Raw genomic sequence first — 128,361 nt, 5'->3', positions numbered from 1 at the left:
TGAGAAGCATTACTTTATCCTAGCTATGTATCCTTAAAGAGTGGGTTTCAGTGTCTCGAAGTGGTGATTGACTCCGCTGTCTGCTCGTAGAGGAGTTTGGTTCCCACCATTGGGGCCAGAGCAGCGAACAGTTTTGACGGCTGGAAACTGAGCGGGAACTGTACTTCCTCAGTGGTAGGGAGGCGAGCAGGCCAGAGGTGGATGAACGCAGTGCCCTTGTTTGGTGTAGGGCCTGATCAGAGCCTGGAGGTACTGAGGTGCCGTTCCCCTCACAGCTCCGTAGGCAAGCACCATGGTCTTGTAGCGGGATGCGAGCTTCAACGGAAGCCAGTGGAGAGAGCCGAGGAGCGGGTGACGTGAGAGAACTTGGGAAGGTTGAACACCAGACGGGCTTCGGCGTTCTGGTATGAGTTGTAGGGGTTTAATGGCACAGGCAGGGAGGCCCAGCCAACAGCGAGTTGCAGTAATCCAGACGGGAGATGACAGATGCCTGGATTAGGACCTGCGCCGCTTCTGTGTGAGGCAGGGTCGTACTCTGCGGATGTTGTAGAGCATGAACCTACAGGAACGGGCCACCGCCTTGATGTTAGTGAGAACGACAGGGGTGTTGTCCAGGATCACGCCAAGGTTCTTAGCGCTCTGGAGGAGGACACAATGGAGTTGTCAACCGTGATGGCGAGAATCATGGAACGGGCAGTCCTTCCCCGGGAGGAAGAGCAGCTCCGTCTTGCCAGAGTTCAGCTTGAGGTGGTGATCCGTCATCCACACTGATATGTCTGCCAGACATGCAGAGATGCGATTCGCCACCTGGTCATCAGAAGGGGAAAGGAGAAGATTAGTGTGTGTGTCTGCATAGCAATGATAGGAGAGACCATGTGAGGTTATGACAGAGCCAAGTGACTTGTGTTATAGCGCGGAATAGGAGAGGCCTAGAACAGAGCCCTGGGGACACCAGTGGTGAGAGCACGTGGTGAGGAGACAGATTCTCGCCACGCCACCTGGTAGGAGCGACCTGTCAGGTAGGACGCAATCCAAGCGTGCCGCGCCGGAGATGCCCAACTCGGAGAGGGTGGAGAGGAGGATCTGATGGTCACAGTATCGAAGGCAGCCGATAGGTCTAGAAGGATGAGAGCAGAGGAGAGAGAGTTAGCGGGGGGAGGGGGAGGAGGATTCAGGAGGGAGGAGAAGGTGGCAAAGAGCTTCCTAGGGTTAGAGGCAGATGCTTGGAATTTAGAGTGGTAGAAAGTGGCTTTAGCAGCAGAGACAGAAGAGGAAAATGTAGAGAGGAGGGAGTGAAAGGATGCCAGGTCCGCAGGGAGGCGAGTTTTCCTCCATTTCCGCTCGGCTGCCCGGAGCCCCGTATCATCTGATATGTCTGAAGTATAAATGTGTCTGAAGTATAATTCTGTATACGCATGGACTTATTGAGACTTCCTGCCCAATATGCAGTAAACTCGATTAATGATGAAAAAAAAATTAGGACTGATTAAAATGTAACATAGTGAAAACTTAGTACATGTTTATTTTCTTTCTTCCAGGACTGATGAAATGTCCGCTACCAAGTTTTATTTTTTCATGTTTATCAATGATTCTGTATCTCTCCCTTTGAAGGGCTTCCTGAGGCAGGTGCCTTGGGAGAGCAGTTAAAAGTACCCGGATCCAGCTGCTAGAGACCTCCCAAGTTAAGCAAGGCCTGGCCATTTTCTTTGTGTTTACCCTACGATTTTTGCCACCCACATGCCATCACCCACACACAACCCACCTGTTAATGAATATTTGTTAGTGGTTCATACTCTGTTTGTTTTAGAAGTGTGGGGTATTTTTATTTTGTTTTAGTGGGTTTTTCATGGGTTAGAAAGGATGCTGTACACAAATGAAAGATTCTATTGTCAGAGTTTTGGTTGCACACATGTACATTCTCTTGATTAGAATAAATGTACTGAAAAACCCAATGTAAACCTGATACACAAAATGTTTGAAATGTTTGAAATATCTTTAAATAATGTCTGTGGTACAGGAAAACAAAAACTCACTTAATAGGGCTGACTGACCTCTGACCTCTGTTCTGACTTCCTGGTAAGGCCTGATCACACTCACTAGAAAGACAGCAGACATTTTTTTTATGGACCATGTAAAAACAAATTCGAGTCTATTTTACCATTACCTTATGGGATACAATTATTTCCTTATGGAGTTATCAAGAGATAATTCGATTTGTTATTCTATTTTGTTTATTTTTGATTTAACAGGCAGTTTTATTGGGGGGGATGCGTGAATCACGATGTGAGTTATATGTCCAAAGGGGAAATTACCAGTCCCCTGGGGCCCTTTGGTAAATATCCAAATAGATTTTCTTCACATGCATGCCTGTAAAAGAGAAAAAGAAATGTTCGTAATGGATGACAGTTACTCCAAAATAATTAGAAGTTTTCCCCACCTCGAGTGATGTGTATTGCTGTTGTTTTCTTTTCTTTACTTTGTTTTGTCCTCCTTCAATAACAAATCTCCCCAGATTGGGTCTGCTGGATGGTTGGGATTTCTCTCTAAGGATTAGCCCTCTGACTCCCCGGCCTGTAACTCTGCAGTGAGATCGCCTAGATGATAGGAGAGTATAAGACAAAAAAAAATTGGGGGGGGGGGAATAACAACTTTGTGTTGTTATTCTCTAAGACATTTGTCTTAGAAGTCTGGATTTCCTGAATTACAAATGCCCTAAACTAAACTGTTGTTCTGGTCTGTCCTCTCTCGAGGTTATGGCGAAGGTGACCACAGATGGTATCTAGATGCATGGATGATAATTTGGCCGAGAACAGAACACTGTGAACCTTAACACCCCATCTAAACCGGCTGAAAATGGCGTTCAAAATGGCGTTCAGACCTGAGTCCGAGCCAGCAACCTGTACACAGCATCCAGAAGCTAACAAGTGCATTTTGTCTCATGCTTTTTCTCTCAGGAGTGCGACATGGGTCCATGTGGAGTGAGCATGGAGAGAGATCCCATCCAAACATCTCTCATGCTGCTGGTGTACTGGTAGGAAAATGGACAAAGACATAATGGACTGTAAGGGTGAGAGACATTATCAAGGGCCATCCACTTTGAATATGTGCCATTAAAAGGACAATCTGAAACTATCTGAAGAAGAACACAAAGAAATGCCAGGAAAGTGCCGGGGAATATGGGCGAGTGGGTGTGTCGAAAGGAGTGGGTGTATGGAAAGCGAATCAGCTAATTGGGCAGATTTGTTGCCATTCCGATTGGGCTACACGACGAGTCGACCAGTGTTGTATCAATGTGTCTTGTATCAATGTGTCTTTTATCAATGTGCCTGCTGACTTGAAGTGCATCCTACCGAGCAGAACAAAGCTGCAGCAGAGCCAGGAGCTGTGCGTGCCCAATTTGACTGGAGCGTGGAGCGAGATTCGGCCTTCCAATTTAGCTACTGTCATGGAGTTTGCTAAATATTTTCATAAAGAAACTGATAAAACACAAAGTGCAAAATCAAGGTGACTTACAAAGATGAGGACCAAGAGCAAGAGAAAGAGTGTGGTGATGTAGTGTCCACACTAAAGAATCATTGTGAAATCTGAAAAGACACTTATCCAAAAAGCATGATTTTGTACTTACCATGTGCATATGCTAAAAGAAAGGAATGAGGTGGGTAGATAGCGAAGTGTATCATTGTAGCAAAGTATTTATAAACAAACATCTGATCCCTTAAAACACTTTGTTATATTATCTACAATAGGCCATAATCAAGGCGCTTTCCATTTTGATTGGGTTATTTTGTCTAAAAACTTTCAGGCCTACCTATTGACAAAAAAAACGAAACAACTCTGCATCTCTGCCCAACCTGGCAAGAGTGGCCAAAAGGGTGCTTAGCATTCCCAGTGGCTCTGAAAGTGTGGGGAGGATATTCTCCGCCGCTGGCCGGCACACCATCGCATTAGCCTGAAGCCATAGACTGGCCAAACTCCTGTTTCTAAAAATGAATTCAAAAGGCACTAAAAAGTCATTTTTTGTTAAATTTGAATTTAATTCTAAGTAAGTCGCAGCCTATATATGCAATTTATAGACTATAATGATTTAATAATGCTGAGTGCTTTATGTCCCTACCAGCCTAATGTGTCGCACTCGCAAATGCTTCACAATGTATTTCTTTGTAGGGTATAGCCTTGAAATAACACAGCCTAAATAATAAATGTGCCTTCCTTCTTAGGTTCCCTGACTGGCTCCTGACCTATTTAGAGTGTTTATATGCTGTTTAATATGACATGAGCCTATTTGAAATTATGTTTGCATCTTACATTCACCTTTCCATGTTTATTAAAATACTTTTCATTCAAATCCATATGGTTTAGTTTTAATATTTTACAACCAATTGGTACGTCCAGGTAGTCAGAAAAATAAATGGGTGTTGGTTAAATTGTGATTTTAAGGAATGGAGCGAATTTGGAGTGCCATTATGCTTTTCTGTGACCGCAGAGCGCTTTTTAGTGGCGTGGTAGGAAAAGACATGGAGTGTAGGAGCCTGATGAGCTTGATTTCCAACCACTCAATCGCCCCAATGCTCTGACTCCGACCCTCCCGTGCTCCAATTTGCGTAATCGGAGCACGGTAGTATTCATTTTTGAGAAACACCCACAGTATACTACTCAATGGGAAGGACATGAACTGCAACGACACCGTGACATAGTGTCCTTCGCTCCAGCTTGACAAGCACTACTGTCCAACATCAAAGTGGGGCTACCTAGCAGCCAATATTAGGGCGACAGTCACAGTAAGCACACCAGAGGAGACTGGTGGGAGGAGCTATAGGAGGACAGGCTCATTGTAAAGGCTGGAATGGAATTAATGGAACGGTATCAAACATGGAAACCAGGTTTGACTCGGTTCCATTAATTCCATTCCAGTCATTACAATGAGCCCGTCCTCTTATAGCTCTTCCCACCAGCCTCCACTGAAGCACACACATGCATACAACGCATGAAGCAACAATACACCCACCATCAATACTTTTGATCCAAAATAAACAATTGTCAGTTATACCCAGACCAAACTCTCGTGGTATGGTAGCTCAGAGTACGATAGTTGCGTTGTAAGAAACGGAATCAAAACCATCTAACCTTTCGACTGACAGTGGAGGCTGCTGAGGGAAGGACGGCTCACAATAATGGATGGAAGGGAGCAAATGGAATGGCATCAAACACATTGAAACCATGTGTTTCTTGTATGTGATACCATTCCACCAATTCCGCTCCAGCCATTACCACGAGCCCATCCTCCCCAATTAAGGTGCCATCAACCTCCTGTGATACACCCACTCCTTTCCACAACCCCACTACTTTCCTTTCAACAAACACACTCGCCCATACTCCGGTTGCCATATTGAGTACTACAGTATGAGTCATAATACCCATAAAACCTAGCGGTAAAACACAGAAAAGGTTCCAATCGTTTTTTCACCATTCATTTTTCCATCTGTGATTTTAGAACAGCTTCATAAAAAGGTCTGTGTTTCATGTAGGGTTACCCTGGCGTGACGTTTTGGTAACCATGCCGTTCTCTCGGACAAGGTCACTTTTAGCAATATGTTCATTTGTAATTACCCCCCCCCCAAATTGAAATGCTAATTAGCTGCTAATGTGGCTATCATACAGAACTACAAATCTTGTCTCAAGCTGACGTCATCCCTCAAGGGGCATTTCTCCATGCAAACTCATTGACAAGTAGCAAGTAACCTAGCAAGTATATATTATAGGCTTTTTAGTTTCTCCTGTAAATAATTGATATTGTGTATTACTTGTATGTATTCTTGTTTTACCATTTTTCAAAATACCTAGCTACCTACCTTAGCATTAGCAGTTTGCTATCTGCTAACAAGCTATTTTGGTTAGGTCAAAGATCTGTGGTTAGCTAGGTGCTTATGAAAATTAGCTAGATACACACCGACTGTAGTTAAGCGTACAACGCACATTACCTTCCTTAAAAGTTAAGTTCCTCGGCGTACACATCACAGACAAACTGAAATGGTCCACCCACACAGACAGTGGCTGAAGAAATTTGGCTTGTCACCTAAAACCCTCACAAACTTTTACAGATGCACAATTGAGAGCATCCTGTCAGGCTGCATCACCGCCTGGTACGGCAACTGCACCGCCCACAACCGCAAGGCTCTCCAGAGGGTGGTGCGGTCTGCACAACGCATCACCGGGGGCATACTACCAGGACACCTACAGCACACGATGTCACAGGAAAGTCAAAAAAATCATCAAGGACAACAACCACCCGAGCCACTGCCTTTTCACCCCGCTACCACTCAGAAGGCGAGGTCAGTACAGGTGCATCAAAGCTGGGGCCGAGAGACTGGAAAACAGCTTCTATCTCAAGGCCATCAGACTGTTAAGCAGCCATCACTAACACAGAGAGGCTGCAGCCTACATAAAGACTTGAAATCATTGGCAACTTTAATAAATGGATCACTAGTCACTTCAATAATGCCACTTGAATAATGTTTACATATCTTGTATTACTCATCTCATATGTATATACGGTATTTCATACTATTGCATCTTGCCTGTGCCGCTCTGTCATTGCTCATCCATATATTTATATGTATATATTCTTATTCCATTCCTTTAGCGGAATCATCGGATGGGGCCACAGTGTCTCCTGACCCCTCCTGTCTCAGCCTCCAGTATTTATGCTGGCCAGTAGTTAACGTGTCGGGGGGGGGGGGCTAGGGTCAGTTTGTTATATCTGGAGGACTTCTCCTGTTCTTATCCGGTGTCCTGTGTGAATTAAGTATGCTCTCTCTAATTCTCTCCTTCTCTCTCTCTTTCTTTCTCTCTCTTTGAGGGACCTGAGCCCTAGGACCATGCGTCAAGACTACCTGGCATGATGACTCCTTGCTGTCCCCAGTCCACCTGGCCTTGCTGCTGCTCCAGTTTCAACTGTTCTGTCTGCGGCTATGGAACCCTGACCTGTTCACCGGACGTGCTAAAAAAGCCAACTTGTCACGATCGTGTGGAGGAGAGACGACCAAAACGCAGCATTTGGAAAATAAGCCATCTTCTTTTATTAACACCACGAAGATGAACACGACACAAACACTATACAAACTAACAAAACGACCGTGAAGCTACAAACGTTGTGCACATACATACAGGCTACAAACGTTCTACATAGACAATACCCACAAAAGCCTACTGCTATGGCTACCCTTAAATATGGCTCCCAATCAAGGACAAATGAATGACAGCTGTCTCTGATTGAGACCCAATCTAGGCAGCCATAGACATAAACTAGACACCTCCAATTATCTATCCCATACACAATACAACACCATAGACTAAACAAAAACACAACACAACTACAATGCCCACCCCAACTCACGCCCTGACCAACTAAACATAATCAAAATAACATAAAATAGGTCAGGAACGTGACACAACTGACATTTACTCCTGATGGTGCTGACTTGCTGCCACCCTCGATAACTACTGTGATTATTTTATTTGACCATGCTGGTCATTTATGAACATTTGAAAATCTTGGCATGTTTCTGTTATAATCTCCACCCGGCCACAGCCAGAAGAGGACTTGCCACCCTCAGCCTGGTTCCTCTCTAGGTTTCTTCCTAGGTTTTGGCCTTTCTAGGGAGTTTTTCTAGGCCACCGTGCTTCTAACACCTGCATTGCTTGCTGTTTTGGGGTTTTAGGCTGGGTTTCTGTACAGCACTTTGAGATATCAGCTGATGTACGAAGGGCTATATAAATAAATTTGATTTGATTTGAAATTTGACTTTACTTAGATTTGTGTGTATTAGGTAGTTGTTGTGGAATTGTTAGACTTCATGCTAGATATTGCTGCACTGTCGGAACTAGAAGCACAAGCATTTCGCTACACTCGCATTAACATCTGCTAACCATGTGTATGTAACCAATAAAATTTGATTTGAAGTAAAAAGAAAACCAGCATACGCTAACATAATGACTGTTGTGACCTTTTTAAGTCTTCAGTGAGTTAGCAAGTTACTTTTTGACGTGGTGACATGCTTGCTAACGTTAGCCCATCAGGGAAGGGATATTTGTCTAGCTAGTTAACATTAACTCACAATTTGTGTAGTCAGACTTGCTAGCTAACGTTGCTGGCACCGTGGCAAGGATAGTTTATTAGCTAGCATGTCGCCACTTAGAAAGGTGTGACTACATGAACGGTGAGCTAATGTTAACTAGCTAGCTAACTAAATATTGCCTGTGGGCTAAAATATTTCCCCAAACAAATCACAGAAACAGTTTTGTTCCACGAGTACATCTGTTGTACAGGACTAATCAGATGACCTGTGAAGTCAGTTAGAAATGTCAGCAGGGATCGAAATTAAGCTAGCCCAAGGCTAGTACTTTTCAGACTGGGCTAGTATACAATGTGCCAAACTAGCCTTTAAAAACATTGCATGCCACAGATTTAGGACCACAGTGTAGAAATGTATGGTCTGCTGGCCAGTGCCCAAAATCCTGATGTTACATCCCTGCATGTCAGTCCCTTTTAAGGCGATCCCCCGATCACTGTTAGTTCTCCTCAGTGACCTCACGGCTGTCAGAAGTACAGTCATATAGCTCCTCGTAATACTTCACCTATTTGGGCAAATATTCCAGACAATTCTTCCATCCTAGCAGAAATGTCCCATCAATATAGTAGGATTTTCGATGTGCAAATAGACCAATGTCCAGTCTATTTTACCATTACTATAGTCAAGTCTGTGGGTTATGGTATTTTAATATTGATGTTACTATTTTAGTAATCATTTTAGCTGGCAAAAAAAGTTTTTTTTGTCTTTCAGATGGGTGTACCGGAAATCCAGTGACAACACTCAGGCCTGTGGCTGCCATGGCAGAAGAAGAAGATACAGTTGATTGGGAAACAAGAACAAACAATGAGGCATGAGGATTGGGTGTTGAGGGACCACTTGTCACATTGTCCAAGGTGTTATGATAAACAATGCATTTTCTATCCAGATAAAGATGTTGATACAGCATTGAAAATGACCCAGCACTGACCAAATGTCTCTTTGTTTTCCAGTCCAACAAGAGTACATCCCTCAGACCATCTGATGCATGGATCTGTGGCAGTGTGGCAGTGTGATCCGAACACAAGCGTCCCGTTGTAGAGACTACAGCAGATCGAGCCTGTGGACTGACAGGTCAGTTACACAAATCTGATGCATCAATGAATTTGTAGATATATCTGTGCAGTGTTTGTATGGTTCTCATGACTTAAGATTGGGTGTCGACATCCTGTGCCAGTGTAAAGGACGTCACACTGCTTGCTTAGCAGGTACCACTTCCTCCCGATTCGGCCCATACCTGGCATAAACTCTGGACCTCTGCTTCACCAACACACTTGCATCTTAGGCAATCGCGAAACCTCAAAAGCTAGCTTGTGAGCAATGGTCCCTCTAAACTGTGCATGCGTGGCCGCACACCTCCTCCAGGACTACCACGCGCAGCGGTCTAAGGCCCTGCATCTCAGTGCAAAAGGCGTCACTACAGTCCCTGGTTCGAATCCAGGCTATATCTCATCTGGTCGTGATTGGGAGTCCCATAGGGCGGCGCACAATTGGCCCAGCGCCATTGTAAATAAGAATTTCTTCTTAACTGACTTGCCTAGTTAAATAAAGGTTAAAGAAATTGTAAAAACTTCACTGAGTGCGGCCCATTAGTTTGCACTATATAGATCAACGTTTTTTCTGGGATCGAATCAACATTATATCAGCCCTTTTAAAATGCAACAAACCAAAACAAATCTAACTTTGCAAGATTGAATCTGTTATTTTGTTGTTGGCAGAGCCAGAGCGCAATGGAGTATAATTGTATTGGCTGGGTAGCCCAAAAGCAGTCTTTCAATCACTGGTGAGTTTCAGATCAGGGGCCTGTTGCACAAAAGTAGAATTAAGACATCCGGGATAAATGACTCAGCTGAGCTCAATGAAGCCAAAACATGTGCGTCCAGGCTTAATTGGTTGCACAAAGACCAAGCCAGGATGAGCAGACACGGATTCATTAAGCCAGGTGAAACCAATCCTGGATAGGTGCGCGCTCACGGCTCACTCAAATAGACCCCGCCACAGATCACAGATTAACTGATTTACCATGGCAACTAGAGCCGCGTACTTTTCCCCGTCGGAAGCACAAATCCTCATGGAGGCATASGAGGAGGTAAAAGATATAATTAAGAAMAAAGGCAACACCYCCACAGTGATAAAGCAAAGAGAAAAAGCGTGGCAAAGTATTGCAGACCGCCTGAATGCATAAGTAGTGCACAATTACACACTCACCGCTCCGCTGAAACATCACAATTACAATTCAAATATTTAATTCACATCTCCAAAAATGCAGTTGTACTGTAATTATGAAACGGTTAAATTTTTAATTGAAATGCACTGCAGATATGAGTGAAATTGTGTAAAGTAACTCCATCACACTGTATAAAGCTATGATACATTTTTTGATATTTTTACTGAAAACAAGAAAATACCAAGTAATTTTTTGCAGTGTGACTCCATTAAATGTGTGTGTGTGTGTGTGTGTGTGTGTGTAGATTAAACATGAAGGGCCAAAACGGACATGGCGCAGGTCAAAATCAAATACAAGAACATTCTGCAGAATGGTATGGTCCCTGACTAATATTTAACAAAGCACAAGCATATATTGTACCCAGAAGGTGCCTGCTCCAACATTGTCTGTATGTTTTAGCAGTGAAAAAGAATACACAGACAAGGCACGGGTGGTGGGTCACCAAAGGCTGACCTTACCCCAGCAGAGGACATGGCCTTGGAGCTAAATAAAGGCAGGCCCGTTTAGAGGGGATCCCTGGGGGGAAAGAGACGAGCATAGGTTCCTCCCAAGATGCCACCCGCTTCATTCAAGGTATGTCCTTCCATCTCTACATGGGATACAACCACATTCATATTGAATCAATTTGGACTGTCTGACTTTGGTTTACCTATTGCCTTGCAGTGTCTGGCAGCACTGTGTTCCTGTTAGAGCCACCAGCACAAGCACAGACGATGCTGATCCAGTGAGTACTCCATCAAAGGCATACTGTAGGCTGGCATGTCTTGTCTACTAGCTTCAATATGAATCCGATTAAATGTGATAGGTGAAGGCCCAGTGCAGCAGCAACAGCACATGATGGAGACGGATGAGGAGGGAACATCTCTCTGGATTCCAGAAGGCATGAGGTATCATGTTAAGACTGTGAAAGTACTATTTACTCTACAATGGTGAGGAGTCCTCATCAAAATCAAAAATCTAATTTATTTTACAGGACCCAGATGCTATACAGTGGGAAAACCAGCCTGGCAACATAGTGCGTATTAATAAAAGGACCACATCCTGCCAAATTCCAGCTGCGCTAATTGTATTGTGTTCACAGAGCTACAAGCTATCAGAAAGTTGTATGGCAACCACCTCCGGCGCCAAATAGAACTGGCAGACATAGACATTCAGTACAAGAATAAAAGATGGAAAATCTTGCACTGGAGTCAAAATAAAAAAGAGGACAATTAGGAAACTGGACCTTGAAATAAAAAAACTTGAGAGGGAGGTGAGATATGCCTTCAATGTACACTGTATGCTAACTGTAACACAAATGTATTAATCATTATTTTTCTTTCCTCCCAGCTCCAAGAGATGACACAGCTCAAATAAAAATTAGGTATATTTTCGTAAAGTCAAGTGAGCCATGACATATGAGCTCTTATTGTGAGCACACAGGACGGTGGCATCTTTCTAAGGTTTTTTTTATTTTCCCAGCAATCAGTACAAACCAGTCATCGTTATAAGGCATCGCCCTCTTTTGCCACCCCCAGCACCAGGTGTGGCCACTAGCCTATATGAAGGCCCAAAATTGTGTGTTCCTTTCTGCTCTGACAATGGCATGCCCATTCGTGCGAGATGTGGTGGATGAAGAAGCACTTGTGCTGAGGAGAGCCTTCAGGCGGAAAGGGTCTTCAGGGACCGGTTGGACCCACTGGCCTTCCCTGATGACCATCTATATGAAAGATACAGGTTTTCTGCAGATGGCATCAGGTATCTATGCAGACTACTGGGTCCAGGATTAAGCACCGCACTGCACGGAGCCATGCACTGAGTGTGGAGCAAATGGTTTGTGTGGCCTTGCGCTTTTTTGCTAGTGGAGCCTTCCTGTACTCAGTGGGGATGCAGAACAGCTGAACAAGGCCACAATTTGCCGCACAATAAGGAGTGTGTGTCTGGCTATCAAAGCATTAGCAGATGTCTTCATCTCCTTCCCTGGCCACAGAAGACTCTGTGACATCAAAGAGGAGTTCTATAGGATTGCAGGTAAGAGGATCTACAAATTACAGGACAACTGTTAACACATAGTAGGATACTCATTACTTTGTGTGACAGGTTCCCCAATGTCATTGGTGCAGTGGACTGCACACCATAAGGATAAAAGCCCCTCAGGTGCCCATGAGGCCGATTTTGTGAATAGGAAATCCTTTCACAGCATTAATGTTCAGGTGAACATAACTTTTTGTATTGTCCATTGACGAACAGCTGCATTGCCAGTGATGTGCATTGATTGGTGTAATATTCCTCATCTTCTGATTTCAGATGGTCTGCAATGCTGATGTGTGATCAGCAATGTTGTGGCAAAATGGCCTGGCTCAGTCCATGACTCCAGAATCTTTCGGGCCTCTGAAATCTATCAGTGCCTATCACAAGGTAAGCCACACAACCCCTATTTATAACCATCATGGCTGTGTCAAGAATATCACTGTGTTTATGAGTGTATATGATGAGATTTTGTGTTGACAGGTGAATTCTCTGGTGTGTTGCTGGAGACAGGGGTATGGCTGCCAGCCTTTTCTCCTGACACCTTTCACAGACCCCAGGAAGCACAGCAGGCCTACAACCATGCCCATGCCAGGACCAGGGCCAGAGTTGAAATGACCTTTGGCTCTCTGAAGGCGGCTTTCACTGCCTTCACAAATTAAGGGTCAGCCCTGTTAGGGTATGTGATATTACTGTGGCTTGTGCTGTCCTCCACAATGTGGCCTGCCTGAGGAAGGAGAGGGCCCCAGAGTGCCACCAGCCATGGACTGGGACAATCCGGCAATCTTCCCTGATGACGACAGTGGTCGGCTGCTGAGGGACCAATATGTGTTGAATTATTTTAGTTAGTATGTGTGCTTTCAATTTTGGTTAAATATGTCCTGCGGTGGCAGAGGATTTGGGTTTTTTGGGTTCGTTTTTTGACGAATTTGGCCTCTTATGATGTTTGTGCGGTATACTGTGTGTAATACAAGGCTGCAGGGAGGCTACTGCATCCATTCATTTGTCTGTTCAGTTGATGTGTATGGATTTGTCCTGCATTTATTTTAGTGTGCAGACATGCAGGGTTGTTTATATACAGACCTTTGAATGTGTATGTATCATTTTGTATAATATGCTTGGATTCTGTGCTTTCCATCTTGTAGAGTCACTGTGACTTCAGTTTCGAAAGGAGCTGATGGTTTACCTGCTTTGTTTTGTCCTTATTCAATAAAGGAACATAATGTTACACATTGTGTTTTTATATTCATATGGAATGTGTATTTGTTATATAGACAGAGTACTAGGGCCACACTGAAGAAAAAGGATAAAGTCATAAATTTATGAGGCTGGTTCTTTCTGCAGAAAAGCTACATATTGTTTTCACAGTTTTGATACTTATGACAATGTGATACTTAATATTCTGGCACATCAGCATGTTTTGTTTATGAAACCATACTGAAGTACAATTTCACGAAATGCCCCACATCTGTCATTTTAACAACTGTCCTCCTTTAAAACAACTGGTTACAATATTATGACTTGTGTTTTTTTCCCCTCTGTGGCCTATATTCTATCATTTTATATATAGCCTTATAGTCTATGGGAAACTGTAAATTATCTAATGTAGCAACATCATCTAAAAATCATTTTTTATCCAAAATCATTGAAATTAATGATCACAAACGTTTAAATAATAACGTGGGTCTAGTTATATGTGATAACAATGTATAGTGAGCAGTGAAATAATATTGGTTTCCATTTGTGGTGACTGCTGACTGACATTAGGGATGAGATTAAATAGATCCTGGAATTTAGCCTGGTCTGGAGCAGGCTAGCTCCACAGAATAAATCTCCATGGTAATTTTACCATAACATATCCTCTGCCCCCTATCCATCTTTAGTGCACCGGATTACGGATCAATTGAGCCAGGATCACCAAGATATCCTGGCTTAACCTTATCCTAGTTTTGTGCAACAGGCCCAGGTCAGAGGGCAGGCATATGCACATTTGTTGATAGTGTTTGCTAGTTAGCAAGTTATTAGCCCAGTTATAGATAGCATAGGTCAGCTATTGCTCTCTACAAGAGCAAATGTGTAGGCTACATTTCAAGCTTTTCTTTGAAGACAGTCAGGTAAAAAGCTTATGTCTTAATTAAAGAGGCAGTGTTATATTTTGAGACAGGCATGAATATGCAAATAAGCCAATAGGCAGAGGGGTGCCTACATTGTCTAATTCCTGTATGGTAGTAATAATAATAAGTGGCAGGTAGCCTAGGGGTTAGAGAGTTGGACTTGTAACCGAAAGGTTGCAAGATATAATTTCACGCTTGTCTGAATGAATGGACCAAGGCGCAGCGTACTTAAAGTTCCACATGTTTAATAAATATGAAACTCACCAAAAACAATACAGACGAAAACAAAACATTCTGGGCTGCTCACAGGCAGCTACACAAAAACAAGATCCCACAAACAACAGGTGGGAAAAGGCTGCCTAAATATGATCCCCAATCAGAGACAACGATAGACAGCTGCCTCTGATTGGGAACCATACCAGGCCAACAAAGAAATAGAAAACATAGATTGCCCACCCTAGTCATACCCTGACCTAACCAAATAGAGAATTAAAATGATCTCTAAGTTCAGGGCGTGACAATAGTCCCCAAGATGACAAGGTACAAATCTGTCATTCTGCCCCTGAACAAGGCATTTATTAACCCACTGTTCCTAGGCCGTCATTGAAAATAAGAATTTGTTCTTAACTGACTTGCCTAGTTAAATAAAGGAAATAAATATATACTTTTGGTTTATGTAAAGTGGTTTCTTGCATCATAAAACACAATGCAATTTACAGTCACCTATTTGGCCCGTGGTGTTACAGACCAAGTAAAAAATCATTAATTCATGTCAAGCCCTTCATAATGTAAAAACGGTTTTAAAAGTCTCATGCATTGTAGGCCTGCATTGAACACCACATATAGGCTACTGTAGGCTACATCATAGAAATCAAAAGCTATTTCTATGTGAAAATGTTATGGGTTTTGCTCCCTGTTTTTTTTGTTAGGCCTATATTATGCTCAAATAGTAGCCAATAGGCTATTGTGGCTGTCTAAAACTGTAAGGGTACAGCCTCAGTGTTCACTGTAAACAAGCGCCGGAAGTGGCGACTACAGCACATTGAGCTTGTGGATGGACAGGTCAGTAACTCAAATATGAAACAATATTTAGTAAAACATGGAATTTGTAGAATTTTGACTTTATGCCCCCTTCCCCCCATGTTTTAGACACGAGGCGTGACATGCAGAACATCAGGCTCACCCCACGAGAAGCAGTGCAGCAAGGATATCTGCTGGAAGTGACGTACTCTCTCACTCTGGGGATAAGAAATAATTTAAACATCATATAAAAGATATAAATTCCCACTGATGAAATGCAATGTGAATTGTGTTGTACTACTGAATGAGAAGATGCACTCCGACCAGCCTTTGTAATTGAACTTAGGTTAACTACATTACTGTAGTTGGCTGCTTGGAGCAAAACTTAAATGTAATATAACCTATTCTAGGAGCCCATTGTTTGTGTATGATCTTTATTCGTTGTTAACTTGTTTTTCAACAATGTCAGGGATGACTGTAAGACACACGGGGCAAGAAATCATTTGAACATCACATATATAAATTCCCACTGTGCCCATGATGAAGTTAATTACATTACTTTAGTTGGCTGCTTTGAGCAAAGCTTCTATGTAATATAACCTATTCTGGGAGCCTGTGTGTATGAACTATGTGGAATATTTTTGGATGAGCAATATGAGTCTGCCAGAGGTCGTCACGCTGGATGGGGTTGGTGATGGAGGCTTTGGTGGTCTACACAACTAAGAATCAGGTGTCCCTTCCAGTGATGTGGCGCTGACCTTGGACCTGGTTCCAGTAAGAATGGTCTTCACAGTATGACCCTCCCTCCTTGATATAGAAATCCTTTGACTTCACTGCCTCTTCAGTGGTAAGGTCCCTTGCACCATAGGGACACTTGACCTCTACCACTACTGTGGTGCCCAGCAGACGATCCGGTGAGGCACCCAGGATCCCAGACCCTGGGAGCCAAAAGCCCTGACTCCTGCACATCCATCCCTGTAGCCATTTTGAATGCCTTGATGCCCTCCTCTTCATTATCTGTGCCCCACTTTACAGATCTGAGGACCCTTTTTAGCAGCGACGGAGTAACGGACTTGGCCCTAACCACTGCTCCATAATTGTTGGCCGTCAACCTCCCTCTCCTCATGGTGTGCCAGTTGGTGTTGGTGAGCTTTCCAACTGTTGCCTGCCGTATAGCCTCCTGCTGTTCCACCGACAGCACCATGCCAGCCAGAAATGCCTGTATGCCCCAGGTGCCCGGGTACGGGTCCTCCACTGACTGCAACTGGTTGGGCCCGGCTGGCTCCCTGCACTCGCATGCTATATCCGTACCGCTGATATTGTGAACCGCCAAAATAGGCTGCATGGCTGCACTTATGAGCTCCACGGAGGCCTTCACATGTGTTAGAGAGAATCCCCTGGTCCCCTATAGAGACCTGGCTAGAGGAAGGATGTTACGTGCCACATGCCTTTCGATGCATGACTTTAAACACCTTGAAATGCATTTGTTGTAAGAAATGTGATACATAAATTAAGTTTGATTTGATTGATGCCATTACAGATGTAGAATATTTAATACACTGGATATCTAAACAAAGGCTGGATATCTAAACAAAGTCAATTCTGAATGTCAACAGGTTTTTAGATTAATTCTCATCGATGACAACATTCCAGAACTGAGTTATCACTCATTATAAACTAGGTAGTTCGAGCCCTGAGTGCTGATTGGCTGACAGCCATGGTATATCAGACCGTATACCGCGGGTATGATGAAACGTTTATTTTTACTGCTCTAATTACATTGGCAACCAGTTTATAATAGCAATAAGGCACCTTGGGAGTTTGTGGTATATTGCCAATATCCCACTTAGCAGTGGTATATTGGCCATACGACACCACCTTGGGCCTTATTGCTTAATCGAAGTCTGGTATCTGGGGTAATCTGCTTAATGATTATATAATTGATTAAGTGTCTCTTTCCTTGTAGAATGTGGACAGCTGTATATAACACATTGTTTTGCTAAGATGCTGAAACTTAGCTATTAAGTTACACTCACCGACACAGTATAAACTTTAACCCTCATGCTGGCCCTGACCAAACCACTATAGCTCCACTTTTACACACGGCCAGACTTAATGTGGTCGTCTCCCCCTTTTAATGTTCTTATGCTCATCCTTGAAAAATGCCATAAGATCTGAAATAGACACCAAAGTCGACATACAGTACAAAGAATTATCTAGGCTAAGTAATACAAAATTATTTTTTGATCTACTGCTCTAACTAGCTAGCTAAAGTGTAGTCCGTGGCTAGCGAAGACAGAGAACGGGTACGGAAGAAGTTCAACACTATTCAATTCATTTCAATACAGGGCATGGATTCGTCATGGATTGGGCACGTTTCTGCTCGCGCAGGTAAACGGTTCTGTAGCTGAACGGTTCTGTAGCTGACCGTGTCAACGAGAGATGACGTGCAGGCAGGAAGGAGCCTTGTAGTCTTCTTTGTTCCTAATTAGCATTTTGAATTTTGGAGAGTAGATCTAGGGGAATATATTGATAAAACCACGTTGTCCAAAAGATAATTACACGTGTATCAAAACGTCACGCCAAGGTAAGCCTGTTGTGGTGGCCTTATTACGGCAACACCGGCGGTCACGAGTCACGAAGGTAGTCAAATTTCTCAGGGTAATTAGGCTTCTCCAAGCTCTGATGCAGCTCATGGTCATTAGTAGCCTACCAAACTTGCTAACTGCCTGGCACTCAATTGTCCCTCTAATCACTCTGATATCAATGCAAATAGTTTCAAACACTTCAAGAGAGCCCATGAGGTCATGTTGCGCAATGTTCCTATAGGCTATGCAATTGTGTGAGAAAACAGTGATGGCCTCAAAATCAAATCAAATCAAATTGTATTTGTCACATACACATGGTTAGCAGATGTTAATGCGAGTGTAGCAAAATGCTTGTGCTTCTAGTTCCGACAATGCAGTAATAACCAACGGGATATCTAACCTAACAATTCCACAACTACTACCTTATAACACACAAGTGTAAAGGGATAAAGAATATGTACATAAAGATATATGAATGAGTGATGGTACAGAACGGCATAGGCAAGATGCAGTAGATGGTATAGAGTACAGTATATACATATGAGATGAGTAATGTAGGGTATATAAACATAAAGTGGCATAGTTTAAAGTGGCTAGTGATACATGTATTACATAAAGATGGCAAGATGCAGTAGATGATATAGAGTACAGTATATACATATACATATGAGATGAGTAATGTAGGGTATGTAAACATTATATTAAGTGGCATTGTTTAAAGTGGCAAGTGATACATTTTTACATACATTTCCATCAATTCCCATTATTAAAGTGGCTGGAGTTGAGTCAGTATGTTGGCAGCAGCCACTAAATGTTAGTGGTGGCTGTTTAACAGTCTGATGGCCTTGAGATAGAAGCTGTTTTTCAGTCTCTCGGTCCCTGCTTTGATGCACCTGTACTGACCTCGCCTTCTGGATGATAGCGGGGTGAACAGGCAGTGGCTCAGGTGGTTGTTGTCCTTGATGATCTTTATGGACTTCCTGTGACATCGGCGGGTGTAGGTGTCCTGGAGGACAGGTAGTTTGCACCCGGTGATGCGTTGTGCAGATCTCACTACCCTCTGGAGAGCCTTACGGTTGTGGGCGGAGCAGTTGCCGTACCAGGCGGTGATACAGRCCGACAGGATGCTCTCGATTGTGCATCTGTAGAAGTTTGTGAGTGCTTTTGGTGACAAGCCGAATTTCTTCAGCCTCCTGAGGTCTTCACAACGCTGTCTGTGTGGGTGGACCAATTCAGTTTGTCCGTGATGTGTACACCGAGGAACTTAAAACTTTCCACCTTCTCCACTACTGTCCCGTCGATGTGGATAGGGGGGTGCTTCCTCTGCTGTTTCCTGAAGTCCACAATCATCTCCTTTGTTTTGTTGACGTTGAGTGTGAGGTTATTTTCCTGACACCACACTCCGAGGGCCCTCACCTCCTCCCTGTAGGCCATCTCGTCGTTGTTCTACTACATAGGAAGATCCCATCAACTTTCTATAGGTTAGGCCTACTATATTTATTTCTCAACTTTCCTAATTTTTAGCACATTGCTTATCTTTACAACAGGAGTATAGCCAACCTGGCTGGCATGAAAAATCACTGGAAAAGCATTCTCCATCTGCTATTTAAGTGCATAGATGACATGTATTTTCCCCCCTGCCCCCGTTTCCAGACAGGTGCATGATAATGGTCCATTCTAAATCAAAACAAATTTCACACATATATTATTTAGTATTTGTAAAGACAAGATTAAATCAAGAATAGTCTGATGGGTGACAATATTAGCCTATCACTTGTGAAGGGGCAGCAGGTAGCCTAGTGGTTAGAGCATTGGGCCAGTAACCGAAAGGTTGCTAGATTGAATCGCCGAACTGACAAGATAAAAATCTGTCATTCTGCCCCTGAACAAAGCAGTTCCTAGGCCATCATTGTAAATAAGAATTTGGTTTTAATTGACTAGCCTGGTTAAATACAAATAAATAATATATTATCACTTGTGAATGATGCCCAGCATAAGAAACAGCCTTTTTAAAAATATTTTTTTCAAATCATAGTCACACACCTCATGTAGCCGAGCCCATAGGTCTATATGTTTTTATAAGGTTTGTATCACAACTAATGTGACCAAATAACTTATTAAAATTGAGCACATTAATCTGCTTTACAAGGGGTTTAGAGCCTAACTGGCATACATAAGCAGTGCAGCGCATGTTTCAAGTTTGGGGAAAATAATTTTCACCATAATAATGCACCTTCATAATAAAAGCATTACATGCATAATTGCATTTGCTGTCACTTTTGATAATGGTGTTTTCCCGCTTATAGCTTACTGCCATGTGCGCATTGCTGTACTTATGTGAAGTGTTCCAGACTATGTTTGGAATATTTATTTCTCGCACAGAATAGGTCGACTTTTGTACTATGGGGGATAGTAGATTGACATAGGCTAGTGCTTTTGCTGTTTGTTATGCCTACTCATCTTGTTGGCTGATGAAAAGTAAATGTGGACAGTTCTTCCAATATCTTCAATATGCACCTCGGAGTTGGATAAGGACACGCGCAGTTGTGTCCCGATATGTCTGTCTTCACTTGTAGCCTGTGAGAAAGACCCGATCATGATGGAGAGCATGCAGCACTCAGGGAGAAGGGCACAACAAAATAATGGATTTTTTTTAGGGTGCATTACAGCCACAAAGGGGATGCCGTCGTGAAATTCGAGGCATTATCAAGTGCTTGTCAAATTGTGAATGCGAGACTAATGACGTGTGTTCAGCCTGCACAAAAAAACAAAGCAGGGGGGCTCCTGGGTGGCGCAGTGGTCTAAGGCACTGCATCGCAGTGCTAGCTGTGCCACCAGAGATTCTGGGTTTGAGCCCAGGCTCTGTCGCAGCCGGCCGCGACCGGGAGGTCCATGGGGCGACGCACGATTGGCCCAGCGTCGTCCGGGTTAGGCCGGCAGGGATATCCATGTCTCATCGCGCACTAGCGACTCCTGTGGCGGGCCCGGAGCAGCGCATGCTGACCAGGTCGCCAGGTGTACAGTGTTTCCTCCGACACATTGGTGCGGCTGGCTTCCGGGTTGGATGTGCGTTGTGTTGGGTTAGGTTGGGTTGTTTCAGAGGACGCATGGCTGTACGGGAGTTGCAGCGATGAGACAAGACTGTAACTACTACCAATTGGAAACCATGAAATTGGGGAGAAAAAAGGGGTAATATTTTTTTTTTTTTAAAGCAGTCTTGCAAGCAACTTTTTGCATCCTTAAAATGTATTTTAAAAAATCTAAACATATAGCCCAACGTTTGTAGAACAACTAAAGTTACATTAATTAGTAACTCTAAATTAATCTAGATATAGGATTACCTATTTCTTTAACCGCTCAACACAGAATAGCCGCATGTGCGCACTCCCTCAAATAGTTTGTAGAATTTATTTTATTCAGCTTTGTTCAATTGTAATCTTCATACTATAAAGTAATATAAATAATGCCATGGAATTCTGAATGAACTAGCGTAGCCCACAGCCGTTTGGCATAGCCACATTAGGACAACTCAGAGTACCCGTAATTGCTGGACTATTAAGCGCACCTGAATATAAGCCGTACCCACTGAATTTAAAAAAAAATGTGTTTTGTACATAAATAAACCGCACACGTCTATAAGCCGCAAGTGCCTACCGGTACATTGAAACAAATGAACTTTACACAGCCTTTAAACGAAACACGGCTTGTAACAAAAATAAATAGGCTTTAACGAAACACGGCTTGTAACAAAAATTTAAAAAATAGCAGTAAACAGTAGCCTACCAAGAAAGTCAAACTTCATTGCGGTGGCGATTGTTTTGGCTTTCAGTCGGATCTGCACAGTTGAAACACCTCGGCCGTCTGCTCTCTGTGTGTTGACCCAGTCTTCAAGCTCATTTTCTAGTTCGGGCCATCTGCTTTTCTTCTCTGAAAGCTTTTGTTGTCTTTTTGCACTGAGTCAGTTCCTCACGCTGCTGTTTCCAACGTCTTATCATCGACTCATTAAGGCCAAGCTCCCGTGCAGCAGCTCTATTTCCCTTTCTAACAGCCAGATCGATCGTCTTCAACTTGAAAGCTGCATCATATGCATTTCTCCGTGTCTTTGCCATGATGAGGGTGACAAAATGACTACTGTAATCAGAATGATGGGAAGTTTGAGCGCGCTCGATTTACGTCACATTATGTGACGGTGCTCAGTTTTTTGGCGGCGTGAATCTTGTGAAAAAAATWATTCAAAAAATTAGCCGCGTCATTGTATAAACCGCGAGGTTCATAGCGTGGGAAAAAAGTAGCGGCGTATAGTCCGGAAATTACGGTATGCTATTCTGTTCTTCTGAAACAGACTACATTTTCTTCATATCATGCTTCTTTAGAGCTGTCCAAAATAAATCAATCATGGATTTATTGTAAAGGTGTAGGCTATATTACATGGATTTATTATACTGTAGATGTTCCAAAGGTCTGCTTCAGTGGCTTGTAGGCTGTGTGGAAGCCAGGAGATGCTAAATGTGTATGTTAACGGTCAATTACCTTGAGTTATTTGCTTGACAATCACTGGCTGACAATTTTGTGACCTCCACAGCCCAAGTCTGATGAAACCAAGTTTGAACTCTTTGGCCTGAATGCCAAGTGTCACGTCTGGAGGAAACCAGGCACCGCTCATCACCTGGCCAATACCATCCCTACGGTGAAGCATGGTGGTGGTAGCATCCTGCTGTGGGGATGTTTTTTAGGGGCAGGGAGACTTGTCAGGATCGAGGGAATGATGAACGGAGCAAAGTACAGAGAGATTCTTGAAAACCTGCTCCAGGTGCAGCGACGCTCCCCATCCAACCTGACAGAGCTCGAGAGGATCTGCAGAGAAGAATGGGAGAAACTCCCCAAATACAGGTGTGCCAAGCATGTGCGTCATACCCACGAAGACTCAAGGCTGTAATCGCTGCCAAAGGTGCTTCAACAAAGTACTGAGTAAAGGGTCTGAATACTTATGTAAATGTGATTACATTTATTTTTAATACATTTGCAAAAAAAAAAAAAAAAAAATGTTTTTGCTTTGTTATGTGGTATTGTGTGTAGATTGGGGGGGAAAACTAATTTGAATCAATGTTGGAATAAGGCTTTAACGTAACAAAATGTGGAAATAGTCAAGGGGTCTGAATACTTTCCAAATGCACTGTAAATGAAGATTGTTTCCAAAGGCCTGCATTAATGACATGGGTTTCTTGTAAAGGGAATTGTGAAAATCATATCAACTGCTTTTCTTTCAACTTCAATGTGGGAGAAAGGGTGTAATAATTGTTTTACGTACCAAATGACGTGGCCTATTGCATTGTTCATCGTCTACTCTTAATGTAGTCAAATGTATAATATATTTTATCTGTTGGGGGAGGTAGGTAGCAGCGGGCTGGTGGGAGGAGCGGCTCATTGTAAATGGCTGGAACGGAATCAAACCCATGGAAACAACGCTTCGTTCCCTTGATTCCATTCACAATGAGCCTGTCCTCCTACAGCTCCTCCCACCAGCATCTTCTGGTAGGTATAAAAAAAACAGGACATGAGAAGCTAAAGCCCTGTGCACAACATTGTCTCCTTCAAGGTGCTGGTTATGACAGGAACAACTTGAATGTGTATCGATTGTCATTCTGAAGAGTAAAGTGTAGTTAGTCATTGACAAAACTCCTTTTATTACCTAGTAGTCACAATCGACTTTGTCTCATGCTCAATGTATTTTCTTAGAGGATTTCACTCTAAATACACAATATTGTTTTGTAAATCAGTATATGTTAGACAGTTACTGTACAATATCTTTGTAACTTCTGAATTTTTTTTGAAAATTCTATCTATCCTTGACCCAATTCTCAATTTAGCCATAACTTATGATAGGTAGAGACCATTCTGGACAACAAGAGGGGAAACCTCTCGAGCACTTGGCCATTCTGATGATCAGTATGGCTTTGTAGTTCAGGTAATTGTGTAAACTCCAGTAAGTTCTTTGCAATCATATTTTTTACTTTTACATGTGACAGATTACATTTGGAGATAAGGCCTAATATCTGACCACTCCCAGTCACACACGGGAGAAGACAAACTTCCTGTGCACAATATAGCACTGTCTGTGGCTGGTGGGTAGACTGAACAAACTTCACATTGAATTCACTTCACGTCCAATTTGATTTTGATGTTCATCGCCGCCAGCTCGGCAACAAAGTAGCGGAAGACGTATGGCACAGACACCGTATCGATGGAGTCACTCTTGCCGCAGAGGAGGCAGACAGTCTTGCGGTGGCGTGTGGCCGACCAGTAGGGTGGTGGTTTCTCCAGTAGAGGGGACAGTAGGCTACCACAGTCCACACACACCTGTGCCACAGAGCGGTCAGAGCAGTTGAAGAGGCGGTCGTGGAGCAGGAAGGAGGTCCCGTGGGCCAGCAGGGCGTCGCGCTCCATCTCCCCGAAGCGGATGCCCCCCTGGATGTTCCTTCCGCCCACCGGCTGGTTGGTCACCTTGTCCCGCGCGCCGGTGGTCCTCACCTGGAACTTGTCGGAGACCATGTGACGCAGCCTCTGGTAGTAGACCACGCCGATGAAGATGTCCGCCTCTAGCTCCAGGCCGCTGAGGCCGCTGTAGAGGCGCTCGGTGCCGTAGTGGTTGTAGCCGGCAGCGCGCAACATGTCCCCAAAATGCTCCAGTGCCGAGTTCTCCTCGGAGAAAGTGAAGGGAGTGGCGTCGTGGCACAGGCCGTGGAGGGCGCCCGACTTGCCGGCCATGCTCTCGATGAGCATGCCGATGGTCATGCGGGAGGGGAAGCCGTGAGGGTTAAACAGAATGTCGGGGGTCATGCCGCTCTCTGTGAAGGGCATGTCCTCGGCAGGCCACAAGCGGCTCAGGATGCCCTTCTGCCCGTGGCGGCTGGCGAACTTATCCCCGATGGTGGGGTTACGGGGCACTCGCATGGTGATGCAGACGCGCTTGAAGCGGCCCGAGCCAACGTCGTTGCTGCACACCTTGATGTTGTCTACTACACAGCTTTCTTGACTCCTACGAAAGCGAGGGAAAGAGAGCAGGTTATAAAATTGCATTAGCCGCTGCATCTGGCCAACTCATAGAGTAGAGAAATAGTCAACACTATGGTATGACAATGGAAAGAACATTTGGCCAAACTGGGTAACTCACTTGTAAAAGTTGACAAAGCTCTGCCCGGTGTTGAGGTTGATGTAGCTGTAGAAGGGGTCTCCATGTTTTAGCACTGCGCCGATGGAGGGCAGACCATCAGTGTCCAGTTTGTCCATTACCTTGGGGTCATCGGGTTTGACCCCAAACACCAGGTTGTCCTCGCCCTTTATCTTCAGTGCCAGGTCCACCAGCTCAGTCTTGTAAACACAGCCATGACCAAAGCCCCTCTCCCATGACGACTTGTTCAGGATCTAGGCGCAAACAGAATTAAAATAGAACACTTACGCATATATATATATATATATACACACACACCTTATACATGTATTCTACACACACCCGGTACAGTGAAATCAGCCAATGGGTAAATAAAAAGTGAATTTATGTACAGCTAGCTGTCTCACCATGGCGTCCTCCATGTCGTAGCCAGTGTAGGAGATCACAGCGACAATGGCGTTGGTGCCGATGGGGTAGTTGTCCATGTTGTAGTGGTCGTACATGACAGGCCTGACCAGAGGGCTCTGGGGGGTCTGAAGGCGGTACAGCTTGTTGTCCGAGCGGTCCTGGAACGAGTGTAGGGGGAAGCCCATGGTCTGTTTACCTGTGGAGGAGAAGATGAGTTACACCAACATCTACGGGATCATTTTTAAAAAGTCAGGCATTCTAGAAGAATAAAGCACATTTTTTCACATGTAGTGTTCTCCGTATAGGAATTAGCTAAAAACACTCACAAATAAAAAAGGTATCTAAGGGTAACTGAACTCAGAAAACACCAGAGATGCCTGCTTCTGAAAACGTGGTGCACCCTTACCCATCTGGCACTGGTACATGTTCCTGGGACTCTGGTTGTGGTCCGAGTAAGGGATGAAGTTAGCCACCACGCTCAGCATGCTGTGGAGGAAGAGCTCCTGGTGGGTGGTCACACCCGGCTCGATCTCATCCTCACTGATGCACACGTTGATGTAGAGCTGTCAAACAGGAGAGAGAAGCTTTATTCACAAATGTTTCCTCGTACTCAAACAGAATAAGGTACTGTCTCTAACTGTCCACACAAGAAGCAAACATCACAGCATACTGTAGATTTGGGTGCATAAATGGGATTATAAACTGGGTAGGTCGAGCCCTGAATGCTGATTGGCTGAACGCTGAGGTACATCAGACCGTATACCACAGGTATGCCAAAACGTTTCTTTAAAATGCTCTAATTACATTTGTAACCAGCTTATAATAGCAATAAGGCACCTCGGGGTTTGTGGTATATTGCCAATATCCCACAGTTAAGGGCTGTATCCAGGCTCTCCGCGTTGCGTCCTGCATAAGGACAGCCCTTAGCCGTGGTATATTGGCCATACCACACCACCTTGGGCCTTATTGCTTAAAATAATTAAGTCGGAAGGAGCGGCCACACCATACCACAGGCCTCTAAGGAATTAGGACTAAAACACACAGTCCTTCAGAAAGTATTCACAACCTTTTAGCACATGTTGTTGAGTTACAAACTGAATTAAAAATGGATTACATTTAGGTGTCACTAGACGACAGAAATGTTTACAAATTAATGAAAAATTAAAAGCTGAAATGTCTTGAGTCAATAAGTATTCAACCCCTTTGTTATGGCAAGCCTAAATAAGTTCAGGAGTACAAATCTGCGTAACAAGTCACATAATAAGTTGCGTGGACTGCATGGCTTTTTGAATGACTACCTCATCGCTGTACCCCACACATACAGATAATTGTAAGGACCCTCAGTCGAGCAGTGAATTTCAAACACAGATTCAACAACAAAGACCAGGAAAGTTTTGCAATGCCTCGCAAAGGGCACCTATTGTTAGATATATACAGTTCATTCTGGAAAGTACAGACCCCTTGACTTTTTCAAAATGTTAAGTTAGCCTTATTTTAAAATGGATTTTAAAAAAAATCTAATATCCTCAGCAATCTACACACACTATCCCATAATGACAAAGCGAAAACAGGTTTAGACATTTTACCAAATGTATTAAACATAGAAAACAGAAATACCGTTTTTACATACAGTACCAGTCAAAAGTTGACACCTACTTATTCAAGGGTTTTTATTTTTTACTCTTTTCTAAATTGTAGAATACAAGTGAAAATATCAAAACTATGAAATAACATATGAAATCATGTAGTAACCAAAAAATACATTTTAGATTATTCAAAGTAGCCACCCTTTGCACAATCTTGGCATTCTCTCAACCAGCCGCATGAGGAATGCTTTTCCAACAGTCTTGAAGGAGTTCTCACATATGCTGAGCACTTGTTGGCTGCTTTTCCTTCACTCTGCGGTCCAACTCATCCCAAACCATCTCAATTTGGTTGAGGTCGGGTGATTGTGGAGGCCAGGTCATCTGATGCAGCACTTCATCACTCTCCTTGGTCAAATAGCCATTACAGAGCCTGGAGGTGGGGTTTGGGTCATTGTCCTTTAAAAAACAAATGATAGTGGGACTAAGTGCAACCCAGATGGGATGGGATGGCGTGTCGCTGCAGAATACTGTGGTAGCCATGCTGGTGAAATGGTCCTTGAATTCTAAATAAAATAAGACAGTGTGACCAGCAAAACACCCCCACACCTCCTCCATGCTTTACGGTGGGAACCACACACGCGGAGATCATCCGTTCACCTACTCTGCGTTTCTCAAAAGACATTGCGGTTGGAACCAAAAATCTCAAATTTGTACTAATCAGACCAAAGGACAGATTTCCACTGGTCTAATGTCCATGGCACGTGTTTCTTAGCCCAAGCAAGTCTCTTCTTATTGGTGTCCTTTAATAGCGGTTTCTTGGCAGCAATTCGACCATGAAGGCCTGATTCACGCAGTCTCCTCTGAACAGTTGAATTTGAGATGGGTCTGTTACTTGAATTCTGTGAAGCATTTTTGGGGGTCGCAATCTGAGGTGCAGTTAACTCCAATGAACTTATCCTCTGCAGCAGAGGTAACTCTGGGTCTCCCTTTCCTGTGGCGGTCCTCATGAGAACCAATTTCATTATAGCGCCTGATGGTTTTTGTGACTGCACTTACAGAAACTTTCAAATGTCTTCACATTTTTGGGGATTGACTGACCTTCATGACTTAAAGTAATGATGGACTGTTGTTTCTCTTTGCTTATTTGTGCTGTTCTTGCCATAATATGGACTTGGGCTTTTATCAAATAGGGCTATCTTCTGTATACCACCCCTACCTTGTCACAACACAATTGATTGGCTCAAAACGCATTAAGGAAAGAAATTCCACAAATTACCTTTTAACAAGGCACACCTGTTAATTGAAATAAATTCCAGGTGACTACCTCATGAAGCAGGTTGAGAGAACGCCAAGAGTGTGCAAAGCTGTCATCAAGGAAAAGTGTGGCTACTTTGAAGAATCTCATGAAATATATTTTGATTTGTTTAACACTTTTTTGGTTACTACATCATTCTATACGAGTTATTTAATAGTTTTGATTTCTTCACTATTATTCTACAATGTAATTTTCTTTTTGTAAAAGTAAAGAAAAACCCTTGAATGAGTAGGTGTGTACAATCTTGACAGGTACTGTAAGTATTCAGACCCCTTGCTATGAGAATCGAAATTGAGCTCAGGTGCCTCCTGTTTCCATTCATCATCCTTTCTACAACTTTATTGGAGGCCACCTGTGGTAAATTCAATTGACTGGACATGATTTGGAAAGGCACACACCTGTCTATATAAGGTCCCACAGTTGACAGTACCTGTCAGAGCAAAAACCAAGCCATGTGGTCGAAGGAAAGATGAACGGAGTAAAGTACAGAGATCCTTGATGAAAACCTGCTCCAGAGCTCTCAGGATCTCAGACTGGGGTGAAGGCTCACCTTCCAACAGGACAACGACCCTAAGCACACAGTCAAGACAATGCAGGAGTGGCTTCGGGACAAGTCTCAATGTCCTTGAGTGGCCCAGCCAGAGCCTGGACTTTAACCCAATCAAACATCTCTGGAGAGATCTGAACATAGCTGTGCAGCAATGCTCCCCATTCAACCCGCTAGAGCAGGGCTGCCCAACCCTCTTCCTGGAGATCTACCGTCCTTTGGGTTTTCAGTCCAACCCTATTTTAACACACCTGATTCTACTTATTAGCTGCTCAACAAGACCTTAACTCGCTGAATCAGAGATGCTAAACCTACAGCACAGTATATCTCCAGGAAGAGGGTTGGGCAGCCCTGTGATAGAGCTTGAGATGATCTGCAGAGAAGAATGGGAGAAACTCCCCAAATTCAGGTGTGCCAAGCTTGTAGCATCATACCCAAGAAGACTCGAGGCTGTCGTCGCTGCCAAAGGTGCTCCAACAAAAGTAGAGTAAAGGGTCTGAATACTTATGTAAATTGATTTCATTTGTCAAAAATATAAATTAGCAAACATTTCTAAAAAACAGTTTTTGCTTAGTCATTACGGGATATTGTATGTAGATTGAGGGGGGGGGGGGGACAATCCATTTTAGAATAAGGCTTTAACGAAACATGGAAAATGTTAAGGGGTCTGAATACTTTCCCAAAAGCACTGTATTTCTTTTAAAAAGCAGACACTGAATATGAGCATAGTTTAGTTATTATTTACACTTTGGATGGCGTATCAATACACCCAGTCCCTACAAAGAAACAGGCCTCTTTCCTAACTCAGCTGCCGGTGAGGAAGGAACCCATTCCGGGATTTCACCACGAGGCCAATGGTTACTGTAAAACAGAGTTTAATGACTGTGGTAGGAGAAAACTGAGGATGGATCAACATTATTGTTACTCCACAATACTAACCTAAATGACAAGAGTGAAAAGATGGAAGCCTGTACAGAATAAACATATTCCAAAACATGCATCATGTTTGCAATAAGGCACTAAAGTAAGAGTGCAAAACAATTGGTAAAGAAATGTACTTAATGTCCTACATACAAAGCATTATGTTTGGGGGCAAATCTAACACAACACATCACTAAGTACCACCTGATATTTTTAAGCATGGTGGTGGCTGCATCATGTTATCGGTATGCTTGTCATCGGCAAGGACTAGGGAGTTTTTTTTAGGATAAAAAGAAACGGACTAGAGCTAAGCACAGGCAAAATCCTATAGGAAAACCTGGTTGTCTGCTTTCCAACAAACACTGGGAGACAAATTCACCTTTCAGCAGGACAATAACCTAAAACACAAGGCCAAATATACACTGGAGTTGCTTACCAAGACAACATTAATGTTCCTGAGTGGACTAGTTATAGTTTTGACTTAAATCTGTTTGAAAATCTTCGGCAAGATTTGAAAATGCATGTCTAAAAATGATCAACCACCAACTTCATAGAGATTGAAGAATTTAAAAAATAACAAATATTGTACAATCCAGGTGTGCAAAGCTCTAAGAGACTTACCCAGAAAGCTGACTCAATAAATGTTAGGTGATTCTAACATGCATTGACCCAGGGGTGTGAATACTTATGTAAATGTGATATTTCTGTATTTCATTTAATATATTTGCAAACATTTATAACAATTTTTTTTCACTTTGTCATTGTGGGGTATTGTGTGTAGATGGGTGAGATTTTTTTTTTTATTACAACAAAAGGTGTAATAAGTCAAGTGGTATGAATACTTTCTGAAGGCACAGTCAGACTAACCAAGTAACTAGGTACTGACATGACACTACAAACCAAACTCAAGAAACAACTTCCAACAATTACTGTAATGACTGTCCTAGAGTTGACAAAACAAAGAATCACTGACAAGACCCTCAGCTTGAAAACTAGTTTGATCTAGCATCCCTCCTTGTCCCAGAGGCTACGATTAGTAACTAGGGGGTTTACTAAGGATGCCCAGGAATTGAGACATTTTAAGCAGCTTGCGACTGTAGTACCTGTTCAAAGGAGCCGATCAGTTCCTGCTGGCCCAGGGCCAGGTTGCGGACAGGCCGCACCATGCGGCAGGGGGTAGTGAAGAGGTACAGGCCTGGGTACATGCTGGCCTTGCTGGTCTGGGGAACCAGAACTATCTCAGTCCAGGGAGGGATCTTCTTCTCCTTCAACACCTGCAAGAGAGTGGCATGAACAAGAATGAGTAAGAGGCAGAAAAACATAACTAGCTGCCACTATTCATGTGTGATGAATTATCTATTACATAAGTGAGTGATGATCAAACCCATGTTATAACTGCAGATGGTTGGGAGATGCCCTGCCTTACCTTGAACCTGCGGAGGGAGTCTGCGAGGAAGGGGGCCAGCTCAGTCTCTACCCAACCCACCATGGCACCATCCAGGAGCACAGGATAGCAGTCAGCGTAGGCCCTGCCAGGAGAACCATCCACAGGAGTCACACCTGGAGGAGAACGATGGGACAACACAATCGCATATAAATGACTGAGCATTTTCACACCTCGACACACAGTATGTACGAATAAACCTTAGGACCCAATAGGTTCCAGCTGCATGCCAATCACAGTGAGTGACATAACCTTGGATATCCTGTCACGTTGAATCCCAGGCCTTTGTGTTTCACTTTGGACACATGTTCAGTGTGTGTCATGTACAACTACCCCATTGGAACCAACAGCATCGTCTCTAACCTCCAACTCGGGCTACGACATGGAGGACGCCATAGTGAGGCAGCTAGCTATACATTCACAATTCCCAGGTTTGTCTGTACTCACCGAGGGAGCAGAGCAGGGCAGGGAGGGTGGTGGTGGGCAGGGCCGGGGCTATGATTTCACAGTGGGCCGTCATGTGGTTCATGAGGCCGCAGGGCTCTCCGTCGGGGGTGTGCACGGGGCACAGGAAGCCCCAGGACTCGGGCAGCAGACGACGTACGGAGGTGGTCCTCATCTTGGCAAAGGCTGCACCTCTGTGCACGCAGCGGAAGTGGGACAGGTAGCGGATGAAGTTGAGCTTGTCGGCCACCACACACAGTCCCGTCTTCTGGATCATGCCCAGACCTGACGGCAGGAGGGAAGAGGAACAGAATCTCAGGACCAGCATGTGTTTCTAGGTAACTTACACGTCATGTATATCTGCATAACTCCAAGTAAAACACTGGGAGAAAAATAGAACAGTGGATACGTTGTAATGACAAATAAGTAGAATGTTTTGTATCACAGCATACCCGTCTTTGAAGTGAGATTCCCAGTGGCTAGCAGATACTCAAAGGGATGGGTAACATCAGAGCCCATGTTGAAGATCTTCACCAGATTATCAGAGCTCACCCCACCAGTCAGCCTATGGGCCCTCTTTTCCATAGCGAGTTTCACAGACACCATCCAGGCAGCCATCCTCTCCTATCATCACATTGCAAATTGTTAAAACACATCCTACAGAGTAATTATATGACCTGGAGGAGAACTAGAGTGTGATTTTAATACCAAGGCCTTACAGTCAAGGTTTCACTGCTAGCATTCTGTCCTGAAAATGTTGTGGTGTTTTTACATTACACATGACAAACATGACAACTTCTGTTCCCCACAATGTCGAAGAATCTTCACAATAAATCGTTTTTGATTCATCAATATGTCGGATCCAGAACTGCTCATCATTTTTCAGTAGTCCAGTGCAGAGCTGTCCTGATGTCTGAACTGACCTTGAGAAACATTAGGTAGAGCCGTCCTGGCGTGAGCACCTCCTGACACATCAGACTGTCTGGGTTCTCCTCCATGCACTCCTGCTTGGCAAACGTGAATAGCTTCCGCGTCATCAGACACAGCAGGTAGAACTTCTCCACAGCCGACTTCAGGTGGATACAGATGCACTGGCTGAACAGAGAGAAACAACACATTCCATAAAGAATGTGTGTGTTGGTAGGGCATGGTGCTTGCAACATCAGGATAGTTGGTTAGATTCCAAGGACCACCCATACAGCAAAAAAATGTAATATATCCACTCATGACTAAGTCATCATAATAAGTGTCTGCTATAGGCATTCACTACATGGCCAAAAGTACGTGGACACCCCTTCAAATTAGTGTATTCGGCTATTTCAGCTACACCAGTGGCGGACAGGTGTATAAAAATCGAGCACACAGCCATGCAATCGCCATAGACGAACATTGGCGGTAGAATGGCACGTATTGAAGAGCTCAGTGACTTTCAACGTGGCACCGTCATAGGATGCCACCTTTCACAACAAATCAGTTCACCAAATTTCTGCCCTGCTAGAGCTGACCCGGTCAATGTCTTTAGAAATGTGGACAACTCAATTAAAATTGAAAAGCTGAAATGTCTCGATTCAATAAGTAATCAACCCCTTTGTTATGGCAAGCCTAAATAAGTTCAGGAGTAAACATTTGCTTAACAAGTCACATAATAAGTTGCATGGACTGCATTACTTTTTGAATGACTACCTCATCTCTGTACCCCACACATACAGATAATTGTAAGGTCCCTCAGTCGAGCCGTGAATTTCAAACACAGATTCAACTGTAAAGACCAGGGAGGTTTTCCAATGCCTCGCAAAGAAGGGCACCTATTGGTAGATGGGTCAACAAAAAAAAGAGCAGACATTGAATATCACTGAGCACGGTGAAGTTATTAATAACACACACAAACACTTACTCGAGCAGGTAGTTGGCACACTGTTCATGGGTGTACCACTCTGGCAGGTTCATCTTGACCCGGAAGCGCTCGCCCAGGTAGTTGAGCACCTTGCCGCGGGTGATGCAGCCCTCCTCCATGACGAGTCGCAGCATCTCAGACACACAGCTCTTGTAGAAGGAGTTCGCCTCGCGACCTTTGATCAGCTCCTGGTAAATCTGGAAGTCTGTGAAGTCCACTAGAGCCTGGCCAAAACAGAAAGGCAATGTGGTTAAAATGTTAAATATATACCGGAATCTCATACAGTATAGGCCATATGGCCCAAATCTCATAACATTCTTATGTGTCGCATGCATAAAAACCTAGTGGACACAGACTTTAATGTCACATGCAAGTTCCTATTACACATATCACTGCTCCATCTCACCTTTAGTGCAAAGCCCAGGGGGAGGAAGAAGAGCTCTTTCTGGTATATGAAGTTGAGCATCACAGTCCCGTTGTCCAGGTAATGCAGGTTCATATTGATAGCGGTGTGCTCCTCCTTCACACAGTGCATTGAGATACCTGTTGGAGACAGACAAAGAATAGCTTTAGCTTTTGTCTGCATCAAGGCGATAGGATTGCGATAATCAATTTTAGGCTACTTATAGTAGGCCATGGGTCTCAACTGCTCCAACAATGCAATGTTCGGCTTGTACATTAACACCCTCCACATTAACTGCCTTGCGTACCATACTGAGTGTATCCCTGGCCTCTGTTCTTCCACTTCGGCCTTGACATAGCGATAGGGTAGTTCCTCCTTGGCATGATCAGCATGCGAATAACCTTCTCGTTCCCATTCACAATAAAATAACCACCCATTTCCTGTTTCAATGAGGATGGAGAGAAAGAGAGATTGAATCTAAAGAAATGTAAAGACGTATGCAAACTGTAAAATGTAAGTGTAAAAGCATGAAAATGTGCCTTGATTTTTGCTTCGAAGCATAAATGATCAGATTGATTGGTTCCCACAGATCAGGGTTTTCCGTTATGAAAATGTGGCGCAGGACATTTGACCGGCAGCATTTTAATTTACCGGACATATATGCGTTGGGTACATAACCTGATTAGGGTGGCCACCCAGAGAGCGTGAAGTTAAAGTTTGGGGAATGAAATTCACCATAAAAAAGAACCTTTTAATAAAGCATTCCATGTATCATCGCATTTGCAGGCCTTCTATTCATAAGGTGATAAGTAGACGGAATAGTCATAATTTAGGCTAATAATGTAACTCAGCTTTCTTTGGACGAAAAAAACAGTGGCACTGACCCAACAATGTTAACGAGTGAATATGCTCAGTGCAGTGAGCACTCACCAAGGACATGGCTGATAATTTTGATAACTAAAAGAGATTAGTCTTTTGTCTTCTCTTTACAGCTTCCCCTATTTTTTATTTTTTTATTTTTTTTAAAGCTAGGGGAAGCTAATAATCCTCTGTGGCCAAATCATGCTTAGTAGCAGCAGTAGTAGAGGTAGTAGTAGTAGAGGTAGTAGCAGTAGTAGTAGAGGTAATAGAGGTAGTAGTAGTAGTAGTAGAGGTAGTAGTAGTAGAGGTAGTAGCAGTAGTAGAGGTAGTAGCAGTAGTAGTAGAGGTAGTAGTAGTAGTAGTAGTAGTAGTAGCATAGTAGTAGTAGTAGTAGTGGTAGTAGCAGGTAGTAGAGGTTAGTAGCAGTAGTAGAGGTAGTAGCAGTAGTAGTAAGTAGAGGTTAGTAGTAGTAGTAGAGGTAGTAGCAGTAGTGTAGTAGTAGTAGAGGTAGTAGCAGTAGTAGTAGCAGTAGTAGAGGTAGTAGCAGTAGTAGTAGAGGTAGTAGTAGTAGTAGAGGTAGTAGCAGTAGAGAGAGGTAGTAAGCAGTAGTAGAGGTAGTAGCAGTAGAGGTAGTAGCAGTAGTAGTAGAGGTAGAGTAGTAGCAGTAGTAGTAGTAGTAGTAGTAGTAGTAGTAGAGGTAGTAGTAGTAGTTCAGTAGTAGTAGTAGATAGTAGAGTAGTAGTAGAGGTAGTAGTAGTAGTAGGTAGTAGTAGAGGTAGTAGCAAGTAGAGTAGTAGAGGTAGTAAGCAGTAGTAGAGAGGTAGTAGCAGTAGTAGAGGTAGTAGCAGTAGTAGTAGAGGTAGTAAGCAGTCAGAGTAGTAGTAGTAGAGGTAGTAGTAATAGAGTAGAGGTAGTAGCAGTAGTAGTAGAGGTAGTAGTAGTAGTAGAGGTAGTAGTAGTAGAGTAGAGGTAGTAGCAGTAGTAGTAGAGGTAGTAGCAGTAGTAGTAGAGGTAGTAGCAGTAGTAGAGGTAGTAGTAGTAGAGTAGAGGTAGTAGTAGTAGAGGTAGTAGTAGTAGTAGTAGTAGCAACAGTAGTAGAGGTAGTAGTAGTAGTAGTAGTAGTAGCAACAGTAGTAGAGGTAGTAGCAACAGTAGTAGTAGTAGCAGCAGTAGTAGAGGTAGTAGCAACAGTAGTAGTAGTAGCAGCAGTAGTAGAGGTAGTAGCAATAGTAGTAGTAGTAGTAGTAGCAGCAGTAGTAGAGGTAGTAGTCGCAGTAGTAGTAGTAGCAGTAGTACAGGTAGTAGCAGCAGTAGTAGTAGTAGTAGCAGCAGTAGTAGTAGTAGCAACAGTAGTAGTAGTAGTAGTAACAGTAGTAGTAGTAGTAGTAGTAGCAGTAGTAGTAGTAGCAGCAGTAGTAGTAGTAGTAGTAACAGTAGTAGTAGTAGTAGTAGTAGCAATAGTAGTAGTAGCAACAGTGGTAGTAGCAGCAGCGGTCCCGTGTGGCTCAGTTGGTAGAGCATGGCGCTTGCAACGCCAGGGTTGTGGGTTCATTCCCCACGGGGGGACCAGGATGAATATGTATGAACTTTCCAATTTGTAAGTCGCTCTGGATAAGAGCGTCTGCTAAATGACTTAAATGTAAAATGTAAATGTAACCTATTTTGAATGATTTTATTTAGTAGGCTAATTAGGCAATATCATTTTGTCAATTTACTTAGGGAAAGCTTCACCTAGCCTTTAGAATGTGCAACCTATGTTAATCTACTATCCCCATCGAAGAAAAGTTTACATATTCTATTGGTCAGCTTGTCTAGAAAGAAATAGCCCAAACAGACTCCGGGACGATATATCAAATTCACACAACCAGTAGGCCTAGGCTACATGAAAAAAATAAAACGTTAAAAAGATGCTGATGTATCAGATCAGAACGTTTAGTTTAAAAATGTTGATAAACTATTATTTCTTAACATTAGCAGCGCAGTAATGCATTTGGCTACTGGTCAATGAAAGATAGTTGAAAACCAATAGAAAATGAGTTAGGCTACTGGTTTTAGGCATATGGAAGTCTTTATGAAATAACTGCCTTCACAGATTTTCCCTAGGACACTTTAAAGCAAGGTAAAACATGCCTCATAATATGTACTAAAACATTAACGTTTCAAACAATTAAGTAGCTATAGGTTTTCAAAATGCATACTGCCTCCAGCTCATTGCGAAGTGGTATGTGACGCGCTGATGAAGCCTGCCGTCTGTTGACTATGCATTTGAATGGCGAATGGAGAGGCCGCTTCAATTACCAGTTGAGAAATAAAAATATTAGCTATTTTTAAACACACACGAGTGCATTTAGAATCGTTGCACAATGGCTGGGCTTGTAAAAGTGCCGCCTGACAGACTTTCCGTTCAAAGGCTCTGTATCTGTATGCCGTGCCCATGTGATAAGGTAAATAACTAATATGCACACGTGGCAATTTAATTCCGTGGATTTATGCAAATTAACCCAGAGACCGACAAGCATGACCGGTCAAACGTATTTACATAAACTGATATTTCTATCAATGAATAGGCTAAAAAGCCTTATTTCGCAATGGGATTTTTTTCTTTCTCCCCGACAATTGGCCGATGGCAATTTTATTTAACGCCTTTATTTTTTTACGCCCAAAAGCCGGCTATTACCGGCTAAAGGAAACCCTGCCACAGCTGTGCTGTGGGTAGGAAGCGTGCCATTCTCCTACCTCAGCCTCCTCATGGTGCTCAATGAGCTCTTTGGGAGGGAGCCCATGCAGGTTACACAGCCTAGACTTCACCATGATGGGCAACTGGCCCAGCGACTGCTTGATGATGCCTTTGGGAACCCCATTCACGGACCAGCTGACATCTGCCTGTGAAGAATCACAGCACAAAACTTAAATTCATCACAATGGGCAAGTCTTGTGATAGATTGTAGAAAGACCTTGTCTTGACCGTCATATACAGTACAATCCATATGGTACAGGTGTTGGGTTTGCAGGCAAGCTTACCACAAGCTTTCCCCGGTAGGAGCAGCGTCTCCCTCTGCACTCTGCTGGGAACACCCTTAGGTCCCGGCAGATGCTTCCTTTGCCAACCACTGGTTTAAAGATGGTGGCCTCCACAAATGCCAGGCTGATCCGGTCATTTTTAAACATAAACTCCAAGGGATGGATGGCCTGAAAAGGAGAAATGGAACAAACATTTTCACATGAACTCTCCAAACCCATGGTTTTGCATGACAGATACCAACTACAACCAGATAGCTGCATATTTACAGATTGTTACACCAGATAATGTGAGTTAACCAAAAATGTTTGGTATCCATTACTGTGAGTTACAGGTTAGGTACTGTTGTATAGCACATCATTTTCAACCAACCTTAACCATGTCAATTTCAAATCTCTCATTGAGACAGGTGGGTCGGCCCCAAGGTGCCGCATGTCATGACACCCTGTCTTAATCAATGACACAAGATTTGAAATAGACAAGATGGCGGCGTACAAATTGTTGGATTAACAAAATGGCGCCGGAAGAAATGGCAACAGTTTTAAGGGCGCCCTACCAATTGTGCTATTATGTGTTTTTTTCGCGTTATTTGTAACTTATTTTGTACATAATGTTTCTGCAACCGTATCTTACAGCAAAAAAGAACTTCTGGATATCAGGACAGCGATCACTCACCTCGGATTAGACAAAGATTGTTTCTACAACAAAGACGACACACAAGACATTCTCCAAACACCCCACAGGACCGACATCCCTGTTATTTGCAAGAGGAAGCGACGTAGGTACAGAGGACAAAGAGCCGGATGCCTGGTCAGGACCCGGAGAAGGCGACTGGGAAAGCTGCCGTTACCGTCAATACTACTCGCCAACATGCAATCATTGGACAATAAATTAGACGAGGTACAATCACGAATATCCTACCAACGGGACATGAAAAACTGTAATATGCTATGTTTCACGGAATCGTGGCTGAATGAGGACATGGATATTCAGCTAGTGGGATATACGCTGCACCGGCAAGATAGAACAGCAAACTCAGGTAAGACGAGGAGGGGGGGGGGGGTCTGTGCATATTTGTAAACAACAGCTGGTGCACGAAATCTAAGGAAGTCTGTAGATTTTTCTCACCTGAAGTAGAGTATATTGTGATAAATTACAGGCCACACTACTTGCCTAGAGAGTTTTCAGCTATACTTTTCATGGCTGTTTATTTACCACCACAGACAGATGCTGGCCCTAAGACCGCACTCAGTGAGCTGTATAAGGAAATAAGCAAACAGGAAACCACTCACCCAGAGGCGGCGCTCCTAGTGGCCGGAGACTTTAATGCAGGGAAACTTAAATCAGTTCTACCAAATTTCTATCAACATGTTAAATGTGCAACCGAAGGGGGAAAAAATTCTAGATCACCTGTACTCCACACACAGAGACGCGTACAAAGTGCTCATTCGCCCCCCATTTGGTAAATCCGACCACAACTCTATCCTCCTGATTCCGGCTTACAAGCAAAAAATTAAAGCAGGAAGCACCAGTGACTCGGTCTATAAAAAAAGTGGTCAGTGGAAGCAGATGCTAAACTACAGGACTGTTTTGCTATCACAGACTGGAACATGTTCCGGGATTCTTCCGATGGCATTGAGGAGTACAACACATCAGTCACTGGCTTCATCAATAAGTGCATCGAGGGCATCGTCCCCAAAGTGACTGTATGCACATACCCCAACCAGAAGCCATGGATTACAGGCAACATCCGCACTGAGCTAAAGAGTAGAGCTGCCGCCTTTCAAGGAGTGTGACTCTAACCCGGACGCTTACAAGAAATCCTGCTATGCTCTGCGACGAACCATCAAACAGGCAAAGCGTCAATACAGGGCTAAGATGGAATCATACTACACCGGCTCCGACGCTCGTCTTATGTGGCAGGGCTTGCAAACTATTACAGACTGCAAAGAGAAGCACAGCTGCGAGCTGCCCAGTGACACGAGCCTACCAGACAAGCTAAATCACTTCTATGCTCGCTTCGAGGCAAGCAACACTGAGGCATGCATGAGAGCATCAGCTGTTCCGGACGACTGTGTGATCATGCTCTCCGTAGCTGACGTGAGTAAGACCTTTAAACAGGTCAACATACACAAGGCTGCGGGGCCAGACGGATTACCAGGACGTGTGCTCCGGGCATGTGCTGACCAACTGTCAGGTGTCTTCACTGACATTTTCAACATGTCCCTGATTGAGTCTGTAATACATACATGTTTCAAGCAGACCACCATAGTTCACAGTACATCACTGGGGCTAAGCTGCCTGCCATCCAGGACCTCTACACCAGGCAGTGTCAGAAGAAGGCCCCAAAAAATTGTCAAAGACCCCAGCCACAAACTGTTCTCTCTACTACCGCATGGCAAGCGGTACCGGAGTGCCAAGTCTAGGACAAAAAGGCTTCTCAACAGTTTTTACCCCCAAGCAATAAGACTCCTGAACAGGTATTCAAATGGCTACCCGGACTATTTGCATTGTGTGCCCCCCCAACCCTCTTCTTACGCTACTGCTACTCTCTGTTTATCATATATGCATAGTCACTTTAACTATACATTCATGTACATACTACCTCAATTGGGCTGACCAACCAGTGCTCCCGCACATTTGCTAACTGGGCTATCTGCATTGTGTCCCAACAGCCAACCCCTCTTTTACGCTACTGCTACTCTCTGTTCATCATATTTGCATAGTCACTTTAACCATATGTACATACTACCTCAATCAGCCTGACTAACCGGTGTCTGTATGTAGCCTCGCTACTGTATATAGCCTGTCTTTTTACTGTTTTATTTCTTTACCTACCTATTGTTCACCTAATACCTTTTTTTCACTATTGGTTAGAGCCTGTAAGTAAGCATTTCACTGTTAGGTCTACACTTGTATTCGGCGCACGTGACAAATAAACTTTGATTTGATTACTTCATGGAGCAAAATATTGATTTATTTTTATAATGGAGCATTTTCAAAATCATAAACTGCAAGTGGACACAGACATTTAAAAATATATATATGTTTGGCCAACATTGTGGCTTGGGGAGGCACGGCTGACACAGCACTGACTGTCCCACGTGAAAGTTCCCCTACCTGTACAGCACGACACAGTCCATCTGAAACTGCTTGGTCAAACGACTCAATATGAGCCTTCGTTAGGTCCTGAACAGCGGCATGTTGTTTTTCCTTCGGTATGCCGTAGCCTGCTTCTGTTAAATGTTTAAGGCTTGGACTTGTCAGTAAACTACTCCACTTACTCGCAAAATCCATGCTTATTCTTGTTTACCACATGCGCATAGTTACACGGGAAGTACAATCGTTGTAATAGGAAGTGAGTGAAAGGTCAATTCCTTTAAAGGGACAGCATCCAATTTTCAGAGCTATCAAACAAAATCAAAACAGTCTTTCTGAAAGTGATTGTATTAGTTTGGTTGACTATTCATAGAAGTGAGAAAAATAAGGAATTACCAAACAGCATCTAAAGTGTAATGCTGTGTCTAAATCATTTTCAGCATCAAAGATCATGTCCACTGTAACCAAACAGCTAGAGGTCTATAGATATCAGATCTCAGTTGCTCTATGTAGATTATGGCCGTGTTAGAGCGCATCAAAACCGTGATAAATGGGTAAATTGTGACTGACAACGGGCATGTTTCTCTGCCCAGCCGTCGCCTGCCAGATCTTACAATGCCTGGATAGGTATTTTACATATAAGCCAACCACATGTTATAGCAATCTGTCAGTCTGACGTGGCACACAACCATTGCATGACCAACATGTCTGTCATTAACTGACAGATTGCTAACATTTGTGGTTAGCTAATACTTAAAATACCTATCCAGGCATTGTAAGATTTGGCAAAGGAACGCACCAACAGAGTAGGTATTTACGATGCAAGGACATTTGTAGATCTGTCAATCTCGACTCGCCTTTAAAGTCGGCTGCAATGTCGAACTCGCCCTTTGTGTTGGTCTATTGCAGAGTCATCATGACTGCCATTCAGTTGGATAAAGTCAATGCTGTCAATCATTTACAACATCTATATGATTTTCTTTCATGTCATATCTAGTGTAAATCCCTGGGTCTTATATCAGTTTACGCCACAAAGGAAGTCAGGAGACTCAGATCAACGATACATTACATTTTATTCTCCATGATAATGTGACACAGTTTTCATGCAAAATTTTGATAAACAGCTAAAAGAAACATAGGCATTCATCTGACTAAACACAGTACAGTTAAATCATGTTGACTGGAGGAGAGGTTTTTAACATTTCAATGTGCCAATGTTGCTGTTGTGTCAACCGATTGATTTATTCTTGGCTGCCTTGGTTTAGTGAAAATGTTTGATAATGATTGATTTAAAGTTGCAATCTATGACTTCTTTGTCTCCCATGGCCATGATACACTCAAAGGAAGTTACAGATTGCACTTTAAAAGGACTTGAAATACCTAAGAACCCACAGATTTCATAGCTGGGGAAGAAATACTGAGGGGGGATTGATTTTAACATACAAACACGTTTTCATTGATAAGAAATAAGAATTCATAACCTACCAAGCAGGTAATTAAAAATGGGAAACGTTCAGTGCAAAGAAACTCTGCATGAGGACAACCAGACATTACAAAAGACTGAACAAACACAAAAGATTGAACAATTAAAACAGTCACATATGCCAAATAGCAATAGGCAAATTCACATCTTTACAATCAAACAAATGAAAAGGTGCATTTATATGCAGGAAGTCTATTGCTTCTTCCAATCAAGAGGCAATTCCCACTAAGGCACCCCTTCCCTTTGATGGAAAGACATTTCCCCAATTTGTATAATAATACTGATCATTTCCTTTGGTTGTTTTCCCAAGCAATGTGTTGAATAATACAGTTGAGGTCTTTTTTATTTTGCAAAACAATCTAGAAACACCTTTTTTTTGCCCCTCTGATATACAAACTAACCGAACGTTTAACCACAAATAGATTATAATTCATAAACATTGTATGCTTTGACCATGTGCATATCAAACAGATACTATTCAAGCAGTCATTCACACCATACTTCATAGCAATCTTAAAAAAWWWTTTTTAAAAAAAGACAGTGATTAAATGTCTCAATGTTGTCCCTTAAGTAGTGTTTCACTCAAAACATGTTGAAGCATTACCTCAACTAAAATGTGTGATAATGAAGAAAAGAGTTGGTGGTTAATAAGGGACTAACTCATAGTTAAAACAATGTTTAACATAGGACAAGGTCACTTAATCTATGGGATAACTGTGGGTGATAATGCTACAAAGCATCTGTAAACTGAATGGGGTCAGGTGTTCTACATTGAATATCACAGTGTAAACACAGAAACAGACAAAGGGCAGGGAAAACAACTTTCTAGCAAGCAGGTATCACAACTCCACTTAACATCGTGGAAGCTGTGTTAAAAACCTAAAACGACTATGTTGGTAGTCTAAAACTACTTAAAAAATTAAATACACTTAAAGCTGAGATCCGCCCCAGGCGCATTTGTTATTCTTTTGAAGAAAAGAGCATCCAGCATCGTGGTAAAAAATATATTTTTTAAATCACAGTACTGCTGTTCTATCGCGCATGCAATGATGTCCGAGGGGAAAAAAACAGTGCTCGTTGTTTGAAGTAACGTCTGTTGTTGTAAGATCGCAAATGGACGTGGCAGTTTCACTAAGTCAATTCTGGGGTTGAAGCTACTACGTTTAATTCAAGTTCACTACATGTTTTAAGTAAGCAAGCAAAAACTAACAAGAAACACATTTTCTTTGAGCTAGCATCACTAATACACGCACTAAACAAACATTTATGCTAAAGTAATTGGTGCAGAACTAGGCAAATCTATTTCAAAACATCTGGTGTCAAAATGCAATGCAGTTCTTGACAAACAGGTGTGTCTCGTGGACCTATTGGGAAGGTAATCAAAAAGGTACGAAAGAGACCATTTTAAAGGAAGTGCTTGGCTAAGAACTCTCAGTATTAGAAAAGGGGAGAGTAGGCCTACTTGCATTAGGACATAAGACACTGTAACGTGCATCCACACCAACATGCAGTCCCTCTTAAAATGACAAACAAACTGATCTACAGCTGTAGCGGAGATCCCCTGTTGCGTAACTGTGTACATGGATTCGTAAATTCCTTGTCGATATATTCCATCTGTATATGTTCATCGTCTATATTCTGTTTGTTGATTCGGTTTACTGTGGCAGCTCCATTTCACCAAATCAAATTCCAAGTAGGCCTATATGTAAATGTACCTGGGAGAATAAAGGTGACTGATTCTAATTCTAACAGTTTTACTGGCTTTTACTGAACCATAGAAGGTTCAAAATAGTTTGCAATGTTAGAAAGTTGCAAATCTAGTCTCCGATGGACAGGGAAGGTTTATCTCTAGTCATTCAACAAATGCTCTTTGTTGACAGAGAAAAAAATGAAGTAATCTGTCTACGAATCTTCTCTTATACAAGGGGTGAATTAACAACACTGACTAAATTAACTTGAGAAAAAAAAGGTCTCATAAATCAAAGACCTAAAACTACACGGCACGCGCAGAATAATAACTATCAAATAGCTATAATACAATTTACATGGCAATAAAATAGAAACTGGATGCATCCTATTTTCTGCTTTAATACTTAAAAAAAAAAAATGCAGTACACAACTCTCCGGGGCTTTGTGAATAACCATGATATGAAACAAAGATGTAGGAATGCTAACTTTTGTGGATAAATCAAAAGATCTCCAAACCCAGAGAGAAAAATAAATGAAAAGTCGACACCGCGCATACACACACACTTGCCTGACCGACAATACACTGGCTCACGTAACACACACAGTAGCAGAAATGCTATGCTAAATCGTCAGGTTGCATCTTTAAGTGGGTATGGGTGGCGATGTAAGGCACTAAAGTCTGTATAATAAGTAAAGCATCCCCTCCATCTTCAGAGGTTGTCCGTACACAGTGTAGGGGAGCCTCAGTGGCAGCACTGGAACACAAAGGCTTCTCTCATTGCTCTGGGACCCCCAAACCTGTCATCAGTCTGTCGCCCATTCATCATCACTCAAACATTCACCAAGTCTCCACATTCATATTCTGCATGTCTGCCCAGGCTTTCCTCTGAAATGCCCTTCCACTGTGGTGTATGAGAGAGGAACATCTGGTAGCACATACGAGAAGGTCCCACATTCAATCACAAGGGCAAACCACTTTGAGACTTGCCAAACACGAACCAATGAGGTGGCAAGCTTCCTGACCTGTGGGACCTCTCAGAAAAGTCTAGAAGTGAGGAGCAGAGGGTGGAACTTCTGAAGCAGAGGAGGGGGNGGAGGGGGAGGGGGGGGGGACTTACAATCGGGTGAATGGGCCCACGTTGAGGGGTCCTCTCAGTTTCGGCGAGGAACAGGATGAATTGAGAGTGGAAAAGGAGGGGGAGGAGGAGTAAGGAGCGGGGGAGGAGGAAGATGATCGTGGTTCGGAATCGTTGTTCAGTGTGAAGACACTGGAGATGGCCACGTCCACGATACCTTGGCATAGCTCCGGGTAGAGTTTCCTAGAGGAGGGAGAGTTAACAGCGCAATTAATAAGACGCCATGACAGTTAAATCAGACTGAGATTATATAGGGAGGAATTAATGATCAAGAGTCCAGAAACTTTATCTAGCATGGAAAATCATTTCAAAGGACAATTTTACACTCAAGCACATTTAGATTCACAAGGAAGTTAGAGATCTTAAAATAAAAACATTCATTAAATCCTAACATGAAACGTTATTAAAGCCCTCTAAGCCTTGAACAATGGAACAAACATTTTCAAAGGAATTAACATTTCAGCCCAAACCTCTTGGCGTGAATGAACAAACAACTACCGGTCAGTCTGAGTAGAGCACACGTCTCAAATCATTTAAATCACATTGTCTCACACTGTCATTTGGGAGTGAGGCCCTTTACTTTAAATTCTAGATTAAATTGGAAAGTAACAAAAAGGGGAGGTGAGATGTAGACCCTTTGGTGAAAATAACAGAGTTCAACAAAGATTCGATGAATAAAATGTAATGAATAACAATATAACAGACGTAAAGACAGGATGAACCAACCAAGTGCAGGCAAGAGGAAGGGGATAAACAGGAAGATAAGAGACAGTTTTATAGCCTGTTACTACCTGCTACGTTTATGACCACGGGGAGAAGAATATAAAATAGGACTGACTGTGCGCAGGCCGGAGCTCCATTGATCTCTATCAGCCACACCTTGAAGCTCTCGTCCACCATGAAGTCAAAGCCGAAGAGCTGGAAGCTCTGATAGGACAAGTGCTTAGTGCTGATGGCAGGCTCAATGCATGTCAGACAGCTCCTATGAGACCAGACAGAACAACCATTGTCGAAGTAGAGTATAGCCTAGTTGTGAAGCAAATACCTATAAATAACTATTTGTAGAACTACGCAATGTTAAGGGAAAGGCCATGTTTTCAAGGTCATTGAACAAAACTGTATTTTTCCATCTCCTTCAACGAAGTAAACACAAACAGCACAGCACCGGAGGAGAAGTAGCTACCTTATAATCTGCTTTATCTGAGGTAAAATGTTGGTCTCCAGCACTATGTTGTAGGTGCTCAGCAGGTACTGCCGGAACTCGTCGAAGAACATCTCGTTGCCCTCCTCGTAGCGGCCGTAGTTCTGGGAGTGCTCTTTCTGGATGCAGTGGTTGGTCAGGTGGCTGGTCACGTCCTGGAAGTTGGAGCTGTCGTAGGGCTCCGAGGCCGTCCGCAGCACACCCTCCCGGTAAAGGTAGATGTTGTACTGATGGTCCACGAGCACCCAGCTCCTAAGAACACAACAGCAAACCCGCAGAGTCAGAGATTACTGGGGAAAACACCAGCGATAACATTTCTTATTTTGCTGTTCCTCAGACAGCCTGAATTGTGTATTATAAGCCTATAAGGTCTTTGTTGGTAATAAACACACTAGATGTACTATCACTCAAAGGTATTAGTATCAGCTGCTTACCTGATGTCAAATTTACGGTTGCCAGGTTGCAACAGTAGTGGTCTTTCTAGGTACTTCTGAATGACATGAACCTGCCCTTGATTATCAATGAACTCCAGCAATTGATTTGCATCGTGGGATATCAAAATTCCAGCACCTGGAACAAGAAAACCAACCCAAGCCTCATCTTTGTATACAATCCTTGGAATAGATATTTCGCCAACAAAGTGTTTGTAACTCCCTGGGCAGTCAAAGGAAACTTCCAAAAACATGAGGCATGCATTATCTTAAAAGGACAGCTTCTTTAGGCAGCAATACTATAACCCCCCCCCCCCATAATACCCAATGACTACAGAATCTAGCAGTACCAGCTGTTAGTAGAAATATGACCCTTTAGACATGACTGTTTTGTACCTTTTGCTCCAGCAGATGACTTGGCGATCCACACTGTTCCCTCTCCGCTTTCCTTCCTTGAGTGATAAGAGGCCAGGAAAACTTCTCTTTCATCCGTTTTGGGGTTACTTCTCAGGTGGCTTATGCCATTCTTTGCAGGCGCAATGGGAGTGTTGAGGTTAGTAGGATAGATGATGTACGATTCAGGCAACCAGTTGCCGGGATCTGGAAGCTCCGGGCTAGTCTTGATTAACCTGCACAATGTAAAGTAAGAGGATATTGACGACATTTACAGTATCAGCATGATTTAGTGAAAATTACAGTATCAGAGTGAAAATGATTACACTGGAACCTTTTCAACTCGTCAAGGTTTGAAAATGCCTACTTGACTAAAGATGCTTTGCGGCACAACTTGTCTGCTCCTCTGTAATAATTCACCAGTTGCATCAGCCCAGGCTCATGACCTGTGGAGGATAAACAAACGCGTGCAGAAAAAAGGGATGAAAAAGTGATTACAATAGGGCGGTGTAAACACAATAAATCATTTAGCAATCACTTAGGTCCTTCTCCCTCTCAGAGGTCAAACACGGCATTTCAGTGTGTCCAATATAGTCTACTTGTGGCATCTTCTCACTTATCCACAGAGGATATGATTCAGTGACCAAGGATACATGTGGATACAGTGATATCACCAAAATATGGTTATAATTTTGTAACAAAGTAGCAATAGACTATAGGCTCCAGGATAGTCAAGGCCAAACTCTTGATCATAAACTGAGACAGGGGTGGACCACAAATGAATAATTCTGGAAAATGATCAGTGGTATAAGGGAGTAACTTTCTTTTTACTTTTGCATAAGGTAGATGTCCTGGTTTGACTCCCAAGGAGACTGGGCGCATTGCAGTGAGTGCCAGATTAGTACTTCTGATGTGTATCAGCCTATGGGCCTCCATCAGAGGTCTACATCAGCTGTTTCATGCGACACAATTCATGGGTTTAGCTTGAGGGTGAGAACAAGAATACTGACACTGTAACAAAAGGAATTCAATGCCGTGTAAGACCATTTACTGCGTATGCCAAAAGTGTTACCCTTACCAAGCCGTCCAAATGGCAGTCTGTTCCGTTCGCCCAACATCAAATTGAATCGGGGATTATCCTTTTTCAGTCTCTTCCATTGTCCAGTAGCGACGAGAATTTTGGAAACTTCAGCATAAATAGTACTGTTGTCGTCTCGTGCGACAAATGTATACATGGGTGAATTCATAATACCACAATATTATATGTGCAACAAAAAAAAACGATTTGTTTTCAAGCTCCGATGTAGCTAGTTGATTTAGCAGACTGGCTGGCAAGCGCTATCTCGCGGACGGCTGTGGCTGTAGCATGATGATGAGGCAGCCATGTCCAGATTCTGAAAAAAGTGAATGTCTTTCACGATGACAAAAGTCCTACTACATGCTGCATTACTCTGGTCTACATTTCACTCATGTTTCCCCAGATTAGGGTGTGACTACTTGGTCACACGTCTGGTCGAGATCCTCTCTGGCTTGCTAACTAGCTAGCTTAGCTGTCAAAGCAGTAAATTGCTGTCGATTACTCTGGTAGCTGGATATTTTTCTTCATCATTTTTTGTTTGACTGGTTAACTATGTAAACTGCTACTTTGCTAATATTTTATCTGTTTAATTTGAGGACAAATCGACCAAAGAGAAGAAATCCAAGATGTTCTGTTGCAGATCAACGGTTCTTTTATTCTTAGCCCACGGCTGTCATCCATCATCTATCGTCACATGGAACGTGGATAAACATGACCTGCAATGGATTGTGGTTATTGTAGTCTTTCTATTCTGGTACCTCACTTGAGGTTATCAGATTAAATACCTTCTGCAGAGCAAAAAGCAATAAGGTAAATGTTAATTTCTATTTCAATTTGTGTATAACGGAAATATTGATGTACTGTATATCCCAGAAAGAATATCATATATTTTAAAGGATAAGGGCAGAGATTTAAGGGTCAGAGGTTTTGGTAGAGAAACATTTATTTTTGGTCAAAGAGAAACCTCTATTTGATTGTTTGAAATTGATACAGATGTAACCCCTGAACAAATGTCCAGATTGAATGTATCTCGTTCACTTGAGAGCATGGGCCTAATAATGGTCAGTTGAACTTGCTTCCTACTCAAAACCCAGCAGATTATATTAATTAAATAATGAGACATAACATTATAAAGTTAAATGCAATGCAGAGCAATGTCCGGGGTCCAACCCTGTTTGGACATACAGTACCAGTCAAAAGTTTAGACACACCTACTCATTCAAGGGTTTTTCTTTATTTTTACTATTTTCTACATTGTAGAATAATAGTGAAGACATCAAAACTATGAAATAACACATGGATTCATGTAGTAGCCAAAAAAGTGTTAAACAAATCAAAATATAGCCACCCTTTGCCTTGATGACAGCTTTGCACACTCTTGGCATTCTCTCTACCAGCTTCAGGAATGTTTTTACAACAGTCTTGAAGGAATTCCCACATATGCTGAGCACTTGTTGGCTGCTTTTCCTTCACTCTGCAGTCCAACTCATCCCAAACCATCTCAATTAGATTGAGGTCGGGTGATTGTGGAGGCCAGGTCATCTGATGCGACACCATCACTCTCCTTCTAGGTCAAATAGCCCTTACACGGCCTGGAGGTGTGTTGTGGGTCATTGTCCTGTTGAAAAACAAATGATAGTCCTACTAAGCGCAAACCAGATGGGATAGTGTATCGCTGCAGAATGTTGTGGTAGCCATGGTTAAGTGTGCCTTGAATTCTAAATAAATCACTGACAGTGTCACCAGCAAAGCACCCCCACACTATCACATCCTCCATGCTTCACAGTGGGAACCACACCTACTACTGTATGCGTCTCTTAAAGACACAGCGGAACCAAACATTTCTAATTTGGACACATCAGACCAAAGGACAGATTTCCACCGGTCTAATGTCCTACTACTGTGTGCTCGTGTTTCTTGGCCCAAGCGAGTCTCTTCCTCTTATCGGTGTCCTTTAGTAGTGGTTTCTTTGCAGCAATTCGACCATGAAGGCTGCAATTTCTGAAGCTGGTAACTCTAATGAATTTATCCTCTGCAGCAGAGGTAACTCTGGGTCTTCCTTTCTTGTGGCGGTCCTCATGAGAGCCAGTTTCATCATAGCGCTTGATGGTTTTTGCGACTGCACTTGAAGAAACTTTCAAAGTTCTTAAAATGTTACGCCTTGACTGACCTTCATTTCTTAAAGTAATGATGGACTGTCATTTGTCTTTGCTTATTTGAGCTGTTCTTGCCATAATATGGACTTGGTCTTTTACCAAATAGGGCTGTCTTCTTTATACCACCCCTACCTTGTCACAACACAACTGATTGGCTCAAACGCATTAAGAAGGAAAGAAATTCCACAAATTAACTTTTAAGAAGGCACACCTGTCAATTGAAATGCATTCCAGGTGACTACGTCATGAAGCTGGTTGAGAGAATCCCAAGAGTTTGCATAGCTGTCATCAAGGCAAAGGGTGACTACTCTGAAGAATCTCAAATCTCAAATATATTTTGATTTGTTTAACACTTTTTTGCTTACTACATGATTCCACTTGTGTTATTTCATAGTTTTGATGTCTTCACTATTATTCTACAATGTAGTAAAAATAAAGAAAACCCTTGAATGAGTAGGTGTGTCCAAACTTTTGACTGGTACTGTATATAGACTTGACTGACTAGACTGGACTGGAGTATACTTGACTGGACTTGAACTGAACTTATAGGACTGGATTTTCTGGACTGGCCAAAACTATCCCTAATTTAACTGAACATATTTTCATTCCCATAGTACAGTAGCAGTTTTCTGATATTAGCTATATCTTCACCACCAGATGGCATCATGCACTTGCATTGAGAGGGGAGGGCTCAAGGTTGGGCCCAGTTCAAATTGTACCCTAGACTATAGTGCCTTACCTCTCCTACACAAGTGTTCACAGGAGGTGTAAAGATAAGTCCCATCTAACCCTCCGCATAGCTACATAGATCTACAAATCCCTGCTTGGTTGAGAAACGAGCGTTGCGTAGGAGTGACGTCACCTGACGTATGCCAAGCTTATGGTTATGTTGCAGCAATTCGAACCAGCGACCTTTAAGTTACTGGCCCAACACTCTTAACCGCTAGGCTACCTGCCTCAGCAGGAACAAATCACAGAGAATAGCTGTGTTGGTGGCAGCTGCAGAGATGTACTTTAGTGTAGAAGATTTTACTGCAGAAGAGTTACAAGCTGTGTTGAGTGATAGTGTCATGTCCTCCCAGGCTGCCGGCCTGGTGTAGGATCAGTTAGGGCCAAGTAGTGGAATAGTGGTGAGGTTTTTAATGGGTGTAGGGTTAGTTGGTAGGGCTATGTTTTTACAAAGTGTAATGAACTCACAGTCCAGAAGAGTAGCTGGAAACACATTGCTATGGCAGTGGATGATGCCCAACAGTCTGTGTATGTCCGTCAGTTGAGAGATCCTGAAATACTAATCGTGAAGAAAGTTGATTTTGTTGCGTTTATTGCTCAGGTGATTAATTGTACAGGACAAATGAACAAAAAAATCGAAGAAACTGGAAATCATTGTGAAAGTGTCTAAAAGGTTCTTTGATCTCCAAGATTTCACAGCTGAAACATTGCAGAGAATACTGTCTTTTTTATTTGATTTATTTCACCATTATTTTACCAGGTAGGCTAGTTGAGAACAAGTTCTCATTTACAACTGCGACCTGGCCAATATAAAGCAAAGCAGTTCGACACATACAACAACACAGAGTTACACATGGAATAAACAAACATACAGTCAATAATACAGTAGGGGTAAAAGTATGTATATATACACTGTGTGCAAATGAGGTAAGATAAGGGAGGTAAGGCAATAAAATAGGCCATAGTGGCGAGGTAATTATGATATAGCAATTAAACACTGGAGTGATAGATGTGCAGAAGATGAATGTGGAAGTAGAGATACTGGGGTGCAAAGGAGCAAYATAAATAAATAAATACAGTATGGGGATGAGGTAGTTGGATGGGCTATTTACAGATGGGCTATGTACAGGTGTAATGATCTGTGAGCTGCTCTGACAGCTGGTGCTTGAAGCTAGTGAGGGAGATAAGACTCTCCAGCTTCAGCGATTTTTGCAGTTCGTTGCAGTCATTGGCAGCAGAGAACTGGAAGGAAAGGCGACCAAAGGAGGAATTGGCTTTGGGGTTGACCAGTGAAATATACCTGCTGGAGCGCGTGCTGCGGGTGGGTGCTGCTATGGTGACCAGTGAACTGAGATAAGGCGGGGATTTACCTAGCAAAGACTTGTAGATGACCTGGAGCCAGTGGGTTTGGCGACAAGTATGACGCAAGGGCCAGCCAACGAGAGCATACAGGTCGCAGTGGTGGGTTGTATATGGGGCTTTGGTGACAAAACAGACGACACTGTGATAGGCTGCATCCAATTTGTTGAGTAGAGCGTTGGAGGCTATTTTGTAAATGACATCGCTGAAGTCGAGGATCGGTAGGATAGTCAGTTTTACGAGGGTATGTTTGGCAGCATGAGTGAAGGTTGCTTTGTTGTGAAATAGGAAGCCAATTCCAGATGTAATTTTCTGAAGATGCTTCCCCGTCTCAGGCCCCAGAGCCTGTTTAGGGATCTGAGTACATTTTACTAAGTGAAAGAGTACATTGACTTTTGTTTAGTTTTATTTATTCATTATCATTATTTTTATGTTTTATTTTCGTTAAAGTATTTTACCCCACCCAGTAGGTGGTGGCAATACACCTTTTGGGATGTAGTCTGCCAATAAAACCATGTAAAACCAAGTTTTATTTCATATTTAACTAGGCAAGTCAGTTAAGAACAAATTATTATTTACAATGACGGCCTACACCGGTCAAACCCGGACGACGCTGGGCCAATTGTGTGCCGCCCTATGGGACTCCCAATCACGGCCGGTTGTGATACAGCCTGGATTCAAACCAGGGCATCTGTAGTGACACCTCTAGCACTGTGCCTTAGACTGCTGCGCCACTCAGGAGCCCCAAGGTATATTGGGGGGAGTCATCACTGGGGTTCCAATATCTATGTCCATAGATGATGTTAAAGAAAATGTGAAGGGAGGCAGAGTGATTTAGGCCCAAAGGTTGATCAGTAGGAAAGAGGGTCAAAGAAGTGAAAGCTTATCAGGGATGCTGAGGTTTGAGGAAGTTTTCCTGGAAAAGTACAGACAGGATTCCTTAGTTTCAATGTTAGAGAATTTGTCCCATATGCACTGCAATGTTTTAGATGCCAAAGAATGGGACATGTAGCTGCTCATTGTAAAGGAAAGAAAAGATGTGCCAAGTGTGGAGGTGAACATGATTACGGTGAATGTTGAAGCAATGTGAAGGTTAAGTGCTGTAATTGTGGGGGAGAACTCAGTGTAGCATTTGGTGGATGACAGGTGCAGAGAGACGCTAGAGAGGCTCAGAGATATAGGATCAGTCAGAGGCTGTAAGACAGATTGGTAGAACTACAGCGCGGACTGATGGAGCTTATAAGGATGTTCCTGTAGTAAGTGGATTTACTGTTGTGGCTGGTGCTTCTGATGGTCCTGGCATGGTTTCGAGGACGGGTTCAGAAATCTTGCTCTCATGAATGTGTGGTGTCAAAGGACCCTTTGATAATGAATAAAGTTGACCTCATAGCTTTTATTGGTAAGGTTATCAATAAGATTTGGGTTGTGGAAAGCAGAAATGCCAGGTTGAAGGTTGTTGTGGAGACGGCAAAAAGGATATTGGGGGTAACAGATGTTACTGTTGATATGGTTGTTGACATGCTGAACAAGGGTGGAGTTTAATAGATCAAGTTTAATGGGGTTAGGGGGATGGGGAGTTGGAAGGGATTTATTTGGTTTAGAAATTTATTTTCATGGCAGTGTGTGTGGCACAGCGGTCTAAGGCAAGAGGCAAGAGTGCAAGAGGTGTCACTACAGTCCCTGGTTTGAATCCAGGCTGTATCATATCCGGCTATGATTGGGAGTCCAATAGGGCGGCGCACAATTGGCCCAGCGTTGTCTGGGTTTAGCTGGGGTAGGCCGTCATTGTAAATAAAACATTTTTTAACTGACTTCCCTAGTTAAATAAAGGTTAAATAAAAAAATATATTTAAAAAAAATATATAGAATTGGGCAGAATACATTCCAGCACAGTAGGTGGCAGCATGCACATGAAAGTTTGTTTGCGGTCCGCCATGATATCATTGAAGAAGAAGACCATAAAAAAAAATATGAAGAAGAAGAAGAAAGGTCACCTGACGTACCCAAAAATAACATAGGGGTGAGTTCAAAGAGTTGGCGCGGCAATTATTTTTGTTCTTCCAGCTGTGAATATGATATTGATATAACCACTTTTCCATGGTGCAAAAAAGTTATGCTCTCTGTTTTCCAAACTACAACTGTTTGTTACTTATCTGTGGTAAGTCGAGATATGTCTAACACGACAGTTACAGTAGGTTAGTAGCTAAGTCAACTAGCTAACTTGGCTCTTGCTATCTTAGCCGATACTACAGTAGTTAGCTAAACAGTCTAGGAACAGGGAGCTAACGTTAGCTAACAATGGAACCCCGTTCCCATGGCATTGGCATTTTAAAATCAGCGCCAAATTCGAGCTAGCTCTATTTTTTTTTCGAGCTAGATCGAATTTCGCTGGTTCGGGGGAAACCCGGGCTAGCGCATCCCTCTTCCCCGAGAAAATGAGCATCCTAAATGTAAATTGTGTTCCAAGTCGTTTTGTTTCAGTCGCGCAGAATTTATCCAGGCGTTGTTGGGAGAATATGCGCAGCGCGAGTGAAAAATGACAACCTGGAACACAAATGACAACAGTAATTTAGGGGACACATAGCTAGCTTCTGCCACAGGCTAGAGGGGTACATATTTGACACTACGTTATTTTTCACTTATCGGTATATTCATAATCCCAATATGTCATAGCTGGCTATGTAATTTTAGATACTTGTAAGTCTAGACATGACTTACATTGAATAAGTGAAGTTATAATGTGGTAATCCCTTCAACACAATTTTTTTTTATAAGGCTCATGGAATTTATAAGATGTGTGAGTGTTATTGTTTGCTTGGCTGCTTCTTGGGTCATGCATTTTTAATAACTCCTGTCCCCCATTCCTCAAACAGGCGGGAGCACGCCAGGCATGAGTGGTGCACACCTGGGCGAGTGGCAGAGGAGGTCCTTTGACATTTCATCTGGCACCTGCACACCTGAACAGACGGCAGACGCCTATCGGGTGCACATCCTTGCCATACAATATGCATGGGCGAGCGCCCAGCTCTCTCAGGCCGGCACGGGCAGCCTGCTCAGGACCTACTCGGAGCGCTATGCTGCAGTGCTGGACTCGGAAGAACCTCGCACAGGGCTTAACAACTATGCAGAGAGCGTACTGCACCTGGCCCGCAGTCAGAGGAACCACAGCGACAAATGGGAATCGTCCCTGACAACTGCAGGTGTGCTGGAGCTGCCGTGCGTGCGGAAGATGCTTCGGGCTGGGACAGGGGGTGGAAAGTCCCTTGTTGCACCTGCAGATGTTAACATCTTCGTTGGACAAGAGAGAGGAGGCAGCTCCCTGTCTCTTCCTTCCACTGGACTCGAAGCTGCAGAGACTCCATTCAAAGCATCGGGACCCCCATCATGGCCCAAGCCTGAGGGCAACAGCACTTTCAGCATTTTACATAGTGCTACAGCAGAAAGACCAAGAGGCGCTCAGGGAGTCCCCAGCTACCCCCATTCCTCCGCTGGCCCCTCGGCACGGGCCCAGTCTCTGTTTTGCCAGCACTCCTCAGCTCCACCACAACCAAACCCAGCCCCTGCAGGTCACCAGTCTGTCTTAAACTCTATCACCTCCAAGAGGAAGACGTTTTACAACTCTGGTGGAGAGAATGGCAGAGGGGGGGCATCTGGAGGACAGGCAAGGCAAGACCCATGCTGTGGTGGCACAAACTTCAAAACGGCAAGGGAGCAGTTTATTGTTGATCGGCAGAAAAAACACCCACACCAGTCCCAGAGAGCCCAGCAGCCCCCTACGATGGCAGCTACCATCGGGGGTGCCACAAAGAAGTCACTGGGGGCCAACAGGCCACGGGGGACATTTTCCAAATTTGTGTCCCCCATGCCGAGGCCGGAGGACATAGAGAGTGGTGTCGGTAGCAGCAATGCTCAGGAGACTCAGCCAGTCGACGAGCGTCTGAAAAACTTTGAGCCCAAGATCATCGAGCTGATCATCAGTGAAATTATGGACGATGGTCCGCCCGTAGCCTGGGACGACATCGCTGGCCTGGAGTTTGCAAAGGCCACGATTAAGGAGATTGTGGTGTGGCCTATGCTCCGGCCTGACATCTTCACTGGCCTCCGTGGTCCACCCAAAGGCATCCTCCTATTCGGGCCCCCGGGCACAGGAAAAACTCTGATCGGGAAGTGCATCGCTTGCCAGTCAGGGGCCACCTTCTTCAGCATCAGTGCCTCGTCTCTCACCTCGAAGTGGGTGGGGGAGGGAGAGAAAATGGTTCGAGCACTCTTCGCCATCGCCCGCTGCCATCAGCCAGCTGTTATCTTCATCGATGAGATCGACTCTCTTCTGTCCCAGCGTATGGACGGGGAGCACGACTCATCCCGACGGATAAAGACAGAGTTCCTGGTTCAGCTGGACGGGGCGGCCACCTCAGCCGACGACCGCGTCCTGGTGGTGGGGGCCACCAACCGCCCACAGGAGATAGACGAAGCGGCCCGGCGCCGCCTTGCCAAGCGCCTCTACATCCCCCTCCCCGAGGCAGCTGCCCGACGGCAGATAGTCTCTCACCTCATGGCCCGCGAGAAGAGCCAGCTGGGAGAGGACGAGCTGGAGACAGTGGTCACAGGGACGGAGGGCTTTTCTGGGGCTGATATGACGGGGCTGTGTCGGGAGGCAGCGCTTGGCCCCATCCGGAGCATCCAGCTCCGTGACATTGCCACCATCACCCCCGACCAGGTGCGGCCCATCCTCCACTGTGACTTCCAGGAGGCCCTGAGGACAGTAAGGCCCAGCGTCTCAGCCAAAGACCTGGAGCTCTATGAGGAGTGGAACAAGACTTTTGGTTGTGGTCGTTGATCTGGGCAGCAGTATAGACTCCGATTACAAATATCAGCCTATATTTAACATTTACTGCTGTTGGGGATATATTTAATTTGTTTTGTTCAGTAAATGACCTAGCATTTAAATGTTAGTTTTCCTGCGACAGACTACCATAAGATTTTAATATTCTTTCTGAATGTTTACTTGGTTTTTCACTTACTGATCATTGGCACAGTATATTTATTCACAAATATAGGTTATTTGTTTTTCTACACTTGGATTCACTAAATAAGATGTTGGTGTAAGTAATATGTTCTTAATAAAGTTGCTGAATGTTTTCTATGGTATTGCATTGCAAACAGGTTTTCCTTTGTACACAGAGAGGAAATGTGGCAAAGTGTTTTTCTGAGGATGGGTTATGGGGCCATGTGGCAATATGTTCCCTTTTCACTCCATTCGCTACCTGTTTATCCAAAGTAGATGAATATAGGCCTACATCGGCTATCAGTTTCTCATCAACTCGGTTTGTTAAAGGTCCAATGCAGCTGTTTTTCTCTATCAAATAATTTCTGGGTAAAAATGAAGTACCTCACTGTGATTTGTTTTCAATTAAAATGGTAAAAAATAAATAAAAATAGCTTATCAAATAGCAATTTGTAAAGTAATTATTTAGCTAGGACTGTATGGGAGTGGTCTGAGTGGGGAGGGGAGAACTAGCTGTTATTGGCAGAGAGGTTTGAAACTCTTATTGGTCTATTTACTGTGTTTTTTATATATATATATATATATATATATATCCACACTAAGAGGTTGGAGTAATACTGTGAAAATGATGAAAATTGCCCTTTTAGTGTAAAGGCTGTTTGAGAAGACCGCCTGAAATTTGAGCCTGGTTTGGTGGAGTTTTGGCCTGCCTGGCGACATCACCAGGCGGTATAAGATAAAGGTGCACTATGCAGAAATCGCCTCGCCATTTGCTGGTTGTAAAAATTCTAATACTTCGCCTAATTTCAGTTCGTGACAGAACAAGCAAGTATAGTGTAGAGAATTGTTGTACCATCTAAACCGCTGTGACAATATTTTTGGTATTGGAAAAAATATTTATTTTCAGCTGTTTAAAGCTGGTGTACAAAACCGAAAGTAAAAGACGCAGAAACGAAACTTAAGAATGAGAGGCATAGAAATGGAACACATAGAACATATCTACCGCTTCTTAGACTTGCTTTCAACGAGAATGACAGATCTATAACGCATATTTCTATGTTAATCTGGTCGGTCGCCCAAAAGGTTACATATTGCAGCTTTATTAGACCAATAACAAAGAGTGTTTCAAACCTCTCTACCAATAGCAGCTAGTTTTCAGGTTATCCGATCCCTCCCATTAGGCTCATGCAATTAGACAACTCAGACAACTCCCAGACAGACCTAGCTAAATTCTTGCTTAATATTAAGAAATTGGTCTTTGCTAAGAAGCATTTTTTTCCCCTTTTTTGACCATTTTCATTGTAAAGAAAATAACAGTAAGGTAGTGGCTGCAAGGGGCCTTTAAGTGATGGATGTGCCAACCATGGCTGGGGAAGTTGGTTAATGCTGAGAGTATCCTGGTCTCATGTTAAGGCTTGCCCACAGATCTGCCTTGTATTGCCTCTCTTCCTGCCACAATGACCATGTGCTATTAAGCTGGTACTTGACAAAACAGGAAAACTGTAGTTTAATATTTGTGTAAGAACCCATATTTGAATCATCCCAAAACAAGTACTTTAGGTATCCTGCTGACCTCACAAAGCTATTTAGTCAGGTTTCACCAAATGCAAGACTGTCCTCTCCTTAAAGCCACAACTTTTTTCCTTCTCTGCCAATTCTTGGTCCTCCAGATGCATAAGGAGTCAACAGAGATTTTGAATGTAGTTGATCTCCTTTTAAGTTGATCGCCTTTCTGGACATAGACTGCCGCTGGTCGAGAAGTAGACGATTATAGATTGTGCACACATGAAATGAAATTGTAATGTAATTTTCATGAAACAATCTTTGAAAAACTGGAAGACCATGAAAAAAGTATTTCATGTATTTTTCATCTTTTTGTCAAGTCGCTGATTAATATTTCAGAGTTCTGGGGTTGGCTTCAGTATTGAAACTTTGTAAAATTAGCCAGCAATGCAAGTACTGAGCATATCCCAGAGGGCTGGTGGAAGCTTGTTAGAACAGCGGGGCTCCCCGCAGCTGGACCGGGCCAGATGCACAGAATTCCTCTGGCGCATGCAGATCCAGCCACTTGACACCAAGAATAATGTCATCTTCTACCGTCTTGTATCTTTAACACCTTATGTTATATGTCTAGGAATGTTGGGTTGAGTTTTGGCTTTGAATTGAAGTTGAACAGTACTAGGCTACAAAGGAAAATGACCCCTGTCAAGAGGATATAAGATGATACACTGTAGATAAATATTTCCTATGTATTATTTTAGTTGCTGACTGCCAAATAGGCCCATACATCCATGTTTCGCAGTATTATGCCCTATCATGTGTCCCAGTTTGAGCTATGATCACGGTCGCCCACGGTCTGCGCATGTAATCTTAACCTGTGAGGACCAGTAATGACATTTGCAGTCCATGGATAAACGCCTTTCCAACAATTCCTAAGATTAACAGATATGACTTGTGGGCATGTTAAATCGTGATGCTTTTTTTCATTATCTTTTCCTCTGGACATAAACTGGCATGGTCAAATAGGATCCTCCCTAATGGAATAGTTCACTGATTCTTAAATGGTAGAGTAGGCCTATTTCAGTAAACTGTCCGAAAGGGGAAGTGACATTTGGGATTCTGGCAGGGGGAGAGTGGGTTGGCCAGATTATCCTTTTATGCAAATGTCCTCCCTCCCCTGTTAGGTCCCAGTGAAGCGTGGAGGGAGCCTCGGCGCTGCCCACAGCTGCTTCCCATTTCTGCAGAATCACATAGTAGCCATCTGGAAGGACACCGTTGTCGCTGCACAGCCCTGATGAGCTCCTCTGCTGGGCCTCGCCTCTCTCTCCAGGAAGCTAGGCCTGGTCCTCTGAGCCCTGGCCCTAGCCTCATGCTCCACTGCCTCATCCTCAGTGTGCTAGCTAGCTAGTTGTCCACTCTCTTGTTCTGTATCCCCCTGGCAATTTATTTCACTCTTCTAGGTTATCTCTGTGCTATATGTAGCATTCACCCACATCTTCTCTCTGGCCTGGCATTCCTTTCTCAGGTCCTCTGTGTGTTAGCKCCCCCCCCCCCCCCCCCTGGCAGTCATTCTGTCTGGTTCTGTTTTCTCTCAGGTTATCATGGACCTCTGTTGTCCAGTGTTCAGTGCCCTGCCTTGTAGTTCTTTTCCTGAATTCTGAGCCTTACTCCTCTATTGCTAGATCTTTTGAACTATAGTAAATGACCTAATCAAATCCTCTGTCCTTCAAGCCCTAGTGTACCACTGCTTGGTGATCATGTGGTTTCATTATATCATTCATCTATTTATATTTTATATTTCAACCTGATAGTCAGGACACTTTAGCAAACCCATGTTGGAGTTAAAAGTCATGAAAAGTATCTTATGCGTAGTTTAAATACAATAAGCATTCATTTATTCAGCATTAATTAAGTTGGCTGCAATGTTTTTACGTTGGATAAAAAATATATATATATATTCACCAGGAATATGACTGTCAATCATTCAGTCTGTTTTTCCTTGACAAGTAGCGGCTACATTTTGAATGATTGGCACATTGTGAACTTACCGATTTAGGTACGTTTGAGAAAGTGCAATTACATTTCATATTTCTCTAAATGTATTTATCCATTTGGTTATCATGGCAGTACGGTTTGGTAATGAAAGTATTGAGAGGGTTGCTCACTCAAATGTTTCGGGTCATGTACTGTACATCTAGTTTTGCCTATAGGCTATTCTCAATGAGTGAAATGTACAGAGCAATCACAGTTCTCTATTCCACGGTATATTGTCAGATCAATAGTATTTGCTTTAAATGTATAAATGTGCCAGATGTTGCACCCTGATGATTCTGAATTGCTTTTAATAACTGCAATTAATTTTCATTCAAATATCCATGTGTAGAAATGGAATAGTGTGAAAAGTTTGCTATGGACATGGGTCCAGTGGGAAAATACAGTGCATCCTCTATTTTACCTGCCACTGGTGAATCTTACTATGAAAAAATCCCAAATATCAGTATTATTTTTGTGTATGTAAAATATCCTTTATTGATATTTGCAAGCATGATATATGAGTAAAGTTACTTTAAAAGTTCAGTTCAAATTGAGAGTAACATTTTATCTGCCACCGAGGTAAAAAGCTGGGACAAAACTGAATACCATCCATACTTTATATCAAACAAAAATATATTTCAGTAAATAACACTCGAGTTCAGTCATTCATTTATTCAACTCAAATCCATCTATCACATTTGATTAATGGTAGGGAATGTTTGAACTGAACAAATCAAACATAGGAAACCCCAACACCAACTAATAAATTACAAAAAGAAACACATGCATGTGTACACAGCATAAATAATGTATAAAAAACTTTATACCATGGAATTGTTGAATTCTCATTTCTGACTGGCTTGAAGGGCATTCTAGAGCGTGCATTATTTAAGCAATAAGGCCAGAGGGGGTGTGGTACAGTATATGGCCAATATACCACGGCTAAGGGCTGTATCCAGGCACCCCGTGTTGCGTCGTGGTTCAGAACAGCCCTTAGCCGTGGTACAGTATATTGGCCATATATCACAAACGTAATGAGAGCAGTAAATATAAATGTTTTTGTCATACCCGTGGTATACAGGCTGATATACCACAGCTGTCAGCCAATCAACATTCGAACCACCCAGTTTATAATTGCCTTTATAAACTGGGTGGTTCGAGCCCTGAATGCTCATTGACTGAAAGCCGTGGTACATCACGGGTATGACCAAATAATTATTGTTACTGTTCTAATTACGTTGGTAACCAGTTTATAATAGCAATAAGGCACCTCGGGGGTTGTGGTATATTGGCCATATATAACACCCTCTCAGGTGTGTTTCTTTTGTTATTGGTTAAATAATGCACGGTATATTGCTTATAGTGCTTAGTTCATTCTATAGCTCATTCTTGCATGTTTTGTTTGAGCTCATTTTGAAAGCAAAAGTCAAATTGAAAACAATATTGGTATTGTTGAATCCGATTTTCATAATAGCAAGCTAGGACTGATGGTTTGGTTAGCTTTACAATCATGGGCTCCCGAGTGGTGCAGCGGTCTAAGGCACTGCATCTCAGTGCTAGAGGCATTATTACAGACACCCTGGTTCGAATCCAGGCTGTATCACAACCGGCCGTGATTGGGAGTCCCATAGGGTGGTGCACAATTGGCCCAGTGTAGTTTGGGTTTGGTCGGTGTAGGCCGTCATTGTAAATAAGAGTTGGTTCTTAACTGACTTGCCTGGTTAAATTTAAAAAGTCTGTTTGTTTAGTTACCACAGCAACTAATTTAGTTGTAGTAAACTCTACAGTGAATGTTGAACACATTTCTACCTGCAAAGTAACACATTTCTTGTGGCAAATGTGCTAAATTATAGCCATGGTATAAAAGAGATATTCAACTTGGTGCTCTATGCGTTCTCTGGATAATAATGCAACTCAGTGGAAGGTTTAGTTCCACTCCTCTACTGCGTTGTGGAACACACCATTCATTATTTTCCATAGAACGCATAGCCCCTTGTTGATTATCCCTTACGTAAATGTCAAGCAATACCTTGCCATTTAAAAGCCAACTTTATTGGATGATTGTGTTCTTTAGAACAAAGTATACAGATATTTCTCCAGGTAGGCTATCAGATATTCCTCCAGGTAGGCTATCAGATATTCCTCCAGGTAGGCTATCAGATATTCCTCCAGGTAGGCTATCAGAAAACAGACATTTATTTAATGTATACAGACATCAAAGGCTAGATCAATGACTTAAAACTATACAGTATGTGACACATAATACTTACTGCTGAGGCACAATCATTTCTAAAGTTGTTTGTTTTGTTCACTGAACAGTTATTTTAACACCTTTTGTTTTCTAAGAAGCAGATGGAGGAATCGTTTCCCTTTTTCTCCTGAACATGTGAAATTAACATAAACTAGTCTTGTTCTTTGTTTTTCAAACATGCAATTTCTTGACAACGTATAAAAATCGCCACTTTCATAGACCAAGTGTGTGTGGGTGTGTGTCTGTGTGTGCGTGTGTGTGTTCATGTGGTAGTGTGTGTTCAGTGGGCCACTCAGTAGCAATGCTCCCCTCGGGTCATGTGTGAGGAAAACTCGTAACGGTCCTGACTGCGGTGGCCACAGAGGTTACACTCAAAGGGGTCTCGGAAGCCGTGGCAGCCCATGTGGATGGTGTACATCACGTGGTCTAGGAAGAGGATGCGGCAGTGTTCACAGCAATATGCCCTCAACTGCTCCCCCTCTCCACTCAGCACCTTGAACCCCTCTGAGGCCATCTCGATGCTGGCCCGCATGGCCTCGTACTGCCGCTGCTGCTCCTCCTTCGCCAGGGGCAGCACTCCATTACGTACCGCAGGCGTGATGTGGTTGTTCAGGTAGATGAGGCCCGATGCCCCGCCACCTGCCCTCTCTTCATTGTTGCTCTCCGTGTCAGTGGAATCCTGGCCACTGTGGTTGGGGGAGCCGTCCCTCTCGCTGGAGGCTGATTTGGACTTGGCGAGCAGCAGCAAGTTCTCAGCTGCGCTGTCCTTGGCTGACAGGCTGTGGCCCCCCGCCCCTTGGCCCTCTACAGGCGGCTTGTGGAGGGGGTACATGGAGCCAATGACCCCCACGTCAGAGGAGGTTGGGGAGGTCTGGATGAGAGGTCGCAGAGACTCGGCACCCAGGTAGCTGATGGCGCTGTTGATGGCCTGGTCGATGACATGAGGCTGCATCAGTTCCCCGGGGTTGCCCTCGAAGGAGAGTTCGGAGAGACGCTTCCCACCTGAGGATTAGAAAGGGAAAACAGATGAATTACCAATGTTACAATTCAAATATAAAATCCCTCATATCAAACACTAATGTTTCTCTGTAGTTCTACATTTTTTTTTGCTTTATTTAACTAAGCAAGTCAGTTTAGAACAAATTCTTATTTTCAATGACGGCCTAGGAACAGTGGGTTAACTGCCTTGTTCAGGGGCAGAACGACAGATTTTTACCTTGTCAGCTCGGGGATTCGGTCTTGCAACCTTTCAGTTACTAGTCCAATTCTCTAACCACTAAGCTACCTGCCGCCCCAAAATGTATTGGTCACAATTTTACTGATATTGATTGGTGATTCTCCTTATTTCGAGTATTCCATTCTTTACATTGTTCTCCTTAGTGTCTCATGGCTGATTACTTTGTTTTATTTGTTGTAATTTTTTACATGTTTTGTCAATATATTCTTATTAATATATTTAATTAATTTAATTTAAGTAAGAGTCATCTTCAAATAAATGTATAATACACAAAGCCTTAGAATCAAGTTGAATTCAATGGAAATATTATGTTTGATCAATTTAAATAAAGCTCAAACATTGTTATAATGATAACAGATTCCAGGCACAAGGGTGATCATACTGAATATGTGTTGTTTTATTAAATAGCATATTCTGCAGGGCAATCGTGGCAAATCAGAATGCATCAAACTGAAATACGCAATTCTCACGTTTGGAACCTAAGTCGTGTGCTTTGCAGTTAAAGCAATGTTTGTTGGTATACAAAGGAAGCAGACTTTATCCCTTACCTACAAACTTCTGTGGCATAGTGCTCTTACGTTTGGCTACATTATTAGCTAGTCTTTCTAGCACCAAGACTCTCTCAGATCCCGTCTGGCTTAAGTCTTCCCTCTGCTCATTCTGGTTGCTTTCTTCCTTTACTACTGGAAAGCAAGATAGAAAAGTAGGTTTCAGAATCAAAGTAGTAAAATCTGTCCCGATCAAATGTAGGATTATTGTATAACAGGATCTTGCTAATATTGGCTTAAGCATCCCTGAAAGTAGATTTCTTACAGGATGCTTTTATTGAGAGACTTGGAATGCAGTGCCTTCAGAATGTATCTATCCCCCTTGACRTATTCAAACATTTTGTTGTGTTACAGCCTGAATTCAAAATGTATTATATCGATTTTTTTTATCTCACCCATCTACACAGAATAACCCATAATGACAAAGTGAATTTCTTGCAAATGTATTGAAAATTAAATACAGAAATATCAAATTTACATACAGTTGAAGTTGCAAGTTTACATACACTTAGGTTGGAGCAATTAAAACTCGTTTTTCAACCACTCCACACATTTCTTGTTAACAAACTATAGTTTTGGCAAGTCGGTTAGGACATCTACTTTGTGCATGACACAAGTAATTTTCCCAACAATTATTTACAGACAGATTATTTCACTTATAATTCACTGTATCACAATTCCAGTGGGTCAGAAGTTTGCATACACTAAGTTGACTGTGCCTTTAAACAACTTTGAAAATTCCAGAAAATGATGTCATGGCTTTAGAAGCTTCTGATAGGCTAATTGACATCATTTGAGTCAATTGGAGGTGTACCTGTGGATGTATTTCAAGGCCTACCTTCAAACCCAGTGCCTCTTTGCTTGACATCATGGGAAAATCAAAATAAATCAGCTAAAACCTCATTAAAAAAATTGTAGACCTCCACAAGTCTGGTTCATCCTTGGGAGCAATTTCCAAATGCCTGAAGGGACCACGTTCATCTGTACAAATAATAGTACGCAAGTATAAACACCATGGGACCACGCAGCCGTCATACCGCTCAGGAAGGAGATGCGTTTTGTCTCCTAGAGATGAACGTACTTCGGTGCGAAAAGTTCAAATCAATCCCAGAACAACAGAAAAGGACCTTGTGAAGATGCTGGAGGAAACAGGTACAAAAGTATCTATATCCACAGTAAAACGAGTCCTATATCGACATAACCTGAAAGGCCGCTCAGCAAGGAAGAAGCCACAGCTCCAAAACCGCCATAAAAAAGCCAGACCACGGTTTGCATCTGCACATGGGGACAAAGATGGTACTTTTTGGAGAAATGTCCTCTGGTCTGCTGAAACAAAAATAGAACTGTTTGGCCATAATAACGATTGTTATGTTTGGAGGAAAAAGGGGGACGCTTGCAAGCCGAAGAACACCATCCCAACCGTGAAGCACGGGGGTGACAGCATCAAGTTGTGGGGGTGCTTTGCTGCAGGAGGGACTGATGCACTTCACAAAATAGATGGCATCATGAGGATGGAAAATTATGTGGATGTATTGAAGCAACATCTCAAGAAATCAGTCAGGAAGTTAAAGCTTGGTCACAAATGGGTCTTCCAAATGGACAATGACCCCAAGCATACTTCCAAAGTTGTGGCAAAATAGCTTAAGGACAACAAAGGCAAGGTATTGGAGTGGCCATCACAAAGCCCTGACCTCAATCCTATAGAAAATGTGTGGGCAGGACTGAAAAAGCGTGTACGAGCAAGGAGGCCTACAAACCTGACTCAGTTACACCAGCTCTGTCGGGAGGAATGGGACAAAATTCACCCAACTTATTGTGGGAAGCTTGTGGAAGGTTACCCAAAACGTTTGACCCAAGTTAAACCATTTAAAGGCAATGCTACCAAATACTAATTGAGTGTATGTAAACTGGGAATATGATGAAAGAAATAAAAGCTTAAATAAATCATTCTCTCTACTATTATTCTGACATTTCACATTCTTAAAATAAAGTGGTGATCCTTACTGACCTAAGACAGGGAGTTTTTCTAGGATTAAGTTTCAGGAATTGTGAAAAACTGAGTTTAAATGTATTTGGCTAAGGTGTATGTAAACTTCCGACTTCAACTGTAAGTATTCACACCCTTGAGTCAACACATGTTAGAATCACATTTGGCAGCAATTACAGCTTTGAGTCTTTCTGGGTCAGTCTCTAAGAGCTTTGCACACCTGGTTCCTACAATATTTACAACTTATAAAAATTCTTAAAGCTCTGTCAAGTTGGTTGTTGATCATTGCTAGACAGACATTTTCAAGTCTTGCTGTGGATTTTCAAGCCGATTTCAGTCAAAAATGTAACTAGGTCACTCAGGAACATTCATTGTCACCTTGGTAAACAACTCCAGTGTATATTTGGCCTTTTAGGTTATTGTCCTGCTGAAAGGTGAATTTGTCTCCCAGTGTCTGTTGGAAAGCAGACTAATCCAGGTTTTCCTCTGGGATTTTGCCTGTGCTTAGCTCTTATCCGTTTATTTTCATCCTTAAAACCTCCCTTGCAGATGACAAGCATACCCATAACCTGATGCAGCCACCACAATGTTTGAACATTTGAAGAGTGGTACTCAGTGATATAATGTGTTGGATTTGCCCCAAACATAAAGCTTTGTATATTTAGGACATAAAGTTGATTTATTTGCCACATTTTTTTGTTTTACTTTAATGCCTTATTGCAAACAGAATGCATGTTTTGGAATATTTCTATTTTGTACAGGCTTCCATCTTTTCACTCTGTCATTTAGGTTAGTATTGTGGCATAACTACAATGTTGTTAGTCCATCCTCTGTTTTCTCCTATCAAATCTAATTTTATTGGTCGCATACACATATCTAGCAGATGTTATTTCGGGGGTTAGCAAAATGCTTGTGTTCATAGATCCAATAGTTCAGTAATATCTAATACACAACCATACACACAAATCTAAAAAGTAAGAGTATAAATATATATACAGTAACAGTCAAAAGTTTGGATACACCTACTCATTCCAGGGTTGAGCTGTTCTTGCCATAATATGGTCTTGGTCATTTACCAAATATGGCTATCTTCTGTATACCACCCCTACCTTGTCACAACACAACTGATAAAACGCATTAAGAAGAAATGAAATTCCACAAATTAACTTTTAACAAAGCACACCTGTTAATTGAAATGCATTCCAGGTGACTACCTCATGAAGCTGGTTGAGAGAATGCCAAGAGTGTGCAAAGCTGTCATCAAGGCAAAGGGTGGCTACTTTGAAGAATCTAAAATCTAAAATATATTTAGGTTTGTTTAACAGTTTTTTGGTTACTACATGTTTCCATATGTGTCATTTCATAGTTTTGATGTCTTCACTATTATTCTACAATGTATAAAATAGTAAAAATAAAGAAAAACCCCGGAATGAGTAGGTGTGTCCAAACTTTTGACTGGTACTGTATATACTGTATATAAATATTGCATTCGGAAAGTATTCAGACCTCTTTACTTTTCCCACATTTTGTTATGTTACAGCTTCATCTAAAATTGATTAAATAAAAAAAGTCCTCATCAATCTACACACAATACCCCATAATGACAAAGCAAATACCCCATAATAAAAAACTGAAATATCACATTTACATAAGTATTCAGAACCTTTACTCAGTACTTTGTTGAAGCACCTTTGGCAGCGATTACAACCTCGAGTTTTCTTCGTTATGACGCTACAAGCTTGGCACTCCTGTATTTGTCTCTGTACTGGCACCCCCTGTATATATTGTTATTTTTTACTGCTCCTCTTCAATTACTTGTTACTTTTATCTCTTATTCTTATCCGTATTTTTTGAAACTGCACTGTCGGTTAGGGGCTCGTAAGTAAGCATTTCACTGTTGTATTCGGCGCATGTGACTAATACAATTTGATTTGATTTGGGGAGTTTCACCCATTCTTCTCTGCAGATCCTCTCAAGCTCTGTCAGGTTGGATGGGGAGCGTCGCTGCCTAGCTATTTTCAGGTCTCAGGTCAGAGATGTTCGATTGGGTTCGATCCTTCATCAAGGATCTCACTGTACTTTGCTCCGTTCATCTTTCCCTCTATCCTGACTAGTCTCCCAGTCCCTGCCGCTGAAAAACATCCCCACAGCATGATGCTGCCTCCACCATGCTTCACCGTGGGGATGGTGCCAAGTTTACTCCAGATATGACGCTTGGCATTCAGGTCAAAGAGTTCAATCTTGGTTTCATCAGGCCAGAGAATCTTGTTTCTCATGGTCTGGGAGTCCTTTAGGTGCTTTTTGGGAAACTCCAAACAGACTGTCATGTGCCTTTTACTGAGGAGTGGCTTCCATCTGGCCAATCTACCATAAAGGCCTGATTGGTGGAGTGCTGCAGAGATGGTTGTCCTTCTGGAAGGTTCTCCCTTCTCCACAAAGGAACTCTGGAGCTCTGTCAGAGTGACCATCAGGTTCTTGGTAAACTCCCCGACCAGGGCCCTTCTCCCCCTATTGCTCAGTTTGGCCGTGCGGCCAGCTCTAGGAAGAGTCTTGGTGTTTCCAAACTTCTTCCATTTAAGAATCATGGAGGCCACTGTGTTCTTGGGACCTTCAATACTGCAGACATTTTTTGGTACCCTACCCTAGATCTGTGCCTCGACACAATCCTGTCTCAGAGCTCTACGGACAATTCCTTCGAACCCCATGGCTTGGTTTTTGTTCTTACATGCATTGTCAAATGTGGGACCTTATATAGACAGGTGTGTGTGCCTTTCCAAATCGTGTCCAATCAATTGAATTGACCACAAATGGACTCCAATCAAGTTGTAGAAATATCTCAAGGATGATCAATGGAAACAGGATGCACCTGAGCTCAATTTTAAAGTCTCATAGCAAAGGGTTTGAATACTTATGTAAATAAGGTATTTCTGTTTTTTATTTTTAATATATTTACAAAAAAAGAAAACATTTTTTTTTTTTTAAGGTTTCACTTTGTCATTATGGGGTACTGTTTGTAGATTGATGAGGAAAAACATTAATTTAATCAATTTTAGAATAAAAAATAAAAAAGTTAAGGGGTCTGAATATTTTACGAATGCATTGTATATGTCTGTGTGATGGGATGTATAGATAATATGGACAGTATCTGTATAGAATATGTCGAACTGTATATCTGAAGAATAGTATATCACAGCCATTAAACTCTGTAACTGTTTCAAAGTCACCATTGGCCCTGAGCGGTTTCCTTCTTCTCCGGCAACTGAGTTAGGAAGGATGCCTGTATCTTTGTAGCGACTGGGTGTATTGATACACCTTCCAAATGATTGACTCAAGACATTTCAGCTTCTCATTTTTTATTTGTAAACATAACTAAAATGTCCACTTTGACATTATGGGTATTGTGGTTAGGCCAGTGACACAAAATCTCAATTTAATCCATTTTAAATTCAGGCTGTAAAACAACAAAATGTGAAAAAATTCAAGGAGTGTGAATACTTTCTGAAGGCACGCACTGACTAAGCAAAGGAGAGTGATCAACCTGTCTCATAATTTCCTCTTATAATAATACAGACCTCTGCTCTCTCGGCCCACTTCCTAATGTTGTCAGATCAGAAGGTTACATTTACATCCACCTTCAATGGATCATTTGTATAAGAGGTATTTTAACGTGAGCAAAAGCCACATTATCTTACTATATTTAACTTTAAGCCGTGTTCCACATTCAGGAAATTATTATTAGATTTAAGCAGAACTGTCCATTCATTTTTTACAAAACATGAACTGAAAAGATTACAAGGGAAAAGACGTCAGACTCTTATTTATGGTTCGTTGATTCACAGAATGAAGTAGTAAAACTTAAAGAACTATCCGGCATCCAAGAAAATAAGCTTCCACTCTATTTTACCACATTTCTTTACTGAATAAAGTGTTTTCCCCCTTTAGAATAACTGGGTATGAGTCAGCCAGAAACAGCCAAAAGCCCTTGTCCAATACATCATGGAAGCCTTACTGATAGAGATACAGCATTTATTGTGCAGATAAATGTCATAAAATGTTGTCCTGACCTGTTGGGAGTATTGTTGTAATTGCAACATTGTTGGTTCATTAATGTTGCTACCAGAGAGAGTCCTGAGTAAACTACAGTGCACAGTAGGTCAACCAGTGTGGGTGGAGGTGAGAAACAGACACTAACCTGTATAGATGCTGTTCTGCAGCCCCATACACTGGAGATAGTTGTGACACCGCTCCTTGTGTTCCTCCAGAGAGCTACGCTGCTTGTAGCTCCGCCCACAGTAGGCACATTTGTGGGGTTTTCCAACTGTAAGATGTGACATTGCTAGAGCGGTGAGCACTGACAGCAATTACATCGAGAGCGGATATTCAAGTGCATGTGAGCGGTCCATAGTACTGTCCATATTGTGAGTGGTGTATACTGTATGTTGTATTTTGCAAAATATAATGGGATTGTTTTTCATTCTCCAATAGACCCAGTCACATGTTTCATTCACATGATAAATGTAATGGTTTTACAATAATTTATTTGCAGTTGACAGATATGGCTCCCACTTCACAATAAGACAAGATATCCATCTCACAGAGTACACTGTAGGTGTTCCCTCACAATTCCACCTGGTAATTACCACGGTCGTGTTAATTTGGCCCCAAACGGAAGAAAACTGACTGAAACAGGGAGGGACTACATTGACTTGTCCAATAAGAGAAATTCATTTTCATTTTCTGTTGCAAAATGGTTTTAAAAATGCATGCCCTAATGAACACAGCCCATTTCCACAGCACACTGACCACTACTCCTGCCCTCCTAACTCACCGGAGTGGGTGCGCAGGTGACCGCTGAGGGCGTCCCTCCTGCGACAGGCGTAGTTGCACAGGTGACACTTGAAGGGCTTCTCTCCTGAGTGGAGCTTGATGTGGCGCAGTAGGTTGCCTTTCTGGGTGAAAGAAGCACCACACTGGCTGCACTGGAACGGACGTTCTCCTGAGGACAAGAAACACCACACCAGCATGCTGTGAGGGCCATCACACGGGTACAGCTGCCACTCATCTACAGTATCAACGCTTTAAATGTAATTGGCAGATTGCAAATGAGTGTTTGGATATTTTTCCCTCGCAAGCACACTTTTGTAATCTCACAAACACACACCTGGAGTATAGGCATCTGTAAGTTATGTAGATACTATCATGTAGACGTTAACATTAAATAGGAACATTTTCAGCAAAATCTTGTGTTGTGAGCGCAGACACAAAATTACAATAATATAGCAAATTAGTGTTTTATTTGTAAGAGTAGACCTATGTGAATGGAATGATATATGTTTTAGATAAACGAGGGTTAATGCAGAGTGTTGACAGTGTGTGGGGAATGTATGAATGGGCTTTCTTTTTTGTCATCCTACAGCAGGAGATGGACCAATTTGTAGTTTGTATCAGTTTATCAACCATTGGGAGTTTCTAGTTTGCTTTGAGATACACCAATGTCAGCTCAGCTCAACGAGAACAGCCTCTCCTCAGACAATAATAGGCTAGGTATAAAGCCATTGTCTGAATGTTGCTATGTGGATGCAGGAACTAAAGCATCCCAAATAGAGCCACTGTGGATGTGAATTCGGGGTCACTGTACTAAAAGACTCCCAAGTACTTGAACACAGTGGATGATGGAGGAACTCGGAGCACAACCCAATCAACCAGCCTAGGAGGGTTTGAAAGCGGAGTGACACTCCATTCCTCCGTGCTCTCCCTGGCCCTGCACCTCAGAGCCGACTACCACTCTGATCGAACAAGAGCCTTTCAGACTAAGGCTGCCAGTTTCGTAATGCACCAGTGCCTGGGTCAATTTGATCTGAAAATCTAATTTTTTCCCCTCTTCTTTGGCTCTAAAATAAGAGCGGCCCATCACAATGCAAATTCAAGCTAATTTGAATAAAGCGAAGGAAACACTTTGTGTTGAGAGCCAGTCTTCCTGATCAGTGGTTCTGGAATAAACCAATATCCATCCTCTCTGCGTGTTGTGGCATTCTGTGAGAAGGTTTTAATATGGCTTTTTTTTTCTTTTCTTCAAAAGGCCCCATAAAATAAGACTCACCAGTGAAGCAGCAAAAATATAGAAAAAAGGAAACTCATTAAAAATGCATTTCAGGAGCAGACTCACCACAGAATATTTTCTATTTAAATAGGAGGCACTTCATTATATATTTTATTATACGTTCTTTTGCATTTACATTTGGTCTAGTGTTCCTTTCTTCCATTTTGGGTTTCATTAGTTTCTAAAGCTTGGCAGTTAAGTGCCTTTTTAAAAAGTGTTCCCCCCCACTGGTTTGGGTTCATTTCAATAGAATATCAATTTTGAATTTTGAAAAAGTTGTAATACTTGGATAATTGCCATTTTGTGGAGATTCCTTTTAATTGCTGCTGATATCCTGTTTTTCAACTGTGATTTAAGGTCATGTTTAGGGACTAAGTTCATTTAACTTTTTTATTTTATCACACAACCAATAGACCACAAGCATTTTCTCTCTTGAAATAATTTAAAAGGACACTCAGAGAAGGAGTTACCCAAAAGTCACTCATACAGAATATCTAGATACTACACATGACACATGACATACTTGACTAATACTTCCATATTTGACTCTAAAACTCCTGTTTACAACATTACAGACCAATATATTGACTGTAGCACAGTAACTATGTGAAAATACACCTCCGAAACCCATTTGACCACTACAAACCAATGAAAGCTCTATATTATCCACATCAACTAAATGGAATGGATCTCCTCATGTTAAGCTCTTCCATCATCAATTAACTCCTATTGGTAAAGCAATAACTTCTACAAAACAAGTATTCAACTGCTTCATTGCACCTCACTTACTGAGAAAGTGCATGGTAACAGTTATCCCCTCCTGGTGCTTTTCTTATAGAATTCAACACAATTGGTGGATACCTAGCACTGTACCATGGTATCCTACTTAGTGGTGCTTAGTTCTCCAATATACAAAAACATACTTATTAGGTGATAAGCATGTAATTCATTTCTGTAAAATAGTGTCAAAACCCAATTACTTGTGTTGTAGCTTATGCTTTGTGGACAACTTTGGAATAAAACATTTGAACAAAGATTTACCCTAACTGTGCTCTGTCTACTGCTCTCAGTGTCTGAAGTGGAGATAACGACACTGACAGAATCCATCTCAGCTTCTCCTCTCCACATACACATGACCTCTCTGTAAGGCTACCTACCAGTGAGCGTGGGTGCAAAGTAAGGGCGATGGGTGTCGCAGATGGCTTACCAGTGTGGCTTCGCTTGTGCACCATCAGCACATTGGGGCCAATGCAAACTATCCCACAGATATCACACTTGAGCTTCCCGTTGGGCAGGCGAATACCCCCGGCCGAGGAGTAGGGGCCCTTGCTGCCGGGGCCGCCTGCATGGGAGCCGTTCACTTTGGCCCCCGAGGCATCGAGCACGCGCAAGTCTTCCGCACACTCCTCCTCCTCCTCGCCATTCATCATCATGTCAAAGGCGAGCCCATTCTCCTCGTCACTGCGAGCCTCAACTTTAATGTTACAGGCTGGAAAAGAGGGCAGTGGGCCACTGTTTAGAATAGGAGCATGTTTTTGGGGGACTATAGCCTACATTACTGTGTAGAAATATGAGTACATTACTATGTTACTATTTGAGTACATGTAAATCTTTGACTGTCTATGGGTCAATATGTGACTATTAGTTTAAGGGCATGTGTCTGTTTCTCCCTCTACTTGAATGGTTGTTTTAGTCTATGAATATGTATCGGTGATGGTATGCCTCACCCCCAATGAACGTACTGATAGCAAAAGTTCATTGCAGAGTGAGAGCATGTAAATCAACACTTTCTGTGCAGCTATCCTCAATTCAACTTGATTGGCTGAGCACACTAGGACAAAACTTTGAAACAAATTTGGTGAACTCATGCAGTGGGTTCTTGTGATCAGTGCTCCAGATCAAACATAACAGATGGATTTTTTTTTAACTTTTCGCTACAGGAAATAGGGAAACTCATACTGCATCTCTCATCATCACACTTCTGTGAAAATGACAGCAAGATAAACAGGAAACAGAGACACAGGAAGCTGTGTGAAACAAGGGACGGCAGCGGTGTAAACCAGTCCAACAAACTACGGTAAACAAACACACACACACACTAACACTCGCACACCAAACAAGTAAGGGAGAAATAATACATGTAAAAAAATGTAAACGATAATCCAAAAACGCTTGCATTCTAAGTGTAACACAATGAATGTTTGATTTATAGATATAACCCACTGGTAACATCTAGTTTTGATTTACATTTGGTTTAATTGTCAACTAACATGAATTCAACGTGAAATCAACAAAGAAATTCACCATGTCATTGGATTTAGGTTAAAAGTTGGGTGAAAAAAAGATGAAACGCCCTTACGTTGCTAACTTTTTGCGAATTCAATTAGTTTTCCACATTGATTCAATATCCTCACATTCAATTTTTGGTTGAAACGACGTGGAAACAACGTTGATTCGACCAGTTTTTTGTCCAGTGGGAACTGTTGTTTTCACTAACTTTGGAACCAGACTATGGCATGACAATCCATTTGCACAAATATTTTGTTCAACCTTAATTGAATCAACATCTACCATCTCAATAAGCACAACTATTAAAAAGTATCGGATGTAAAGGAAATGTGACGACAGGCATCTGATTGAGTATTGGAGGGATATCAGGTCAAGTGACTGGTTCCTCAATTTGTTGGACTTTACTTTTAACCACTTAAACAATCCCTCAACTATTAGCCTGTGATTTGCATGTCATGTCGGTTGATTTCCTCATGTGTCTAACTTGTTTGTACACCCGAAGAGGAAGGAGCGGCAATAATGAAATGTAGGAATCTATAGGGAAAAAGGAGAAGCTTCAGAAACAGGGTCTACCTAACCGAAATACCAATCATTATGGAGAAGTGACAGAAAGGGAAGCACAGACGAGGAATTGTAAAACAGTGTAAAACTGAAACAGTCTTTTGTGGGACGCTTGTTTTCACTGACACTCCTAGGGAACAAGCTCCCATAATGCATGATTCATCCAGTGAGATAGGAAAGGCAACTTGTGTGAACTCTTTTTGACTTTTTGTTGCTCTCAGATGAAACTTCAGTATTAACTGAATACCATCTTGGTGATACTGGATCAAATCAGCCTTTGGTATACAGCACTATGCTAACTACTCAAATAATACAATTAAGCACCACCTTGGTGATAGTGGACAGACCAAAGACCAAATAACGTTAGAATTAGTTATGTTATGCTAACTGCTGAAATACTGTAAATCCATGGCAGCCTTGTAAAGAAAACTGCTCCTCCCTCACCATACAACATTTTGTCTGTTTGCCTGTTGTTACTTGTCTTTGCAAGTGGACACATAGACCACTACATGTCTTTCCGCTGAGCAGGCGAGATGAGGGAAACACAAACCATATGCTTATAGAAATCGCACACCCGGCACAAAGGAAGTTAGCTAGATGAAAGCAGAAAGGCACAGATTACTACTGACATAGAGAGAACACCCCGGGAACTGATAACCTTAAAGAGCATATTATCACTAACCACAGATGCTGAGTTAAGGCCTGCATCTCCCCAAGCAGGCCTACTGGTCAGGCAGAATCATAGACCTGAGGTTTACTGGGTTGTTGACTACAACATGAACACAGCCATTTTCTTTTTAAACGTCCATGTGATTACAGTAATGAGAGAAGAAAGATTTCACTTTTTTAAATTTTTTTAAATTTTATTTTTTTACCTTTATTTTACTAGGCAAGTCAGTTAAGAACAAATTCTTATTTTCAATGACGGCCTAGGAACAGTGGGTTAACTGCCTGTTCAGGGGCAGAACGACAGATTTGTACCTTGTCAGCTCGGGGATTCGATCTTGCAACCTTTCGGTTACTAGTCCAACGCTCTAACCACTAGGCTACGCTGCCAGTGCTCTTGTTGCAATGGTGTTACCCTTTAGCATCTCACTGAGACTTTCTGTTGCTTTTTGGTTCTATATTACTCATAGTAAAATATGTATTGTTCATTTGACTTAAATGTCTGGTGTTGAAATTGAGAGTCGGATCTAGTGATTCACTGTTGTTGGTTTATTGCACTATCTCTTTGTTTGTCCTTTCCTGTGAGATTTGACACTTGCTTCCCAAAACTAGTAAATCAGGATGTGTGCCAAGCATTATACAAAGTAAAAGCCCTTCTTCCCATCCCCAATTTAGTCACAACTTCCCCATATATCCCTGAGAAGCTGCAGCACAGCAGTAGTAGTTCCCTCGGCCTTGCCAATGTCAATGCTGTCTAGCTCAGCTATGAGCCTGTGGGTTAGAGGGGCCAGAATGACAACATGAGGGTTGGTGTAGACCACTGAAACTGAAGTATCCTTCCAGAGACCTTCCGTGACAAAACCCTAGGCTTATTTACTTTGCTTGGAAGTTAAAATAAAACTAAAGACATTATTTTCAACATTGTAGGCTACCATATACTTAGTAACAGCTCCAGTGTCATTGATTTGATTCACTGGTACAAAAGAGATCACACACTGAAACTCACAATCTACTCTGAGAGAACTAGCAAAAAATAGGAAACACAGGTAACTGATAACAAGCCATTGATGATGGCTCAGTTGTGTCGTGTGGAAGTTAAAAAGAGCCTGCTGGAGGTTCCTGCAACGGGGCTGCTTTTCTCAGTGTCTGATGAAAAGAGCCCAGTGTGTGCTAACTCCGCTGTGGAACCAACCACATGTGTGTAAAACCACATAGACGCCATATTGATACACAATTCCATTGGGTGTGTCAGTTACGATAAGGAGCACCAAAAACAAAGTGTACTTTTCCCCACTCTTACGAAACTATAACCGAGCATTTTCGGGAACTCAAAAGCTTACCACTTCAGTCTGAAATAGACAGGATTGTAGTGAAGACTGGATAGCCCTAATTATTCATACATACTGAAAGAGAAATTTTGTCACCGGACAGACATACCCGTGACATGTCATTTGAGACCCGATTCAGGAAACTAGGCGTCTGTGTGACTGTAATGACAAAAAATATTTTCAGACAATTTAATTCAGTAAGGCAACCTTTTGTGACAATGTGTCTTGTCCTTCCCACACAAGGGAAATCCTTTTGGGTCTTTTTGAATCGTATGGGGAAGGCTGTGTAGGATGAAACTACAGAAGCTGTGTAGGACAAACCTACAGTATGTTAGCATTGGAAAGTGAATGGAAAACTGCAACAAACAGCCTGGCTTTGAGGTCTTGAGCTTCCGTTATACTTGCAGCCTCCTTGTCTCAGTTACACAGTCCTGCTTGCGCCCTGCACTTCAGGCCAATAGCCTTTGTACCACATGATCCTAACAGATAATAATAACTCCCTGATGCATTTGGGGTTTATCAGAGAGCCAGCAATGCATTGCATAGATACAGTATAACAGTCACTTCCTCTCACAGTGGTGATTAGATCTTTAAGGAGTGCAGAGCAACACATACTCAAAACACTTACAAACACACACACACACACGCGCACGCCGCACGCACCGCCACACACACACACACACACTCACACGAGCACGCACGCACGCACGCACACACACCACACACACACACACCACACACACACACACACACACACCACACACACCACACACACACACACACAACACACACACACACACACACACACACACACACACACACACACACACACACACACACACACACACACACACACACACACACACACACACACAGACAGACAGACAGACAGACAACAGAACAGGACAGACAGGACAGACGCCGCGCGCGCACACACACACACACACACACCACACCACACACACACACACACACACACACAACACACACAACACACACACACACACACACACACACACACAACACACAACTCACTCACACACACACACACACACAGACTCACACGACACACACACACCATCACAAGCCACACATCGCACACACCACACACACACACACACACACACACACACACACACACACACACACACACCACACACACACACACACACACACACACACACACACACACACACACACACATCACTCACTCATCACATCACTCACACACACACACACCACACACACACCACACACACACACACACTCACTCACCTCACTCACTCACTCATCACACTCACACACACACACACACACACACACACACACACACACACACACAGTGTTGTCTATGATTCAGGACCTCTTCCTGTGTTTCAAAATAATATAAGACTAGATAAAGAGGTCAGGAATCATACAACACATCCTTAAAAAACGAACTCGCCAAAGAAGACACGATCACATTTTATTTCTGATGTAATATGGGAATAATGTCTGTAACAACATTCCCAAATTGATTGACAGTTGTCATTCATTTTTCTTAGGTATGTAAAAAAAATGTTACTGTCTGACTGAAATCCCTATGGCATGGTCTCCATTGTGCATCAGTGAATATTTTAGTCATTTGAGCAGTTTTCCCTTAATTATGTCAAATCCGGCGAGTGAAGTGACTAATCATAGGCTCAACCACAAAGACAGTCATATGGAGAAAGAACAGCTTGACTGGACTGAACCTGTGGCCTCCTCTTCCAGCGCTAGCTCAACTGCACACAAAAAAGGAGCATTTATGATAAACAAAATAAGTATAGTCCATGTAATGCTTCAGAAAGTCAATCAATTGGTGGCTGATGGATAAACATTGGAACTGCAGCTGCTGGAGGTGAAAGCCTCAAGATATTTGACGACGATTTCACCTCAATGCTGACAGACGTTTTCACATTGACTAAGGGACTTTTGATGAAGATAAATGTGTACTTCATGGTTAGTAGGGCAGTTACAATAAATTCCTGGTGCATGTCGTTAACTACGGCACGCTGGCGAGGGTTGGAGTCCCTTATGTGTGCTGCTGAGCTAAAAGCTTGACAGTTGAAGTGAAAGCGGTGAGTGCGTTTTGCAGGTGCGCTGGCTGTGTGGTGGTGCGATGCGCTGGCGATGTGCAATGCTGATCTCCGATCTTGGCTCTGCTCCTGAAGACTTTATCTCCTGGAGTGTTGAAACTGCCTGATGGCAAGTACTTCTTAGGAAACTCTTGCACATCCTATTTCAGTTTCCTCTGCTCCGACATGTTGTTTCTGACTAAATGCAGCCTCGAAGTACAAGGGTGAAACTACACCACACAGCTATCTGGAGCTAATACGAAAGGACGTTCCATTTTTACACCACAAATTATAGTAACACTTAATTGTGTATCCCAGTTATCACAATCACTAACACGTCCCCTAAACCTACCGTAGATATTGGTTGTATGAGATACTGTACTTTTACGTATACAACATGATATGGTTAACCTTGTACACAGGTAGTGCAGCACTGGGGGCGGGGGGTTCACAGATGTTCTCATGAAGCAAAAAAAATCTAATTCCAAAACTTCTTCTGGTAAATGCTGCCTGGAGTCCCCTGACATGCCAGTCATGTCCTGAGTTTCAATTAACTTGAAGATCAGCTAATGGTATTCCCTGGCTTAATTTAGTTACATCCTCATATCAAGGCCACATTAGCCATTCCTTAAGGTTTTGCACATCATGTGACGGATGAGAGAAATGTCCAACCGTTCCTGCCAATGACCTAAATGCATCAAGACTGCATGTTCAAAAGAACTAAGCTTGATTAAGCGCTAGATTGAAACTAATGAGTGGAACTAAGGGATTTGTTGTTCATGTGGTAACTACTGGTCGGGATAGCGTTACATTTTATTTTACTAACTCAAAATAGTTAAGTTACCGACACATTTGTTTTTATGAAATGTAGTTTTGGTTTCTTTTACTGTTGAAAAAATAAGGGGGTGCCTAGTGCAGGCAGGTGTAACAAGCATGTATTATTATGCATGTATTCATCATATGACATTTATTAATATATTATGATAATTGCACTTTTTAAATCATATTATTTTCATTATAAGTAGTGTGAACAATACTACTACTTTTGTCCTTGTGAAGGTATACATATTTCTGAAGTTGCTATGGAAACTGCTCGGTTTTGGGGCACACAGGTGAAGGTTTGATGGCTATACTGGTCTAGGTGTAATAACTGGTTATAGGCCTACTGATGTGGGAGTGGTACATTTCAACATATGTGGCACAGACTTATATGAACTGTCACTCACCCATGCCTCCTTTGTCACCCCTATTGTTGTGTTGCAAATTGGAGCTGGCAGACAGGTCCTCTGGGACGAGCATGGCCTCATCTTGGTCTTCAGACACATCATTGGGAGGGGGGCTGTCCCTGCCTGCATGGGTAAACACCAGAAAACACCCATTAGTCACCAGAACATGGTTCATTATTGCTCATATGGTAGAACCATAATCATCTATAATCCATTTTATGTGCTGTGACTGTGCCACTCAGCTTGGGCTCTGTACAACTCACACTCTGAGGTCTGAAAACAGAGGCTCTTACCTGGCATCTGAGACATGTCCTGTGCCTCCTCCATCTCCATTCGGTGCAGGTACTCTAATGGGAGCGAGAGAGACAGAGATGTAGATGTGTTTAAATTGTATCAACGGCACAGCAGGGCTGAAAGAAAAACATTATAAAAAGCCACAACGGACTAAAGCTATGACCTCTCTCTGTACAACTCTGTCACCCTGGCAACATCCCTTTTGTCACACCGAAAGACACACCGCTGTCCCATTACATTACAAAGAATTACAGACATTTTCATTACATGTCTGACAGAGAGGATGGGCTGGGAGAGTGGCTTGGCCCTGCATGATGGGCTATGGTGATGAGGGGCTTTCAGACCACATTTGTTATTTATTGTTAATTTCCTGCCACCTAATCATCCAAAAACGCATACTGACTGCCGCAAAATTAAGCAGAAAATTCCGTGGCCCTAGGTCACTGAGGATACGGCTGTTTGTCGTGGCCCAGCTGATCGACGCTCGTGTTCACTCTAATTTACTGAGCATGCACCGCTGAGCGCGCCACTACCCGAGCAAAGACGTGTGCGAGAGGCGCCGCAATCAGAAACAAAGAGAGAGGAGAGAGAGAAAGATAATAAGAGAGGGATCCCGAGAGAGCGATAGAGACAGAGATGGAGGGGGGGGGGGGGGGATACAGAGATAGAGAGGGGAGGGAACCAAGACAGACAGGGAGTGTATCAGAGAGCGAAAGTAAAGAGAGAGAACCAGGGGACATAGAGAGAGATAGAGGAAGGAGAAGGCCAAGGGGCACCAAAGTAAGTTTCTCTCGCACAAGAGGGGAATTTAGTGAAGAAGAGCACATCCCCTGGCCAGGGGCCTGCTGCATATCTGAGGAGTCACCAGTGCGCGTGGCCCCATTAATAATGCATCCGCCTCAAGCCTGCAGCAGATGGGCACAACAGCCTCAGCCTCGGCTCCGCCACTTCAAGAAGGCCCTTGGTGGAGCCGCTTTCCCGGCCCAGCCAGCCACACAGGGAGAAGTGAAGCTCCCTAAAATAGCGAAGCGAGCCCGAGGGAGAAGGGGAACCTAGGCCTTCCTGTTTTACTGACAGATGGCTCCACACATTTGGAACAAATAGTGGGAAGCCACCAAGCAGCCCCTGCTGGGGTCGCAAGGCACCATGTTCAGCGGACAGGCGAGTCAAGTCAGAGGTTCGACAACCCACAAACACCCAGGACCCAAGTGGGGGAGGTGGTGGTGGGTTGGGGAGGGGGTAGGAAGGGCAGAGGTCATTGGTGCAGAAGATGCTGGCGCAGCGAGCACAGTGGGTGTTGCATGCTGGTGTGTCGATACAGGACTAGGAGGCCCTGCCGGCACCATCATTCTTTAGCATCTGGAGTTTGGAGGTCGGGAGGGGGTGGTATTCTCATGTGCCTTTTTTTCTGGGCGAATTGTGCGAAGGGAAATACTGATCGTGTTGGTGGGGGACTTTCACAGAAGTGAGAAATGTATTCCCATGTTTAACCACAACACAGTTGTTAAGGCATTCAGGAAGCTGTATATTCACCCAAAGTGACACTGTTATTACTTTTAGTTATGCTAGATTACATTTATTTCTTTATTTTTTTTATCATCGTTTTGTTTCCTGGTTCATTATAAACCACAGGTGTTTGTGACAAAACCCAATTAGTTGGATATCTTAATGATATGTTATGTTGTAGTTTATTTCTTGTTGACAATTCTCAATATATTTTGTGTTTTGTGGATGGTTTCATTCAGACAATATTTCAGAATGACACCACCTTAGTCAAATATGACAAAACGAGGCTCTAAGGGCAACACCTGCTTTCTGAAAGTGCCTCACAAAGGGCAGGAAGAGTCATGGCAGTGGGTCTGAGTGCACTCAGTAAGGGGAGGAGAGGCAGGAAGAGGGTTGTGGGTTCACAACACCCCCAGTCCTAACGCAAGGGAGTGTGTGTGTGTGTGTGTGTGTGTGAGGGATGGATGGCGGGTGGGGTGGAAGGGCTGTACAGAGCAGGGTGCGAACACACGACAGGGAGCAGGGTGGAGACTGAAACAGCCAAACCGTTAATCAGCCAACGTGTACAACAACAGCAAACTTTGGATACTGGGAGGAAGTAAAAACCGACAGACAGGATTTTATCATGTAAACTATAATTTGGCAACACATATTTATCCTTAAATGTCAGGAATATCAACATAAAACATATGTGAAAAATATGGGGCCTATAAGAATGAATAAAACAGTCATATGAAAATCAATACAATCTGAGGGGTGATACAGAACATTAGGCTAAGTTTCTAATAACTTTTTTAAAGAAAAGTCCAACAAGAATTATATCATATCAGGTATTATTATTGAAATGTTTTTTTCCCCCCTCAAACTATTACAAGTATATGCTGCTTCTGTGAGAAGTGTGATTCAAGACTGTACCTGTAAATTTGTTTCTCGAGAAAATCATTCATTTGGACAACAAATTAAGAACAGTGACTGTTGCTGCTAATTTATCCCCCCAAAAATAATGTCATCAGCTTGATTCATTTCATATAATTTGATACTGAGATGTAAAAATGAATATTCATTACTTTGTGTGTATTGAGACCCACCTCATTCATTCCCGTGTTACACAAAACAGTATTTGTGCAACAACTCACTCGTGCCTTAGCAACGACCCACCTGTGGGTCACAAACCACCATTTGGGGAACCATGCCCTACTACATTACTACATGCCCTACTACATTATATAATGAACACTCTAAACAGTCATATTTTTAATTTTTTTTTTCAAATCTGAAAATTATAGAGAGAATACTCATTAGCAATTAATGAAACGTGCAGCCATAATTTGAAAGATGATAATCTTACTAAGCTGATGTTTTGGCACCTATTGTGGGTTAGAGGGGCTACAGTATAGGGGCATTGAAAGGAGTGACCTTATTGTTCTCATTTGCATCTGACACACTTCATTACACCGGTATTCAGTGAGAATCATTTAAATAACTGCCTATCTTTCTCTGTCTCCTTCCTCAGTATGCTAATAATAAGGAAGCTGATGTGTCCACAAACATGTATCTGCAGCATTCCAACCCTCCTCAATAGGAATAAGCAGATAAATCAAATGTCATTGTGCTATGGGGTGGGTTGCAATTCATTGCTTGATTTACTAATAGTCATTTAAATATATCATGTTTTTTTTTCTTGAGGGTGAGTCCATTTGTACAGGTTGCTGTGTTTTTAATTTTGGATTCGTTTTTAGAATAAACATTTTATTCAAAAAAATGTTTCAGCAAATTCCTACCGTAATAAGGCTATCGCCCAAGTTTTCACATTATTATCGCATATTTTCAGTAGAACAGAAACCTTTGAGGTGGCAGTGGTTTGCTTGAAAAGAGAGAAAAGAATACCCTAAGGCCTGCTATCAAATTGAAATGCAAGTGTTTGGCTGCCCTAAAAAAAAGTGAGTAGCCTAACCTTGTTTAATGTTAATACTGAATGAGGAGGTAGGCTATGCTGCCCTATAAAGGCAAAACGCAGTAACTACGAATTTTGTCAAAAATGTTGATGTGTTCTAGCGGCCAAAGGTGTTTTCTGATTCATGTGGTATATAGTTTCCTGACACAAGAACAAGCCAGTTGATTAGAATATATCATGGAATATCAGAAATTGCTGTCTGTCTAGACATAAAAAGATTTTGAAATCAGATTTGCAGTAAAAAAAAAATATATAACATATTTACTGCGTTTGGTATTTGTAGGGCAGTTTGGACTGTCAACAAAATGGAAATACTACTGTTAACAACAATTTTAAAAGCAAGTTAAAACAAGATCAGCATTGCTTTTGAAGTTTTGTGAGGACAATCTAGACAACGCAGTAATGAAAATATGATATCTTATTACTCCATATTAACCAAATTATTTAGCCGACTTGAGTAGGCTTTTTCATTGTTTATGGTTATAGTTCTACATAACAAGAATCAATAAATATATTCCGTGTTGAAGCTTGTAAAATGTTGTCCCAGCGCACAAATGTGTGAGGAAAGTATTGTGGCGTTGTTTCCCCATTACTTCTCTTAAAATGAATATTCTATGGTGTTCTTGTTGAATGTCAGTTTCACAACATGTTAACAGTAGGCTATACTTGAGCCCTGCCCACCAATACTATCAACACACATGTCGTTCGGATCAGACAAACCAATAATTCAGACCGTCTTGGGCATCTTGAAAAGGAATTTTGAAGTGTGTGTCTTTTCATGTAACTTTGAAAAGGGCATAGAAACAGATTACGTTTTTCATACTGTCGGCAACGCAGTTATAGCCTATTTCCTTTCGCTCTCATTGAGGACTGTTCAGATCAATTTTATACATGTTATTTAAATTGACTTGGTTTCATTTGTAATAATGGAAAGTGGACTTCTGAAATAAGAACTCCAGCTTGAATGATATGATGTAAAATGGTTTGTAGTCTTCAGATATTCATTCTGGATGCGCACAGTTGCAACAGGTGGCAATCTGGCACGAAAAGTGAAACGAGTCTATAGAAAACTTTGAAACCAAGGAAATGTCTGTTTTTGTTTTTATATTTAGCCTAATTCTAATAGGCTTAATTGTCAATGGCAAGACATATAGCCTACTGCTTCGATATGGTTAAGATAAATGTGAGCAATTCCTGTGATCTCCTAAAATTTGCTTGGGAAAGGAGGAAAATATTCCATTATTCCATTATTTTCCAAAGAAAAAACATTCGATATTAATTATAATGCGTATCAAAATTGTATAAGATTCATGTAACATTAACATTTTCCTTGACTTAGTCAACTCCGTTACATTCACCACTCGCGTCACAGGATTTCAGACGCTCACGCTCACGCACCTGCCCCAGACGTCAGGACAATGTTTTCCAATCGGTTACATAGTTCATTTTGAAAGAGTAACGATCTTTCATTTCTTACTATTTAGAAATACGAATAAACACTTTAAATGACATTGAACTTAACAAGCATCGTGAAAGTTACTCTACCTGCTATTCCTTGAGTTTGCAATATGAAGTTCTTCCAACTCTCCCCCGCTCCATGTGCAGAAGTTCGAAGCGCCGCGGCAGCCCCATGGAACTCTGCCCTCGGTCCCTCCCCTCTCCACTGTACTTCCTCTTTCCAGCCTAACATTTCTATGTTTCTGTGCTCGACTGGGGCATTTTGCTTGCTTTTATCCAGAGGCCGAGTCTGCTCGGGGAGTCGATGCAGCAGCCCTTGGCACTTGCTTTGTGTCGTGCAAATAAAAGCTGACACCCAGTAGACCATTACTGGCAGCCATGCATGAGATGGGATGAGGCGCACCAGACTGGGCGCACAGGAGACTGGACGATTCATTGTTTATTTATTTATTTCGTAGAGAAGGATGGGGACTCCTCACTTGCATTGGCAGCGCCCCTTCAGTCACCTGTTCTGGCATGCTATAATGGTCACAGTGCAATTAAAATAACAAACTGTGTTGGTTTCCGATTACATTTGAACAACTATTGTGACCGCTTACATTGACAACAACCAACAATCATTGTAGAAAGCTGCATCCTTCCTTGTGCTTATGTATCAACATATGAATATAGTCTCATATACTTACCTATACTTATCTACTATTTCAACACTTGTTTCATTATTTCAAAAATGCATAAGTTAATGACATTTCGGGAATGTAGGCTAATAGGCCTATAGGCCTATGTGCCTAAAAAGGCTATCACCCAAGCTTTCACGTTGTTTACATCCTTTCAGTAGGACAGATACCGTTGAGGTGGCACTAGTTTGCCTGAAAAGAGAGAAAAGGAGATCTGTCTCGATCAGGTGATGAGTTTGAGGATAACGATCTGGTCTAGAAGTGTCATTTGACATGATTTATTCCAAGCAGCACTGCCATTGGAATAACGGGGAGAAAAGTAACGTGTGAAAAGACCTAATTACAATTTAAACGGACTCTTAAAGACAAGCATCCCATTGACGCAATGATACTGTGTTTCTGTAAATTAGCTGCATCCTTGTTTAGGGATACCTCAGCATGTCCCTCCATAGGCAGACTGTGCACAAGGGTGATTGGATCCTTGAAGTACTGCCTTTCTCTTCGCTATATAATTGCATTTCTTTCTAGTGCATTGAATTCAAATTCTGCCAACATAGTAGAAACATTTCAGCCAACATATTTCAGGCCCATGAACTTTTCTTATTTTTCTCAGAATTCACAGTCGTTTGTCAAATGTATATTTAAAAAACGAACATGTTCAGAACATTGGTTCATTACAGTATTGAATGCACAAATAGGATATTGCCTCAAATTACTCAAAGCAAAATCATTTGTGGATTAATAATTATGGAAATTGTCAATAAATCATGAGTAATAGACCTCTTATTTTATTCAAACAAGTGGGCTCATTTCTCTGCCATGTTTTGTCATTATAATACCTTAAATGACGTTTCGGGTACAGGGAATCTTTGCTGCAAGTAGGCTATGAGAAAAGTGACAGTTGTTCCCCATTATCCCATTATTCTCTAACCTTTCTGAGTGGTATTATCTGTGGAGATGCAGCGTGTTCTGGATAGCTGAGTCACCTACAGTGGAAGGCAGCCCTTATCTACAAAATAGCATAACATTCACAGGCAGTTGGTCTGGTCATGGTGCAAAAGAGGAACTTTTCGCAGGAGTGTGTTTTTGGTTTGCTGTTTCCACATGTCAGTATGGATTACAACAGTCTCCAAAGAGTTATCTTGATCCAGCCTCTATAAAGGTATCTCCAGCTACAGTACAGGTCAAGTAAGGAACTTACTGTGAGTGAGAAGCCAATATAAATAGTTGTGTCATGGCGTTAAAAACCCCCGTAGCCCAACTCCTGACCTGAGGCCAGCCAGAGGGAATCCTGGAGCAGAGGCGTGACTCATGACAACGCACGCTCCAATCATAACCAGCAGAGGAGCATGGTCTTCCCAGCCGTAGAGATACCACCCTATCCCAGTGACACAGCAGATCTTCTCACTCAACGTGTGTGGGGCTACACCAGCACACAAGGACAGTCTAGTTTAAAGAGAGGTTGAATCCAACCTTATGTTATGTCACAATGTTTGCAGGTGGTGCAGTTTTGTTTTTGAACACCACTATTTTGAAACTTTCAGTAACATTAATAAAGCCAACAGGTATAATGCATTATGATGGGGTTATAATGCATTGTAAGACTTTTAATAAGCATAGGTATTTCAAAAGAAATATTGACCCTGGTTGGATAAAAGCCCTTTTCAGTCAGTTAAAAATGTTCTACACCAAATGATTTTTTTCTTGCGCTGATGGTCAGTTGCCTGGAACATAATTACAAAAACAATTTCGACTGCAAATTGACCGCAAGAAGCCCAAACAGATATGTTTGACTAAAACATAATCACGACAAACCTTGCTTACATTTGTATACGATCACATATACAATATCTCTCTATTATCCATGGGAAAATATTTACAAATGAAAATCACTTGGAGCTGATTTGCTGGTGTACAACGATGTATTGGGGGGCCAAATAAAATCACCCACGGGCCAAATTTGGACCATGGGCTGCCAAATGGGAAACCCTGATTTATAACAATGTTTTATTTCACACAGTGGCTTTCATTAACATACATGATCATCATAGACCAGACGACATACACCAAACACAATCCTACACTGCTTTAGGTTCTTCAACGTTTTGTAAAGCATTTTGCTGTAATGAAATATCACTACCTGGATCGCCTCATAATAACAGCATCTCTATGTAGCCAATAGACTAATGAACAAAATAGTCAGCCTGTTTCTTATTTCATGGATCTTTAAGCGGTGTTCACAGTTTATAATCTGGAAGCACGAACAGCATGTAGCCCTTAATTGGTTTCAACACCTTAATAAGTCAAAGACGTTCAAGACCGGTAATCAAATTCAATAGTCACACGTATCTAAAACGTCAATTGGAAAGTGAAAAACTCTTTATTTCAGAGTAAATTAAATTCCCCTCTGCACACTAAAGCATCACTTTCCTTTTGGTAATTATCTGCTGGAATGGATGTGTCACTAGAAGGAGTCAGGCAAGCTTGACATTTAGCCTCTGTAGAGAGAAATGAAGACAAAAAAAAATGTACACGAGGGAGAGAAATGAATCTCCTGGCTAGGCAGGAGATCCTGAATGATAGTGGGTGATTCAGTCATTGTGTTTGTTAACCCTGTTTTTAAAAGGGGACCAATAATGAGATTCAGTCCATTGGCAACCTCGTGGGAAAGGGTGTTTTTATATCTAAAGCACAAATATCAATATGCTCCTTGGCAAAGAAGAGGCATGTTGATCTTTTTTTTTTAAATCTCAATGTTGGAGGGCTTTTATTATCTCAGCACCCAGCCTCTCGAGCATGCCTGGGTATAGGAAGCCTTAGGGAAGTTGTAGAGTCTGCTGCTAAACTGCTACTCTGGCGGTTGGTAACAAACTGCACAGTAAAAAAATTGGGGATGAAATCATTTAAACTTTTGATTTAAAAACGTTAAATTTCTCAGTGTGAAATTGTGATTGGCAAGCAGTTCTATGAAATACAAGTAAGGCAGACTGATACTTGTGACATTGAGCTATATTGATTAGTCAAAGACGCCTGGTCCCAGATCTGTTTGTGACAATGACCATAAGAGTTGGCAAGACAAACAGATCTGGGACCAAGCTAGTCAGAGACATCTGATTCCCTTAGTCAAAGACAGGAACAGAGCAGAACCCTGCAGTTGAACGGTGGTTAACACATGTCAATTACTGTCCAGCAGACAGGCCCACACCCAGAGTGCCACAGCTATTTGTCACGCCCTGACCTTAGTTTTCAATATTTTCTGTATTATTTTGGTCAGGTCAGGGTGTGACGAGGGTGGGTATGTGAGTTTTTGTCTTGTCTAGGGTTTTTGTTTATCTATGGGGATTTTGTATGTCTAGGTAATGTAGGTTTATGGGGGCCTGAATTGGTTCCCAATCAGAGGCAGCTGTTTATCGTTGTCTCTGATTGGGGATCCTATTTAGGTTGCCATTTTCCATTTAGGTTTTGTGGGTAGTTGTCTATGTGTAGCTGCATGTCAGCACGCTGTTATTATAGCTTCACGTTCGTTTTGTTGTTCTGTTAGTTTGTTTAAGTGTTCTTCGTTTTATTAAAGAAGAATGTATTCACATCACGCTGCGCCTTGGTCTCCTCACTACGACGAACATGCCACTATTAACTAACATCAAGCACAGAAGACTGCACAGAGGAAGACTTTTTCTTTCGCCGTCTCAGTAATCTCTGGTGGACAGACTAGGTAAACATTCTGGTACCTTAATCGAGCATCTGACCAAATTCCGCAAGATCTTAGTTCTGGGTTAACCAAGATTAGGGTCTCAGTAACAAGTATACACAAGGGTGAATGGGGAATGTTGAATGAAAAGTCTATACAGGGAAAAAAAGTGCTTGAGCTTGGTCAAGCGGTTAAGGCCCCACCAGTCTTCACACTAAGATACATGGTCTTCCTCAGTGTGAGCATGATATAGACCAGTGTTTCCCGACCCTGGTCCTCGAGTACACCCAACAGTACACATTTTTATTGTAACCCTGGACAAGCACACCTGATTCAACATGTCAACTAATCATCAAGCCCTCAATGAGTTGAATGAGGGGTGTTTGTCAAGGGCTACAACAAAACGGTGTACTGTTGGGGGTGCTCGAGGACCAGGGTTTGGAAACACTATCTCAGTGAGAATGAAAGTCTTTCCTGGTTGAGGGTTGAGGACAAATGGACTACTTTCCCTGGAATATTTTTGAAAAACATTTGTGTGTTGAAAATTCCTAACCATTTGTATAATCTATTTGCATACAATTCAAACAGACATACCCCATCAGACATGACATCATGGAATGCTCGGCCACCAGAGGTTACTCAGGCAAAAAGGAAGTTTATCTTTAAAAAAAAACACAGCACTTGTATCACAGCACCTCTCCTCTTTCTAAACATCTAATACTGTATGAATATGTTTATATGAATAGTGTATAAGACATTTGTTGTTATTCTGTCTTGATGCCTATACAGTACACTGAGTATACCAAACATCGGGGCATGGACTCTACAAGGTGTCGAAAGCACTCCACAGGGATGCTGGCCCATGTTTACTCCAATGCTTCCCACAGTTGTGTCAAGTTGGCTGGATATCCTTTGGGTGGTGGACCATTCTTGATACACACGGGAAACTGTGTGCGTTGCAGCAGCGTTGCAGTTCTTGTCACACTCAAACCGGTGCCCCTGGCACCTACTACCATACCCCGTCGAAAGGCACTTAAATCTTAAGTCAGAAACTCGGGCATCATCCTAAAGCCACGACTTCTCCGACCTGAAGTACACCGATGTCAAGATTTTTCCCAGTCTGAGCTCGTTTGTTTCCGTTTCGGCTGTGGCATACTGCATACTTTTTAAACATTACGTGCTAAATAGTACGTAGTACAATTAGTACACAGTATGCAGTTTAAGTAAGTAGTAGGCAAGCCAGATTTCGGACACAGCCTGTATGTCACTATGATGAAGGGAAACAGAACAGTTAATTGCATTGAGGAAGTTGGTCCGGTATGACATGACCAATCAATTTCAGACTTACAATGCCACCTCTGTAGTAGCAACAGGCTATGAATCAGAGATTGTGGGAAGAGTTTATAGCCATGGCGGACCATTCAAATCACATTTTTATTTGTCACATGCGCCGAATACAACAGGTAGACCTTACAGTGAAATGCTTACTTACAAGCCCTTAACCAACAATGCAGTTTTAAGAAAAATAAGTGTAAGAAAGTATTTACTAACATAAACTGAAGTAATAAATAAAATATAAAATAAAAAACAAGAAAGTACAAAAATATAAAATAATTAAAGAGCAACAATAAAATAACAGTAGCGAGGCTAAATGCAGGGGGTACCGGTACAGAGTCATTGTGCGGGGGCACAGGTTAGTCGAGGTAATTGAGGTAATATGTACATGTAGATAGAGGTAAAGTGACTATGCATAGATAAGAAACAGAGAGTAGCAGCAGCGTAAAAATGTGGGGGTGGGGGGGTCAATAAAAATAGTACGTGTAGCCATTTGATTAGCTGTTCAGGAGTCTTATGGCTTGGTGGTAGAATCTGTTAAGAAGCCTTTTGGACCTAGACTTGGTGCTTCGGTATCACTTGCCGTGCTGTAGCAGAGAGCACAGTCTCTAACTAGGGTGGCTAGTCTTTGCCAATTTTTAGGGGTTCCTCTGACACCACCTGGTATAGAGGTCCTGGATGGCAGGAAGCTTGGCCCAAGTGATGTACTAGGCTGTATGCACTACCCTCTGTAGTGACTTGCGTTTGGAGGCCGAGCAGTTGCTATACCATGTGGTGATGCAACCAGCCATGATGGTGCAGCTGTAGAACTTTTTGAGGATCTGAGGACCCATACCAAATCTTTTCAGTCTCCTGAGGGGGAATAGGCGTTGCCATGCCCTCTTCACAACTGTCATGGTGTGTTTGGACCATGATATTTCGTTGGTGATGTGGACACCAAGGAACTTGAAGTTCTCAACCTGCTCCACTACAGCGCCGTAGATGAGAAAGGGGGGGATGTAGTCGACGATCATCTCCTATGTCTTGATCATGTTGAGGGAGAGGTTGTTATGCTGACACCACACTGCCAGGTCTCTGACCTCCTTCCTATAGGCTGTCTTATCGTTGTCGGTGATCAGGCCTACCACTGTTTTGTCGACGGCAAACTTAATGATGGTGTTGGAGTCGTGCCTGGCCATGCAGTCATGGGTGAACAGGGAGAACAGGAGGGGACTGAGCACGCACCCCTGAGGGGCCCCCGTGTTGAGGATCAGCGTGGCAGATGTGTTGTTACTTACACTTACCACCTGGGGGCAGCCCGTCAGGAAGTCCAGGATCCAGTTGCAGAGGGAGGTGTTTAGTCACAGGGTCCTTATCTTAGTGATGAGCTTTGAGGGCACTATGGTGTTGAACGCTGAGCTGTAGTCAATGAATAGCATTCTCACGTAGGTTTTCCTTTTGTCCAGGTGGGAAAGGGCAGTGTGGAGTGAGATTGCGTCATCTGTGGATCTGTTGCGGCGGTATGCAAATTGGAGTGGGTCGAGAGTTTCTGGGATAGTGGTGTTAATGTCAGCCATGACCAGCCTTTCAAAGCACTTCATGGCTACAGACGGTAGACGGTACTACCGTGAGTCGGTAGTAATTTAGGCAGGGTACCTTGGTGTTCTTTGGCACAGGGACTATGGTGATCTGCTTGAAACATGTTGCTATTACAGACTCGGTCAGGGACAGGTTGAAAATGTCAGTGAAGACACTTGCCAGTTGGTCAGCGCATCCTCGGAGTACATGTCCTGGTAATCCGTCTGGTCCTGCTGCCTTGTGAATGTTGACCTGTTTAAAGGTCTTACTCACATCGGCTGCGGAGCGCGTGATCTCACAGTCGTCCGGAAGAGCTGGTGCTCTCATGCATGCTTCAGTGTTGCTTGCCTCGAAGTGAGCCTGGAAGTAATTTAGCTCATCTGGTAGGCTCGTGTCCCTGGGCAGCTCGCGGCTGTGCTTCCCTTTGTAGTCTGTAATAGTTTACAATCCCTGCCACATCTGACGAGTGTCTGTGTGTGTAGTACGATTAAATCTTAGTCCTGCATTTATCAAGGCACAAGGCGAGACCCAAATGCAGACACAGGAGGCAGATGGTTGGAGTCTTACAATGTTTATTAATCCAAAGGGGTAGGCAAGAGAATGGTCGTGGACAGGCAAAAGGTCAAAACCAGATCAGAGTCCAGGAGTTACAGAGTGGCAGACAGGCTCGTGGTCAAGGCAGGCAGAATGGTCAGGTAGGCGGGTACAAAGTCCAGAAACAGGCCAGGGTCTAAACCGGGAGGACTAGAAAAAGAAGAATGCAAAAAGCAGGAGAAAGGGAAAAACGCTGATTGACTTGGACACATAGAAGACCAACTGGCACAGAGAGACAGGAAACACAGGGATAAATACACCGGGGAAAATAAGCGACACCTGGAGGGGGTGGAGACAATCCAAAGGACAGGTGAAACAGATCAGGGCATGACAGTATTGACGCTTTGCCTGTTTTATGGTTCGTCGGAGGCCATAGCGGGATTTCTTATAAGCATCTGGGTGTCACGCCCTGACCGTAGAGAGCCTTTTTATATCTCTATTTGGTTTGGTCAGGGTGTGATTTGGGGTGGGCATTCTATGTTTTGTTTTCTATGATTTTGTGTTTCTATGTTTTGGCCGGGTATGGTTCTCAATCAGGGACAGCTGTCTATCGTTGTCTCTGATTTGGAACCATACTTAGGTAGCCCTTTTTCCCTCCTTTCGTTGTGGGCAGTTGACTTTTGTTAGTGGCACTATAGCCCTGTAAGCTTCACGGTTGTTTTCTTCGTTTGTTGTTTTGTTGGCGTCATTTTTCTAAATAAAAGGATTATGTACGCTCACCATGCTGCACCTTGGTCTTCTTCCAGCATCGGCCGTGACACTGGGTTAGAGTCCTGCTCCTTGAAAGCAGCAGCTCTAGCCTTTAGCTCAGTGCGGATGTTGCCTGTAATCCATGGCTTCTGGTTGGGGTACCTACGGTCACTGTCGGGACGTCGTCATCGAATCCCATATTCACATATTCCAGTCTGTGCTAGCAAAGCAGTCCTGTAGCTTAGCATCTGCGTCGTCTGACCACTTCCCTATTGACCGAGTCACTGGTACTTTCTGCTTTAGTTTTTGCTTATAAGCAGGAATTCGGGGGATAGAGTTCTGGTCAGGGGGCGAGGGAGAGCTTTGTACGCGTCTCTGTGTGTGGAGTAAAGGAGGTCTAGAGTTGTTTTTCCTCTGGTTGCACATATAACATGTTGGAAGAAATCAGTTATAACGGATTTAAATTTCCCTTTATTAAAGTCCCCGAACACTAGGAGCACCGCCTATGAATCAGCATTTTTTTGTTTGCTTAGGCCTATACAGTTCGTTGAGTGCGGTCTTAGTGCCAGCATCAGTTTGTGGTGGTAAATAGACAGCACTGAAAAATATAGAAGAAAACTCTCTTGGTAAATAGTGTGGTCTACAGCTTATCATGAGATACTCTACCTCAGGCGAGCAAAACCTTGAGACTTCCTTAACATTAGATTTCGTGCACCAGCAGTTATTTACAAATAGACACAGACCGCCAAACCTTGTCTTAACGGAGGCAGCTGTTCTATCTTGCCGATGCACGGAAAACCCAGCCAGCTGTATGTTATCCATGTCGTCGTTCAGCCACGACTCGGTGAAACAAAAGATATTACAGTTTTTAATGTCCCGTTGGTAGGTTAGTCTTGATCGGAGCTTATCCATTTTAATATCCAATGATTGCACGTTGGCTAATAGGACTGATAGTAGAGGTGGATTACCCACTCGCCGTCAGATCCTTACAAGGCACCCCGACCTACGTCCCCGATATCTACGTCTCTTCTTCATGCGAATGACGGAGATTTGGGCCTTGTCCGGTGTCTGAAGTAAATCCTTTGCGTCCGACTCGTTAAAGAAAAAATCTTCATCCAGTACGAGGTGAGTAATCGCTGTCCTGATGTCCAGAAGCTCTTTTCGGTCATAAGAGACGGTGCAGAAAATGATGTACAACATAAGTTACAAATAACGCTAAAAAACACACAATAGCACAATTGGTTAGGAGTCCGTAAAACGGCAGCCATCTCCTCCGGCGCCATTCTTGATACACACAGGAAACTGTTGAGCCTGAGAAACCCAGCAGCGTTACAGTTCCTGACACAAACCGTTGCCCCCTGGCACCTACTACCATACCCCTTTTAAAGGCACTTAAATATTTTTCCCATTTACCCTCTGAATGGCACACATACACAATCCATGTCTAAATTGTCTTAAGTATTTTAAATCCTTCCTTAACCCATCTCCTCCCCTTCATCTACACTGATTGAAGTGGATTTAACAAGTGACATCAATAAGGGATCATAGGTTTCACCTGGATTCACCTGGTCAGTCTACGTCATGGAAAGAGCAGGGGTTCCTATTGTTTTGTACAATCAATGTATGAATCTTTTATCATATTTAAATGTTTTATTTAATATAATATTATCTTATGTTGTTCTTGTCTATAACTATTTTACTCTGTCATGTATTTTATGTTTTGTGTGGACACCAGGAAGAGTAGCTGCTGCATGTACAACAGCTAATGGGGATCCTAAACTAAACTAAATCAAAAACTATCCTTGTGTACTGTTTGATTATTGAATTTAAATATATTGATTTATTATGGTGCATAACCAGGGGTGGTATTGAGGCAGAACATGTGGAAACTGAGTAAAATCATTTTGACATGTAAAAGTGTGTTGTTTTCTATGGGGAGTTCTATAATTTTATATGAGTGCGTTCCCAGTGATTTCCTTCAAAACCTTCCTACAATTTCTTCTACCCCTGTGCAACAGACTACTTTGGATGATTTGTACTACTTTGGAGACGTAACAACATGCAAATTCAGGTCAATCTCACTAAGTCAAATCCTGGCAAGACGATTTTAAACGCAGAAACATACGGTAGACAATGGAGAAGAGACAGGAAAGCAGCACATCCCAGTTTCCTGTCAACACATGAACCTGCACCAGCACTGTCTCTTTTTCATCTTACTGCAGATCTAAGCACTCACTTCAAAAATAACCCATATCAGTGTATCACTCTTAACCGAATAAGTGGTATGCCTGCATGATATACCTACAGTACAAGGCATCACTTTTGGGGATGTTTACGATGACTGCACACAGATATACAATGACTACACACTTCCTAAAGAACTGAGTCTTGGTTAGTGCTCTCACTCTATATCTATATCAAGCAGTGTGAAAGGAAGGCCCGGAAAAATTGTTAAAGACTCCAGCTACCCAAGCCATTCTTTCTGCTTCCGCACTGCAAGCGGTACCGGCGCGTCAAATCTGACACCAACAGACTCCTGAACAGTTTTCATCCCCAAGCCATAAGACTGCTAAATAGCTAACAAAATGGCTATACGGACTATCTGAATTGAATTCTCTTGCATTTCAAAGATAATTAAAAAAAATAAACGCATGTTTTTTCCTTTGTATTATCTTTTACCAGATCTAATGTGTTATATTCTCCTACAATACTTTTACTTTTCCACAAACTTCAAAGTGTTTCCTTTCAAATGGTATCAAGAATATGCATATCCTTGCTTCAGGTCCTGAGCTACAGGCAGTTAGATTTGAGTATGTCATTTTAGGCGAAAATTTAAAAAAAGGGTCAGATCCTTATTACGATGAGGGAGGAATATCATATTTTTTTTATGAACATAGCCTTATTTCTATTACAGCATATTGGATGACTGTCATTCATATTCCATACACCCAGCTCAATGTAATATTGATAGGTTTAGGCTACTACCATTTTCCCTGTACCCATTATGAGGTTGCTACAACCTAGCCTATGAATGAAAGTTTACAACGTAGGCGCACAGGTCAAGAGAATTTTGAGTAATCAAGGTGACAGACAGTGACACATTCAGTACCGCCTTGCACACTCTTGCCTGCATCTAGCTGATCTAGAGTGTAATCATTAGTCCAACAGTTGCAAACGAGAGTTTCTATTGGAAAAATGCTGGTATTTTTATCCCTGTTTCGATCCGTTTGTTTCCGTTTAAGAAACATTTTTCAAACAGAATCGGCGCAACGAATACACCCCCGATCACAAGTAGCTGCATCCAATGGTAGATAAGTAGGAGAAAGTGAAAATAAATATACTACGAAATAGGAATCTCTCTCTCTTTCTCAACATGTCAGTTCTTGCTGCAAAACCTCTGATAAGTTGAAGGATGTCCTCCGGATGTTGTCATATTTACTGTGTAAGTTTATGGAAGGGGGTGTGAACCATCAGACTCCAAGGTTTTGTATTGAAGTCAATGTACCCAGAGGAGAACAGAAGCTAACTCTCCTCCGGCTACACCATGGTGCTACCCTACAGAGTGCTGCTGAGAATACTGTAGACTTTCATTGCAAAACAATTATTTGGTGACATTAATATATTTAGTATACTTTTATCTAAAAAGGATAAATATTTCACTATTTGTATTTTTATGAAATTCACTGAGGAGGATGCACACACACCTTCCTCCTCTGAGGAGCCTCCACTGATATCCACAGTTTCCCTGCACATTGTACATATGGTATTGGAACTGATCCTGTATGGAGCTTCTTACTTTTTAGTGTTCTTCTTATTTCTTATTTTTATTTCTTGTGTGTTTTTGTTCTACCTTCTTACCTTATGCTATTTTTAATACTACATTGATATTTATTACTGCGTTGTTGAGTTAAGAGCTCGCAGGAAAGGCATTTCACTGTACTTGTGCAGGTGACATTAAAACTTGAAAAACTTGGAAGTGTTTTCCAATTCTGAGTGGCTGTGTGACTGTATTCTCTGGATGCCTCTTCCCGATAGCTAAACAATCGTACCTTCTGCGCGTGTGAAAGTTAAGCTGCCCAGAGGTGGAACAGGCTACCATGGCGAATTTCAATGAGGTGTTAATCAATGATTCAGTGTTGTATGATCATTGAGAAGAGAAACAACAGTTGCATGTAATTTATGGTTAAAACGCAGATTGTTTTGCCCAAAGGCAATGTGTAGACTTGGCTAGGCTACATGTTACATGTGATGTTGTCATGATGTAGGTTAAATGCATTTGGTTTCACCCCACAATTAGGAAATTGCAACAACAACATAAATCTTCCTATTTCTCTCTCCCTCACTCTTATTTTTCAGACAGGCAGACAGACAGACAGACACACGCATGCACATATGCATTCACACACATACGCATTCACACACACACACACACACACACACACACACACACACACACACACACACACACACACACACACACACACACACACACACAGGCGCACACTGGAATTTAAGAGGACAATGATAGCAAAAAGCTCACAGCCCTGAACTCACAAAACCACTCATCTAAATCAGGGATATTATGCCAATGAGGCCTCCCATTATTCTCCAACTCAGCCAGAATCAGTCATTTACATCACATCATTATAGATCTATTCACACATACAGATTGGATGGCATAAAAGAGACTCTGACACCTTCCAAACTTTCTCATATGCTTTGTTTAATATTTCTCATGTGTTCTTGAGGAGGCATTAGATAGGAAACACTGGTTGCGTGGGGTGCAGAAATGGGTTTCGTGGAGGCACAGTGGTCACCATTCTGGACAGGGGTGCAGTGCGAGCATGAGCGGGAGGATTCCGTGGTCCTGTGAAACACATCAACACTGAGGCAGTTAGTTTTAGAGCATAAATAATATTAACAGCAGAATGCTAACACATACTCCATTAACTGTGACTCTTTCTGACCATGTAGTTTTCATGAATGCATGTATGTTTTGTGAAGGCAACTACTGTACATTTTGAAAATGCATTTACTGTTTTGCAAAAAGCCACAGTGTTCTGTGTTTTGAATACACTCTTTTAAAAATGGACTACATTGTTCACTTGTACACAATTGAGCAAAACTGTGACAATAATTGGAGGGAAAAAGCACATCAGAACAACATAATAGGCCAGAGTCCAGAGGCCTCTTAATGTTGGCGTTGATAATCAGTCATCTGATAACTTTTTGTGGGAAAAAGATGGGAGGCCAGCTTAATCAGTAGAGGAAACAGATCTCACAGGGTGTCGGGCACCAGGAAAATGGATCTGGGTTGTGAAAAACCACCATTACCACGAGCTGCTCTGGATTCAACCATCTGGAGAGAGGTGCTCCAAAAGACGGTAAAATTCGTTCAACTGGGGCCCAACTAGGAAACAGGTTTTACATCCTCGACAACACACACAAGACTCCCTGACTTTGGGGGATGGTTTTCCTCTGCTTCTTTGTAATTGTAGCCTATAGTGTACAATACATGTTCCATTTGATACTTCTATATAGGTTCCAATCCTAATCATTATTTGTGTTCAGGCCTTCTTCTTTTGTCATTTGAGTACAGTTTAAGCTTGTGTTCCTGAGTTTCATATTGACTTCCACATACAAAGAAGTAGCAGTGAGTACATGTTTTTGGTCACTATGAAATACGTTTGAAAGTATGTATAAGTATTAAAAACGCTTAAACGTTTAAAAGACTTGGATACGTTTGGCAGTATGATGAATGGTTCTTTCTTCCTGATTTTTCTCCCAGACTTCCTTCTTTTGGTGGTGTGGTTCTGCTCCCTCTGTGCCAATGTCAACCATTGTTTTTCCTGTGTCACAACTGTCGTTGTTAGTCTTTTAGGTGACACTGTCATGTGCTAGCCGCCAACCGTATTTCCAAAAGCGACACAAATGCTGACAAGTGTTAACTTATACAGTTGATCTAACAGAAGCGTGGGAAGCAAAACTTCACATGGAGTTCATCTGAACAATGGACTATGAATTTTCCTGAAAGACTAATATAGGCATTTGAGGAACCCACTTTGTGTAGGAAATGTTGCAATAGTAGGTTTGCAAAACTCCCGGTAATTGACCAAAGTTACAGGAACTGTCAGAAATTATGGTAATTAGCAGACTATTTTGTAAATCTATGGGAATATATAGGCTACATAATTTTTTCTAGATCCTTGATATCCTTTGGTATATTATGGACTGCCAATAAAAAACACAGGTTTTCAATGGGGTTCAAGTCTGAAGAAGGCAAAATTGCAAGTGCAAATTTCGATCTTGTGGTAAAAAAAATAAAAAAATTGTAATCTTGTGGTCAATTAACCATTTTGTTGTGGATTTTGATGTGTGCATGGGGTTATTGTCTTGCTGGATGATCCACTTGCGGCCAAGCTTCAGCCTCCTGGCAAACACAACCAAGTTTTTGGTTAAAATGTCCTGGTAATGGGTAAAGTTCACCAGTGGAAACAAAATAGCCCCAAAACATCAAGCTCCACCACCATATTTTACAGTAGGTATGGGGTTATTTTCTGTATATGATTCCTCATTTCGACGCCAAACCCACTACTGGTGAGCTCTACAGTGCCTTGCAAAAGTATTCATCCCCCTTGTCATTTTTCCTATTTTGTTGCATTACAACCTGTAATTTAAATGGATTTTTATTTGGATTTCATGTAATGGACATACACAAAATAGTCAAAATTGGTGAAGTGAAATGAAAAAATAACTTATTTCAAAAAACGTTTACAAAACCCCCCCAGAAAAATGGTTTCTATAGGTATATTGGGGACACATTAAATGGATAGTGCAATATTCTTGCAATTAAGCCATTTTTCTGCATACCCAGAGTCAGATGAACTTGTGCATACAATTTGTATCTCTCTGCGTGCAGTTTGAAGAAAGTTGGAGGTAGTTTCGATCGGCAATGCTAACTAGCGTTAGCACAATGACTGGAAGTCTATGGGTACCGCTAGCATGCTCTGTATAAGTAGAACAATGGCTTGATTGCCAGAATATCGCACTATCCCTTAAACCACGTATCAAACTCATTCCACGGAGAGCCGAGTGTCGGAGTGTTTTTGCTCATTCCTTGTACTTGATTGATGAACTAAGGTCACTAATTACTAAATAACTCCTCTCACCTGGTTGTCTAGGTCTTAAATGAAAGGAAAAAACAAAAATACGCAGAGACTAGGCCCTAAAAACATCCAGATTGTGTTCTGGCAACATTACTGTGAAAGCTATAAAAACACCATGAGAACCTTTGGAAAAACATTTATAACATTCTGAAATCCAAACTCTGCTTTGTGCTTATTGCTATGGTATGATGAGCCAATATAGGAATTCTCCATTAGATAAAGAAGTAGCCATGTAGAATCCAGTCTTGTGGATTCCAAAAACTGTGTGATACGATTGGCAGCTAGCTGCTTAGATCCAGTGGCGTATATTCATGGATGCCAATTTGAAACATAATTCATAATAATAATGTATTTTTCGTCTCTCTCTCTCTGTTTCATCATTTATCTTCAATTCGCAAGAAGTTGAATGTATCACAAGAGAAAGCATCCGAGAGAGCGAAACAGCGCCCCTCTGTCTCCCTACTGTACCTGTAGGCCATCTATCTGATGCTGTCTGGTCCAAACGAGTAAGACATTGTTGCCACCCATAGCATTGAAGACAAAGTAAGCCAGCGAGCATCTGGCCTCCATTAACAAAACAAGGATAAAAAATGTGCCAATCAGCGCTGAGCTGATTGGTCCTGGCACACAAAAAAAAGTGTCAAGGGAAGCCAGCTCGGATTTGGCGTCACTCCTATCAAATCCCATTGAGAGCAGACGTCAATGACAGAAACAGTTGAATTGTTGCATCTCGTTGTGCTGTTGTCCTCCGGTGGTTAGCTAGCCAGCTAGCTAAAATTGTCCCTTTCCTAAATTAGCCATGGATGGAGATAGGAATTTGGACTTGTGGTTTCACTGAATTCTCCATACTGGCAAATGATTATAACAATGATTCTGATCCCACCATTAATTCATACATTGTTGTATCCCTGGCCTGAGAGGATGGAAGTTCAATATGTAGCTAGATGTAGAGGGATAATGTTAAATAGCTAACGTTGCCCATGAATGGAAGTTAGGCTAGCGAGCAAGCATTTTAGCCAGGTAGCCTAGGACAACAAAAGAATTAAAGCATGTACTGTATGACAGAGTGATAGACCGTTTCGTTGACATGAAAAACATGAAAGAGAGGAGGATGGCATTGGTGTTTCTCTACAAGTAGGGTGAGTCAACATGTTTTCTACTTTCCTGAACGCTCACACACACACACACACACACACACACACACACACACAGAAATCAGACCCATGGAGAGCCACATCATATTTAGCTTGTTAATAATGGTATCTTTTAGTTGTCACTGTTGTTGAAATGTTGAAGTTGAAATGGTACTGGAATAGTGGAGGCAGCTACTGTCTGTTACTGTACATGCAATATCCTTTGTGGACTTCACTGGACAGAGGGTGCTATCCGGTTTTGTGATAAAACAAAGGTGTGGTTGAATTTATTCTGCCACTGTATCTTCTTATTGTCTCGGCCTTTAGGCCTATATATATCACAGTTGCAAGGCATATGAATTAACAGGTTATAGAGCAAACAACACAATTATCACAACACATAGGTTGTAATATTACTTTTTCAGGTTTAAAGGAAGGCAGTAAACTCTATTTGAGACATCATTTCACAGTTCACTAACAAACATAAATGTAACTTATTTTCGTTTCACGTTTGTTGTTTCTAATATGGAACTATTTTGGAATCACACCTGTCAGAATAACCTACGGCAGTTATTAATTTATTTCAAGTAGAAAATGTATTTTTTTTTTTTACAGGATCATTATTGAAATAAAAACACAATTTTCTGCTACTTGCTGTGGCTCTGAACTGATATAGCTCAAGGGTAAAACACAATATACATTTTTGCAATAAAGGTACCATAGGTCCCTCACATGCTGGTTGTACACTCCTAAAAACGTTCATTTTGGAATTGTCAGTGCAATCCCGAGCAAGTCCATGGATGCCTTGGGGTTTACAGTCATAGTCATAGCCTGAGGCACATTATGTTATTGAGTTTAGGATGCCCTCTAATGGATTCTAGTGGTAAGCCTTGTCCAATGTGAATTGGGAAAAAATACACTTATTTCACATACACTGATTATACCAAACATTAGAAACACTTTCCTAATACTGAGTTGCACTCTCCTCTACAAGGTGTTGAAAGCTGACCCATGTTGCAGTTCTTGACACAAACCGGTGCGCCTGGTACCTACTAACATACCCCAGTCAAAGGCACTTCAATCTTTTGTCTTGCCCATCCACCCTCTGAATGGCGCACATACACAATCCATGTCTCAATTGTCTCAAGGGATGGTGGGGCGGCTGGGACTGAAATGTTAGAGAATCAAGTTTTGTACATTTGCACATTATTCATGTATCGCATGTAGGTGTACGCACCTGTACATAGCTCATCTGTAAATAGCCCATCCAATCTGCCTCATCCCCATACATTATTTATTTATTTATTTATCTTGCTCCTTTGCACCCCAGTATCTCAACTTGCACATTCATCTTCTGCACATCCTACCATTCCAGTATTTAATTGCTATATTGTAATTACTTTGCCACCATGGCCTATTTATTGCCTTACCTCTCTTATCCTACCTCATTTGCACATGCTGTATATAGATTTTTCTACTGTATTATTGATTGTATGTTTGTTTATTCCATGTGTAACTCTGTGTTGTTGTATGTGTCGAACTGCTTTGCCTTATCTTGGTCAGGTCGCAGTTGCAAATGAGAACTTGTTCTCAACTAGCCTACCTGGTTGAATAAAGGTGAAATAAAAAATATTTGGCAGTGTGGTGTATAATGATCAGTGAAGGTACATCATGAAGATACATGATGCTGTGCTGTGGGAGTGTACGGGGGCTAGGAGGTCTGGTGCATAGCCAGGGGAAGTCATGTCCTGTGTTATCTATGCTGTACATGTTCTTGGAGCCCGTCTCACCACAGCAATGAAGTAAAGAGGACCCACACCAAAGCAAGTCCAGTCACACTAAGAGACACATTCTATATTCCATAGACGCACTGATTTAGCCTACACATGAACCTAAAAAAAAACTTAAAATTATATACACTACCGTTCAACATTTTGGGGTCACTTAGAAATGTCCTTGTTTTTGAAAGAAAAGCAATTTTTTTTGTCCGTTAAAATAACATCAAATTGATCAGAAATACAGTGTAGACAATGTTAATGTTGGAAAGGACTATTGTAGCTGGAAACGGCAGATTTTTTATGGAATATCTACATAGGCGTACAGAGGCCCATTATCAGCAACCATCACTCCTGTGTTCCAATGGCACGTTGTGTTAGCTAATTGTAACGGTACTCGTCCTCGTCTGATGACGAGTATGAAAGATCGGACCAATGTGCAGCGTGGTAAGTGTCCATTTTAATGAAATCCGACTGAAAATGAACACTGAATGAAAAAAAAAAAAAAAAAAGAGAATGAACGAGACTGAAACAGTTCTGTATGGAAAAACACAGACACAAGAAAACACCTACCCACAACCCATAGTGGGAAAACAGGCTACCTAAGTATGATTCTCAATCAGAGACAACGATCGACAGCTGCCTCTGATTGAGAACCATACCATGCCAAACACAGAAATACAAAACCTAGACTACAAAACATAGAATGCCCACCCCAACTCACGCCCTGACCAAACTAAAATAAAGACGTAAAAAAAGGAACTAAGGTCAGAACGTGACAGTACCCCCCCAACCCCCCCCCCCCCCCCCCCCCCAGAGTGCGGACACCGGCCGCAAGACCTGGACCTATAGGGGAGGGTCTGGGTGGGCATTTCACTGCTGGTGGCGGCTCTGGAGCGGGACGTGGACCCCACTCCACCATAGTCTTGGCCCACTTAGGTGGCGCCTTTGGAGCGGCGAGCCTACCACCAACCCCGGACTGGGGACCCTTGCAGCGGGCCCCGAATAGATGGGAGACTCTGGCAGCGCCGAGCGAAGGGCGACTCTGGCAGCTCCAGAGCGAAGGGCGACTCTGGCAGCTCTGACCGGAAGGGCGACTCTGGCAGCTTCTGACGAAGGCACGCTGGCAGCTCCTGACCGAAGGGCGACTCTGGCAGCTCCTGACCGAAGGGCGACTCTGGCAGCTCCTGACCGAAGGGCGACTCTGGCAGCTCCTGACCGAAGGGCGACTCTGGCAGCTCCTGACCGAAGGGCGACTCTGGCAGCTCCTGACGAAGGGCGACTCTGGCAGCTCCTGAACGAAAGGCGACTCTGGCAGCTCCTGACCGACGGGGCGACTCTGGCAGCTCCTTACCGACGGGCGACTCTGGCAGCTCCTGACCGACGGGCGGCTCTGGCAGCTCCTGACCGACGGGCGGCTCTGGCAGCTCAGGACAGACGGGCGGCTCTGGCAGCTCAGGACAGACGGGCGGCTCTGGCAGCTCAGGACAGACGGGCGGCTCTGGCAGCTCAGGACAGACGGGCGGCTCTGGCAGCTCAGGACAGACGGCCGGCTTGGCAGCTCAGGACAGACGGGCGGCTCTGGCAGCTCCGGACAGACGGGCGTCTGCAGCTCGCGGATGAGACGGAGGACAGCCTGGTGCGTGGGCTGCCACAGGACCCACCAGGCTGGGAGACCTACAGGATGCCTGGTGCGTGGAGGAGGCACCGGATTGACCAGGCTGTGGGGAGCACTGGAGCTCTGGTGCGCAGCCTTGCACCACTCCTCCAGGCTGGATGACCACTTTAGCCCAGACCCTCCAGAGTGCAGGCACAGGTTGAACCGGGCTGTGGGTGAGCACTGGAGATCTGGTGTATACTACTCGTACCTCTCCTTAGGCTCAATGCCCACACTTAGGCTCAATGCCCTCAATGCCCCCGCACGGGCGGAGCGCAGGCATAGGAGCACTGCCTCTGATTGAGAACCATACCAGGCCAAACATAGAAATACAAAACCTAGACTACAAAACATAGAATGCCCACCCCAACTCACGCCCTGACCAAACTAAAATAAAGACATAAAAAAGGAACTAAGGTCAGAACGTGACACTAATCCAAGTTTATCATTTTAAAAGGCTAATTGATCATTAGAAAACCCTTTTTCAATTATGTTAGCACAGCTGAAAATGGTTGTTCTGATTAAAGAAGCAATAAAACTGGCCTTCTTTAGACTAGTTGAGTATCTGGAGCGTCAGCATTTGTGGGTTCGATTACAGGCTCAAAATGGCCAGAAACAAAGAACTTTCTTCTGAAACTCGTCAGTCTATTCTTGTTCTGAGAAATGAAGGCTATTCCATGCAAGAAATTACCAAGAAACTGAAGATCTCGTACAGCGCTGTGTACTACTCCCTTCACAGAACAGGACAAACTGGCTCTAACCAGAATAGAAAGAGGAGTGGGAGGCCCCGGTGCACAACTGAGCAAGAGGACAAGTACATTACAGTGTCTAGTTTCAGAAACAGACGCCTCACAAGTCCTCAACTGACAGCTTCATTAAATAGTATCTGCACTGACCCTTTTTGCACTAACATTTTTTTATATATCACATACGCTGCTGCTACTGTTTATTATCTATCCTGTTGCAGTTTCATTTTATTCCTAGTTACACTCACCAGACAGTTAATTAGGTACACCACACCGTTCCATGAAAATAGATCGCTCCTACAGACGTAGCCGTGGCTTGCTACATAAAGCAGGCAGACAGGCATCGAGGCATTCAGATACTGTTTGATTGAACATTAGAATGTGAAAATGAGAGACCTAAACAACTTTGAGCGTGGTATGATCGTCGGTGTCATGCGCGTCGGTGTCATGCGCGTCGGATCCAGTATCAAAGAAACGGCCGCCCTCCTGGGCTTTTCACACACAACAGTGTCTAAGGTTTACTGAGAATGGTTTGACAAACAAAAAACATCCAGTGAGCGGCAGTCCTGTGGGCGAAAACAGTTGATTGATGAGAGAAGTCTAAGGAGAATGGCAAGAATTGTGCAAGCTAACAGGAGGCCACAAACAGACAAATAACGGCGTAGTACAACAGTGGTGTGCAAAACGGCATCTCGGAATGCACAACTCGTCAACCCTTGTCACGGATGGGCTATTGCATACTAAATGGAGTGTCTCAGAATAAAATGAAATGCTTTGAGACCAGGTTGCATAGCGACATCATAGGCTATTAAAGTGTTGGGAACTGTAAGCCTATTTGGCATAAGCTACAGTAAAATGTTGAATATATATAGAATAAAATCTTAATAACAAAAATAAATAAATGAGAGAAATCCTATGGGTAAGCTTATGTGTAGGTAATTACCAGCCTTATAAGTGTACTTCACATTCAGCCTTAAATTTCTTTAAATTCAAATTTTATGTCCAAGACTGGCCCGAAGAGCTTCGTCTGTCATTCTCCTTGAGTTCCATGTGTTGTTTTCTGACAGGTCGCATGTCCCTATGATGTCCTGACTGGGGGTGTCTGGGGCCTTTCTCTGGAACCGGGGGCGACCCGGGAATATAAGGGATATCTATAAATCAATGTCTTCCTTAAGTTGCCAAATCCACCTCAGCCCCGTGCACATCAGCCCAATTTTTTCCACTAATTGTTCTTTTGATCAGCAATCACATCAGATCTTTTCACATGAGATCTTTTTCAGAGCTGATCTGATTGGTCAGATTTGTGAGAGAAAAAAAGATCAGAGGTGGGCTGCCTGTGTAAACGCAGCCTTAGATGCCCAGCGCATGAATCAATCAGCAAGCCCTCATCGCGTAAAGGTGCCAAAAGAGCATTGTCGGCAGGTGGATGGGCCAGTGGGTTGAATTTCGGGAATGTACTGCCCGGTTTTTCTAGTAAGCTGTTAAAGTCATTTCGTCCCACCGGGGACAAGTTCCTTTGCCTGTGCATCCATCTCGCACCAGCTTAGTTCACATTTGATCGCACACGTCTGATCTGGTGCGAGTCCGCAGAGGATGGTGCAGATGGAACACACACTCCAGGCATCGTTCAAGTCAGACACCGAGTGACAAACCTACAGAAAACATTCATTAGTCCCACTTTCGACTTGAGTCACAGAGCCTTTGTTGGTTAACTATGACAAAGTCAAGGCAGGTATGACTCTTCTGCATCTCTTGTTTCCTGGAGACTAGTATTGTTGGTTCCTGGGGTCAAATTACTGACTTGGAAGGATGAGCAGCCTTTCAAGTATTTAATGAAGTCAAGGATTTAAAAAAATACAAAAAATATTTAACCTTAATTTAACTAGGCAAGTCAGTTAAGAACAAATTCTTATTTACAATGACGGCCTACTGGGAAACGGTGGGTTAACTGCCTTGTTCAGGGGCAGAACGACATATTTTTACCTTGTCAGCTCTGGGGTTCAATCCAGCAACCTTTCGGTAACTGACCCAACTCTCTAACCACTAGGCTACCTGATTTAATCAGAGAGAGATAATGATAATAAGATACAATTTATTTAAATTGTGTATAGTGTAGCTATAAAACACTTCAAGTGAATTTATAGGTATGGTTTTTAGGCCTACAGTGTATTGGCCTTCAGTGCTGGTTCGAGTGGTGTGTGACATTGAACAAAAAGTATCTATGCCAAGGAAGGGGAATTGGGAGAAAAGACCTCCCCTGTAATTTGTAGTAAATTCGAAATAAGAAAACATGTTCAAAACAAGGCCTGTACTAAATGTGATCACATCAGTTTGTCTGCACACTGCACAGTGGGCCATCTTATTGAATTATCTTTGACTTTGTGCATTATGTTCAGCAATACTTAGAAATGATCACTAGATGGAGTCAGGAGCCTGACAGTACATGTAGGCCTACAATTAGGACTTGTGGACATGTGATACTACCAAAGCCCTTTTCTTGGACAAAACAACTACGGATGGGGACAATAATATAATACAGTTGAAGTTGAAGTTGTTGCATGTTGAATATTCAATCAAAGATAGTGCTGACAGTCTGACACAAGAGACTATATATGGAATAGCTGACTTTTAATTTGAAGAAAGAAAATGATGTCAGTTGGATACACAAGGACAGCTCATTTGTGAAGGACTTGATCAGGTGATGTTGTGTGCAGTGGAGCAAAAATACATCGGATACGTCACATACCATTTCAAATGTAAATGTTTGTGTAAATATATGGAAACTCTTCCATATTAAATAGTATCTTATAAATTATATGGTCATCTCAATCACTATTGTTTACTGTGGCTAAATGTAGGCCTATTTATGCTCTGACGTTGCGAGATAATTCATTGTGATCTAGGCTGTCATAGTGATGATGGATGGTTTTTACTCAGGCTGGATTTAGCTAATGTAAACACCCCAAGAGCAGTACATGTTAAAAGTGCTGTGATAAAAAAATAGCCTCATTAGAGTTATTCTGATAACCGGTGCTGTGAAAATGACACTGCCTGTCTCTAACAGTGTGGTTCACTCAAGGGTGTCAAAAATAGCCTCATTAGAGTTATTCTGATAACCGGTGCTGTGAAAATGACACTGCCTGTCTCTAACAGTGTGGTTCACTCAAGAGTGTCTCAAATGACACTTGTGACTTAAAAAATACTGAATAGGCCTACCTTAATAATACTAAAACCATTTCCCAAGTTGATATACATAGTAGTATGTCTTTAAAGGGAAATCTGGAATTGCTACATACATTTCAGGAATTTCTTTTTTGTTGTTGGTATAATGGGTATGATGACATAAACCCAATGTAACTTAGAAATGCCTCATGTGCCTCATGTACTTAGTTCAACAGTCGTACTCCATCAGAACCCACAATGTAAGCTTGTTTTACTCCTATTGTTTGTAAACAATATCATGGATGGTCAGTCCTTTCATTCATAGATCTGTCTACGAATTTGAGAGTGATTACAATTCTCCAGTCCCATTCCTCAGCTGTTTAATCATATCGGCGGGGTGTCTTTTGAATCGCAGAGTGCCCCTTTAAGGCCATGTACATTATATTTGCCCTGGCATAGAATAATATCGAAGATAAGTTCAATGTCCATTCCTTCCGAGGTCAAATAATTAATTCCACCCACAGGCCTATTTATAACTTCACATTCAACATTTCTCTTACATGTTATTCCATCATTTATTTCAATTTAATATATTTTTTATTCCAGTTTTGGAGCAAAAAAAAGCTAGTAATGAATTGAAACCCTCCCCCTGCCACAGGAGTAAAGTCCTTTTGGTAGGGACATGGGTATTTCTGGAGTGAGAAATAGTTTCCTTTGGAGCAGTCCATGTTACAGAGTCCTATGTTATTAGTCAGCTTGTCTGCCTCTCTCTCTCCTCCTCTGCAGTGTCGCAAATTATTTAAATCTCACATCTATCTCATGGCGCCGGGCCTAACACTACCGCGCCGCATTGACTATTCTGAACAGGCTGCATTCATCTGGAAGGAAATACAGCTTTGGAATTTGGAGATGTTATGATGCAGAGGGTCATTAAAACAAAGTCATGATTTCAGGGTTTTTGTCATAGGCAATGTGTGTGGGGTTGATTCTCCTCCTGGGCAGGGATTATTTTAAGCAAGCAGACAACTGSCTGAAGACTGAAGTTGACACAGAATGACATCTACAGATCAGGCAATCTTGAGGGGAGAAAGAGAGACAGATACTTGGGTGGACTCCTAGTCATGGCCGGTTGTGACACTGGGATCGAACTCCAGGCTGTAGTGACGTCACAACACTGAGATGCAGGCCTTAAACGCTGCACCACTCAGGAGGCCCAAGCTCAGTGACTTTCAACGTGGCACCGTCATAGGATGCCATCTTACCAACAAGTCAGTTCGTAAAATTTCTACCCTGCTAAAGCTGCCCCGGTCAATGGTAAGTGCCATTATTGTGAAGTGGAAACGTCTAATAGCAACAACAGCTCAGCTGCGAAGTGGTAGGCTACACAACCTCACACAACGCAACCGCCCGAGTCTGTCCTTGGTTGAAACACTCAATACCGAGTTCCATACTGCCTCTGGAAGCAACYTCAGCACAAGAACTGTTCGTCAGGAGCTTCATGAAATGGTTTTCCAAGGCCAAGCATCAGCTGGAGTGGTGTAAAACTCGCTGCCATTGGACTTTGGAGTACTAGAAATGCGTTCTCTGGATTGATGAATCACGCTTCACCATCTGGCAGTCCGACAGACGAATTTGGGTTTGTTGGAAGCCAGGAGAAGGCTACCTGCCCCAATGCATCGTGCCAACTGTAAAGTTTGGTGGAGGAGGAACAATGTTCTGCGGCTGTTTTTCATGGTTCGGGCTAGGCCCCTTAGTTCCAGTGAAGGGAAATCTTAACGCTACAACATACAATAACATTCTAGGCAATTCTGTGCTTCCATCTGTGTGGCAACAGTTTGGGGATGGCCCTTTCCTGTTTCAGCATGACAATTCCCCCGTGCACAAAGCAAGGTCCATACAGAAATTATTTGTCGAGATCAGTTTGGAAGAACTTGCCTGGTCTGCACAGAGCCCTGACCACAACCSCATCGAACACCTATGGGATTAATTGGAACGACTGCGGGCCTAATCAACCAAATCAGTGCCCGACCTCACTAATGCTCTTGTGGCTGAATGGAAGCAAGTCCCCGCAGCAATGTTCCAACATCTAGTGGAAATTCTTCCCAGAAGAGTGAAGGCTGTTATAGCAGCAAAGGGGGGACCTTGGAGATGTTCGACGAYCAGGTGTCCACATACTCTTGATCATGTACATAGTGTACATAGGGGTAACTTAGCCAGATCATTTTAAAAAGCTGATAACCAAAAGGAAAAAAGGAAATAGTGGAGGAAAAGTTAATTCCAGAAGAAGATCTTGGGTCTCCTGATGGCCTGAAGGAGAAATTGAATCTACTATATAGCGGTCCTTATCTTAAGATAGTTTATTCTTATGCATGAGGTACATGCACCATCATTTAGGCTAGAACTAAAGAGACTTTGTCACGATCGTCTACTGAAGAGAGTGAGGACCAAGGCGCAGTGCGTGAAAAGAACATCTTCTTTTATTCAGAAGAGAGAAAACATGAAACGAACACTATACATAACCTAAACAAACTACCGTGAAGCTATAAACGTGTTGTGTGTGCGCACACGTGCGCGCACGCGCACGCGCACGCGCACACACACACACACACACACACACACACACACACACACACCTGTCTCTTATACACATCTAGATGTGTATAAGAGACAGGCCATATATTTATAGGCTTGTGGTGTAGGTCATAGCTCTTGGGCTGTATCCATCATACTGTGAAGAGGCCATGTACACTACCGGTCAAAAGTTTTAGAACASCTACTCATTCAAGGGTTTTTCTTTATTTTACTATTTTCTACATTGTAGAATAATAATGAAGACATCAAAACGATGAAATAACACATATGGAATCATGTAGTAACCAAAAAAGTGTTAAACAAATATTTGAGATTCTTCAAATAGCTACAATCTTCCTTGATTACATCTTTGCACACTCTTGGCATTCTCTCAACCAGCTTCACCTGGAATGKTTTTCCAACAGCCTTGAAAGAGTTCCCATATATGCTGAGCACTTGGCTTCTTTTCCTTCACTCTGCGGTCCAACTCATCCCAAACCATCTCAATTTGGTTGAGGTCAGGGGATTGTGGAGGCCAGGTCATCTGATGAAGCACTCCATCACTCTCCTTCTTGGTAAAATAGACCTTACACAGCCTGGAGGTGTGTTGGGTCACTGTCCTGTTGAAAACAAATGATAATCCCACTAAGCCCAAACCAGATGGGATGGCGTATCACTGCAGAATAATGTGGTAGTCATGCTGGTTAAGTGTGCCTTGAATTCTAAATAAATCACAGACAGTGTCACCAGAAAAGCACCCCCACACCATAACGCCTCCTCCATGCTTTAAAATAGACATGCGTGGGAACTTGGCCTGTGGGAACTCCTTCAAGACTTTTGGAAAAGCATTCCAGGTGAAGCTGGTTGAGAGGATGCCAAGAGTGTGCAAAGCTGTCATCAAGGCAAAAGGTGGCTACTTTGAAGAYTCACAAATATTAAATATATTTTGATTTGTTTCACACTTTMTTGGTTACTTCATGATTCCATATGTGTTATTTCCTAGTTTTGAAGTTTTCACTARTWTTCTACAATGTAGAAAATAGTAAAAATAAAGAAAAACCCTTCAATGAGTAGYTGTTCTAAAAGATTGGARCGGTAGTGTATTAGCGTTGACTCAGGCTAACGTGGATGTAGCAGATTTATGTCTCATGCTGTGTACAGTACCTCTAACCGTTTGGAAAAATCCTAACAGAATGCTGAGATGAAAACTCCCATGAGCACCAGGGGCAGTCATGTCCTCTGAGAGTGGCCAAGGGCGTTTTCCTGCTCTATACTTGTCACACTTAGTTAGTTCAATGAAGTCATGAATATGCCTCTGTACATTATCATTTGGAGATTTTTCACCCCCCCACCTCCTACATGAAAAAAAATGTAATGTAGGAGGTGGGGGGGATGAAAAATCTCCAAATTATAATGATTTAAATTCGGAACTTTTCACACACACTCTTTCCCCGAAACCACCCTCTAAGGCGCTATGATGACGCTGCATGAGCATGATGGTTAATGTTCACATTCCCCAAGGCTGAATATGATTGAAAATCATCATATAGCAATGTCACACTCGGTGAAGCTGTCATTGACTAGAAAACATACAGCACATACAGATGAGGAATTCATGAGTAGTTAGAAGTCATGATAGCCCCCTTTTCAAACACAGCTAGAAAAGTCAGTAACCTACCTACCCAAACATAGGTGAACCTTGCTGGAGAAAATTGATGAGTAACCMCATGAAGTTTCTCCGGTTCATTCTCATCACTAATTCAGTCTTCACTAAACACACTGCTAATTAAAGCTTGTTGTGGGTGTCCAATATAACCAGGATCATGCCACTGAAGCATGTTGCTCCTAAGAATAATGCACATATACTGTACATAAGCACTGTTCAAATTCATCAGCAGAAAATCCAACATATTGGTTGATGTTGATGCACTGTTTAAGTAATAGAACAGCAATGACTGCATATGTATAACTGTGTAGGTCAATGGTCTATGACTGAAAAATGTAATTACATTTTTGGCAAGCGCCTGATATTTACACCCATTTGAACTTAAATAAAATTCGTTTTTAATATGTAGACCATGAACCAGCACTACAAGGCTTCAGAACATATTATGCAGAAATTATTCCTCGGAAACAAACTGCATTCAGTTGGTTTCTCATAGGAAGCAATAGGACACAATATGAAACAATCTACCCAAAGGAATAGGAGACACACTACCCAAAGGAATTTCAGATCCGATTTCCTGGTATATTATTTTCAGAGTAGTCTTTTCCAGAGGTGAGGCAGCTGAAAGAAACAACTCTGGGTGTGGCTATGCTCTCCGTCTGTGTGCAATAATACAGCTCTGATTTTGAATTAAGCGAGTAAGAGTTTGAACTGAGGGTAATGGACTTTCTCTGTTGCTCAGAGAAACAGGCTTGTCTCCAGAGTCCTCTGTTTCCATTATTAAACCACCACTATTGCATAGCCAAGCTGTTTTCATTCCCACTGAACAAAGTGGAATTACCAGCTTTTGAAACTTAAAGGGTCGACTGCCCCTAAAAAGCAACTAATTCCTTTGAAATTGGCCTATGTGGCATTGATATGAGTCAGAAACATTTATTGACTACAAAGTGTAAGTAGGATAATTTTGGTCGTAAAGTCAGTCTAGTCTAAAACGGAGTTTGGAACATCAGTGAACTAGCCAAGTTAAGTTTGGAATTGGACACTAATGTCCAAGCTCCTCTTGCAAATCGCCCCACCACCCACTTCGCTTAAATGGGGCTCTTTTGTTTTATCGCCCCCAACGCGTTCAAATGATCACGGGCACTATACAGATTGACCGTGCCGCCACAGCCAACGTTCTACGGTTTGCATYCCCTGCCGAATGACCCTAGTATGCTGTTGAAATAAGTGCTTTGAGTTCATCAGTCCACAAGTCTGCACCAGTAACACTAGCTTTTGTGCAACAACCGGTGGTGGTGAGTATAACCAGAGATACTGGAATATTTATCCATTATTTTACCAGGTAAGTTGACTGAGAACACATTCTCATTTACAGCAACAACCTGGGGAATAGTTACAGGGGAGAGGAMGGGGATGAATGAGCCAATCGTAAACTGAGYATTATTAGGTGATGGTTTGAGGGACAGATTGGGAATTTAGCCAGGACACCAGGGTTAACACCCCTACTCTTACAATAAGTGCCATGGGATCTTTAATGACCTCAMAGAGTCAGGACACCTGTTTAACATCCCAACCGAAAGACAGCACCCTACACAGGGCCCTTATATATWTTTTTTGACCAGAGGAAAGAGTGTCTCCTACTGGCCCTCCAACASCACTTCCAGCAGSATRTGGTCTCCCATCCAGGGACTGACCAGGACCAACCCTGCTTAGCTTCAGAAGCAGTATGCAGGGTGGTAAGCTGCTGGCAATATAAGGACCTTTCTGGTGTAACTTAGATCGCCATATTTTGATAAAGCGAGGCTGGCTAGCTAATGTTAGCTAGCAAGGCAGGCTAGCTAAAGTTTTAGCTAACAGTAGCATAGCAAGCTAGCTACCTCATTACAACTAAGTTAGGTCGTAGCTCATACAAGATTATTTTGTATTGTCTATGGCAAAACGAAATAATGGATGCAGCTATCTCATGTCTGAGTAATACAGTGAACGAGGAGCAACAAACTGTAACGGCGTCACTGGCCTGAACCTAATCAAGTCTGGAGCTACAGTCAGTCCACATCTGTAAGGGTTACCACAGCCATGTGTCAATTAGCTATAGCGTAAAAATGAATGAAAATAAAATGAGCTTTTTGGTCTTAATTTAAGATTAGAGTTAGGCATAAGGTTAAATAGTGTGGTTAAGGTTAGGTTTAAAATCAAATTTWAAAAAGTGAAACTGTAGAAATAGACAGCCTTTATGACTTTGTGGCTGTAGTAACTAGTGACGATTTACAAATAGCTTGACCCGACAACGGTAATGTCACGTTCCTGACCTGTTTTCCCTTGTTTTGTATTTATTTASTATGGTCAGGGCGTGAGTTGGGTGGGTTGTCTATGTGTGAWTTTCTATGTTGGMATTTTGTGTTCGGCCTGGTATGATTCTCAATCAGAGGCAGCTGTCAATCGTTGTCCCTGATTGAGAATCATACTTAGGCAGRCTGGGTTTCACGTGTGTTTTGTGGGTGTTTGTTTTTCGTGTCAGTAGTTGTGCCACACGGGACTGTTTGTCYGTTAGATTCTCTTTTGTTATTTTGTTTCGTGTAGTGTTCAGTTWATTTGATAATAAAACATSGACACTTTCCACTCTGCGTCTTGGTCCGATCKCTACACCTCCTCTTCAGACGAAGAGGAGGAAATCAGCCGTAACAGGTAATGTGTGTTTGTGTTATGTGAATAGCTGGATTGAAAAATACCCGGTTTGATAAACTAGTAGGTTAATTACCCAGCCAAGCAGATAGAAGTAGTAGAGTCCTTTTGGTTGTGAAGTGCATTTTCAAAAAACTTTGTCCTTACTTTATTACAAAATGCAATTTACCACACGGCTGTCTATTGTATCAGCATGTCACAGTCAACACCACCTCATAAGATTAGGACGTATATGGTTTATGAGGATTGCCTGCTGCAGTTGTTCGAGAGATGCCTAGTTTACATCCGAACATGCAGCATAGAGAAAACCAGCAAGGGGACACTCAGCATCACGCAGACATGCCCTCGCTGTGAGAGTTCCTATAAATGGAACAGGGAGGACACTTGAATCGAAGGTCAAAAGTTTTGAGTTTTGTCCCAATTCATAATCTAGACTGGTGGAACCGGCCTGATCGCTGCATTTACCATTTTATTTCAGTTCACATATCTGAAGTGAGATAGAAAGGTGAATGCAGTGATCAGGTTGGTTCCAKCATGTTAATCATAACCACCATTGATAATGTAATCAGTGCTCTGTGTGTTTGTGTGTGACCAACTAGTATCTTTGAGGGGCCAGAAGCTGATCTACGCTGCCATGCCCATCTTTGGGGCGCTGGCAAAACCTTTACCTCTAGCCTCACCTCTTGCCTGCTCATCGATGGGGAGACCAGAATTTGGTACGTTAGGTCTGACCTGTTAACTTCCACATAGTATGTATTTGTTTGTAAAATATCAAACACACTGCCATTGGTAATAGAACAATACCTGTGTATGTGTTCACAGACGCATCTATGGAGTCAGCACTTGGAGACTTGCAAGATAATGTGATCAGTGGCGACCTGTAATTCAAGGGCAGAGCCCCACCTGTTCGTGGATTTAAAAAAAAAATACAGTATAGAAAAAAGTGTTGCTCTTTTGCATGTTATTTTGGCATTAATACGTGTCACATGTCAGTTTGCAAACAATGTAAAATAAAAATCATTGAGTCAATAAAGCCGTATGTCTTTTTTGCTTTTTTTGAGTAAGGCAGATCCAAAATGCAGGTGTTTCAGCCTAATTCAGTGCTTTCTGTGGTGGTGGGGCAGCCAGCGGAAAATACAGAGCCTAAGTTGGAAATCGCAATTTCAACAATGCAACTGTTGCAAAGCAATCACTAGCKTGCTATTCAGTTGAGAGGGTGTTTGGTCCAAGTCTGGGTTTAAGACTCTTTCCAAGCTTAAACGGATAAACACTCACATGCAACACAATGGGCCATAAAAGGTTGAATGCATTGGCCATGCTGTCAATCCAGCATGACTTATGCCTCATTCAAAACAACTAAAAAAACTCGGTACTGGGAAATCTCAGACTTCAGTGAGTTCAAGACAACTAGGAACTCCACAAGAAAGACAGCCACTCCCACCTTCCTGTTCAAGTGAGAACAGCACAAGGTGAGTCTAAAAAAAAAATGTTTTCTGCTGCATAAATTATGTAATATGCCAGGGAGATATGTATACTGTAGCTAAGAACATAATGCTAAGTGTATGTTGTGTAGTAAGCTGTTAGTAGCCAATGACCCTCACCCTAATAATTTAGTCCCTTTCCTCCTCATAACTTGCCTACCGTTCTGACTTGGTGCACATGTAGCCTATAGCCTGTTTTAGAGAAATGTCATCATCGAATATTGTAAGAGCTTTCATTGTCTGCTTATATGTTCCCTTTATTTATCCTACGGTTCTGACTTGGTGTACAGGGAGAATACTGTAAGAATGGCCCATGTTCTGAATTCTGACACAGTAATTTTCACTGAACAAATAGTTATATTGACTACGTCTCTTAGCTCGCTCAATGTATTAATCGAAATTACAGATTGCCTCTTATCCCCTCATCGTTATCTTATGCCATAGTTTGTACATCTCGGTTGTCAGTAGAAACCACATTTGTTTAAGCAAGTCAGTCATATCAACTGTTTTTTTTAAAAGGCAGTAAAAGAGGCTGAATGAATTGTTTCGCTGCCAGACAAGGCTCTGTTGATAGCCAGGTGTAGCGGTGGTAAGGTGTTGAGACTGCTGTTGGGACAGCTTTATGTAGGCCCTAACAGTTTGTGGGCACCGTTTGTCACTGTTATAGTGCAAATCATGTATTGTTTAGTGTTGTGTAGTGGCTTTGCTGGCATGCATCAATATTTTTTGAGGGGAGTGTGCACCACCAAGATTTACATGGTAAAATCTCCACTGGATGTGATGAAGTCCAGACTAACAGATGGGCTTGATACTGATGTCTCTAAATGGAGAGACCTGGTACTCGGCATAACATTTTTTAAATTATTAAATTGAATGGTATCAGTCAATATGGGGAGGGAGAAACCCTGTGTATTCTGCACCAGGATCAGGGAACTCCTGTTGTATACGGGACACCACACAGGAAGGTATGACCACTCTGACATGTTTGAAAAGGTTGACTACCAGACAAAATGTCGATAGGCACAGTATCTGTATCGGCTGGGAATGACAATGAAATGTGAAAGGTGCATATTGTTAATATTAGCAGAACACTGTTTCTATGGTATTATGTAAAGGGTTGTTAATTCTACATGGACCTGTGTTACTCACATGTGAAAAGAACACATGTGAAAAGACACGCATGTGAACAAATCACATGTAAAAAAAAAAATATATAAAAAATCCCAGGTCAGACACGTGGTTTTCGGATACATGTGACGTTTCACATCCATTTTTTCACATGTGAACAAATGTCACGAAGTCTCACATGGATTTTTCAAATGACTCAGACACATAGTAGTTTCCCAAAATTAGACATTTCTCATGTGCTTTTGGAACTGCTGGGATTCGAACCCAGGTCTCCCATGGGAGAAGCCAAKATCTTGACAATTTGACCAAGAGTGCCAATATTACTTTTTAAGTAGCAGGCGGGGCTACTTCATCACCGAGTCATGTCCACTACACTGTCATATGTGCATTTTCACATTTTAAGGTCAACTAGGGCTGTCAAACACATTTTGCTCAAATGGAGCTGTAATTTAAGAATATTAATGGTTACGCGAACTCAGGTAAATTGATAAACACACTTTCTTTAACATGTAAATATTAGCCCTGTAAGAGTTAATCAGTTAACCAAAGTAAAAAAAAAAAATGCATTGTCTGAAAGTGTTCCAAATACACAAAGACATAATCTATGCAGCTAAAAACAACCATGTGATGTCAAAACAAATTGACTGAGGTTAAACAGGAGAAATAAGGAGACAAGGATAACTAGCTTCTCTGTTCTTTTCACTGGGCTTCGTCCAACGGTCACTCACCAATGGAGAAGAGAGGGGTATTCCTGCAGTAGTAACACTCGGACGGATGGCTCAGAAATATCAAATCAGAAGAAATAAGAAAAGAAAAAAAAACAATGTACGCACTTTAATTATTATACTCGGCACAGGAGGTTAGTGGCACCTTAATTAGGGAGAACGGGCTCATGTTAATGGCTGAAGTGGAATAAGAGGAATGGTATCAAATACATCAACACATTGTTTCCAGGTGTTCGATGCCATTCCATTTGCTCCGTTCCAGCCATTATTATGAGCCGTCCCCCCTCAGCAGCCTCCGGTGATACTAAGTTGGCTTTTTTACAAAATGGCATTACAGAAGTTGCAATTTTCTTACATGTGAAACTGCAATTACATTTTCACATTTGAATGGTTCTCACACAAAGTTAGATATCCACATGTGGACTATTCTTAAATGTGAACTGCAAAATAGATTTTCACGTGGTTGATTCTCACATGTGAACTTGCATTTACACATGTGAACGTGAGATTTTCACATGTGAAACTGCATATCCAATATTCACATGRGAATTTGCAATGTGAAGTGAAAACATGTTTTTAATCTCACATGTGAAAAGGTGGCGTGAACACTCAATTTAATAATTGATGAAAATATGGCTTCATGTGAAATTTAAGCTCAACATGTGAAAATAGCTATTTCACATGTGAAAATGCTATGTGTTTTTTGTTGTTGTAAGGGCACTCTCTGAACCCATAATTGCTGTCAGGTATCTGGATGCTTGATATGCTTTAGGATAGACTCAGTTAAAAATGTGTCAAGAGTTTGTTTTTCATTCTGACACACCTGTGTTGTTCACAACCTGGGAGCCCGTGGGAGGCGACAACAGAATACGGGCCATTGATTCTACTATAGGCCAAGTAATATATGCACTGTCTGCACTGACAGTGCATATCAGGTGTTAGATTATGAATTACAATACGGGGGCCATATAAAAGGAAAAATCCCCTAGATGAATGGCGTGTTGCAAATACAAACACTTGGTATTCGGTCGAGCAAAGAGAAGGGCTGCTTTCTTTACGATAACACCAGGCTCCCTACCGTCTGACCGTCTGACAGCTAGTTATGCATATGTGCCTATCAAAACAATGCTCTCCATAATTCAACCCCCTGGAAAGCATCCAGTAATCAGGTTACACCGGAGTTAGCTACCTCTCTCTGGAGGAGATCATGTTGTGGTGTTGTCTTTCGTAGACGTTTAGTCCCRATCTTATCCTTCACCCATCTGGACTGAAAACAAGCCATGATGGAGAGAGTTAGATTGAATCCCCGATATCCATTAGGCAGGTACTTTTGGGAGAAGGGGAGACYGCGTGCTCATTAGCGATTGATGTTAATGTGGGTGAGGTAAAGCATTGCCTGTTTCTGAGACCACAGCTTACAAATGGACCCTTTTCAACCAAACACGGGGACTGTGATTCCACGATATGAGAAATAACTTATCTAACTCTTCTCAGCTATGGTAGGTAGGGTATGTTACTGAGATGTTGGCTTTAAAAAAAACAATTCACCCCTGTGACTGTGTCCACCTCATCTTAAGTTAACCCCAGCCACAAATGTGACATTGAAAATGTGAACGTGTGGCTGATGGCAGAAGACGAGATATAAAACCGAATCTATAAAGATACATTTCAGGCCAGTCAGACTCTCTTGAGCTCAGCATTCAATCATGAAATGATTCACTTAAATTGATCAAGGAGGGCCACAATCACAAGGGAATGTTACTGTARATGTTCTGTGATTGTGTTGCTGCAGGACCAGCGTGGAATTTCTCGAGCTGGATTTAATGGATTTGAACGGATCTCGTTGTCTGTCTGGTGAAATGAATGTACAGTGGGCTATACTGAAGAATTGCTTCGAAAATAAAGTGAACAACACGACTGACAAGCGCAAAGACACAATAGCTGTTCTATCTTTACATAAAGCTGAACTGACTGAATCACTGCAYCTTTAGTCTTGAAGTCTGTGTTTATCGCTTAATGAATCAAAGTATGGTTAATGACAGGCACAAATGACAGAAAACAGCACACCCCAATGGACTCACCAACAACCCACATTCCTTTGATTCAGACTGAAATGGTATCAAGGTAGATTTGTTTGTGGAAGTGAACTCAGCCAGAAGCAGAAATCCTATCAAATGGCTGGCCTATACATGACAACACGAAAGCGTGCCCTCCAGCTCCCATGCAAGGTACAGGTCACGATTGAATAAAGATGGAAAATGGTCAACAATATTGCTTTCAATGTCATACGTAGAAAGAAAGGAGACTCGTAGAATGATTCGCATCTCCTAAAACGAAAGAGTTAAAAAAAAAGGTCAACACAAACATTTCTTTACAAATATCTGCTGCGAGCACATTCAGAATGCAGCAATGTTACATCCTATTCTCTGAGAACTGACAAGCTGCATGAGACGCACTCCTAACATATTAGCCGACAAAATACTTAAACTCTTCTTGGCACACGCAGGCGGCAGCAAGGACATGCACTAGCCTACGTCTGGGCTGTTTTCAAACCTCCAGTACAGTAGTAAGCTTAACTCTGGATTTCTTCCCTGATTTATCCACTGGGGGCAATGATGAATYAAATATAATACAATTGTATTGGTCGCGTACACATGTTTTGCAGATGTTATGAATAACATGACCAGGGAGAATGTGTCTGCAAAAACAAATCATATCTGGCTAGACCTATGTTAGATATCATACCTAATTCAAACACACATTGCCATATTTATGCTGCACATTGGTTGTGCGGTTGTACATGTGACCCATATCAGAATGTGTGCATGCACACTGATGTGGCCTCTGAAGTAACACACACATGCAATGCTCATTTCCTGCTATTGTTCCTTAAAAAGGCATGTTATGTGCAAAAGAAAACATTTCAGAGCAAAAAAAAATCGGATCTGAGTGTCCAGCCAGAGGTCACATATGGAGGATCGGGTTTGTATCAGGAATGAGATCCACATATGGAGGTGGTATATATCGGAAGTCAAAAGAACAGATTCCATGTGGTTTTTGTTGTTGTTGCTGTTTACACATTAGGGAAAAGATCAGATAAGTTTCAGATGTGCAAATAATTGACAAAAGATCTGAATTGGGCTGCCTGTGCAAACGCAGCCTAACATCTCTTGAATTTTTGAGGAGCTCACAGGCCCAATTCTAATCAATTATTGGCAAAAGAGCTGATTTGACTGGTTAAAAGACCAATTAGTGGAAAAATAATCAGAATTGGGRAGCCGGTATGAATGCAGCCTTTGAATGCTGACTTGTACCTTTGATATAGATTAGCTACATTGCCACCCACATGTAAATGGTATTCATCACGACTTGTTTATTCCACACCCGCATGGATATTGTAATTKATTTCCAGATGTAGGATCTTAATTTGATCACCCCSTCGACAGGAGCAAATTCCTGCAAGGCAGGACATTTTAAACGTGTAGTGTATTTGAGGTTTTAAAAAAACCTTCTGAAGCTTGTAATTTCCACTTTGAAATGTCCGAATTTCAACCCCTACAAAAATGTCCATTCATTATAACCCACAGAACAATTGACATTTCCTCTTCCTGCAGGATTATTATCCTGCTGTAGCATACAGGCTCAAAGATCCTACATCTGTAGGTAGACATTGTTAACACATTATTATTAGATAGCCCAGCAATGTCATTCTAATAAAATGGAAATAATGCCAGATGCTAMTCTCAGATGGTATACTATCATTGTCTTATGTCAGGTGGTGTCACTCCTAGGCGCCTCTCGTCCCACTGGCGAATATTTGCTCTATCTGACATAAGAGAATGGGTATAGTGTCTCAGATACTGGTAAACTACTTATGATGTCGTCATGATATGAACACTTGACTACACAAATGGTCCTTCAACCCTTGCATGCACTCTTTTCAAGTCCGTGGTTGATTGCCGTAAATTAATAATGAATTGCATCACTTAATAGGAACAAAGGCAGGCTCACTGATATGAACATTGTCCGGAACTACGGGGATTAATTGCCGAGAGGACCAGGATAATCTCTTGTGTTTTTCCCAGACATATGTCTCCAATTAATGTGCTCTTTTTGAAGGCAGACTCGGAGGTCTGTAAGCACAATACTTTGGGAATTTCACTTCAAAGTAGATGACTAATTTAGTCTCTCTTGAAGTATGTAGACGTTAGAGATGGTTTTAATCATGTTGTTCAATTTAAAACTTCATGTCAGACACAACTTTGAATCAACTTTGACATTTTGAATAGATAACTGGTGGAAAAAGGACTATTTCTAAAAAGCAATATTTCACGAATAATCTATCCACCATCATCAGAGATAGAATATAAAGTCTCTGCACACATTCATTACTTTCGGAGCGGACACACAGCAGGCTTCTCCTCTGTTTTGGGAATMAGTCTTTTTGGAGCGAATCTTGTATTTTTCTCCATTGCTAACTGAGAGATTGAGAGAGAGAGGGGAAGATGTACTTAGCAAGAGTCCCTTTGAGACCAAGTTCTCTTTTGCAAGGGAGTCCTGCATCTTACCGTTACACAACAAATTACACATACACTCTTAAAAAGAAAAAGTCCCTGGAGTATTCAAATTTTCAAATTGAAACTGAACTGTGGGGGAACCCCTATAAATTCTTCGAATAACCCTCTAAAAGGGTTCTTCAAAGAACCCCTTTTAATGGATCCTCAAAGAACCTTTTGGGGTACATTTTTTTATTTACCCCCCCCCCCGTTATTATTATTATTAATGATAATAATATGCATAACAATAACAACAATAACACCATTTTTTAGATCTCAGTGTTTGTTTTCATTTTAGTGGCAAAGCAGAATAAAAAAATCTACATTTGAAGTAAACTCCCAGCAGAGCCCCAAGTCCAATGGATATATCCTCTGGCGTGTTGATGTTAACGTGTTGATGTTCTCCGTATCTATAGCCAGAATGATTTTGCAGTACATGGTYATCAAACAGGTTTCCTGTTATATTCATCAGAGGTGTAGGGAACATGAAGTCTGTGGATCCCCAAAAATGTAATTATAAGCACACAACAGTATTCATACCTTGGTTTTTGAGGTGAATGTGAATGAAAAAACCTGTTTTGATAATAGTTTTCATACACATACCATGTCCATAATGTAGAGGATAGACGGTACCACCATAAAACAATATACATTTAGATCATACAAGGCACAAACCTTAACTTAAATTGAGATCTTTAAATGTTTCAGTTAAGTGCCTTCACCTACTGTCCTTTCAAATTCAAATCCAAAATGTTCAGTTGAGCAGTTAGGTTCCTGCAAGAACACCCACCAACTAAGGAGGTTCCTCGATGAACCCCACCTCCTATGGGGTTCGTGGAAGAAACTTTTGGGGACGTTTTCAGTGCCAAGAACTTCGAGGATCTTAGAAGAACCCTTGTTGAACCCCTGATTTTTAGAGAGTAGGAAATGCACCAGAACATTTTAAACGAACATACTGTACAAAGAGAACACAAACGTACAAAACACACTCATGAAAAACAATCACATTCCTCAATCAACACTCTGAACTACCTGAAAGACACCAACACATCCAGTTGCAGGGATGTGAATGTAGACTGGGGTATGCCCAGCGCACACCAGTACGCGTCTTGCATACGGGAAAAGAAAAAAGGGGGAAAGAAGGAGCCTTTTATCCGAGCATGTTGCAAATCCATATATCTTGAGGAAATTGGTATTGAGACTGGAAGTGAGCGGAACTCTCAACCCATTGAAAAGACGGAGTGAGAGAGTGAGAGAGTGAGAGAGTGAGAGAGTGAGAGAGTGAGAGATTGAGAGTGAGATGTAAATCAAACGTGGACTGGAGTATGCACAGTGCACACCAGCAAGTGTAACCGACTGTATACGAGCAAAGAACAAGAGGGAAAGAAGAAGCACTCATTTCACACAAGCACATTCCCAATACATCTTGAGTGAACTGAGAATTGATTGGAAGGGAGCGGAAGTGTATAGGAATAAGGGAAGATGACTAGAGACAGAAGCTGATGTGTGGCATTGCTCCCCTGCTGCTTGAGTGGCGCTCGTCATGTATATGCACATATTTGGGGTTATTTACCTCAATCCTTCAGGCTGGCTCACAGGCACATCGCACTGCTGGAGGCACACTACCGTTGTCTGGCAACCCTGGATCAAAGAGCACTGCTGTGTGGCTCGCACATTAGGGACCGGGTCCCTGAGAACCAAGCTGCAGAGCTGACAGAGACCCTCTCCGAAGAAAACAACCCCACATCTGTCCTTGTGCTTCCTTTGTATCATGCACTGTTCTGTACTGTTACCCTGTAAAACCATAATGGGATTAGGCTATTATTCTTTATAACAGATAACACTGTGAGTGAGAATGGCTTAGTACAAGAATACAGCTGAACACAAAATCCACCATTGCAGATTGTGTCTCCAAGCACCCCTGGAGCTGGTTTGAGTATAATACTCATTGCACTCTCTCTTCGTCCTTAGCCTACCTGTATGATTAAAGACAACCTTTTCTCTCTTTCCTAAATATGACTTCCGACGGACATACTCCCAGTCAGCTGCCCTTTCACGGCTGGGAAACGGGCAGAAAATGGGGATCAATGAAATTGGATCCCCGTCTCCTCCTTATTAATTCAGTTGAAAATAACTTGATTCCAGCTTTTGTCCTTTGGCAGATTTGATGGAAATTCACGATTCTCAGTTACCATTGTATCTCTACTGTAAGAGCAGACAGCTGTTGCATATTAATTGGCACAATAGTTTCATAATTTCATCTATGTACTTTTGACTGTCTATGAAATATTAACCATTAGCTCTTGCACCAAGCATATGYAAATGGTCTCGTGAGACGTAAAAACAAAACATCTGCATGAATCGATAAGATATGTCCTATGAAATTTTAAAACTGTATTTGGTTTGTATTTGTATTTATTATGGATCCCCATTAGCTGCTGCCAAGGCTGCCAAGGCAGCAGCTACTCTTCCTGGGGTCTAGCAAA

General features: G+C 42.3%; 4 protein-coding genes and 2 long non-coding RNA genes across 14 annotated transcripts; 3 read left to right on the top strand and 3 right to left on the bottom strand.

Moving 5' to 3' along the window:
• The first annotated feature begins 12,272 nt into the window (after positions 1–12,272).
• LOC139022994 (uncharacterized) lies at positions 12,273–13,609 on the top strand. The gene is made up of 3 exons (XR_011474051.1): positions 12,273–12,363; positions 12,640–12,750; positions 12,844–13,609. It is a non-coding gene; the product is annotated as an uncharacterized lncRNA (long non-coding RNA).
• Positions 13,610–23,746: 10,137 nt separating this feature from the next.
• polr1b (RNA polymerase I subunit B) lies at positions 23,747–41,430 on the bottom strand. Its single transcript, XM_023970164.2, has 15 exons — positions 41,213–41,430; positions 38,095–38,262; positions 37,810–37,956; positions 34,520–34,652; positions 34,216–34,352; positions 33,810–34,033; positions 32,839–33,010; positions 32,368–32,539; positions 31,919–32,200; positions 31,454–31,587; positions 31,131–31,301; positions 26,065–26,221; positions 25,658–25,854; positions 25,254–25,504; positions 23,747–25,118 (listed from the first exon to the last, which is right to left on the bottom strand). The coding sequence occupies exons 1-15, from the start codon at positions 41,387–41,389 to the stop codon at positions 24,236–24,238; spliced, it is 3,405 nt and encodes a 1,134-aa protein (XP_023825932.1). The 5' UTR covers positions 41,390–41,430; the 3' UTR covers positions 23,747–24,235.
• An 815-nt stretch (positions 41,431–42,245) lies between these two features.
• Positions 42,246–49,291, bottom strand: LOC111951844 (tubulin--tyrosine ligase). 3 transcript variants are annotated; one of them, XM_023970089.2, is made up of 7 exons: positions 48,603–49,291; positions 47,892–47,970; positions 47,528–47,760; positions 47,135–47,270; positions 46,683–46,952; positions 46,338–46,481; positions 42,246–45,682 (listed from the first exon to the last, which is right to left on the bottom strand). In XM_023970089.2, exons 1-7 carry the CDS (start codon positions 48,769–48,771, stop codon positions 45,478–45,480), a joined length of 1,236 nt encoding a protein of 411 aa, XP_023825857.1. In that variant the 5' UTR covers positions 48,772–49,291; the 3' UTR covers positions 42,246–45,477. The 3 variants fall into 3 exon arrangements, with proteins under 3 accessions (XP_023825857.1, XP_023825859.1, XP_023825858.1); XM_023970090.2 differs by having other exon boundaries at positions 45,540–45,682; positions 46,291–46,481; XM_023970091.2 differs by lacking the exon at positions 46,338–46,481.
• Positions 49,292–54,824: 5,533 nt separating this feature from the next.
• LOC111952081 (fidgetin-like protein 1) lies at positions 54,825–57,984 on the top strand. Of its 2 annotated transcripts, none has more exons than XM_023970563.1 (2): positions 54,825–54,866; positions 55,720–57,984. In XM_023970563.1, exon 2 carries the CDS (start codon positions 55,737–55,739, stop codon positions 57,681–57,683), a length of 1,947 nt encoding a protein of 648 aa, XP_023826331.1. In that variant the 5' UTR covers positions 54,825–54,866; positions 55,720–55,736; the 3' UTR covers positions 57,684–57,984. The 2 variants fall into 2 exon arrangements, with proteins under 2 accessions (XP_023826331.1, XP_023826330.1); XM_023970562.1 differs by having other exon boundaries at positions 54,855–55,004.
• A 4,053-nt stretch (positions 57,985–62,037) lies between these two features.
• LOC111952018 (DNA-binding protein Ikaros) lies at positions 62,038–87,291 on the bottom strand. Of its 6 annotated transcripts, none has more exons than XM_023970422.2 (8): positions 86,974–87,291; positions 81,968–82,021; positions 81,675–81,797; positions 74,716–74,997; positions 72,237–72,404; positions 71,601–71,726; positions 65,422–65,556; positions 62,038–64,638 (listed from the first exon to the last, which is right to left on the bottom strand). In XM_023970422.2, the coding sequence occupies exons 1-8, from the start codon at positions 87,251–87,253 to the stop codon at positions 63,929–63,931; spliced, it is 1,878 nt and encodes a 625-aa protein (XP_023826190.1). In that variant the 5' UTR covers positions 87,254–87,291; the 3' UTR covers positions 62,038–63,928. The 6 variants fall into 6 exon arrangements, with proteins under 6 accessions (XP_023826190.1, XP_023826191.2, XP_023826192.2 ...); XM_023970423.2 differs by having other exon boundaries at positions 65,422–65,553; positions 86,974–87,187; XM_023970424.2 differs by lacking the exon at positions 65,422–65,556 and having other exon boundaries at positions 86,974–87,184.
• Positions 87,292–117,813: 30,522 nt separating this feature from the next.
• On the top strand, positions 117,814–118,981 carry LOC111951752 (uncharacterized). The gene is made up of 3 exons (XR_002875641.3): positions 117,814–117,988; positions 118,585–118,701; positions 118,808–118,981. It is a non-coding gene; the product is annotated as an uncharacterized lncRNA (long non-coding RNA).
• The last annotated feature ends 9,380 nt before the right edge of the window (positions 118,982–128,361 follow it).

This window comes from Salvelinus sp. IW2-2015, linkage group LG25 (genome assembly GCF_002910315.2).
Source record: "Salvelinus sp. IW2-2015 linkage group LG25, ASM291031v2, whole genome shotgun sequence".
In the NCBI taxonomy this organism is placed as follows: Eukaryota; Metazoa; Chordata; class Actinopteri; order Salmoniformes; family Salmonidae; genus Salvelinus; species Salvelinus sp. IW2-2015.
This window is presented reverse-complemented; position numbering and strand designations above follow the sequence as displayed.

Bases quoted from the DNA above. Each gene is read 5' to 3' on its own strand.
- polr1b (XM_023970164.2), bottom strand. From the start codon at position 41,389: ATGGATTTTGCGAGTAAGTGGAGTAGTTTACTGACAAGTCCAAGCCTT. The intron at 33,011-33,809 runs GTAAGTGTTTGT...CTCTCTGTTCAG, and splicing joins TGTGCCAACTACCTGCTCGA to CCAGTGCATCTGTATCCACC. The intron at 25,505-25,657 runs GTGAGACAGCTA...GTTTGCGCCTAG, and splicing joins ACGACATGGAGGACGCCATG to ATCCTGAACAAGTCGTCATG.
- LOC111951844 (XM_023970089.2), bottom strand. From the start codon at position 48,771: ATGAATTCACCCATGTATACATTTGTCGCACGAGACGACAACAGTACT. The intron at 47,271-47,527 runs GTACAAAACAGT...TTCTTGTTCCAG, and splicing joins GTCATCTGCTGGAGCAAAAG to GTGCTGGAATTTTGATATCC. The intron at 46,953-47,134 runs GTAAGCAGCTGA...TTGTGTTCTTAG, and splicing joins AACCGTAAATTTGACATCAG to GAGCTGGGTGCTCGTGGACC.
- LOC111952081 (XM_023970562.1), top strand. From the start codon at position 54,944: ATGGTGCAAAAAAGTTATGCTCTCTGTTTTCCAAACTACAACTGTTTG. The intron at 55,005-55,719 runs GTAAGTCGAGAT...TTCCTCAAACAG, and splicing joins CTGTTTGTTACTTATCTGTG to GCGGGAGCACGCCAGGCATG.
- LOC111952018 (XM_023970422.2), bottom strand. From the start codon at position 87,253: ATGGTCTACTGGGTGTCAGCTTTTATTTGCACGACACAAAGCAAGTGC. The intron at 74,998-81,674 runs GTGAGTGACAGT...CCTCTTTTCCAG, and splicing joins GGGTGACAAAGGAGGCATGG to CCTGTAACATTAAAGTTGAG. The intron at 64,639-65,421 runs GTAAGGGATAAA...TCTAATCCTCAG, and splicing joins TATGCCACAGAAGTTTGTAG to GTGGGAAGCGTCTCTCCGAA.